Source organism: Choloepus didactylus, chromosome 20 (genome assembly GCF_015220235.1).
Source record: "Choloepus didactylus isolate mChoDid1 chromosome 20, mChoDid1.pri, whole genome shotgun sequence".
In the NCBI taxonomy this organism is placed as follows: Eukaryota; Metazoa; Chordata; class Mammalia; order Pilosa; family Megalonychidae; genus Choloepus; species Choloepus didactylus.
In genome coordinates, this window is record NC_051326.1 from 29,133,706 (window position 1) to 29,250,908 (window position 117,203).

General features: G+C 36.8%; 1 protein-coding gene and 1 pseudogene across 6 annotated transcripts; both read left to right on the top strand.

Annotated features, from left to right (window-relative positions):
- Nucleotides 1-36,111: 36,111 nt before the first annotated feature.
- ADAM28 (ADAM metallopeptidase domain 28) lies at nt 36,112-100,691 on the top strand. 6 transcript variants are annotated; one of them, XM_037812831.1, is made up of 24 exons: nt 36,112-36,240; nt 52,633-52,745; nt 59,727-59,803; nt 61,520-61,598; nt 62,686-62,762; nt 64,280-64,472; nt 67,222-67,293; nt 68,167-68,238; nt 72,304-72,473; nt 75,051-75,135; nt 81,209-81,339; nt 82,337-82,514; nt 83,745-83,834; nt 86,650-86,845; nt 88,525-88,627; nt 90,757-90,916; nt 93,925-94,005; nt 94,331-94,409; nt 95,962-96,070; nt 97,017-97,095; nt 97,621-97,686; nt 98,158-98,223; nt 98,603-98,665; nt 99,185-100,691. In XM_037812831.1, the coding sequence occupies exons 1-24, from the start codon at nt 36,189-36,191 to the stop codon at nt 99,203-99,205; spliced, it is 2,412 nt and encodes an 803-aa protein (XP_037668759.1). In that variant the 5' UTR covers nt 36,112-36,188; the 3' UTR covers nt 99,206-100,691. The 6 variants fall into 6 exon arrangements, 4 of the variants coding, with proteins under 4 accessions (XP_037668759.1, XP_037668761.1, XP_037668760.1 ...); XM_037812833.1 differs by lacking the exon at nt 83,745-83,834; XM_037812832.1 differs by lacking the exon at nt 68,167-68,238.
- Nucleotides 68,330-68,794, top strand: LOC119516531 (annotated as a pseudogene).
- Nucleotides 100,692-117,203: the final 16,512 nt, after the last annotated feature.

Sequence of the window (117,203 nt, forward strand, 5' to 3'; positions counted from 1 at the left end):
GTTAATAATCACTGGCCTAGATTTTTCAAAGGAAGTGAAACTTATCATAAAATTGTAAAGTTGAAAATTTTATCTTTGGTATTTCCAGCCTCTTCTTTCTGCAATATTTTTCCTTCATTAACAATATTCTATTTCTATCACCCCCTCCCATTTTAGATACTCAGTGTTCCCCTGGTCTTAATTTCCTTCCTCAAAACTCATTTTTAGGAAGGGGGAGGGAGCCTCAAAACTCTTTACTCCCCCTGAGATGTATATGACTGATAAGGCAGTCATCCATCTACTCTCTTCTGCCTGGTTGAGCTGGAGGTTTGAGGGAGTATAACCACTTCCTACTTTGGTAATGAGAGGATGTCCTCAATATTCCTTGGATTCTTGCCATACTTTCTTTCATGCCATCTTTAATGAGTCCAGGTGGAATAGAGTTCTCTTCTGCTATTTATTATTTAATGTTCTAGAAAACATGGGGCTTTGTCTGTGGGAGCTAGGGATGTAGGGCACACTTTTGCTTGAGGTGGGGTAGGATGGTGGATGTTATTGCAGTTTGGTTGTCTATCATGGAGAGGGCCTAATGGTCTGGTATGTGGAAGAGAGAAGCCCTGCCTGCGTTTTAAAGGATAGGAAACATCCAGGTAAATAAAGAGAATCTGGAGGGGAAAAATAGTATATATGTTTGTTAGATTCCCATCAAGAAAGATTTCACACTCAAACTAGGTAATTTGAGAAGTAAAATAGTATAGTCAGATAAATGAACTATTTACAAAAGTGTGAGCAGGGTTTAAGGAAATAAATAAAGGGCAGGCATGACCTGAGGCTGGTAACAGTAGGAAACCTTTACCATTCTTAGCCTCAAAGGGCAAGGGGAGATAATCATGAAAGGAACCGAAAGGAAAGGGAGAGCTCTGGAGAAGGCTTTCTGATAGAAGCTGAGCCTTCAGTAAAGGAATGCAGCCAGTTCAAAGGAGACCTTGTAAGTAATGAGTCAAGGGAAAACATCCTAACCTCACTCTATCTCCACCTTCCTATTCCCTGCCAGTGCTTCCCTTAGTCAACGCCAACTGGAAACAGGGGCAAGGAGGCCCATTGCTCCAGGCCATGAGTGTCAGGCTCTTGGGGCACAGAGCAGGATGGAGCAGCACTTAGGGTGGATCTAAAGGGACAAATGAAGACAGGCAGCACTGAGAGCATCCTAGTTTTATAGAACTAATCTGAGTCAGAGAGAAGGGTAATAGCAGAAGTTTAAAGAAGCAGGAGCAAAGTGAAGCTCCAGCCAAGTTGTCTGAGATACAATCCAAGAAAGACTTAGGAACAGAGGGACTCAGGAACAGATGGAGTAAAACACAGAAAGATGTAAGCCAAGTCCAGAGAAGTTTTCCTATCAAAAAGTAGGAACTTTTTATAAGGGCACTGGAGGAGGGTCTAGGACCCGGCTGAGTTGTTTAGCAGCAGCTGTGGGGAGAAGGGTGGGGTGGGCAGGGAGTAGCAGAGGCACGGGCTTAGGAGAGCACCGACTTGGACTTGAGCAGAAGACCACAGTCTTCTCCAGTTTTTTAATCTCCTAGCTGAAATCAAGGCATATTCTCTCATACTTTATTGGTGAAAAAGAAGGGAAATGAGAGCTGGGCTATAATACAGGTAGGGAGATTCATCATTGATTGAATCCCACCCCACCCCCACCCCCTTTTTTTCTGGTTAAAAGAGTTATACATCTTGGCAGTCAATCTCTCCTAATCTACTAGAAGACTCTACTATGAAGAAGAAAGATAGAGAAAAACATGTTTTTTACATGTAATACAAAACTGCTTATGCATAGATGATCTGTTTGGATAATTGAATTTAGCTTAAAATAATCTTGATGATAGAGGGATGGATAGGTGGACAGATACATGATAAAGCAAGTATAAAGGAATGTTAATGGTAGAATCTAGGAAATGGGCATGTAAAATTCTTTTAACCTTTTTGTATGTTTGAAAATCTACATTAGAAAAAGTTTGAGAAATAATCTTGATAAATTTAAAGTACGGGGTTAAGAAAAATACAGAAAAATTTCATATGGATTAAAAGATATTCTGTCCTTAGGATCAAACATAAATTGAGGGGAACTATGACCAGACACAATAAAGCAATTAAAAAAAACAATTTAACTTAAATACATTTCATTTTGCTTATTTGCATATGGAATATCCCTGAAATGATTACAAAAGGAATGAGAAACAGTGGTTGTCAGTGAAACTGAGCAGCTTAGGCTGTGGTTAGAGGGAGACTTACTATTAAAACTTAGAATTTTATACAATGTGCATATATTTTATATTCAAATTCATTCAATGCAATAAATGTGTTCACAATACTCAGATGAATGAAGGAGGGAATATCACCTGTGAAACATGAGCATGAGATTATGAACAAGATCATGCTTTCTTGAGGCAAGAATATGAGATAGGAAAATTAATCTGATTGAAATCATTAAATAATAAATATGATTATATGAATTTTAAAAATCCATAGACTGGATGAAATAACAGTGTGGAAACACTATAAGAATGGATAAGTAATTGGGAGTTCAAATTGAGGAAGTCGTCCAAAGTGAATCACAAAGAAATGAAGAAATATAAGATACAGCAGAAAATTAAGTAACATGGAAAACAGATCTAAAGATTACACATTTAATAAGGGTTTTAAAAAGAATGAATTGAGACAATTGAGAAAAGTCAATATTTGAAGAAATGATAGAAAAATTTCCAGACCTGAAAGCAAAATCTTCACATTGAAAAATCCTCTTTGACAAATAGGGACTCTTCTACAAATGCTGGTTGGGATGATTATTTTCCTGTATTGAATAAATTAATAAATTCAACCCATACCTCACACCATGAACAAAAATAAATTCTAGATGTATTAAAATCCAATCTTGAAATTTATTATTAGAAATTACATAAGATTATCTTTAAGACTGTGGAGTAGAAAAGGCCCTATTATAAAGGAAAAAATTAATAATATGGTTACATCAAAATGTAAAACTTCTGGATAAAAGAGACAAAACTAAATAAGGTTAAAAGATTTGAAAGTTTGGAAGATAATATTTTCAACTGTAATAAATGAATATTATGGAAAAACAAGAAAACAAATGAAGATTATAAAAATATGGAAATAAAGAGCTCTTGCAATTAATTAGGAAAAAAATAACCATGTAGAAAATAGCAAAATATAGTTATAGCTGATTCACAGAAGAAGAAATAATACATGGTGCAAAAAGATGCTCAAACTAACTAGAAATCAAAAAAAAAAAAAAAAAAAACTAATAGATATCCTTTTATAACTTTCATAGTGTTAAATAATGAAATATTTGGTAATAGGTTGCTAGGAGATGGGGTCACTATACTCTTACATGACATTGGTGGGAGTATAAATTTGTCAGACCAATGTGGAGGGCAATTTAGCAGTTTCAAACTGTTAATACAGTTTTCATGTTTAGGCATTTACTTTATAGAAATACTCTCCCATATTTAGGAAGAAAGGTAAATGCTGTTAATTCAGGAATAGATATATTAAATATGTCATATCCATATGATGGAATATTATGCTGTATCTTTATCAATCAGCTTGAATATATTTCAAAAACATATTGAGTGAAAAAAGCAAGCTGAAGAATGACACTGAGTATGATAAAAATATAAATATATATATATAATATCCTATAATATCCTATATATGTACTTAAATTGTAAAATTTGGTCTAGTATGATAAACACCTAATTGATAACAGTTAACTCTGGAGACAGAATTTAGATATCTCTGTGAGTTTCTGTTTTTTTTTTTTAGGAGAATATATTCATATACTAGTTGCATAACTTCTAAAAGATCTAAAAGACTGGAAGCAATTACATCAAAATAATTGTTAATTCTGGGTAATGGCAATATGGGTGATAAGCATACAGAGTGTTACTTAATTTTTTTTTTTTTTTTTACTTCCTCTGTATTCTCCAAATATTAAAAAAAAAAAAAAAAAAAAGAACTGTACATCTAGGACAGCACTGGCGGGCTTAGATAGTGAAACAGAGTGGCTTTTGAGTCCCACCAGCTCAAAATTTACCAATAGTGTAACCTCACTGCTAAAATTACCAGGAACATTAATGTAGTTTGATCTCTGAGTACATAGTGAGTTACCAGCTCCAACTTACTGTATGGTGAGACACTGACAAACTAAGGTAGATTCCAGAGTGACTGGCCAGCCTAATGAAGAGTCTAGGCTCTAGACTCCAAAAATATGGTCATATGAAAGGAAAGTGAAGGAACTGGAGATGTTTAGGAAAAAAAAAAAAGGAAACAGGAATTGCCTGTAACTACTTGATAGTTTGTCTTACAGAAAAGGCATTGAATTTATGTGGTGTAGTCAAATACAGGACTGTTATGCAGAGGAAGAGATAACTCAGTCCTGATAAAGGAGGCTCATGTTAAGAATTAAAGTTCCTCTCGCTGCCCTCCCCGCTATGTGGGACCCGACTCCCAGGGGTGTAAATCTCCCTGGCAATGCAGAATATGACTCCCGGGGATGAATGTGGACCCGGCATCGTGGGACTGAGAGTATCTTCTTGACCAAAAGGGGGATGCAGAATGAGACAAAATAGTTTCAGTGGCTGAGAGATTTCAAATGGAGTCGAGAGGTCACTCTGGTGGACATTCTTATGCACTATATAGATAACACCCCTTAGGCTTTAATGTATTGGAATAGCTAGAAGTAAATACCTGAAACTACCAAACTCCAACCCAGCAGTCTGGACTCCTGAAGACAATTATATAATAATGTAGATTACAGGGGGTGACAGTGTGATTGTGAAGACCTTGTGGATCATACCCCCTTTATCTAGTGTATGGATGAGTAGAAGAATGGGGATAAAAACTAAAGGACAAATGGGGTGGGATGGGGGGGGATGATTTGGGTGTTCTTTTTTCACTTTTATTTTTTATTCTTGTTCTGGTTCTTTCTGATGTAAGGAAAATGTTCAGAGATAGATTGTGGTGATGAACACATAACTATGTTATCATACTGTGGACAGTGGATTGTATACCATGGATGATTGTATGGTGTGTGAATGTATTTCAATAAAACTGAATTTAATATAAAAAAAAAAGAATTAAAGTTCCTAATAGCTGATGAAATAATGAACTTCATGGCCCTGGAGTGTTCCAGTAGTAGTTGGATTATCCCCTTTTAGAAATGCTTTACATATGCTTCCTTCTCTAGGGTGGTGATGTGACTAGATGACCCCAGTGTGCTTCCTTTCAGTCTGAAGCATATAGGATTCTTTGTGTCCTTGATCTTTCCTCCCCAGACTGGAAGCAGACTTAGGATGTGGTTGTGATTGATCACTGAAACCACCAAGCTAACACAGCTGGCTTGAATATGGGGGTGGTGAGAGGTAGGGGGTTTGAGGTTAAATTCTTGCCTCAAATGTTTCATTTCCCTCTTGTTTCCCACAAAACAATAGAATGGACGGATAATTGTTGCTCAATAAATTGGAAGAATTAAATAAAAACTCTTGTGTTTCATGTTGCTAAGCATCATAATTGTAAATTAGAATAAAACATGAATTTCTTACATTATATTATATTGTTAATGCATTAACTCATCAGAATTCTGGATGACAATAAATGGTGAAAGAAAAAGAGGCCCACAGAATTGTTTGGTCACAGATTATACCACTTTCTCTTCAAGGTACTTATTTCTTGTGACTTCACAGATGGCCACAAAAGGCTCCTTCTTACTGTTTGTAACCATTATGACTCCATTTCTTTCTGGAAAGCGTTGAGGTCCTCAAGGGATTCTTAGTAGAATGTATGTGATGAAGTATAAAGGTTTACTAACTAGTACCCTGTATTACTCTCTTTCTTGATAAGATATCACTTTGCATTTTTCCCATTATCTTTTGATCAGTAATAGAGGTGGAGAGAGCTAAAATGATGATTCATGGACAAGATATTGAGATACAAAGACTACATATTCATTTAACCAAAGCCATGGGTATAAAGAGAGGCTAACTGGATGTAATCATACCCAGGTGACGTTTTGAAATTTATTGGTAAATCACAACTCTCTAGGGGCTGGTGTTAATCTGAATATTCAGCCAACAGTCTATTGCTCTGAGAGAAATGCGTGCAAAATTACAGCACAAGAGAAGCACTTGGGTAGGGACTTTCAAATCCAGGCAGTAAGGAATTGGCACTGAAGGGTGCCAAGGGTAGTATTCTCTCTCTTCGAAATTCTTCCTTGGACTACAGTTGGCTCACAAAAAATATTTTATCACTCTAGAGTTGACAGGGACCCAATGACTTATACCCCGGAATAAAGTGGGGAGGGATGGTGAATGAATCAGGAAACCTCTTCAGCCTCTGGCACTGCTCAGCTTCACATCTGGCAAATGTTTTACGGGAAGACTGGCTGTGTATTTGAAGCCTCTTCCCTCTTTCATTGGGTTGGTTTTCCCCTTAAGAACCAAAGCTCTTAGAAGCTTTTGGCCAAGCTCCCCAGCTTCCTGTCCACTCTCCAAATGCAGCAGATGCCTTATAAGGGAACTGGCCATTTGAGAGCTCTCATATTTCCAATTTGTTACTGCAGCCTCATGGGATTGCAAAAGCCTTGCCAAAGTCTTCTCTCAGGGCCAAACCGAATCTCAATTCACTCTCATAAAGTACAGGATGGATGAGAGAATGGCAGGCAATTATCAAGTCACTGTGGAAGGGTTTCCCTATTTGGAGTTCTGTTTCATACAGTCCTCACTTTCTTCACACTCCCTATTGCATATAAAAATGTGATTTTGTAAATTATCCAGCTTTATGTATTGTTGCAGTGGGGGTGTTGACTAAGTGTGACCTACTACATTTTATTTAGAAAGGGAATAACTTTCTTCAACTTTTATTGAAGTATTTAGTTCATTAATCTTCAGTATTTCTTGGTTGCTTTTTAAATAAAATATTTGAGATATAACTTTAAATATACCATTTAAAGTGTAACATTTGATGGCTTTTAGTATATTCATAAAGTTGTAAAACCATCACCACGATCAATTTTAGAACATTTGTATTACATCCCCCAAACCCCACACTCATTAACAGTCACTTCCCATTTCTCCCTAACTCTCCCAACCCTAGGTAACCACTGATCTATCTTTTGCTTCTATAGATTTGCCTATTATGGACATTAATTGAATCATATAATTATATATGTGGTCTTTTCTGATTGGATTTTCTCACTTAGCATACTGTTTTAAAGGTTTATCCATGTGGCAGTTTGTATAAGTAATTCATTTCCTTTTACTGCCAAATAATATTCATTGTATGAATATACCATATTTTATTTATCCATTCATCAATTGATGGGCATTTTGGTTGTGTATGCTTTTTGGCTATTATGAATATTTGTGTACTAGACTTTTGTGTGGACATATCTTTTTATTTCTTTTGGTACATATCTCAGAGTAGAATTGCTGGGTCATATTGTAACTCCATGTTTAACCTTTTGAGAAACTACTGGACTGTTTTACAAAGTGGCTGCACCATTTTTCATTCCCATCAGCAGTATATGAGGTTTCCAATTTCTCCATATGCTTGCCGACTCTTGTTGTTACATCATTTTCATTACAGCCATCCTAGTGTATGTGCGGTGGTATCCCACTGTGGTTTCGATTTGCATTTCCATGATGGATAATGATTTCAACATCTTTTCATGTGCTTGTTGATCATTCTGTATAACTTTGGTGAAATGTCTATGCAAATCATTTCCCCATTTTTAAATTGGATTATTTGTCTTTGTATTATTGATATCTAACAGTTCTTTATATATTCTAGGTATAAATCCTTTATCAGATATATGTTTTGCATATACTGGTGTGTTGTGTTTTCCTTATCTTGATAGTGTCCTTTGAAGCAAACAGTTGTTAATTTTGATGAAGTCTAACATTTACTTTTTCTTTTGTCACTTGTGCATTTGGTGTCATGTCTAAGAAGACTGGGTAACCCAAGGTCAGAAGATTTACTGCTATATTATTTTTCTAGAACTTTTAGTTCTATTTGGTCTATTATCCATTTTGAGTTAATTTTTGCATTTGATGTGAAAAAGGAGTCCACGTCCATTCTTTTGTATGTGCATATTCAGTTGTCACAGCAACATTTGTTGAAAAACTATTCTTTCCAAATTTAATAGTATTGTGATCCTTATTGAAAATCAACTGACTATAAGGTATGAGGGTTCGTTTTTGGACTCTCAACTCTAATTCATGGATGGTTTCTTAAATTCTTACTAGTTCAGCAACCTATTTATGTGTATACATGTGTGCGTGTGGGCATGTGTGTGTATACTTATCTAGCTTTAGTTGTTTTTCGCAAAAGGCTCATTCAGGGTATCTAGTCAGTTGTATTACTAGACAAAGTTTTCACATTTTAAACTGTAAAAAATATTTCACATTGATTTTCTTTATCTTCCTTGAAAAATATCTCCATTTTTTTTTTTCAAAAAGCTTGATATGGTTGCCCAAATTCAGATTGCTTGCCAGTTGTTCTCAAAATGGACTTTCTAACTGTAGTTTTAAGAGGAAACTTTATAATTTACTGAATTCTGGTTCATTCTTAAATTATGCCTCTATTTTTTACCTCTGCAATTTTGTATTTTTTCCTCCGTTAGGTTTCTTTGGGCCCCAGATACCATTTCTGACTTAGTAACAAAAAGTATTTCACATTTTTCTTACTACTATTTTTTGGTTATTTGATGTGGCTGTATCTCCCTTCTCCTTTTATTTTAGTTTGCCTTTGCTTTCTTTATCTCATTTTTCTCTTCATAGCTATCTGTTCTGCCCCCTAAGATTCCAACCTTCTTCCCAACAATAATCTCCCTCTTCCCCTAGTAGATAAGCCATGTCTTATTTTACTCCCATTCTTCCATTGCTCATGTCTGATAATAAAGAATATGTTTTCTTTTTCATTTCCTAAGTAAATATGATCCTAGAAATGGAATGTTCAATGCACAGGTGCCATTAAATATCTTTCAGTCTTCAACAATTTTGTTGAGTTTTTTACAACTTTGTCCCAGAAAAATATCATGTGGCCTTTATAATAAGTATCACATTCCTTTTTGTTTTGTCTTGTTTCACTTTGCTCATTAACATAATCTACCATCCATCTGTGGTTTAAAACCACATTTTGTGACCCAAAAGTCTAAAACTTGGGTCAGGATGCTATGACCCACAGAAGTTTTATTGGAAGCTTTATTGGAACACAGACACACTCATTCATTTCTTTATATTCTATGGTCTATGGATGCTTTCATTCTACAGCAGCAGAGTTGACTAGTGGCGATAGAGATCATCGGGCCTACAAAACCCAAAATATTTACCATCTGACACTTTACAGAAAAAGTTTGCTGGTCCATGCTCTAAAGCAATGAACAAAAATTTTGTAATTAACAAATCTCAATTATAGTGTGAGGCTATGTGATAAGTCACATAAATAAAAGAGAAAAACCTTTTGTAACCATATCACTGGGTTTTGCCCTGGACAGTCTTGGCTAATTTCTGTTGAGCTGGAATAAATATCAATGTCCATACCTTTACCATAAAAATGTCCTCATTTAAATGATGAATTATTATATTATTAACCCAGGTTATCTGTCCACAATATCCTCCTTTAACCATAAGTACAGTTTAAAACAACATGAAAAGAAATGCAATTTGGAGCAACCTATGTATATTGCCTCTCTAGGTTTGGAAATAATAAATCAAAGGTAAAATTTCACACACTAGTGAGTGCTTTTATGCTCCTATGGAACTTAGTTGCAGTATAAAGCCCTGGAGTTCAGAATCAAAAATTGTCCTCCCACTTAATGCTAAATGGCTTTGAAATTGAAAGACTATTTTCCCTGTAGTCAAATCCATGCCTCAGCTAGGTTTGCTTCCCAAGGCCATCCTGGCCTGCAGGTGTCTGTTGAGATCCTCTTGCAACGTGCAACAAGGATTAAAGCTACTGCATACGAAACTCAACCTGCACTTCAACCTGAGCAACCTGCACATAGAAGTTCATAAGGAGTTTATATTTAATAAAGGCCATGTGTAGCCCACCACTAATGGCTTAACTTGCAGTAATGCCCTCTTCCATGAAAACATCTGTACAACTAGATAAAAAAGCCACTTATCTGTTCACTGTATATTCAATAACTACCTGCCAGAGTGAAAAACTTACATTGTGTGTCAGCTAAAGTCCAAGGCCTAAAGCTGCCCTCTCAGGCTGTACTAATTAAAAGTGAATTCAATAAACAAAGAAGAAAACAAATAATAATAATAATAATAATAATAATAATAATAATAAAGATAAAGAAAAAAGAAAAAAAAAGTGAATTCAAAATTGTAAAATTTAATTGCCTTGCACAACATAAACCCTTGCAAACTACCAAAGCCAAAACGAGGGCCTCAATTTCTGAGTATTGATTTAGCTCCCAAAATTTCATTATTCAGTGCTCCCTGACCAATCACCAAATATCCTGGAATTAAATTTACTGTATTCAGCACCTCAGCCCTCCCCTCTCCCCAGCTGTACCAGAGCCTATAAAACTTAACAGCTTAAAAGAGCAGACCAGAATGCATGCTGCTTGCAGCAGACAGAGATTCCAACGAGGGGTGGAACGTGGAAGACCCTGAACTATGCATGCACATCTCCTTACTCCAAACCCACCAATCATATAAGCCCATTCCTCTCCCTCAGGGAGGTATAAGACAGTGGGACAAGAGGCAAGGAATGTTTGAGAAAAATCTCTCCTCATGGAGACCAGAAGAGCAGGGATAGTCAGAACTTAGTGAGGGCAAAGTAACTCCAAGAAGTTATAAAAATAAAATGAAAAATAAGTATAGAGCTAGAAAGGAAAAAAATGTTTGACTATGGTATTAAAACACAGATTTGGAGGCTTGATGGAATGCTGATGCCTTTTTAATACTTGTGTTTTTCATATCCATCAGAATTTCAGAGGGGGAATTAAACACTTGTGACCAAATCAATACCTTGTCTTGAAATCTGAGATAGATGCTTTACTGATGATAAATCAGGCTTGAAAATGGTAAAAAGGGTAAGTGGTTTCCAAGGCTCACATCAGTAGGCAAGTGACAAACTTTGTTCTGAATCCTGAGATAAATGGAATGAACCAAATCTTGTAGGTATTCAAGAGTCATGGTATTCTAGAAAATAATATACATGCTTTGCTTTGTTTTGAATCCTTATTCATTTGGTTTCCCATTTCATATCTGAAATATGTATATTGGCTTGGCATCTGAGGCCAAGTATTTTGTTCCCTTCTATTTTGATTGTTGTGTGTGTGTGCTGTGCTCTGATTATGAATCCTTTATACAATGGCTTTCATTATCATTCAGGGGAGATATATATGTTTCAATTTGATCCATGCATTTCTTTTGAAATTTAAAAAACTAACACTGCACCTAAAATGGTAGTCAGAATCTGCATCTTAGAACAACTGTGAAAACACAAACCATTACTTGTCATGAGTTTTAGACTAGGAAATTAAAGTTGTAAATAACAATGCTGCTGGATACAATTGATGAGAAACGGGTGAATTACTCTTATACTACTGAATGCCTCCTCCTGAGGGTGGAAACCATCCTTGTTTTGCTATTATTCTGAAATAAAATCCCTAAATTAGAACAGAGATTTTCTTGATGCTCTGCATGAAATTTACTCAAGAGATTTTAGGTTTTAAGATGTTTTCCTGAAATCAATAGAGGTGCCAAAATTCCTTGATATTTGGTGCCATGTGTCTGCAAGGTAGAGAGATTTAGTGAGTAGTATAATGACCATTGCACAGAAATATGGTCAAGAACTGTGTATAGATATTTTACAGAAGAGGAAGCATGCATAGTGAATAAACATACAAATGATGTTTAACATCATTGGTAATCAGGGAAATGAAAACTATTTTAGGAAACCATTTTGCGCTTACTGGGTTGGCAAAAATTAAGAACTGAGAATGTCAAATATTGGAGGGATTATATATTCACATAATCGCATATATTGTTGGTGAAATTGTAAATCACTGTAATCATTTTGGAAAAAAAAAGTCATTATTTTCTAAAGTTTACCATTCATATACTCTAAGTCCTAACCATACTATTTATAGGTATAAACACAGAGAACCTATTGCACATATCCAACATAATATATTTAGAAGAATGTTCACAGAAGCCCTGTTCACAATAGCAAAACCAACATAGATGCCCAACAATGATAGAATGATTAAATAAAAGATATAGTCACATAATGGAATATAAAACAACAGCCAAAATGAAAGAAATATAGTGACTCATATCTGTGAATTTCATGGATGAATCTCAACAAAATAATATTAAATCAAAAATGGATTAAATAAAATATGTTGTTCAAAATATGGCATACCACTTATGCTTTTTAAAATGCAAATCTTGGAAAAGAAGAACAAAGTTGGAGGACTCACACTTACTGATTTTAAAACTTATTACAAAGGAACAGTAATCTAACCAGCAATGTACTGGCCCAAAGACTGACATATAGACAATAGAACCAAATTAAGAGTCCAGAAATTAACCCTCATATCTATGGCCAACTTGTTTTCAACAAGGGTGCCAAATCCACTCAATGGGGAAAGAACAGTTTCTAACACAAATGGTGCTGGGAAAACTGGATATCCATAATTAAAAAAAAAAAATGTAAGTGGACCCCTATCTTATACCATGTACATAATTAACTCAAAATGGATCAAATATAAGAACCAAAACTATGGAACTCCTAGACAAAAACATAGGGAAGCATTCAGGACCTTGTGTTAGGCAATAGTTTCTTAGACTTTACACCCAAAGCTTGAGCAACAAAAGAAAAAATAGATAAATGGGCCTTTATCAAAATTAAAATCTTTTGTGCATCCAAGGACTTTGTCCAGAAAGTAAAAAGACAACCAAAAGAATGGGAGAAAATATTTGCAAATCACATATCCACGAAATGTTTAATATCCAGTATATATAAAGAAACCCTATAATTCAACAAAAGAAAACAAACAACCCAATTAAAAAATGGGCAAAAGACGTGAATAGATACTTTTCCAGAGAAGATGTACAGGTGGTCAATAAGCATGTGAAAAGATGCTTAACATCATTAGCCATTAGGGAAATGCAAATGAAAACCATAATGAGATTCCATTTCAAACCACTAAATGGCTACTATTAAAAAAATGGAAATTAAGTATTGAACAGGATGTGGAAAACAGGAACACTCATTCATTGTTAGTGAGACTGTAAAATGAGGTAGTTGCTTTGGAAAACAGATTGGTGTTTTCTCTGAAAGTTATGTATAGAATTACTATATGACCTAGCGTGCTGGTTTGAATTATTATTTACCTCTCAAAAGCCATGTTCTTTTAATTCAATCTTGTGGGAGCAGACCTTTTGTGGGTAGGATCTTTTGATTAGGTTGTTTCCATGGAGATGTGACCCCGCCCACTCAAGGTGGGTCTTAATTAGTTTTCTGGAGTCCTTAAGAGAGTTCATGAGAGAGAGAGAACTCAGAGAAGCTGAGAGAGACATTTTGGAGGGAGCTCAGAGACAGGCAGAGAGAAAATGCCCAGAGAAATTTTGGAGACAGCTGTTGAAACCAGAATCAGGAGAGAAGCTAACAGATGAAACCAGAGTTTGCTGGAGAAGCTAAGAGAGGACCTCCAGATGCTTAGAGAGAAACACCCTGGGAGATACAAGCAAGGACACTCAGGAGCTGAGAAAGAGAAGCTAAGACAGAAGCCCAGTGGCATTTTGGAGAAAGCAATGGAACCCAGAAGCTAACCTTGGGAGAGGCCCAGCAGACTCTGGCTATATGCCTTCCCATGTGACAGAAAACCCAGATGTCATCAGCCTTTCTTCAGTGAAGGTATCCTTTTGTTGATGCCTTAGTTTGGACACTTTTATGGCCTTAGAACTGTAAATTTGAAATGTAACAAACTCCTTTTATAAAGCCAATCCATTTCTGGTATTTTGCATTCCAGCAGCTTAAGCAAATTGAAACACCTGGAAATTCCTCTTCTAGGTGTATACCCAAAAAATTGAAAGCACGGACTCAAACAGATGTTGGCACATTGATGTGCATGATCACATTATTCACAATTGCCAAAAGATAGAGGAAACTCAACTGACCATCAATAGGTGAACAATAAACAAAATATGGTATATATACTAATAGGAAATTATTCAGTCATAAAGAGGAATGAAGTTCTGATACATGCAACAAACATCAATAAGCCTTAAAGACATCACGTTGAATAAAATAAGCCAGACACAAAAGGACAAATATTGTATGATCTCATTGATAAGAAATAATTAAAATAAGCAAATTCTTAAGAGTCAGAAACTAGAATGCAGTTTACCAGGGTCTGAGGTGGGGGTAGGGAAGGGGGAGTTAATGCTTAACTGGTACAGTTTCTACTTGGAGTTATGAAAAAGTTTTGGTAGTGGATGGTGGTGATGGCAGTGCAACACTGTGAACATAATGCACTGAAAGTGTAAATTTGAATGTGGCCATTTTAGGTTGTATATATGTTACTAAAATAAAAATAAAACAAAAGACTGTACAACTCAAACACTGAACCCTAATGTAAACTGTGTAGTACAGTTAATAGTACAATTATATTTTTTTATAAAAGCAAAGGTGACAAAAACAAATATATGTATACTTTTGGGGAAATATATAGATGTGATAACATCATATAAAAGAGGAAAACAGGAGAATAACATGGGAGGGAAGGCAGAAAGAAGGGATTGGAGGAGCCATACGATTGGATGTAGGCTATGGTCAAGATCTTGTCATCTATTTGGGGTGGTAGCTTTATGGGAATTCATTAAATCCATTAAATTATTTTAACAATAATTTTCTATTTTAAGTCAATTAAATAAATAAATGAATACATAAAAGTGGATCATGCATGATAAGAATATGTAATGTACCAAGGATTATGATGAGTCCATTTCTATACTTAGGCACACTTCAAAACAAGAAGAAAAACCTTTAGGGATTAAAAAAAATGGATTGGTTGAGAGAGAGGAGGGGAGGGGAGGGGAGGGGAGAATCAGGAAGAAGGAGGAGAAAACAGGGAAACTTCACCAGGGCTAGATCCCCAATCCTTCATTTGGGAGAGGGGTGAAAGCCATGCCAGTTGTGTTATAGTAGATGAGAACCAAGCTTCTAGGATACTGACAGGAAGTGGGACTACGTTGCTCAGCCATGAATAAATCTGTTAACCCACCTAGGGTCAAGGTGGAAGTGAGCTGCTTGCCAGTGAATGGGGCAGAAAGAGTTAATTGCCTGTACCTTATAGGTACTAGGCCCAGAATTTCTGTATGGTGAGAGCTCTAAGCTGAGCTTCCTGTAACTATTGTCATTTGAATCTACGCACCTTACATGACACAGGCATTAGGAAAACTCCCGCATGAAGAAGCTGTCACATACCAGTGCTTACATGGATTGTGGTGGTGGTGGTGAGGACATATATAAATTATGAGAATTAGGAAGCATCAGAAGTAATTCCTCACCATGAAAGATAATTCACAGAGCTATAGTTCTGGCAAGATGCTGTACTAAGATAAATGAAAACTCTCCTCACTATACAACCTAGAAAAGATAGAGTATTCCATAGATGATGCTTGGACAAATGGTTATTTGTATAGCAAAAGGCAAAATCAGGTCCTTAGCTCATACCATACTCAAAAATAAATTATAGCTGAATGACAATTCTATTCATGGTGAACATAAATAGATTTTAAGGTGGAAACAATCTTGATCAAATCAATAAAAATCATAAATAAAAATGATAAATCTAAATGCATTAAAATGTAAAACATCTCTATGCTGAAAGATATAATTAATGAAGTGAAAAGACAAGTCACAGATTTGGAGAAGGCATTTTCAACACAATTATAAGAATATATTAAATATATATTAAGTAACAAAAACCAATAAGTTAAGAAAACAAAAACAACCAACTATATACAAATGGCCACAAAACATAATAAATGATGTTTAACCTAAGTAACAAGTAAGGGACTACAGAGTAAGACCAAAAATGTTAAACTATAAATGCCCATCAAATTGAAGAAACTGAAATAAAAATGGAATAAATAATATTGATGATTGGTATGGGGAAAATTGAACTCTAAAATGCTGGTGGGATTTAAAATGGAGCAACTTTTTTTTTTTTTTAAACAATTTTATTAAGCTATATTGACACACCATATAATCCATCCAAAGCATACAATCATTATCTCACAGTGCCATCATATAGTTGTGGATTCAATTCTCAGCATTTGCTCATTGTAGTTAGTTTATATTAGTGAGGTCTTACAATATTTGTCCTTTCATTTTTTGTTTTTTTCCCTGAAATTTTATTGAGATATAGTCACATACCATACAGTCATCCAAAGTATACAATCAGTTGTTCATAGTATGATCATATAGTTTTGCATTCATCACCACAATCAATTTTTGAATATTTTTATTTCTCAAAAAAAAGTAATAAAAATAAAAGTAGGCATAAAAATAAAAATTAAAGTAAAAAAGAACACCCAAAACATCCCATCCCCCATCCCCCCCATTATTCATTTATTTTTCTGTCCACATTTTTCTACTCGTCTGTCCACACACTGGATAAAGGGAGTGTGAGCCACAAGGTTTCACAATAACACAGTCACACCATGTAAGGTATATATACACTCATCTTCAAGAATCAAGGCTACTGGAGAGCAACTGTTTTGAAGATTACTTTTTACCAATTAAAGTAAAGATCTTTATACACCATAACCGAGCAATTTACTTTCTATGTAGATTACCCAGAGAATTTCTGGTAAATGTATTCAGGGAGCCATAAAAAATGATGCTTCTTAAAATACTGTAAGTATTTGTGAAAAAAGGAGACCAATTAACTCTCTCAGGGGGTGAATCCTAAACATACATGCATATGCCACAAAAGTTCAAAGACATGTATGGAATAATACACAAACTTTAGGAGAAAATCATGGGAAAGTACATTGCTTAGTTGTGCTTCTAATGTGTCATTTCTTTATCATAAAAACATACCTGTGCAAATGTGTTAAATCTGAGTTCATGGAAGACTATCATGTTGCTTTATGTACTTTTCTTATTTTAAGAATTAGTATTGAGCTATGTTAGAACAATCTGCATTTATTTACTTCTGTTTAAATTTTAAGTATAGCCGTTAAAATAATGAAGATAGAATGTACTTCTTCCCAGTGGAAACAAAGAAAACTCAGCAATGAGAAGAGACAACATGGTAAATAGAAAACATAAAGCATGCAGGAACAGGTCCAAATATATTATGATTACAAAAGTGTTAAATACAGAAACTAATCTATTAAAACAAACTCTTTAAATGAGGAAGCCATTAAAGGTTATATCTGGACCAGGAAAAACCTTCATTTTAAAAATGGGCTTGAGCTAAACTAGACAGAACCCAGTGGTGACAATACAGATTAGGATGGAACGGAGTAAAACTCAGGACCCAGGAAAGGCTGGGTTCACGTTATCTGCTTGGGAGCCTCCTGAGTATCTGCTTCTGATGTTTGCTCAAAGTGCCCTCAGAAGTTCACCTGAAGTAAACACTGACAGGCTGAAATGAAACTAAAGCAACAGCAAAGAGCATAGACCTGTAATTAATATGCACGTAGAGCTTTTGGAGAAGACAGTGAGCAATACATAATCAGCTTTGAAATCAGGCACAGCTGAGAAATAATAAAGAGAACTGTAAGCTAATCATGACTCACTTGGTAATCTGGTACAAACCACTTCCTTTTCTGTGTAAACAGGACAAGCTGTGTCCCTCTTTCTCTTCCAGGAATGGTGGGAATAAAATGGCTTTGGAAAAATTTGTTTTTATAAGATGAATTTCTGAATGTGCTAGTGTGATTTTTTCTTTTTGCATGAGCCTTTGCTCCAAACACAAAGTTCTCAAATCCCTACTTATCACATCTTTGGGAGATCCCTCTGTCTTCCTTTGGTCTACACTGACAAATCTCCCAGGCCCTGGTCCGTTTCTGCCTAAATTAAAAAATGAGAAATTAAATAACTAGAGTAGAAGTTTGCAGCAGAAAAAGCACTTGGTTGAGATATAGGAGAACTGAGTTTATTTCCTGCTTTGGAATTAACAGGTAGTGTGATTTCTTTTTTAAGCACTGTGGCCTACATGATCTCATCTTTCTGATTAGGAAAATAAGTGGGTTTAGCTAGAAGGACCTTTAAGGGTTCTTTCCACCTAATTACTTATTCTGTAGCTGAGGTGCCTGACACTTTCAGCCTCATCTCTGATGGGTTACAGTGTATTTTGGAAAGCATGTTTGATATTCATAGCATCAATCTTCCCCTTCCTTGGTTTTGTCTTCTCCCTTTCCTCCATCTATTTCAAATTATCTTTTCACCACACACACTGTCAGTTAATTCTGCATCAAATAACATCCCTGGCTTCCTGTCTCTTCTGTCTTTCATTAATTCTAATTTCCAAATGCCCTCTCCTTATTTCCTCATTGGCTCCTCCCTCTCAGCCTCCAAACTTGCATCCAAGTCATTAGAAATCACTAGAACTGCTCCTTTCATATCTTCCACATGCTTCTTTCTCTCTAAGCATAGTTTATTCTTACATAACGTCTTTTTGCCTGGACAGAAGACTAAATAAAACCTAATCAATGAAGACACTGACTCTCCTCTGCCATCTTCTTCAATTAGTGTGTTATCTGATCTTTTATATTAGGTTTTAGTTTTGTTTATGGACATGGGCAGACTGAATTTTCATGCTTATTCTGTTACTTGCTGTGTGACATTTGGCAAGGGACTCCTGTGTGACTGGTGGGAATTCTCATTAACGGTACTAGTTCCATGATCTCGGGGTGCTGTCCTGAAGTAAATAAGCTGCTTTCTAATCCTGCTCTGTTATTTTCAAAACTTCACACATTAGGACCTCATGTGAGTTTCTTTAAAGTGGTTTCTTTAACATCTGATATGTGGGTATTTGTGTGTGTGTGTGTGTGTGTGTGTTTTGTACATGGGTTTTTATTGCCACCTCTCTCTGGAATGGCTAGTACGGTGCTGATATATAAAAGCTAATGAATAATAATTTATGGAGTGAATGAATGGAAATGATTAAAAGAAATGAATGTCAATGGGGTATTGAGAGTGTCATTTTCTATTAATACATAGAACAGAGAAACATTCATCTACTAATTTACTTTTATACTTATCTAAGAAGAGCAATGTTTTAAAAAATTCAACAAGATTTTTCAGAGCTCCCATTCTTCAGACTTGTCTTGGAATTTTCCAAATCTCACATTTTCTTAGAAGATATATTTAAGGTTTTTACATGAAAGAAAAATAAGTGATGTTTTCTGGAAAATGTCACCATGGTAACTATTTACTTGATTCAAATTTTCAGACGACTGTGGTTACCAATTATCAGTTGATGGGGAGTATAAGAGCATGCTACACTCAACAGAGTTATGTTTTCCAACAAGAACATTTTTGTTTTCAATAAAAGCTGAAGCCCACTTTGGCAAGAGTGGGACTAATTTATAGTTCACTATACTGAATAGTATATATCCTGCTAAACAGTCCAGCTAAACCAGATTGCAACCCAATGTGTGACCATAAAATAGAAACTGGCTGATATACTGAAGGATGTTCTAGACACCAGCAGCCAATTTTTAAAATTGTGTGTCTATCTCTGTATTGTAAGTGTGCATATGCTTGCACAAGGGTATTCTTTGTAGCATTGCTCGTGATAGTGAAAAGTTGGAAGCAATCTCAACAAAAGGGCATGAGATTGTTTCATAAAATGAAGAGCTATGGTTTAATACAAATGCTGCAGAACCATATTTATTAACTTAAAAATCAAAAGGACTATTATAAACATATGAATACAGTAATCTTATTTTGGAAGAATAATATTTAAAATCTTTTTTTTTTTCCTTTTTGCTTGCTAGTACTTTTTTCCTATGTATCATATGAATTAATTTTATTATAAGGAAAAATACTTTCAAGAGGGATATAATCATGTTCTTTGCATAAGAACATTTTAATATTTTGGAATGTAATTCAAGGAAATGATTAACAATGTATTGACCATGTGCAGAATTTTGCACCAATTTACCCTTCCTTCAGCAGTGATGCCCATGGCAATATTAGGTATTTTTATATTTAAATATTTTTCAATTTGATAGGTGAAAAATATATGTTATGTATATATATTCATATTTTATGTTTGCATCTTTAAGCAATATGGAATTCATGTGTTGAAAAGGAATTGTAAGTTTATGCTTTACTTTTCCATGTATTTTCCCAGTAGAACTAATCTACTGGGTAGATTAGGTTTTTCCTTTTGATATGAAATTATAATCTTGTTACACACTAAATTCTTAGATATACTCTGGTCCATTTCCAGATTTTCTATTCTGTTTCACCTATCTATCTATTGCTATGTTTGTACAATAATTTTAATATTGTAGCTTCATGATTGCGTTTAATAATGGGTAAAAATTTACCCCCACTTACACTCACTTTATTAAGGTTCTAGCTATGAAAAAATAGAGGATTATCAATTAAAGGGGCCAAGGGTATGAATAACAGTTTTCTGGGACCCTTTACAGAATGTGACAGGTACATTGATGTATTTCTCTAGGTCTCTGGATCAGCAATTTCATGACCAGGTTTCGTCTCCTGGCCAGTGCTTCTCTAATCAGTTTTTCTGCTATAAATGTTCTTATCCTTGCCATCCAGCCTATTTCCTAGGAACAAGCAATAATAATATAGAAGTCTTATGTAGCTCCTTGCAGTCTGTGATTCATGTTTCATTGTATTTATCCTGCTGTTCTGGCCTTGTTCACATGAAAACCTTTCCTGCAGTAATCACATTCTAAGGTATGCATACAACAGGTATGGTATGTCAAGCATCTCTGGTCAGTGGTTCATTAGGAGACATGGCATGCTGTGGATATTTGAGAGTTCTTCTGAAATGTTCTGTGATTTTCATAGAGAAAACAGTTCAGGATAATATTTGTCTGTGAAAACCCTCTCCCATTTCTGCATTGTTCTTATTCTTCCAAGTATTTTCCCTTAGAACTGTACCTTTTCCCCCCAAGAGTCCTGTTATCCTTGGTCATCTTTACAAATGGATACAACTTTGCTCTTATCTCAAAATTTCTTTGTGTCAATTTATCACCCCAGCATTGATCTCTCCTCCAGATTTTCCATTTTGCCTTCTGGAGTGACTACCTTATTGTTTACATGATCTTCATTGCCTTTAAATTCATTTTACCTCATTTGACTGGCCATAGCAAAGATAACACACACCTGTATCCTTTTAGTAGACGGTCCTCATTCTACTGCCTTCTAAGAATGGCAGGCCTGGGATACAGTGTCTGGTTTCTCTAAGTTTCTCATGGCAATTTACATAATTTACTTGTCTACATTCATGCAAATTTGCCCTACACATAGAAAAAAGTATAAACGCAGCTCACAGGGCAGTTAAAAAGCTGTAGGAGAACAGTCAAATCACAGTTTTGGAGCAAAGGATTGCCAGCTGTGGGACATACAGTATAATACCCAGGAATCAGTTGATTCAATGAACTGTTGAATCCCAAAGACAAAGAGAGATCCTGAAAGCCACAAGAGAGAAGCAACACATCGTGTACAAGGGAGGCTCATTATGGTAAAATGCTGATTTCTCAACAGAAACCATAGAGATAAGAAGGCAGTTGGATGACATATTTAAAATCCTGAAAAGAAAAAATGCCAAGCAAGAATTCTGTATCCAGCAAAATGTCTTTTATAAAAGAGGGAGAAATTAAAATATTCCCCAATAAACAAAAGCTGAGAGAGTTCATCATTGCTAGACCAGCCCTATAAGAAATCTAAAGGGAATTCTTCAGGTTGAAAGGAATGGACACCAGACAATAGGTCAAAACCAAATGAAGAAATAAAGATATCCGGTAAAGTTAGCTACATGGGTAACTATAAATGTCAATACTATTGTATTTTCAGTTTCTAACTCCACATTTTACTTCTTACACTATCTAAAATGCAAATGCATAAAAAGTAATGAAAAATCTATGATTTGGACTCAAAATGTACAAATACGCAATTTGTGAAAACAGCAATAAAATGGTGAGTAGAATGGAGGGGCATAGGAACATAGTTTGTGTCTGCTGTTGAAGTAAAGTTATTAAAGTTGGAATCAAATTAAACAATATAGTTATAGGTTTAGGATGTTAGGATGTTACATTTAAGCCCCGTGGTAACTACAAAGATAGTGTCTGAAAAATACACACAGGAGGAAATGAGAAGGGATTGTAAAGGGTTGACTAAAAGTGATCAGCTAAGTACAGAAATAGACAGTAATGGAAGAATTGAAGCCACACAAAGAGGCATAAAACTCACAAACTCAAAAACCAAATGGCAGAAGTAACTCATGCATCATCAATAGTTAATGTAAATGTAAATTGGCTAAACTCTAGTCAAAAGGCAGATACTGGCAGAATGGATAAAGAAGCATGATCCAGCTATAGGCTGTTTATAAGAGACTCACCTTCAATTTAAAGACACAAGTAACTTGAAAGTGAAAGGATGAAAAAGATATTCCATGCAAATATTAGTCAAAAGACAGAGGAGGTGTCAATTCTAACATCAGACAAAATAGACTTTCAGTCAAAAACTGTTGCAAGGAACAAAGAAGGAACCTATATTGATGAAAGTATCAATTGATCAACAAGATAAAACAATTGCAAACACATATACACCAACAACAGAGTCCCAAAATGCATGAAGCAAACACTAATAGATTTGAGAGAGAAAAGATGATTCCAGATTAACAGAAGGAAACTAAATACACTCTTCACAAATGAATAGATCATCTGGACTTAAGATCAATAAGGAAATAGAGACATGTACAATACTATAAACCAAATATACCACATATGACACTTCATCCAACAACAGAATACACATTCTTCTCAAGTGTACATGGCTCATTCTCTATGATATACCATATATTAGGTCATGAATCAAGTCTGAATAAATATAAAAAGATTGAAATCATACTAAAAGCTTCTCCAAAAAAAAAAAAATAGGACGAAGCTAGAAATCAATAATAGAGGGATTACTATTATTAGGTGGAAATTAAACAATACATTCAAACAACCAAGAAATCAAAGAAGAAATCACAAAGGAAACTAAGAAATATCTTGAGATAAATGAAAATGAAAACACAACATACCAAAATGTATGGGATGCATCCAAGCCAGTGCTGAGAGGGAAATGTATAGCTCTAAATGCTTAGATTCAAAGGAAGAAAGACCCTCCGGCCAGCTGGTGTCCACCTTCACATGGGAAAAAACAACAGTAGACATTTGCTGTGCTTACACAAGAATACCTCCACATTCCCACCATCTGCCATGGACTGGTAGTACAAGATTTAAGGAAATGGACACCCCCTAAAAATGTCACTAGGTTTCACTATATTGATGATATCATGCTAACCAGTAACTCTTTTCCAGAACTAGATATCACCACTAGCACAGTGGTGACACACCTTGAAAGTTGAGGATGGGCAATAAATCAAAACAAATTACAAGGGCCTGGACATTCTGTCAAGTTCTTGGGTATTGCCTGGTTGCATAAAACTAAAGCTATTCCTTCAGCTGTTGCTGATAAAATACAAAGTTATCCCACACTGTATACTTCTAAACAATTAATAGCTTTTCTTGGCTTATTAGGTTATTGGTAACTATACTCTATTTAGCTCAAATTCTAAAATGTTTGTACACCCTAATTACAAAGGGAAAAGGATGGGAATGGGATTTTCCTCGGCAGGCTGTGTTTTAAAAAGCACAGACTCTACGGAGGGATGGACTCCAATATACCCTGTGAATTGGATGTGTCCAGTGCTGATAGTGCCTTTGGGTAGAGTTCATGGCAAAGGCAGCAGATAAATGTGTACCTATTGGATTCTGGTCCCAACTATGGAAGGGCACAGAACTCAGATATAGCCTTTGGAAAAGCAATTGTGTGCAGCTTATAATGCTCTGTTACAAGTCAAAGGGCTAACTCAGAGGTGCCCAGTGACCTTACAGATGGCCATACCCAGCTGAGCAGGCTGACAAAATGGAAAGCCTACCTCCTACAACACAGCATTTTTAACAACAGCCCTTTGAGTGCAGAGATGCATGAAATTTTAGGACTGGCCCTATGTGAAAGAGGAGCATGCCTCACTTCCTATTGATCCTCCTGAGGTGGCTCCTCCCATGCCCACCATTGATGGACAAGGAAATTTACTTGACTCTGCATGGTATACTGACAGATTGGCACATGGGCAGCCTGCTACCTGGGTGGCTGTGGCTGTCCAACACAGTACTGACACCATCTGGTGGGAGACTAGGACTTTGCAAAGCAGCCAGTGGTTTGAGCTGTGTGCTGTATGGATGGTCATTGTCCACAAACATAAGGTAACCATTTTTCATGTCTCTGCCCATAACACTAATTCATTACTAGGTAACATAGAAGCAGACACCTTGGCAAAGATCTGCAGTCTAGCACCAACAACACACAAAGCTGCTGAATGGCTGCATTGAAAAATGTGGCACAGAGAACATCAGACCCTGTGGATGCTGGCACAGCAGCTTCAATAACCCATAACCTGATGTTTGCCTGCTCACTGCTATGGCCCAGAATGCTTCCTCACCAACTTGTGCATATCTGCTGAGACCAGATCCCTGTCACCTGGTGGCAAGTAGACTATATTGGCCCCCTTCCTCTGTTCAAAGGGGTAAAATATGCCTTCACTGATGTAGATACGGCTACACGACTGCTGCTGGTCTTACCAATGGGCAAGGCCAACTAACAGGCTACAAGATGTAGCCTACAAAAATTAAGTGCCTTCTTCAGGGTCCCCATGCCTGTGGACAGTGATAGAGGGACCCCATTACTGGGCAGCTAACCCAAGCCTGGGTTGCTGAACATGATGTCCTCTGGACATTCCACCTGCCCTACAACCCCACTATGGCAGGGTTGATTGAGAGAATGCATGGTCTTTTAAAAGTACATTGGAAAGATGATAAAAATTCCCTATAGTAGTGGACTTGATGACTGTATTCAACACTAATCAGTATTGATTCCAGGCCTGTGGTGGCTGCCTCTGCTCCCATCAAGATGGTAACCACTGGGCCCATGCAAGCTTTGCAGATTCAGATATAGGGACCGGCAACCTTACAATTGCAGCTAGGTAATAACAATTTACTCTTGCCTGTGCCACAAGCACTAGAAATTGGGGAAAATAAAGTCATTTGGCTCTGGTTCTGGCCCATGCGGCCACCCTGGTTGATAATCCCAAGCCCATGGGGTATTAGAATTACATAAAATGCCAAAAGTTATTTGTGTTACAAACCTGGGACCCCTACCCCCAGGGAACTGTATGCATAACTTTGTAAACCCTCTTTATGGCCCAAACTGACTGCATTCTTGACCCTGAAGGACTTCCTGCCATTGCAGGGGGAGAAAATATAGTATTTAAACCCTCTCACCTAGAACTCTTCTAGCTACTAATAAAACTTAGCTTATATATTGTTAAACCACCCAGCCATCCAGTTTAATACCTGCATATGCCATTAATTCTTGTTAAAAATTGTATATTGCTGTTTCAATAGTGCATTAACTAAATGTTTTGAGTATTTAGCATTACTCTAACAAGTTTAATTTTAAAGGTATAAAGGATGCGTTCTGTTCCTGTTTGCTAAGGCTGCCTTTTTGCAAAACACCAGAAATGGATTGGCTTTTATAAAGGGGGTTTATTTGGTTGCAAAGTTATGTCCTAAGGTGTTTAAGTGTCCAAACAAAGGCATCAATAATAGGGTAACTTCACTGAAGAACACTGATGCCATCTGGGAGACCTCTGTCATCTGGGAAGGCACAGGCATGTGGCTGGCATCTGCTCCAGGGTTCTGGGTTCAAAATGTCTTTCTCCCAGGATATTTCTCTGTAGGCATCTTGGTGTGTTCTCTTAGTTTCTCCCAGGCAAACTCTGGACTAGCAAAAGTCAACTTTCAATGGTTGTCTGCAAAATGTCCCCCTTGGCTGCAGCAGCTCTCAGGTCCTGTTTGTGAGCTCTTTTATAGGACTCTAGTGATTAAATGAAGACTTATACTGAATGGGGCCACATCTCTATGGAAATAGTCTAATCAAAGTTATTACCCAGAGTTGGGTGTGTCACACCTTCACGGAAACAACCTAATCCAAAGATCCCAACCTAATCAACACTAATACATCTGCCCCCACAAGATTGCACCAAAGAACATGTCATTTTGGGGGACATAATACATCCAAACCAGCACATGTTTTTATTAAAAGGAAATTTATTTCTGTGGTCAAAGTTAGGTAAAATTTAATGAGTCTATCTACAAAATAGTGAACATTTATCTGATGATCCTTTGTCCCAAATGGTTTAATTCTTTAACTTGGCCATGGCACCACTTATTAATAGGATTACTCTCTATATGTTCTGGTTTACTTGTACCCTGATGTTTACTGTGTTGTTGTGGATTATGGAAGCAATGTCTGTTCTATGGTCAATGCAAATTGCTGTGTGCGGGTGGATTGTGGGAGCCCCGAGCCCAGGGCCTTCCATAACGGCCTTGAAACGTGTGGACATAGCAGCTTATGTGACCTAGGTCAGTTAAGGTTTGACCTACTCTCCTTGTAAAATCAGGCATCAGGTACTAAATGTAATCTATAGCTTGCCTCCTTCCTGAAACTCCCTGAGATACTATTATCTGCAAGATAACCTAAAATCCTCCCTTCTTCCCTGTTGACTATAATCTATCCTTCCCTGTGTCACAAGAAAAACTCCCCCACTCCCCGTTCCCCATGCTTATGCTCTCATACCCATTGGAATGTCTTTGTCTCAAGCCCTTATAACCAGCTTGATCAGCACTCCCCCCCCCAAAGTGCAGAGTACCTTCAAACTGAGCTCTGAGCTTGTCAACATTCAGAGCAGTTCCTGACTTCATTCAGAGCAGTGTAACTGACTTCCAGTTCCTTGTAAGTAAGCCCTGAATAAAAGCTCATGTCTCAAACCTTGCCTGGTGCCTTCTTTAGTCCTTCAGCTGCAAAAGCCCCCTTGGGCCATGACATCTAGTGACTTTGTTCTCACTTAAATACTTGCTGAGATTTGATTCTGAGTGGGGAGATTGATTTTACCCCTTGAGTTAAAGTAGGCATCGAACAAATGTCAAATACATAGACAGATTCTTCACTGTTACAACAATAAAATTTCTATCCTTCTATCTCTGCTAGAACAAATGCAAGAGAGCCTATGTGGCCCCTGAACAAAACAGTGACTATAAATTTGCACAACTCCTTAAAGTTCCAAACTGTGAACTGAGAGTGAATATATGTGCCATGAATTAATAGACACATTTAGACAGGGATTTTTCTCATTGATTATTGTTTTATATTTTAAGAATATTGTTTTCCATCTGCAAGTCAGACAAAATGCCTTATACCTGAAAGATGATTTACCCTGAGCATTTCATAAATAAGACTAATATTAGATTAGGAAGACTGAGATCACAGTACAGGGTAACCCTTTTTGAAAACTTAAAGGAATACATTAATATCACTCCATCCAAAACTTCTAAGATCCCACATGGAAAATGCAAAATATGGCAAAATTCAAAAGATATATGAAATCATTATTCTAGCCCTGTAACAATCAAGATAGCAGTCTATTGTACAAAATTTAAGAATCAAAGAGAGCAATGGAAGGAGGAAACTTTTCAAAGAATACAAAAGCCACCTGTTATGCTGGTCAAAACCCATTTGCAAATACTTCTGCACATTTCAACTAGATGAGACAGGCTCATTTCAATCCTTTCTCAGTTGATTTTGTTCCCTACATCCATGAAAATTTTATCTTGCATAAGAAACGCATGAGTCAAGAGGCTTGTTAAAGGTCATATTCCTGGGCCCAGTTTTCAGAGATTCTTAATTAGTTTCTATAAGTTAGGAACCACAAATCTGATTTTATGAGCCCCATTGGAGATTCTGATGCAGTGATTCCTCTCACAACACCTTGAGAAACTGTCATAATTAGGGAGTTTTTAGGTCCTGGTTTGCACAGAATATACCTGGTTTACTCTGGTTATCCTATATAATTATTAATACCAGCCCTCTATTTCTCAAAGATTTCCCTATTTGGGGATAAAGTTTATAGTCATCTTAGTCTTAGGACCCAAGAGCTTCTTTAGGTTATCTGTAAAATTAAATATGCTATAGAGTTTAGGCCAGCTCAGAAACTAGGGAAGCAGTGATGCTTTAGAGTATATGGGGCTAAAGCAAACCTGCTGCAGTTACAGAGATATCTAATCTTCCAGAAGCACCAAAAGAATTGCCAAATTCTCTTTGGAATTTATTGGGTAAACTATTTAAAATTTTAAACCATTTAAAATTGCTCACATTGTTCTCATTAGAATCTTCCACACTCCTAAAAATTGATCTGATCTGGGCTAGCCTTTCATATGTGAAAATTAGAAGTGCCATCTGACTCACAGTATTCCATTCTTGTTTCTTTACCTGTTTTCAATGTATGTTTAGGTTTTCTTCCTTATGAGAATAATTCTTGCATATGGGAATCAGGACATCATCCAGCAAGAATTCACTATCCCAGCAATCTCTAGCCTGATGCCAAGAAATCCATGGGTCCTTTAGAATTACTGCATGAGTACATGATTCCATATTTGCTCCTAGCATTGTCACTGTACTGAAAAATTCTACGTCTTCTCAAATAAGCATACTAATATTGTGCAAATAAAAAAAGGAAGAAAGATTTCAAATCAGATATATAACCTCACAATTGGAAAATCTAGTAAGAGAAGAGCAAACCAAACCCAAAGTGAGCATAAGGGAGGAAATAAAGATTTGAGCAAAGATAAATGATACAGAGAATTTAAGAAAAAACAGTAGAATCACAAACCAAAAATCGGATCTCTGAAAAGATCAATAAAATTGGCAAACCCTTAGCTAGACAGACAAAGAAACAGTGAGAGAGTATACAAATAATGGAAATAAGAAGTGAAGTGGGGGACATACTACTGACTCCACTGAAATAAAAAGGACTATAAGAGGATACTAAGAACAATTATACACCAACAAATTAAATGACTAGGTGAAATGGAAAAATTCCTAGAAACACACAAACTACACTGACTCAAGAAGAAATAGAACATCCCAACAAATGAATAACTTGTAAAGAGATTGAAGCTATAATCAAAAACCTCCCAATAAAGAAAAGCCCAGGACCAGCTGGCTTCACAGGGGAATTTTACCAAGCATCCCAGAAAGAATTAACACAAGTCCTGCACAAAGTTTTCCAAAAATTTGAAGAGGAGAGAACACTTCCAAAGTCATACTATGAGGCCAGCATCATGCAAATATAAAAGGCAGTTAAAGATATCATAAGAAAAGAAAATTACAGACTAATATAACTTATGAATAGAAATGCAAAAATCCTCAACAAAATACCAGCAAGTTGAATCCAACAGCACATTAAAGGATTACAGAATATAATTAAGTTTTATTTAAGATTTACCTCAGGAATCTAAGGGAAATTCAATATAAGAAAAACATAAATATACCACATTGATAGAATAAAGGAAAAAGGACACAAAATATCTGAATTGATGCATAAAGGGCATCTGACAAAATCCAGTACACTTTCTTGATAAAACACTCAGAAAACTAAAAATAGCAATATGATAAAGGGCATATATAAAAACCCCATGGATAATATTGTACTCAATGGTGAAAGATTAAATCCTTTCCCAGTTATATCAGGAGCAAGACAGGGATGCCTTCTTTCACTACTGTACTGAAAGTGCTAACCAGAGCAGTTAGGCAAAAAAGGCATCCATATTGGAAAGGAAGAAGTAAAACTACCCTTATTCACAGATGACAGGATCCTATATATATATAATCCTGATGAAAGTACAAGATAGCTACTAAAGACAATAAATGAATTCAGCAAAGTGGCTGGATATAAGATCAACATGCAAAAATCCCTGGTTTTTCTGTACATCAGCAAAGAATAATCTGAAAAAGAAATCAAGAAAACAATTCCATATAAAATAGCAACATAAAGCATAAAATATATAGGAATGAACTTAATCAAGGAAGCAAAGGACTTATAAATGGAAAGCTACAAATTAATACTGAAAGAAATTAAAGATCAAAATAAATGGAAAGGGATTCTGTGTTCATGGGTTAGAAGGTTTAATATCATTAAGATGTCAACACTATCTAAAGCAATTTACAGATGTAATGCAATCCCAATCAAAATTACATCAGCATTCTTTTTTGAAAAAGAAAAGCCAGTCATCAAATTCATAGGGATGGGTGAGCAACCCTGAATGGTCAAAACGACCTTGAAAAATCAGAACAACAAAGTTGAAAGACTCATACTTCCCAATTTCAAAACTTATCCCAGTGGTAGTTGCAGAACAGTGTAGAAGTGGAGCAAGGAATGATATATAGACCAAGAAAATAGAATTGAGAGTTCAGAAATAAACCCATACATCTATGGCCAATTGATTTTTGACAAGAGTGCCAAGTCCCACTCAAGGGAGAAAAATTAGTCTCTTCAACAAGTGGTGCTGTGAAAACTTGATATCCACATGCAAAAAAAAAAAAAAAAAAAAAAGAAACTGGAACCCTTCCTCACCCCATATAGAAAAATTAACTCTAAATGGATCAAGGATCTAAATATAAGCAATTAAACTAGAAAATTCTTAGAAGAAAACATAGGGAAATTCTTCAGGACCTTGTATTAGGCAACAGATTATTAGTCTTTATACCAAAAGCATGAACAACAACAAAAATAGGTAAATTGGACTTCATCAAAATTAAAAACTTTGTGCATCAGAGGACATTATCAACTAAATGAAAAGACAAGTCTGTAGAAAGAGAGAAAATAGTTGGAAAGCATATATCCAACAAGGGCTTAATATCCAGAATATATAAATAACTCCTAAAACTCAATAACAAAAAGAAAAATTATTCTATTTTGTAAAAAATGGGAAAAGGACTTAAAGAACTTAAATAAATAAATGAAAGAAGGTATACAAATGGCCAATAAGCACATGAAAAGATGCTCAACATCATTAGTCATCAGGGAAAATCAAATCAATGCCACTATGAGATAGCATCACAATGCACTAGAATGGCTATTATTTAAAAAAATACAGAAAATAACAAGTGTGAGGATGCAGAGAAATAGGAACCCTAGGACATTTTTGGTGGGAAAGTAAAATGGTGCAGCTGATGTGCAAAACAGTTTGGTGGTTTCTCAAAAAGTTAAACATAGAACTGCTATATAACCAAACAATTCTACTCCTATTTAAATACATGAAAGAATTGAAAAGAGGGACTCAAGCAGATCCTTGTACACCAATGTTCATATCAGTATTATGCACAATAGCAAAAAAGGTGGAAACAATCCCATGTCCACCAATGGATGAATGGATAAACAAAACGTAGTACATAAAAACAGTGTAATATTATTCAGCTACAACATGGATAACCATGAACACATCATATTAGGCAAAATCAGTCAGACACAAAAGGACAGATATTGTCTTATTCCACTTACATGAAAAAATTGGAATATACAAACTCATGGAGACAAAAAGTGGAGTACAGGTTAGCAGGAGCAGGCAGATGGGGAAATGAGGAATGATGCATAATGGGTGTAGGGTCTCTATTTCCAATGATGGGAAGTTTTTGTAATGGATGGTTGTGAAGATAACAATATTTTGAATATTATCAATTCTATAAATTGTGTGCTTGAGATTGGTTGAGATGGGAAATTTTATGTTGTATATATGTTTCCCCAATTAAGAAAAAGAAGGAAGGACTAAAGAGACAATGACAATTTAATGCAATATAATGGAGGAGGAAATTCCCAAAGTATATTATTGGGACAATGAAAAAATGAAATATAGACTGTGTGCTTTACATCATTGTTAAATTTATTGAACTTCATAATTGTACTTAAATAGGGTTGCATTAGTGAATATCTTTGTTCTAAAGAAATATACATGGAAGTAAAAAACCAAAACAAAACAAAACATAATGAATCAAAGAAAATTATGGAACGCTTTCGAAGGTTTGGAACATGTGATCGTTACTTGGAGGTGTGTGTCTTTTGGTAGTGAGTGAGGTGTAGGTCGGCAGTGGAGCCCAGGAAAAAAAGAAGAATCACAGAGTCAAAGATGGGCAGTTTGTATCCTCATTCTACCTGGAAGACCAAACCACATCTGTTTGTTAAGTGCATCAGATTATGCAAATACTGTATTAGCCTGACCATACACGCAATATGGTCATCACTTACTGCTTTTTAGTTTAGGTATTGTATAATAAGAAGAAAGGCTACTTCATGTCAGTAATTCAAAGGTCCTATTGGAATAAAGCAAGTCTTAAATACATAGCTAGTAGAATAGGGATAGAGGGGTTATTGACTGTAAAATTAAAACCTAAGCACGAAAGTAGAACCTCATGTAAATACAGTTCCTGAAAGGTGATAAGAAAATCTCTTCGTTTTCTTTTGTAAAAATGTATTCACTAAGCTTAAAAGCAAATAGCTTTTCTTTCCTTTGTGTCACATTATCTACACGATAAATAAGAATAAGAAACCCTAAGTCTTTAAATTGTTTTTGGTGTTAGAAGACAGCTCTTTTTCTTCCTTTTCTTCTAAGACTCAGCTGCTCATGACTTGTGGTTTATTTACTCAGTGTCTTCTCCATGACGATTGGGAGCAATCAGAGGCTCTGCTTGTTTCTCAAAAGTGATCCTTCCACAATCATTCATTCAATGCCTAAATTTATTCAGTAGTTACTATTTTTTAAGCAGGGGCTTCAACAATGACCACTGTGTAGCCAGAGGAACTCTCAGTCTATGGGAGTGAAATTCTAGCTAAATAATTTTGTGAAATATCTTGATTTTTGTGCTTAATTTTACATAATTGTTCAATTATAAAAGTAATACATTATCATTACTTAAAAATTAGAAATACATTAAAAAAGAGTGGAAAAAAAAATCATCTTCCACCACACAAAGAAAGCCTCTTTAAATATTTTATTTTCCCCTCTGAATAGGAATTCGGAACTTTATTTAATTTTGGTTATTTTGTATGTAACTTTATTGCCTCATTTTCCCCTAATACTGTAACAGAAGTATTTCTGATAATATTAAAACTCATCCTAAAAGCTATTTTAAATTATGGTTTAATAGTTCATTCAGTAGGCATGCAATGATTTACATACTCATATTCCTATTTTTGAATATTTATTTTAATTATTAAGGCTTTATTTAAAAAAAAAAAAGGGAATTGACATCTTAGATGTATACAGCCCATTCTATATTTCAGACAATTTCTTTAGGGTAGATCCTCAATAGTTGAATTATTTGTTTAAAATATAAGAAAACATTTAAGGGTCTTGCTGCATATTGAAATCTTGAATTTGGGCACTATCCAGACTGTGTTCTCTCAGAAGTTACTTTCAAACTCTGTGTTTGTACTTTTGGTTGTTCTGTTACCCTAAGTAGAGCTACAGATGTGATCAGATACATTTCTCAACAAGTACTAGTATGTGTGTGGAGCAAAGAGAATGAATGTGATCAACCAGGTAAAAACCTGCAATCCATAAATTCCACAATATGTCCCTTCCTAGCATCGCAAGAAGAATTTACTCAGTGCCAACTATCTGTAGGTCAACTGTAGATACCTGTCAAACACAGAACACAGTGCCTCAGTAATCTGTGACCTTATAGTGTACCCTTTGGTTGAAGGAGTGTCATCTCTTCCATTCATTCCAGAAACAATTTAAGAGCATAGCTGTTTAGAAACTAATCTGTTTTAATTACATAAAAATGTATATTGAGGATCATAGACTCAGTGGTCCCTGAATTTGTCGTCTATCTTCAGAAAAGACCCTGTCTTTCATATTTCCATGATACTCAGAGTTCTTTCTCAGGATTGTGGTGATGATGGCTACATGCCAATATAAAGCACATCCTAATCACTTAGGAGACATTTTGAAGTTCTTGAATGAAATAAATATTCAGGGAATAACACAGGAAGACTGCTATTATTCTTCATTTCTAATACACTCCCTACCTAAACAGACAAGTACGTAAGTTAATGCACGCATTAGAACCCATCAGTGATGCCCATTCCCTACAGGGTCAATGTCAAACATGTAACTTTGTTATAGCATTTCTTCCTTCTCCCCAGGTACTTTTTGTTCCAGCAATACGAAATATTACCTGCAATAAACTAACATGCTATACTATATCCTCCTCCCATTCTTTCTTGACCAAATTGTTCCTGCCTCCAGGAAGCCTTCCCTCCCCTGTTGGTGGTAGGACCTGAACTTTGTGCATAAACTATCCCAAATGTATTTTGATGATATACAGGCACCGACTCAACTTCGCTCAATTCCATGGTAACTGTTCTAGTCTGTCTCCCTCACCAGACTGTCAGCATTCCAAAGGAAGCAATTGTGTTTTTCCACAGTGATCCCGGTGTATGACACATAATAGGAACTAATGAATGCATATTGAATTAGTACAGAAACATGTATTCAACATGAACTAAAAAGTGGATGTATCTTTTTAGCTCTCGTTAAGAGACAAAGCAGGAGACCTGGGTTCAAGAAGCAAGAGACCTGTGAAATTCCCATTCCAGATGGCTGAACATGCTCAATAACTAGATTTAAAAATTCCCCTGTGGTGTTAGTTGATACCATTATGATCCTTTAGAGAAATCCCAATTCAATGAAATCACTGTATTATGAGAATGTGCTCCATAATCCATAAAAAAAATGTGTAATTTTAGTGGACCAGGAATAGGTTTTATAGTAAAAAACTTGTCCATGTTCATTGATTATTTCTACTCCAAACGAATTGTGTGTGTGTGTGTGTGTGTGTGTGTGTAAAAAGGAGAAAACCTGTGTGTATAAGTCAGCTATGCAAGTGGGAAGCATTAGAGTTTGTGACTAAGCCCTCAGACCAAACCTAGTCCAAATTCCAACTCTGCCACTTACTAGATAAGTGACTTTAGGCAAGCTAATTAATCTTACTCTAAAAAATGAGGAAAACAGGTTTAATCTTTTTAATTCATTTCTCTTTTTAACCCCACATTTTTTCTTCTGTAAAATGGTATTTATCACAGGAGTGTAGTATAAAAGATTTAGGAGAATGCCTGGAACTTACTAAGCAGCTCAATTGATATGAGCTATTTTTATTGATTATATAGTGTGATTTCTTGGACATGCCCATTTAGTCTCACCACCAGCAGTTACAGTTCCTAAAATTTCACTGGAAATCTCACTGTTTTTCCCTCTCCAAGTAGTCAGTTATAATAAAAATACCCCAGGGGAGGTTAAAAACCTTGTGCTTGTGTTCTTGTGCTTATTTCAAGATAAATCAAGCTCCCTGAGAGCACAACTGTATAAAATAGAGCACAAGATAATTAGAAAAAGAGAATTTAACATACCAGTAGGATTTGAGTAGAAATTGCTCCACTGAACCATATGTGAATGTGAGGGAAGAATAGGATCCTCAATCACTTTTTGCCAATATAGCAAAAATATATATATAGTGATAGAAACAAATATATATCTATATCTACACATAAATATTTAAATGTGCACATATTCTTTCTCTAATCTAGATTGTGGGACTGGCGCAAATTCCAAGATACAGCAAAAGAGTTACCTCATTGTGGCTTATTGGGCTATAATAAAATACTAGAAATGTACTGTTTTTGAGTGGGGAGTATGGAGGAGGAGAGAGAAGAAATATTTCATGGTAGATGGATCTTAGAGCTCTGAAGCAGCCAGAATTTCCGCCTGCCATGCCATTGTTCAGGTCCACAGCTTTGAGGTTGTGCAACACCTTTAGTAAACACTTGGTTAAGCAGAGACAAGAATGAACCCAGGTGTTTCATTCTGACTTGAGAGGAGGCAGACACAGACCAAGCAGGCACCTTTGTTTGAGCAAGAAGGGCAGACACTACCCTTCTGGAATCACCCAGCATGTTACAAGGGCTGCTTCTGATGGCTACTTTCCTCATTTCTCCAGACCCAAGTAGGTGTTTTCCTGCTTTTCAGATTCTGTTAAATACGTCAGCAAACTGCTCACTTTTTGTCTTCTCCCAATAGTTTCACTTTGTAGACTATTTCAACTGGTTGGGCTTTTTCTCCTCAATCGGTTTTACTAACCAGGTAGGACTGGTTTTAGTCTGTTGTTTTAGGGGTTGTGACTGGCTTAAAGACTGGATGTAAAGGGGTGGGGGGCAATGAGAGATCTTGAACTAATACTCACATGTCTGTTCTGAGAATATATAGAAATAAAAGGAGAGATTTCACAATCTCAAAATCTGCATACCTTAAATAGCTAGTGTTCTTTTTGGGTCAAAAAATGGAATTGTAGAAATCTACTCTTTTATAGAGCAGCAAAGAAGCAGCCAATTGGACTGGTTCTAGGTGTGCAGATGGTTCTCAGGAAATAACCGCTATTATTACTGGGGACAGTTTGTCTGATTCTGTTGCTTTTGAGTGCACATATTTTGGAAATCAACAGTTAATCAATTTCATATTTGTAATTTACTTGACCAAAAACAATTTTGCTAAGCTTAAGTAAGTAATTAACATCCATTTTGCTGGTTATATTAAATATTTAAGAATTCAAAGGTTGAGGAATACTACTTCTAATTGATAAATCATTTCTAGCATGTCTTTTCATTTCTAGTAAAAATTCTCCAATTAGATTTTGACTAATTTAGATTGGATAATGCATTTCCTCTACTTATTTATTTGTATAGAGCTTATCTAGGTCAACATTTGGCTGCAGTGACCAGGAATCCTTCCCTGGTAAACCTTTTATTGGGTCTCAAAATGCCTGCCATTACTTGGGAATGGGAACGGGGAACAGACTATCAGCAAGTAGGGGGGTGAAAAAGATTCTCTTCTCCCATGCACCCATTGAGTATTTTATCACTAAAAAATAACTTTCTCCACCCCTTCTGATTTGTTTTCCAGACTTGTGAGAGTTTTATTAATGTCTTTAAATAGAGAACTGATTCTAGGTGAGTTATTGACTTAAAATTCCTACTTTTTGAGTCAAACATAACAGAATTCTTTCTCTACATTCTCCAGAAATGCTACCACTAGGGACTTTGATGGACCCCTCTTTTAGCTGAAACATAAGAACCACTTGGGTACTAGTTTTTTTTTTTTTTCACAAAAGCCTAAAGATCAAACTGGATCCATTAACAAAACCCTATGGCTAACATAAGGGAACACACAGAATACAGGTTTTAAATTTTTTTTTTTTAATTTTAATTTTTTTTTTGGTGAAATTGGACAGTCCCACTGATTTTGCTTCCCTGGACTCTATGTTCACAACATGGCACCAGGCGCAACACAAAAAGTCCTGCCTAGGGGAGTGACCTCACCCTAAGTCCTTGGTGGTGGGGACAGAGGTTCTGAAACTGTTCTTGTGAGAAGTGTGGGACAGACAGAAAAGCTCTTTTACCTTTCATCTTGTATTTTCAAGAGTGTGTCCAGAAATATCCCTGCTATTATTCCCATTTGAGTTTATTTCCCAGCCAGAATGTAGGAAGTAAAGAGATTTTCCTTTTCCCAACTCTTCTTTTTTACTCTCTCTCTCTGCCCCCATCATCAAAACAGTAAATATATGCCCCTCTGACCAGCTCCCATATGCTTGAATTAAAGGATTAAGGTAAAGTAAGGCAGCTGTGTGTAATGAGTGTCACAACCCCATGAGAAAAGTGACCTGAGGGATTTCATTATAGGAAAAGAAAAAACACAGATATTTATAAAGGATATGAGAGATGTTAGGGAGTGAGGAAGTAAGTATACTGACCAAAGGAGAATGATCTTTATTATATTCCACTAGAATATCAAGGGAGTACAGTACTTTTTCAAATTATTTTATTTCAAGTTAGGAGCTATTTCTTGCCTTCGTAAAGTTATCTAGAAGACCCGCAAGATTAAATGCAATTTAACCCTAACAGCCATAAGATTTAGTCAGGATGTGTTTACTTCCTCAATTTTTGTTCTCACTTTTAGTTCATGAATTTTAAAATCACAAGATGGTTTGAGGGGATGCATAGTATCCTAGATCTTCAGTTAATGCCATTGCATAAACTCTGATAGAGAAGTTAAGGCCATGTCTTCAGTATAGAAAGACATTTCTTTAAGCAGTTTTGTGCAAAATGAAAATGCCAATATTATGTACAAATGTGCTAAACTCCAAAATGGCATCAAATATTTCTTTTAAAAATAATAAATTAGCAGCCCTGACTATGGTCTGTTATATGAATTTTGTTAATGAGCTTAGGCTTTTCAGAAATGAATAAACAGTAAAAATAATTATCTAACCGAACCAAAATAACAGTTTTCTTTTTCTTGATCCAGTTTTCCTGGTTAAAACTAATCCAGCATGTGAGTTCTGTGGGAGAGCTTGTGAGGGAGGGAAAGCAAGTATTAAAATGAATTAGTAGAAACAGATTGTGTTACACCTTGGATTTGTGTAATCCCTGGAGGGCAGTTAGATGTGCTTGTTCCACAGGCTTCAAAATAATTAACCTGATGTTATTCAGCTGGGAGATGATATTCAGCTGAATCACCGTACAACTAAAGGATGACTGAGCCAAACAATATTTAGGTCTGTTTCATCCTCATAACGGCTGTGTAATTTGTTATATCTCTGATCTCATTTGATTCAGGGGCCTTCTTAGAGGGAAATTGTGTTGTTTTTAAGAGAACATACTGTGTTACAAGGATTCAGGAAGAGCTGGAATCTGATCACTTCAAACCAAAAAGCGTGAGAGGATGCCGGAGGCTTTCAAAAGAAATATTATGTGGTGGTGTTGTTGGAAGTGCTTGGCTATCAAACAAAGAGTTGGTAACAGAAATTCTCAACAAATTTAGATACTTAACTCCATATTTAAGATCCAGTTGGTAATTTCTGATTTCATGAAACACTGGCATTCAGATACCAACTACAGACATGGAGATCAGTGTGCCTATCAGACAAAACTTGTGTTCACTGGATTGATCTGTTCCCTTCTCACCACTTATAAATGGGGAGTGTGTGTATCACTTTCTGCTTTCATACAAAAATCAGTTGGGCATTATTGTTTCATGACTTGAACGCAGCTTGGACTAATATTTTTGGTCAGCTTCATGTTCATTATTGATGAAAACCACTAATAAAAGCATTTTTAGAAGAGTGACTCTGGCTGCAACATTGGTGAATATATGACCTCATTAATTCTGTATTAGCAAGACTAATTGCATTGATTAGACGCAATACACAAGAAAGCATGTTTGTGCTTATGGTATGCTAGTCTTCTGTCATGGAGGTAAAGGAGGCAACAGGGAATTAAGTTAAGGCCATCAGTTAATTTTTGGCCAGAGAATTTTTTTTATCTCTTGTTGTCCTATAGTTCTGAAAAAATTAGGATAATCATGATCGTTTAACTCAAAATAAAATGATTTGATTTTTTATTAGAGAAGTTATTGGTTTACAGAAAAATCAGGCAGAAAATACAGTCACCACCCACCCACATTATTAATACCTCGCATTAGTGTGGTAATATTGTTATAATGGATGACAGAATATTATTATCATCATACTATTAACTATAGTCCATAGTTTATATTAGGGCTTGTTATTTGTGTTGTATGGTCTTATGGATTTTTTTTTAATTTTTTACTCTAGTAGTATATATACCACCTAAAATTTCCCCTTTTAACCACATTCAAATATATAACTAGGTACTGTTAGGCTTTTTAACCTAACAATTGTTTTTAACCTAAAAAATTTATGAAATTTTTAAAAACTAATGCTATTGTTTTCCCTTACCACATAACTTAAATAGAAATAAAAGATGCTTAGTGATTACCTCCAAGACAGTAAAAACCAAGGAACTGAAGGACCTTGTGGTATGGTTTTTGATATGTGTCTATAAAATAATGTGGCTTATTTTATCACAACAAGCTAGAGCTTGATCATTCAAATGATTGTTGCACCTTCAAAGAAGTTATAGGAGCTTCAGTATTTTCATCAAAGTATAGCCTGCTCAGATTGGCTTTAGAGACCATGTATTCTGTCTTCTCTTTTCAAAGAATTAAAAAACTCAAACAAAACCAAAAATTAAGACTTTTTGTGTTGGTGCTGTGGCTTTAAGTGTTTTTGAAATTCTGTTTGGAGTAAATCTCAAGCCACTGAAAGAAAAGCTGTTTCATTGCTTTAACACCTTGTTTTTAACTCAAAGCATTATTAGTCAATTTAATCACTTTTTCTATTCTCCAATGTTAAATGCAAATGGCTTTTGAGTGACCACATGAAGTATAGTCATCATAAATGATAAAAATGGGAAAAACTAGGAATTCTTGAAAGTTTCTTTTAGTTTCTGAAGAAAATTTGAAAAATAAATGCTTTCATTATTGGGGTAAGGGAACAGTCTTCCAAGCAACTCACCAAGAATACTTGTTTAAGTACCTCAGTTTAGTGGTTTATTAAAATGTGAACCACAGTAACAAATTTATTTTAACTTAGAGTTTATATTTGACTACTTTAATGAGCTAGATGACCTTTAGAACCCTCTCACTCATCATGCAGAGAAGAGAACTACAGCCTTTGCATTCAGAGTGTTATTAAGTTGTTCAATTGGCCTGCTCTCTGCTCTCTGCTCTGGGCGTCCCTGTAGCCACCTTCAGCAGCCAAAAGGAGGTCAATTTACATTTCCTCAGACACTTCTACATAGAGCAGAGGCTAGACTATGTGGGCAAATATAAAAGGAAATAAAAAACCCAGGGTTAACTTTGTGAAAACTCTGAATTTCTTTCTAAAATAATTTTTTTAAAAACCATTGAGACAGAAGAAGATGGTGGCATAGAGAGAAGTGGAAGTTAGTTAGTCCCCCTGGAACAACTAATAAACAACCAGGAACAACTAGTAAATAATCCGGAATAACTGCTGGGGGACAATCGTGACTGTCGACACATTATACACCAGCCTGGATTGGGAGAAATCCTGAGATTGCAACATAAAATCAGTAAATAAAAACTGTGAATCTGAGCCTGGAGCCCCTCCCTCCACAGCTTGAACTGCAAGGCCTTGCTGTGATAGAGAGCAGCACTCTCTGAACAAGCAAATGTACTTCAGCCCAGCTCCAACTGAGGTTTTAATTAACAAACATGGACTTCTCAATACAAGCTATGAATCCCCAACAAGCAGACAGAGGCTTTTAGTGATGACTGCTCTTGGAGAGCTGGAGGACCTCTCTGGGAGGGAGGGGGAGCCCATAGGACCAGGGGCTTTCTCTGGCCGATTGCTGAAACTGAGGGGAGCCACAGACTGGCCCTGAAGGGGGACTTTCTGTCCGTTTATTGGCTCTGACCCAGACAAGGATGGAGATAGCAGAGTCAGAGAGACTATTCAAATGCAAATGACCTCTCCCTAGGAGGTGTATCTTCCCTAAGAGGAAAAAGGCGGTGCCAAGCTCTACTACCTGCCTTCCATTCAGAACCAGACCCCAGAGCCTGGGGGAAAACAGCTATGGGCCACACCTCCATATACTAGTTGGGAGTGACAGGCTGACAGGTGTCACCTGCTGGGCAGAAAGCACAGGGGCTTGAGGCCTCACAGGGTGTGCCAAACCTCTAAGACACACCCTCAGGGAAATTGGATACTATTGCCTCCTGCTAAGTCCTGAGCCTGTTCTAGTCTGTGAAAACCTGATTGGGGTAACCAAGGAAAGCAGATGCCTAGAGAACAGAAACTACAACACTAAGAAAAACAAAATTATGGCCCAGAAAAAGGAAAAACTTACACTTCAACTGAGATAAAGAAATTGAAACAGATAATGCTAAATCTATTCAAAAGATTAGAAAAGAGATGAAATGTATAATGAAAACACTGGGTGTACAGAAGGTAGAAATTGAAAGTTCAAAAAAACAACTGGCAGAATCTATGGAAATGAAAGGCACAACACAAGAGATGAAAGACACAATGGAGATATACAACAGCAGATCTCAAGAGGCAGAAGAAAGCACTCAGGAACTGGAGAACAAGATACCTGAAAGCCTACACACAAAAGAGATAGGGAAAAGAATGGAAGAATATGAGCAACATCTCAGGGAACTGAATGGCAACATGAAATGCATGAATGCACATGTCATAGGTGTCCCAGAAGGAAAAGAGAAGGGAAAAGGGACAGAAGCAATAATAGAGGAAATAACCAATGAAAATTTTCCATCTCTTATGAAAGACATAAAATTACAGTTCCAAGAAGTACAGCATACCCCAAACAGAATAGATCTGAATAGGCCTACACCAAGACACTTAATAATCAGATTATCAAACATCAAAGATAAAGAGAGAATCCTGAAAGCAGCAAGAGAAAACATTCCATCACATACAAAGGAAGCTTGAAAAAACTATGTGCAGATTTCTCAGTAGAAACCATAGAGGTAAGAAGGAAGTGGGGTGATATATTTAAGATACTGAAAGAGAAAAAACTCCAATCAAGAATCCTATATGTGGTGAAACTGTCCTTCAAATATAAGGGAGAGCTTAAAATATTCTCTGACAAACAGACAGTGACAGTTTGTGTAAAAGATACCTGCTCTATAGGAAATACTAAAGGGAGCACTACAGACAGATCAGAAAAGACAGGAGTAAAAGGTTTGGAACACAATTTTGGGTGATAGTAGCCCAGCAATGTAAGTACACTGAACAAAGATGACTGTGAGTATGGGTGAAAGAGGAATGCAATCAGTGCAAACTAGAGATTATAATTAACAGAAACATTATATTATTTGTCCTTTACTGTTACAAAGGTGATATGCCAATGCTAAAGGCATATAAGAGGGAGACATAAGGGAGGGATATGGGACTTCTTGGCGTTGGTGATGTTGTTTGACTCTTTATTCTACTTTAGTTTAATGCTGTCTTTCCTTTTGTTGCTTCCTAGCTGTCATGTTTTTTTCTCTCTTTCCTTTTTCTTTTGTCTCTCTACCTTCTTTGACTCTTCCTCATTGTTTGTGGAAGAAATAGAGATGTCTTTATATAAATAGCGGTGATGGTGGTGAATACATAAATACGTGACTATACAGGGAACCATCAATTGTTTACTTATGATAGAATGTATGGTGTGTGAAAAAAACCGTCTTAAAAAATTGGTAGATGAAGAAACCTCAAGGGCAGTATGTTGAGTGAAGTAAGACAGACACATAAGGACAAATATTGCAGGGTCTCACTGATATGAACTAATTATAATATGTAAATTCATAGACATGAAATATAAGTTACCAAGATATACAACAAAGCTAAAGAACGGGGAGCGGTTGCTTAGTGTCAGCAGAATGTTCAACTAGGGTGAACTTAAACATTTGGAAATGGACAGAGGTGATGGCAGCATGTTGTGAGAATAACTAACCAAACTGAATGGTCTGTGAATGTGGTGAAAAGGGGAAGCTCAGAGTCACGTGTTTCACCAGACAGAAAGTTGCAGGTTAAAGAATGGGAATGTATGAGACTGTGAATCTTGTGGTGGGCAATGTCCATGATTATCTGTACAAATATTAGAAATCTCTCTCACAAACTAGAACAAATGTATGACACTGTAACTATAAGTTAATAATAGAGGGGCATATAGGAAAAAATATACCTATTGCCAACTAAATACTATAGTTAGTAGTATTTTAACATTCTTTCGTCAAGAGTAACAAATGTACTATACCAATACTATGAATCAATAATGGAGAGGGGGGTTGTTAGGGGTATGGGAGGATTTGAATTTCCTTTTTTTTTTTTTTTTTTTTTTTTTTTTGTCTTTATTTCTTTTCTGGAGTAATGAAAATGTTCCAAAAACTGAATAAAAAATTAATTGTGGTGTTGGATGCAGAGCTATATTTGATGGTACCTGTGCAGGGACCCTCCACAAGGAATCCAAGATAGCAAAGAGAAATGGGGAAATTCAAAAGAAATAATTTTGCTAAATAAAGAAACATTCATTAAAATTTAGTGGGTGTAAGCATGATATAAGCTCAGACAGAAGGAGCAAGCTTGCTACAGCCAAGAGGGACACTTTGAAGAACACACAGGAGCCGAGAGACACATTTTGAAGACAGACGTTGGAAGCTGACACTGACATTCTGGAGAACACCATTTTGAAATGCAACCTGGGAGCCAGCAGATGCCAGCCATGTGCATTCCCAGCTAACAGAAGTTTATGGATGCCATCAGACATCCCTCAGTGGAGATACCCTGTTGCCTTGGACAATTTATGGCTTTAAGACTGTAACTTTGTAACCAAATAAACCACCTTTATAAAAGCCAGTCCAGGAGGCGGGGCAAGATGGCAGACTGGTGAGCTGTATGTTTTAGTTACTCCTCCAGGAAAGTAGGTAAAAAGCCAGGAACTGCGTAGACTGGACACCACAGAGCAATCTGTCTTTGGACATACTTCATACAACACTCATGAAAACGTGGAACTGCTGAGATCAGCGAAATCTGTAAGTTTTTGCGGCCAGGGGACCCGCGCCCCTCCCTGCCAGGCTCAGTCCCGGGGGAGGAGGGGCTGTCAGCTCCAGGAAGGAGAAGGGAGAATTGCAGTGGCTGCTCTCATCGGAAACTCATTCTACTGATTCAAACTCCAACCATAGATAGACTGAGGCCAGACACCAGAGACTCTGAGAGCAGCCAGCCCAGCAGAGAGGAGACGGGCATAGAAGGAAAACAACACGAGAAGCTCCAAAGTAAAAGCAGAGGATTTTTGGAGTTCTGGTGAACACAGAAAGGGGAAGGGCGGAGATCAGGCCTTGAGGCGCATATGCAAATCCCGAAGCAAGGCTGATCTCTCTGCCCAGGGCACCTTTCCTTAATGGCCCTGGTTGCTTTGTCTATTAGCATTTCAATAACCCATTAGATCTCTGAGGAGGGCCGTTTTTTTTCTTTTCTTTTTTTTTTTTTTTTTTAAATCCTTTTTGCTTTTTCTAAAACAATTACTCTAAGAAGCTCAATACAGAAAGCTTCAAAGAATTGAAATTTGGGCACGTCAAGTCAAGAGCAGAACTAAGAGAGCTCTGAGACAAAAGGCAATAATCCAGTGGCTGAGAAAATTCACTAAACAACACAACTTCCCAAGAAAAGGGGGGTGTCCGCTCACAGCCACCATCCTGGTGGACAGGAAACACTCCTGCCCATCGCCAGCCCCATAGCCCAGAGCTGCCCCAGACAACCCAGTGTGACGGAAGTGCTTCAAATAACAGGCACACACCACAAAACTGGGCGTGGACATTAGCCTTCCCTGCAACCTCAGCTGAATGTCCCAGAGTGGGGAAGAGGGAGCAGTGTGAATTAACAGAGCCCCATTCAGCCATCATTTGAGCAGACTGGGAGCCTCCCAACACAGCCCAGCAGCCCAGAACTGCCCTGGGGGGACGGCACTCACCTGTGACATAGCACAGTCATCCCTCAACAGAGGACCCGGGGTGCACAGCCTGGAAGAGGGGCCCACTTGCAAGTCTCAGGAGCCATACGCCAATACCAAAGACTTGTGGGTCAGTGGCAGAGACAAACTGTGGCAGGACTGAACTGAAGGATTAGACTATTGCAGTAGCTTTAAAACTCTAGGATCATCAGGGAGATTTGATTGTTAGGGCCACCCCCCCTCCCCGACTGCCCAGAAACACGCCCCACATACAGGGCAGGCAACACCAACTACACACGCAAGCTTGGGACACCAATTGGGCCCCACAAGACTCACTCCCCCACTCACCAAAAAGGCTAAGCAGGGGAGATCTGGCTTGTGGAGAACAGGTGGCTCGTGGACGCCACCTGCTGGTTAGTTAGAGAAAGTGTACTCCACGAAGCTGTAGATCTGATAAATTAGAGATAAGGACTTCAACTGGTCTACAAACCCTAAAAGAACCCTATCAAGGACAGCAAATGCCACGAGGCCAAAAACAACAGAAAATTATAAAGCATATGAAAAAAACCAGACGATATGGATAACCCAAGCCCAAGCACCCAAATCAAAAGACCAGAAGAGACACACCTAGAGCAGCTACTCAAAGAACTAAAGATGAACAATGAGACCCTAGTACGGGATATGAAGGAAATCAAGAAGACCCTAGAAGAGCATAAAGAAGACATTGCAAGACTAAATAAAAAAATGGATGATCTTATGGAAATTAAAGAAACTGTTGACCAAATTAAAAAGATTCTGGACACTCATAGTACAAGACTAGAGGAAGTTGAACAACGAATCAGTGACCTGGAAGATGACAGAATGGAAAATGAAAGCATAAAAGAAAGAATGGGGAAAAAAATTGAAAAACTCGAAATGGACCTCAGGGATATGATAGATAATATGAAACGTCCGAATATAAGACTCATTGGTGTCCCAGAAGGGGAAGAAAAGGGTAAAGGTCTAGGAAGAGTATTCAAAGAAATTGTTGGGGAAAACTTCCCAAATCTTCTAAACAACATAAATACACAAATCATAAATGCTCAGCGAACTCCAAATAGAATAAATCCAAAAAAAACCCACTCCGAGACATATACTGATCACACTGTCAAACATAGAAGAGAAGGAGCAAGTTCTGAAAGCAGCAAGAGAAAAGCAATTCACCACATACAAAGGAAACAGCATAAGACTAAGTAGTGACTACTCAGCAGCCACCATGGAGGCGAGAAGGCAATGGCACGATATATTTAAAATTCTGAGAGAGAGGAATTTCCAGCCAAGAATACTTTATCCAGCAAAGCTCTCCTTCAAATTTGAGGGAGAGCTTAAATTTTTCACAGACAAAGAAATGCTGAGAGAATTTGCTAACGAGAGACCTGCCCTACTGGAGATACTAAAGGGAGCCCTACAGACAGAGAAACAAAGACAGGACAGAGAGACTTGGAGAAAGGTTCAGTACTAAAGAGATTCGGTATGGGTACAATAAAGGATATTAATAGAGAGAGGGAAAAATATGGCAAACATAATCCAAAGGATAAGATGGCCGATTCAAGAAATGCCTTCACGGTTTTAACGTTGAATGTAAATGGATTAAACTCCCCAATTAAAAGATATAGATTCGCAGAATGGATCAAAAAAAATGAACCATCAATATGTTGCATACAAGAGACTCATCTTAGACACAGGGACACAAAGAAATTGAAAGTGAAAAGATGGAAAAAAATATTTCATGCAAGCTACAGCCAAAAGAAAGCAGGTGTAGCAATATTAATCTCAGATAAAATAGACTTCAAATGCAGGGATGTTTTGAGAGACAAAGAAGGCCACTACATACTAATAAAAGGGGCAATTCAGCAAGAAGAAATAACAATCGTAAATGTCTATGCACCCAATCAAGGTGCCACAAAATACATGAGAGAAACATTGGCAAAACTAAAGGAAGCAATTGATGTTTCCACAATAATTGTGGGAGACTTCAACACATCACTCTCTCCTATAGATAGATCAACCAGACAGAAGACCAATAAGGAAATTGAAAACCTAAACAATCTGATAAATGAATTAGATTTAACAGACATCTACAGGACATTACATCCCAAATCACCAGGATACACATACTTTTCTAGTGCTCACGGAACTTTCTCCAGAATAGATCATATCCTGGGACATAAAACAAGCCTCAATAAATTTAAAAAGATTGAAATTATTCAAAGCACATTCTCTGACCACAATGGAATACAATTAGAAGTCAATAACCATCAGAGACTTAGAAAATTCACAAATACCTGGAGGTTAAACAACACACTCCTAAACAATCAGTGGGTTAAAGAAGAAATAGCAAGAGAAATTGCTAAATATATAGAGACGAATGAAAATGAGAACACAACATACCAAAACCTATGGGATGCAGCAAAAGCAGTGCTAAGGGGGAAATTTATAGCACTAAACGCATATATTAAAAAGGAAGAAAGAGCCAAAATCAAAGAACTAATGGATCAACTGAAGAAGCTAGAAAATGAACAGCAAACCAATCCTAAACCAAGTAGAAGAAAAGAAATAACAAGGATTAAAGCAGAAATAAATGACATAGAGAACAAAAAAACAATAGAAAGGATAAATATCACCAAAAGTTGGTTCTTTGAGAAGATCAACAAGATTGACAAGCCCCTAGCTAGACTGACAAAATCAAAAAGAGAGAAGACCCATATAAACAAAATAATGAATGAAAAAGGTGACATAACTGCAGATCCTGAAGAAATTAAAAAAATTATAAGAGGATATTATGAACAACTGTATGGCAACAAACTGGATAATGTAGAAGAAATGGACAATTTCCTGGAAACATATGAACAACCTAGACTGACCAGAGAAGAAATAGAAGACCTCAACCAACCCATCACAAGCAAAGAGATCCAATCAGTCATCAAAAATCTTCCCACAAATAAATGCCCAGGGCCAGATGGCTTCACAGGGGAATTCTACCAAACTTTCCAGAAAGAACTGACACCAATCTTACTCAAACTCTTTCAAAACATTGAAAAAAATGGAACACTACCTAACTCATTTTATGAAGCTAACATCAATCTAATACCAAAACCAGGCAAAGATGCTACAAAAAAGGAAAACTACCGGCCAATCTCCCTAATGAATATAGATGCAAAAATCCTCAACAAAATACTTGCAAATCGAATCCAAAGACACATTAAAAAAATCATACACCATGACCAAGTGGGGTTCATTCCAGGCATGCAAGGATGGTTCAACATCAGAAAAACAATCAATGTATTACAACACATTAAAAACTCGAAAGGGAAAAATCAATTGATCATCTCAATAGATGCTGAAAAAGCATTTGACAAAATCCAACATCCCTTTTTGATAAAAACACTTCAAAAGGTAGGAATTGAAGGAAACTTCCTCAACATGATAAAGAGCATATATGAAAAACCCACAGCCAGCATAGTACTCAATGGTGAGAGACTGAAAGCCTTCCCTCTAAGGTCAGGAACAAGACAAGGATGCCCGCTGTCACCACTGTTATTCAACATTGTGCTGGAAGTGCTAGCCAGGGCAATCTGGCAAGACAAAGAAATAAAAGGCATCCAAATTGGAAAAGAAGAAGTAAAACTGTCATTGTTTGCAGATGATATGATCTTATATCTAGAAAACCCTGAGAAATCAACGATACACCTACTAGAGCTAATAAACAAATTTAGCAAAGTAGCGGGATACAAGATTAATGCACATAAGTCAGTAATGTTTCTATATGCTAGAAATGAACAAACTGAAGAGACACTCAAGAAAAAGATACCATTTTCAATAGCAACTAAAAAAATCAAGTACCTAGGAATCAACTTAACCAAAGATGTAAAAGACCTATACAAAGAAAACTACATAACTCTACTAAAAGAAATAGAAGGGGACCTTAAAAGATGGAAAAATATTCCATGTTCATGGATAGGAAGGCTAAATGTCATTAAGATGTCAATTCTACCCAAACTCATCTACAGATTCAATGCAATCCCAATCAAAATTCCAACAACCTACTTTGCAGACTTGGAAAAGCTAGTTATCAAATTTATTTGGAAAGGGAAGATGCCTCGAATTGCTAAAGACACTCTAAAAAAGAAAAACGAAGTGGGAGGACTTACACTCCCTGACTTTGAAGCTTATTATAAAGCCACAGTTGCCAAGACAGCATGGTACTGGCACAAAGATAGACATATAGATCAATGGAATCGAATTGAGAATTCAGAGATAGACCCTCAGATCTATGGCCGACTGATCTTTGATAAGGCCCCCAAAGTCACCGAACTGAGCCATAATGGTCTTTTCAACAAATGGGGCTGGGAGAGTTGGATATCCATATCCAAAAGAATGAAAGAGGACCCCTACCTCACCCCCTACACAAAAATTAACTCAAAATGGACCAAAGATCTCAATATAAAAGAAAGTACCATAAAACTCCTAGAAGATAATGTAGGAAAACATCTTCAAGACCTTGTATTAGGCGGCCACTTCCTAGACTTTACACCCAAAGCACAAGCAACAAAAGAGAAAATAGATAAATGGGAACTCCTCAAGCTTAGAAGTTTCTGCACCTCAAAGGAATTTCTCAAAAAGGTAAAGAGGCAGCCAACTCAATGGGAAAAAATTTTTGGAAACCATGTATCTGACAAAAGACTGATATCTTGCATATACAAAGAAATCCTACAACTCAATGACAGTAGTACAGACAGCCCAATTATAAAATGGGAAAAGGATATGAAAAGACAGTTCTCTGAAGAGGAAATACAAATGACCAAGAAACACATGAAAAAATGTTCAGCTTCACTAGCTATTAGAGAGATGCAAATTAAGACCACAATGAGATACCATCTAACACCGGTTAGAATGGCTGCCATTAAACAAACAGGAAACTACAAATGCTGGAGGGGATGTGGAGAAATTGGAACTCTTATTCATTGTTGGTGGGACTGTATAATGGTTCAGCCACTCTGGAAGTCAGTCTGGCAGTTCCTTAGAAAACTAGATATAGAGCTACCATTCGATCCAGCGATTGCACTCCTCGGTATATACCCGGAAGATCGGAAAGCAGTGACACGAACAGATATCTGCACGCCAATGTTCATAGCAGCATTATTCACAATTGCCAAGAGATGGAAACAACCCAAATGTCCTTCAACAGATGAGTGGATAAATAAAATGTGGTATATACACACGATGGAATACTACGCGGCAGTAAGAAGGAACGATCTGGTGAAACATATGACAACATGGATGAACCTTGAAGACATAATGCTGAGCGAAATAAGCCAGGCACAAAAAGAGAAATATTATATGCTACCACTAATGTGAACTTTGAAAAATGTAAAACAAATGGTTTATAATGTAGAATGTAGGGGAACTAGCAGTAGAGAGCAATTAAGGAAGGGGGAACAATAATCCAGGAAGAACAGATAAGCTATTTAACGTTCTGGGGATGCCCAGAAATGACTATGGTCTGTTAATTTCTGATGGTTGTAGTAGGAACAAGTTCACTGAAATGTTGCTATATTATGTAACTTTCTTGGGGTAAAGTAGGAACATGTTGGAAGTTAAGCAGTTATCTTAGGTTAGTTGTCTTTTTCTTACTCCCTTGCTATGGTCTCTTTGAAATGCTCTTTTATTGTATGTTTGTTTTCTTTTTAACTTTTTTTTTCATACAGGTGATTTGAAAAAAGAGGGGAAAGTTAAAAAAAAAAAAAAAAAAAAAAAAAAGAAAAAAGACAAACAAGGGAAAAAAAAAAAAAAAAAAAAAAAAGATGTAGTGCCCCCTTGAGGAGCCTGTGGAGAATGCAGGGGTATTCGCCTACCCCACCTCCATGGTTGCTAACATGACCACAGACATAGGGGACTGGTGGTTTGATGGGTTGAGCCCTCTACCATAAGTTTTACCCTTGGGAAGACGGTTGCTGCAAAGGAGAGGCTAGGCCTCCCTGTATTTGTGCCTAAGAGTCTCCTCCTGAATGCCTCTTTGTTGCTCAGATGTGGCCCTCTCTCTCTGGCTAAGCCAACTTGAAAGGTGAAATCACTGCCCTCCCCCCTACGTGGGATCAGACACCCAGGGAAGTGAATCTCCCTGGCAACGTGGAATATGACTCCCAGGGAGGAATGTAGACCTGGCACCGTGGGACGGAGAACATCTTCTTGACCAAAAGGGGGATGTGAAAGGAAATGAAATAAGCTTCAGTGGCAGAGAGATTCCAAAAGGAGCCGAGAGGTCACTCTGGTGGGCACTCTTATGCACACTTTAGACAACCCTTTTTAGGTTCTAAAGAATTGGGGTAGCTGGTGGTGGATACCTGAAACTATCAAACTACAACCCAGAACCCATGAATCTCGAAGACAGTTGTATAAAAATGTAACTTATGAGGGGTGACAATGGGATTGGGAAAGCCATAAGGACCAAACACCACTTTGTCTAGTTTATGGATGGATGTGTAGAAAAGTAGGGGAAGGAAACAAACAGACAAAGGTACCCAGTGTTCTTTTTTACTTCAATTGCTCTTTTTCACTCTAATTATTATTCTTGTTATTTTTGTGTGTGTGCTAATGAAGGTGTCAGGGATTGATTTAGGTGATGAATGTACAACTATGTAATGGTACTGTAAACAATCGAAAGTACAATTTGTTTTGTATGACTGCGTGGTATGTGAATATATCTCAATAAAATGATGATAAAAAAAAAAAAATTTAGTGGGTGAATATTGAAGATACATTGTAAATAAAGATTTGGGAGAAAGAGTGGGCTTCTGGTTTTGTCCATCTTTTCTGATATCTGCTCTTTTGTAAGCCTCTGACATAACCCTGTTGAGGTCTCTATGTATCGCGTCATTCACTGAGAATGCAATACAGATGACCCTGACTAGTTGGTCTATTTCAGCACTACCAAGCTGAGTCTTCTCTTTTCTTTTTTCTTTTTTCCTCAGTAAGTGGTATAAAAGAACTCCCTGGGGTAAAGATGTATGAAGTGGTTTATCCCAGAAGAATTCATCCACTACATAAAAGAGAGGCCAAAAATATTAAGGAGCCAGAACAACAGGTACAATCTTATCTAAGACTCTCGATGTATGTGTACGTGTATCAGATGGACTTTGTGAAGTTCTGAGGTATAAAGACCTGGAGTTAAAAACAATTATGTCTACATTTGTGTTTGTTTTATGAGCTATCTCTTTAATCTTCAGTATAATCAAAAGTTCTGTCTTCCTTATTTCTCAAATTAAGATTCTGAGAGGTGAAATAAAGTGTTCAAGATCACATAAATAGTAAGCTTTAACTTATGTTGGTAACTTATAACTTATCTTGTGTCCTTCCAATAAAAATTGGATACAAATTATTTTATATCTATTCCTATCTATTTACACACAAACACAAGCAAAATCATGACTAGCAAAACAAGTAGAAAATAAAATATTGAAGATGTATGTATGTATATAAAAGAACAGTGAATTACTATAATTGAACATGGAATTTACCTCTATCTTTTCTAAACAGGCAGCTATTATAAGTTTGTATAATTCTTACTAACTAATGAAACAACATTTTTTCAGTCAACATTCACTCAACAAACATTTATTGTTTGCAATAGGAAGGCTAAAACATGATGATTCATTCGACAGTAATTAGCATTTTTCTAATTACCTACACTCTGAAGTTTTCTTCTGGGAGCCAGGAAAATACAAATAAATGAGACATAAAGAAGGACTTATAGCAACTTGCCAGGAACATGTATTCCCCCACTGAACAAGGTTTATCTGTATTATTTCTTCCAAAACCTGCAAACTGATGACAGCAGAACCTGTAGTAGACTCTGGGTTCCAAAATAATTACAATTCAACAAAATTTTTCCACTAAATTTAAAGGGACCCATATGCATTGGATTCACCTTCAATATGGCTTTTTTCTGACACTTTTTGCACACCAGATACCATTTTTCACTGAAAAGATTGAGAAAATTTGAATACAGGAGAAATGTTTTTAATCATGGCTGTAAAATGATTTCCTCATAACTTTAAAAATAATTTTAAGCTTTTGAACAATTTATTTTGATGAGAAACTATAGACTAATTCCTGGCACATATTAGGTACTCAATTATTAAGTTTTGAAATGATTGAATAGATGGATGTGGTTGATATAATGTGTTTGATATAAATATGTTAATTATCTAGTTTGTTGCTAGGTTAAATGACTGAATGAGGCTTATATTTTCCTGATCACAGTGAAGGGGTATAGGATCTGAAATAGGTCTTGTATTCATGTCTTAGTTTTATCAATTCTCCTTGTGTAAATTTGGGCACATGCAAACTTCGAATTCCTTGCCTTGCAGTGGAAATAATAATAATAATTCTTAGATGATATGGCTATATTGAGATTATTTGTGTGAAAAGTGAGGCAGAATGTGTGTTAACTCCCTGCTCAAGATACGCCATAACACGGTCCTGTCTTAGCCACTTATATTCCAGTTCTTATGACTAACTTTCAAGCCTCTCTGGCTTCATGATCCAGTTTATTAAGCCTTTTTTCTTTCTGCTTCTCAATATAAAGTCCGTTGTAGTTAGCCTTAGAATTATCAAGGCCTTTTTAAATAATAAGCTTTTTTCTATCTCCATGCCCTTGCTTATGGTTTTCTTGCTGCTTAAAATGTTCTTTCTATATTTAAAGTCCAGCTTATTTCATATTCTTTGTGAAGCCAGCACTGAATACTCTTGTATATGCTATTACATACCCTTCCTGAAATCTTACTTTGATGGTGGTCCATGTTGCAACATTTAGGACTTAATTCTTTTTAAATATTGATTTTATGTTTGTAGTTCTGCTATGTGAGTGTGTGTGTATGTGTGTGTGTGTGTGTGTGTGTGTGTGTGTGTGTGTGTGTCTATGACAATGTGTACAGCCTTCCCATCTGGTTTGAAACTGCCATTGTAATTTTTTAAAGTGTCTTCTATGTCTTTGACAAGTCCCTGCCCTGTCCATTCACCCTGCCTCCCCTCCCCTGCCCTAGAACATGAAAGTGTTTAACAAATACTTGCTGATACAAATAAATCTTTAGAAAGTACATCAATTCTATCTTTTAAAGGAAATAAGAACAATAAAACAAGTAACCTAGAGAATTGAAAAAAGGTGCACAGATAATTTGAACATTTTAATGTTTTCTTATTTGGTGAATCTTACTTATTTTTATTTTTGTAGTTTCACCTAGAACGTTTCCAAGTTTCCTCCTGCTCCCTTTAACTATAAAGACATGATGAATATAATAGGAGAGCACTGAATGCTTCCACTCTGTCCCACAAATACACCTAACTCTCTCATGTTTACTCCTTAATATCTAGATGACACTGATGTTCTCAGGTGTTGGGTGATGCCAAGTAGGTGGCTGATGCATTAAATGCAACTCCTGGCTAAAGAAATATCCCAGCAGAATTAATCTGATTTTTCCAGATAGTGGTCCCTGTGCTTGGGTTTCTCAGAATCTCATCTCTTTTCTCTAATCACTGATCTCTAGATTCCATTATTTTTCATATCTTGTGAACTGCCACATGTGTAGGGTTGCCAGATTTAGCAAATGAAAGTATAGGATGCCAAGTTATATTTGAATTTTTGGATCAACAACAACTACTTTTTAGTGTAGGTATGACTCAAATATTGTGTGGGACATACTTATTCTAAAACTTATTCACTGTTTATCCAAAATTTAAATTTAATCAGTGTATTGTATTTTATTGGGCAGCCCATCCCACATGGCTTTCATTTTCTTTCTGTGAATATCCAGAACTAAACCCTAGAAGTCTGTCCATTATTCCAGCTTTTGTCCTACCTACAAATAAAAGGCTCCCATTCTGCTGGATTACTGGTACTTCAACCCTCTCTTGTCAAGGTTACTGGGTTCTTCCAAGTCATACTTGTCTTACAGGCATAGATAGACTAAAGAAGCACTAATATATAATCTTTTTTTTCTTTTTTTTTTTTCACTCAGGCATAGTTTAGGATTAATATGAACATTGTCCTACTGGTACAAGCCAAATTCTTGGGAATTATCCTTCTGGTTTCTGTGTTAAGACTATAGGTCTGCCTTGTATGAAGGTTTGATTAGCAATTATTTAAAAATTCCATAATCCAATGCAGTTGACCGTCCACATGACAAGGGGATTTCTGTATCCCGTAGATGCTGCCTGCATTTCTCTTTACACTAATCATTTTTCAAAGTAGTGAAGAGAAGGATGACCCTGTACTAATTGCTATTAATAGTGCCCTCTCTCTAATGGACCAGAGAATCTAACCATTGGCACTACCTGTCAGCTTTGCTAAAGGCATGGTGCCATCTTTTCTGACTTTATGACATATGGCAATCTTGCTTATGGATTGAGTTGTAATGAAATAACCAGTTGTAATGAATTTCTGTAAGAGTGCTAAATATGAGGGTAAAATGTTAATGTTTTAGTCGTGATTTTTATCTTATTTGAATGACTAAAGTGAGAGCTAAGTATTTGTTGAATAAATAAGTACATGAATAAATGAAGAAGTAAATGAACAAATAAATGAATGACTATGACTGGAGTACATTGCCCAGGGACATACTTATATGGATATATATGCCAAAAAAAATACTTAATCAGGGTTCCTGATATTAGGAACTTATATTTGATGTTTGTCACTTTTCTCCAGAATGCACAATTCCTTGGAGGTGAAAGCCATTCTTGCTGTTGATCTATGTCATAAGATAGAATATCCAACAGCACAATGCCTCTTACACATTGAGAACAATTTCAGATGCCTAGCTAGTTCTACCAGGGTTTCTAGAGGCCTCACATTCACTATATGTAATGGTAGCAGTTGTACTACTAGAATTAAGAACATCTCTGGGAATTCTAGGGTTTCCTTTGCTTGCAACTTCCTATGCATCCGTGGACATCATCTTTACAGTTTGGCTCCCATCCCAGGATCATCCACGATATAGCCTTCCCAATCGACCCTCTGAATTTGACCCTTGGCAGTTTTCCTGAAGGAAATTTTGATCTCCATATCCCTGGGTCCAAATTAATTTCATTCTATTTGAGGGCCTTAGTGGATGTTCTCCAAATTAAGTGACATCTTTTCTCTCCTAACCTGTAGAGCAGAACTGAGATAGTATGCAAATAGGACATACTTCTCATCAGCAGGCATTGATCTCTTTCACAGACATGTGCTTCAGAAGTACAGTTATCACATCTGTATTTGATGCCTTGGGTTGCCATAACAAAGCACCACAAGCTTGGTGGCTCAAAACAATAGAAATATATTGCCTCACTTATGGGGTAGAATCCAAAATTAAGTTTCATTCTCTGAAACTTGTAGGGGAGAACATTTCCTTGCCTCTTCCCCACTTCTGGAGGTTGGCGATGCTTGGCTCTCCTTGGTTTGCAGCTTCAGCACTTCAGTTTCTCTCTCCTTTGTCACATATCTTTCCCCACTATGTGTCTGTGTTTCCTCTCGCTCTGCCTTACAAGGACACCAGTCATATTGGACTAAGGGCTTACTCTACTCCAGTATGACTGCATCTTAACTTAAATTTCCATCTGCAATGACTCTATTTCCAAATAAGATCATACTCTACAGTATATTGAGAGTTAGGGTTTCCACATATCTTTTTGTGGGATACAATTGACCCCATAACAGTTTATAATTAAACCCCTAACACCCTTCTTCATGGAGCTTCTGCTTTCCTTTCTTATTGTTTCCTTTCATCCATAATCTCTTCCCCAGTGTCTGCTACCTCAAAAACAACTCCAATTCCGAAACGTGTCTTTGTCTAAAATAACCTTCAAATAATGTTTATGTGAGGATCCACTAAAAAGCCATTGTTGTCAGGAAACAGATAAAACACATACCCTGGAAGGCTCTTCTGTGTAGAATACCAAATCTGGTACCCTTCTATCTTCATTCTGTTTGACCTTTCTTAAACTTGAACAATGAATGACTATGATATATCCCCATGTCTTTTATTTTCAATTCCATGACTTTTTCCCAGCTCCTGATATCCCTGAAAATGAACTGAATTCCATCAGCTTCTCCTAATCTAGACTCACAGTATTGGATATTTATAGTCTGGAATTTTTCACAGTCATTCATACCCTAATAACTGATGATTTAAGGAAAGTTTGGACTGTAATACTTGACCTTGGAGATGGTCAAATCCTTGCATAGTACCCCTGACTCATGGATCTGACCCACCGCTGTCTCTCAGTGAGCTCAGGTATAGTCCTGGCCAAAAAGAGAGGAGAGAAGAAAGGCTTGCCCCCCTCCCCCACCAGCAATTTTATTGAGATATATTCATATACCATACAATCAACCACAGTTTTCAATCAGTTGTTCACAGTAGTATCATACGGTTGTGCATTCAACACTACAGTCAGCCCTTGAACATATTCATCACACCAAAATAAATAAATAAATAAATAAAAATAAAAGGAAAAAGGAACACCAAAAACATCCCATACCACCCATCCTCTCCTATTATTCGTTTACTTTTTGTCCCCATTTTCCTACTCATCTGTTCATACAATAGATAAAGGAAATATGAGCCACAAGGTTTTCACAATCATACGGTCACACCATCTAAGTTATATAGTTATACAATTGTCTTCAAGAATTGAGGCTACTGGATTACAGTTCAACAGTTTGATGTATTTCCTTCTGGATATTTTAAGACGCTAAAGACTAAAAAGGGGTATCTATATAATATATAAGTATAACCTCCAGAATGATCTCTTTATTCCATTTGAAATCTCCTAGCCACTGAAACTTTATTTTGTTTCATTTATCTCCCCTTTTTGGTCAAGAAGGCTTTCTCAATCCAACAACTGGGTCCAAGCACATTCCCCAGAGTCATATCCCATGTTTCCAGGGAGATTTACATCCCTGGGAGTCATTTCCCACATGGGGGGAGGGCAGTGAGTCCACTTGCTGAGTTGGCTTAGAGAGAGAGGCCATATTTGAGCAACATAAGAGGTTCGCTGGGGGTGTCTCTTAGGCACAATTATAAGTAGGCTTAGCCTCTTCTTTGCAGCAACAAGCTTCATAAGCACAAGTCCAAAGATCGAGGGCTTGGAAGCTTGGCTTTTGATTTAATAAAGCAAGTGAAACATGATCCAGTCCATAATAAGTGGCTCTTGACAACATTTGGTCTGTCATTCTTAAATGTTTTTAATGACAGTTTCCTAGCACCTGGGTGAATTTTTAGATATTGGTATGTCCATTGCTAATAAGTCTATTTTGTAGATAGGCATCAGAATTCAGTACCGAATGACATGTTTTTAAAACTAATTCTATATTTTCCTCTATATATCCTCTTGAACATGTAAATATAAACTTAAAACTGAGGTTCTGCTTTTCCACATGGCTTGCTTGAGGTAATATTTCATCTTTCTGCACTCCTGAAACTATGTTTCCTTCCTGGTGATTCTGCCCCACATTAGGGTATAGATCGCTGTTCTTTTCCCCATGTTCTGAGTTCCATTTAGCTTTGAGAAGACCTCAAGACCACAATCATCAGGGGGTGGCAACAGAGGTTTTGGGCCTCACCTGGCTAACTAATGTATCAGCTTAAATGCCACTTCCTCATGGAAGACTTCCCTGACCTTAAGAGACTGAACAGCCTACGTTGCCTCCATGTTTATATTTCTTAGCATGCAAGAGAGATATGGTTTGTCTTTCCACAAGATTAGAAACTCTGAGAGCAGATATCAATTATTCTTGCCTAGAGTTGGATTTCTAGCACTGAACACAGTGTCTTAAACATAATCAGCACTCAAACAACATTTGTAGAATGAATGGATGGATGGATGGGTGGAAAATAGACAGATTGATGATGCCAGATAATTTGTCTGTTTAGTTGGCAGAGTTGTTTGATGTGTTAGGGACAGAGACAGATATCCAGCATTATACTGGCTGCTGCTAAATAAATGATTAAACACATTGACATAATAGCCAAATGAATATTTGGATGTGTTTTTTAATTACCCATAAATATTTTTTGTATTTTTGCAGGAAAAGTTTGAAAGTGAATTGAAATATAAAATGACAGTTAATGGAAAAATTGCAGTGCTTTATTTGAAAAAAAGCAAGTAAGTGTCTTTACTTCTGGTATTTTCTTCACCGACAGAAAGTTAGCATGTGGAAAATGTACTAATTGAATCTGCTACTACTTATTGCTCTCATAAGCCTTGACTAATCAGCTTTTGCTGTCAACTGGCCCAAGGGGGCATGACAGAAACTCATAGGGTAAAACAACAGTTTACTAGTGTTATGGTACTTTAATGATAAAACCAAATGAATGAAGTACAAGCAGACATATATTTCATCAAAGTCTATGAAGAAGCAGATAAAGAGGTTCCAACCTTACAATAATTTTTAATTTTCCATTTATATTATTACATTCTATTCTTCCAGTTCTGAAAGATTATATATTAAAACCATTTTCAGAAGATAGGCTATAGTTAACAGTAACACTGTAATATTCTTTCATCAGTTGTAACAAAGGTACTATACCAAAGCTGAGCATCAATAATAGGAGGGTTTAAGCAGTATGGGATTTTTTTTTTTTTCTGGAGCAATGAGAATGTTCTCAAATTGATTGTGGCGGTGGATACATAAGTCTGTGGTTATACCAAGAGCCATTGATTGTAAACTTTGGATGAATAAAACTGTTAAAAAAATTTGCAACTAGGGAAAAACAAGACACATATATGTTAAATAAAACTCTAGATCCAAAGAATAAGTTAGTGGTAAAATGAGAATTGGGCTCTTCTGATTTCAACACTGGAGCTCTTTCTAGTCAGCTCTCCACTAACACTTCCTTTTTTCTTATATATTACATTTGTTTTCTTATTCTATCATTCTGCTCATTCAGCCCATCATAAGTGCTGCTAAATTTAACACTTCGTTTCAATTTCCCCTGAAACAGCTCTCACCCACATGCTGATCATCCTATACCCATGCTATTTCAAAAGCGGTTTTTCCTAATTCTGTGTTTTCAACCTCTTCCAATTCCTCCCTCCTACAAATCGACAATTACCTTTTGCAAAACCACCACTGACTATAGTTTGGAAACAGTGTGGTATAGTGGAAATACAGGTAAAGGTTTTGCTTTCAGGCAAACATGGATATGATTCTTTGCCACTTGAGTTATGGAGTTCATCTGGGAAATAGGAAGAATGATATGTATCTCATAGAATTGCTGAAAGAATTAAACAATCCATATAACATACCAACACAGTGCCTGATACAAAGATGGCATTCAATACCCATTAGTTACTTCCTTCTCTCCTTACCTCCAGTTTTTTTAAAAATATTTTCAAATTCTGGTTTTCTGGTGAGTGACAAATTTTAAGAATCTCAGTGAAAATTCTGGATGGACTCTAACTACCATATTCAAGTCAATTTCCAATAAACTTCCCTCTGCCACAGTTGTTAACAATCACTGGTAACTGAAAATGACAGGTGCAAAATGCAGTCATCCCAAACTGGCGAGGAGGGTTGCCAATTTCATTCATTTTAATTGACTTTGTCTTCTCCACTCTGTTTCTTCCTAAAGTCTCTTCTCAAGCAAATATGCATAGTACTACCAGCCGGGAGATGTCCTTCCACATTCCTCAGGAATGCCCCTGCCTCTCTGTCTTTCTACTTTAAGCATCCTTTTCATTCATGTACTATTCTTGAGGTGCAAGGAAGAAGAGTTAAGGATTTAAAACTTTCATGCACATCCAGTGAAAGCTTTTACTTTGATCGCTGGGCTTTGTTACTAACATGAGTAACCATGATATTTTGTTGTTGTTCTCCAGGGATCTTCTTGCACCAGGCTACACGGAAACACATTATAATTCAACTGGGAAGGAGGTCACTACGAGCCCGCAGATCATGGTATAACATTCTCCTAGATTCACTGTTAATTGGGATGTGATCTACTGACCCAAAGGCAGTGTAGTTTTGCCGGGCAAATAGTAGAAGTAAAAGGGCATTTGTAGCATTCGTGCTTGTTCAGCAGTAGTCATTACTTCCTTGACCCTCCTACTTTTTTACAAGAACAAAGGCATTCCTTGACAACTATAGTAACCCTTTCCTGACTTCAAGAGTTCTCATAGGACAGTGGGCAGAAGGAGTTTGTTCTTTTAGCTAGAGGAGTGAAGAGTTGAACACGTCTGGTGATCTTAGTCAATGCCAATCAACTCCTCAGATTATGTCATTTCTCAAATTCAAGATTATTCCCTCAATGGTAGAATTGTAGAATTCTATTTTTTTCCTTAAATGATTTCCAAACTTGACTCTTTTTTCAGAGCCCCTCTTTGCTCAGACTGAGCAGATGACAGTATATATCAGTGTGAGAGTTTATCATTGTCTTCTTTCTTGAGTTCCCTTCTCTACTAGAAGCCCTTTAAGAATTCTCTTCTTTATCATTGATTCTAAGGTTTACATGGAGCAACTCCTCTTCTCTCTCAGAGTAGAAAGTCAACAAGAAAAAGTGTTAGGATGGACCTTTTGCTCCAAAAGGAAGCATGAATTACTGTGCTGATCCGCTGACATGGTGGAACTCTTTGGATAAACACAAACGAACAAACATTGGAGGAGCTTGTAGGTCTTCTAGAAAAACTTAGTTACCAATCAGCCAAGGGGAAGAATGAATGTCTGATGTTTTAGGGGCACAGTGTTTAAATTTACATATGTAAGCTAGTTTCTTACCAAGAGTATTCAGCTCTATTATCTTTGTTCAGTAACACCAACATTTATTTAATACCCTCTAAGTGTTTTGGAATAATTGACTAAAACTTAAAAATTTTAGCATCAACAGGCTTTTTTTGTTCCTTTTACATCTCTAAGTTGACTGTTGTTCAGCAGAAAATGATTTAAAAGCATTGTAGATCCAGTTTCAAAAATTTAAGTTCAAATATAGCAGTAGGGCTAAAAACCACACACATGTTCCTTTACAAAACTCCGTTTTCCTTTTCTTTAGGATGACTGTTATTACCAAGGACACATCCTTAATGAAAAGGTTTCTGATGCGAGCATCAGCACATGTAGGGGTCTACGGTAAGAATTGTGGATGTAGTTTTTTATTTATTTACCTGTGATTGTGGTGTGTTGTTTCAATAAACTTGAAGAATCTCAAATATAATTAATTTTACTACAGTTGAGTATGTATCCTAAGGCCTAAAAATTTTTGAAAGTTGAAGGAAATACTCCTTATCTTGATTGTGGTATATAAATTACACATCTGAATTACTTGCAGAGTTGTTTTTGCTTGTTTTTAAATTACAGGTTTTTGAGTCCCTATCTTGGAGTCAGAATCTTTAGGGATTGGGGTTCCACTCCACCTTCTCTCCTTATCTAAACTCCTGTTGTAGCTTCTTATCCATGCCTGTGACATCCATTTCTTTCTGTATATGTCTACATTAAGACTTCCCTTCTGATGTCCCTACTTGATGATCTAATCTCCTTTTCCATATCCCAGCTAGATACATTAAAGAAATTTTAATCTCAATCTGTTCTAAAGAAAATTAGTAGTTTTTATCTCAAGTTTGGTATTTTCCCAGTGTTCCTAGCTCAATGAATGGTACTATCAACCAACAGTTTGCCCAATCCAGTAACCTAGGCTCCTTTTTGACTTCTCACCTCTCAACTTCCCATTTTCAGTCCATTACTAAGCCCTATTGATTATATATTCTAAATATTTCCTGATAAACTGTCATATTCTAGTCCAAACTACCACTATCCTTTATGCAGGCCATTGCAGTGTACCACCTAACTCATCTCCCTACATCCACTTCTAATTTTATGTACACTTAATCCAGTCTCTTTATTATATGTTCTTGAAGAACTCCAATTTTTCTTCATTTTCTTCATTTGAATTTAATCTCATGAGGGACAGACCATGTCTCTTTTTTAAACAATGCCCTTTAGTCCAGTGTCCAATGAATGACGAGTGCTCCATAAATATTTGTTGAGCAAATCTTTGCTCAGGGCCTCAGTAGAGAGAATTGAGAAGAAATTGATAACATTTATGGATTACATGCTTAACATGTTATCTCCTTTAATACTTGCAACCATCTTTCAAGTAGATATTATTCCTGTTTTATAGATGGAGAAACCAAGGCTATGTGAGTTTATGTAATTTTCCCATGGTGTCACAGCTAGTAAGTGAGACCCAGGGTTTGAACCACAGCTAATAAAAGACCTAAGGTAAGCCTCCACAGTCCCTGTTATTTCTAGTGCATCCTTAGTGCAGACACAACATGGAAATTGAAAGAACACTGGAGTGAGAGTAGGGACATTTCCATTCTAGTGCTGGCACTGACATGGATTAGCTGTACGACATTGCAGTAGTCACTTCTCCCTAACAGGTCCCATTTCTTCATAGAAAAAAATAATTTTAGGTATCTCTAAGGGTATCTTCAGCTATAACATTTCACTACATTCCATTGCCATGAACTTGAACTGCTTTGTCACTGACTAGGAATTTCATAAGGTCTCTTTTGGAAGTCCATAAGCCTGTAAACCCAAATGCAGGAATATTTTGTTAAAAAGCCCAACTTCTCATGTTTTTTCAGGGGATACTTCAGTCAGGGAGATCAAAGGTACTACATTGAACCTTTAAGCCCCACAAATGAGGATGGACAAGAGCATGCACTCTTCAAGCATGACCCTGATGGAAAAAATGCTAACAGCACCTGTGGGATAGATGATGTGTTATGGGCACATGGATCTCGGAAGAATGTGGCCCCACCTGCCAACACTCTGATTGTATGTTTAACTTTAATTTTTCTGTGTAGTGCTCTTCAGAATGTTCCAGTCTTAGCAGCTGCAATTGACTGAAAGTTTACAGTCATTGTTGAAAATGATAGGCTTTTAGAGACACTAATCATAAAATCTTGCTGCATGTTGATGTTTCATTTAACAAGTACTTATGGCTCAACTATTATTGTCAATATGCAAGGGTTAACCTTAACCAGCATTGTAAGATATGGTAACTTGTCCTCTTTGAACAGGCAAATTTCACAGTACTCTCTGTAACCAACAACAAACTACAAAGGTGTAAATTATTATTTTACGATTTTAAGATAAAATATCCTGCTGTCTTCATGAACTCATTCAACAAATCTCTCCTAAAGTATTACCATACGTAGAGGAGATGTAGCAATGAGCAAAATGGACATATTAGCTGCCCACAGGATCTTAGGATAGTTTTTTGTTTGTGGAATTCTGCTTCTAGTCACAGAAGAAAATGAATATTATTTTGAAGTGCATTTCAAAATATTTTAGTCATTATTAATTTCAAGTCTTTCAGGATCCCCTTCAAATTCAATCTCTTCTAAATGACCTCAGAATCCAGAAGCACTGGACAGAATTGGTCTTTCTGCTTCGGTTTACTGTGGGTTTAAACTCGACCATTGATAGCTGAGAACCCAGTACCACTCCTAGCTGTAGTCTTTACATGCTCCCACGAATGTTGACCTCCTGGTATAGCTGGTTACAGGCCTTTGTTCCCTCTGTCTCAATCCCTCTGAACCCACGTGGAAACAGTCTTGCCTTACGTGACGCCATATTGTTTTGGTTTTCCTCCTACTTCACTGATGCCTCTCCTTTTCACTCCTCCTGAGGTTGAACACTGAATATTAGAGGACTTCACAAAGCTTAATCCTAGATTCCTTTCTTTGCTCTATACACACATTCTTCCTAGGTAATCGGTCTGTCCTCTGCCTTATTTAAATAGAAATTATGTATTAATTAATGTATGTCTCCAATTTTGGTTTCTTCCCTAAAGGCTAGACTGTTAGAATTAACTGCTTACTTGATGTATCCATTTGAATGTCTAACATCATAAACTTCCTATGTTCAAAATAGAACTACTGATTTCCAAAGCCCACACAAAGCCCGCTGCTTTCTCTTTCTCCCCCATCTCAGTTAACAGTACCGCCATTCACCATTTGCTCAAGCCCAATCAGGAAGTTATCCTTCGTCCTGCTTTCCCTCATCCCCCCTCATGTAAAGTCTGCAGTTACGTGTCTCCACACATTTTCCAGGTCTTTCACTTGGCTCCCTCTTCATGACTACCACTAGTTACCATCCATCTCACAAGAACTATGGCAACAACCTCTGCCTGACCTTCCCACTCCCCTCCTACCACAGTAGAAGGCACTCTCTGCATAATAGGTGGAGTGCTTTTTCTTTCTTTCTTTCTGTTTTTTTTAATTGCAAATCACATATTGCTTTTCTGCTTAAAGCCCTCTACTGGCTTCCCATTGCATTTAATACAAAATTCAAACACCTGACTATGGATTACAAATTCCTATGTGATTAGTGCCCCGCCTGCCTCTCTAATCTCCTCTTACCTTTTACTCCATAGCCACTCCTGACCTCCTCTGTTTTTTCCCTATGCTTCAAACATACCAATATCAGGTTACCTTGTAGTCTTTTTGCTAGTTTTTCCTCTGCTTAGAGTTATCTTTCAATTTCTCTTCCCATTTTTGGCTTCTCATTTTCATTAATATGTTTGCTTAAGGGCCAGCTCTTTAGAGAACTGTTCCTTAACCATCTATTCTGCAATAACTACCCAGTCACTCAATATCATATCACCCCATTTAACCCTCTGATATGCCTGTATTTGTTTGTCTGTTGTGAGAGCCTTAAGCACGTGGACTATGTCTGTTTCACTGCTGTATCCCCAGCACCCAGAGCAGGGTTAAGGCACAGTGGGTGCAAATATATAGGCTGCTGGTTGGGAGGGTGGGGTCGGGGTGTCAGTACTTATCTCACTGGATAATACCTGAAAGTCTTCCTTCAGTAATTGGTTCTTGGTAAAGGAAGCTTTTTTACTTGTTAAAAAGCAAGAACTGCCAAAAATGCAGCATGGATACTTGTACACCATGTACACAAAAACATATACACTTTGATGGCTTTTTAGCATGAATAATGTGTCTGCTACTGTCAGTGGGATAATCCACTATGAAAAGCTTTTTTTTTTTAGAAAGAGAAAGGAAGAGAAAATAAGGAAGCTTGGAATATGGGCTTCATGATCCAAGGCTGCCTGATGCTACAAAAGCAGACTGGGGGCCCTGGCAGCTCGGGGCATTGCACCATCATAAAAGAGGGCATGCCACCAAGATAGAAACAAAAGGCCACTGCAAAAAGATATTAGGAGAATGCTGAAGTCAAAGTTTCTCTATTTCCGGCAGGATGACCAGGAAAGTATATGTTCAAACAATCAGAAGATTTTGGTTTTAGTTCCAGCTCTCCTACCAGTCAGCTGTGTAGCCATTTAAACCCTGGTGAAACTAAGGGGTCAGATGAATATTACCGATGTCTCTTCTAACTCTAGTCTGAGTCTAGTCTACAGGTAATCCTGGCTGCTGATCTGGAGTAAAAATGGTAATATTGTCTTCCCTCACCCTCAGGTATCAATTAACTTCTTATAAAAATGATACATTTTAAATAAAAGAGTGACTCCTGCAAGAAAGTTATCACCTTAGTAATTGTCCCCCTTATGTTTCAGAAATTGGAAGGACAGAAAGTTCGGGAAAAAAAGAAATACGTAGAATATTATTTGGTCCTGGATAATGGTGAGGTAATTATATCAGATAAATGTAGATAAACCTCCCTGTACATAAATTTATTTATGTGAGATATTAAGTGTTCTGAATCAGTTTAAGACATCATGAATAGGAACTATGGTTACAAATTGCTTTCAACCTATGTACTTTGACATTTGTAATTAAGCTGATAGGATTTCTCCTTTCATAAATGTACATTTGATGTAATATGTATAAAATGAATTTTTACACTATAATGCTTTTTTCTTATTGTTTGAAGAGCTATAACATAGCTTCCAGTTAAATTCTTCCACACTTTATCTTCTGTCAAGTAGTTTTTTTTTAATTAGATATTATGCTCATCAGGGAGTCATAAATATAAAAATATTGTTGAATGGAATTCTCTGAAAAAGACGAATCTGGTAATTTCACTCTTGTCTAAGAATGCATTTTCATATATTAGGTGATCTAAAAATGAGGTCCACCTGTGTGAGTTCAAAAAGAAAAATCTCATGACACAAACCTATGAGTAAATTAGCTAGTTCAGGCCCTAAAGTTTTTTTCTCTCTTATTATATTAAATGCATTTTTGTTCATATTTTTAAAATGCATAAGCTATCCCTTGCACTGATTCTGCGCAGGGCAGAAACTATGATATATAACTGAAAATATGTTTGGAGGCATTCCTTAGAGCTTTAAACTGAACAAGTGACGGAACATCATATTTTCTCCCAAAGTGCTTTAATCTAGTTGGAAAAATAAGAAAGCAATTTGTTTGTAACTTACAAGTGCTAACTTTTATAATTGATCCTTATTTATAAGTGATAATGAGTCATAAGCTGAGGTTGTCTTTTAAACCTTCCAATTAAATTAATTTCTATTAATGACCATATTCTGTCTTGTTTTTAGTTTAAAAAATATAATCAAAATCCAGAGGAGATAAGAAAGAGGGTTTTTGAGATGGCCAATTACGTCAACATGGTAGGATATATTAATTAAATTTAACTTGAACAGTTTTCTGGGAGTTGTCATTGGGAGTTTTCTATAAATGCTCATGAAAAGGCAGAGCAACATGCCCAAGTTTTACTGTGACTACTGTGATACATAACCAACCCCTCCATGACTCTCCATCTGTGAGAAAGACACACTGCAGTAGTGGGAAACACAAAGAGAATGTGAAAGACTACTATCAGAAATGGATGGAAGATCAGGCTCAGGACCTGATAGACAAAACAACGGCTGCATTTTAACAGGGAAAGATACGTCCTACTCCATTTTCTGCGATGATCCCACCTCCCTCCAGTCTCCCGGGCCCTCCTCGCCCTGGTATGATGCCAGCACCCCATATGGGGGGCCTCCCGTGATGCTGATGATGGGCCCTCCTCCTTCTGGGATGATGCTGGTGGGATCTGCTCCTGGAACGAGACCGCCCATGGGAGGTCACATGCCAGTGAGGCCTGGAGCCCCAGTGATGAGACCTCCTGCCTGTCCCATGATGGTACCCACTCGGCCAGGAATGACCTGACCAGACAGATAAGGGGAGCCTCTTTGAATTAGTTTTTTATTACCTGTCCTACTTCATTAGGAGATATGGTGCTGTGACTCTGGATGTTTTCTAACAGCATGACAAGGAAGACTTGCTTCCACTTCCTACCAAAGAGAGCATAACTTTGAATGGGGGTAGTGGGACAAAAAAAAAAAAGTAATTTTCATTTGTATTGTGAAACATAAAAATAAAGTTGTCAACTCTTACAGTTAAAAAAAAATGCTCATGAAGAGCAGGGATGGTAAGTCAAGACCCCTGAGACTGATGCTGCTGATTTGTTCCTCTTAGATCTGTTAAATTCCAAAGCCCTGTTCAGTCATAAAACTGTGATTATGTGTTCTTTAAACATGATTTTATCATCTTAGTTTTCAAAATATTTTTAAGGGATTTTATATCCCTTACAATTAAATCTTAATTGTTAGTTTCTTATTAGTTGAACAGATAGTTGACATGCTTCATTTTAATTGGATGAGTTTTTTTTGTGGAATCTTGTAAATTCTCTAAGGATATAAGGAAAATGAAGGTGGATTCAATGAGCAAAGTTATATCTTTTCCTTTACCATAAAGATTACACTGGTTTTTTAAGAAATGCCAAGAATTGGTCATATTTATTGAGCATCTACTTTGTGCCAGGTACTTTTCTAGATTATGGGATAAAGTGGTGAACAAAACAGACAAATGTCCCTTCCTTCAAGGAGTTTACATTCTTGTTCAGGGAAACAAACTGAAAATACAGAAAATAAAATATGTAGATATCAGAAGGTGGTAAGTGCTATAGAGAAAAACAAAGCAGGATAAAAGAAGAGATGATGCCTCATGGGTGTTATGTTATATGGGAAGGGAGAGGAGTGTCGGATCTGCAGGGAAGAGGATTTAAGGCAGAGAAAGAGCAAGAAGCAAGAGCTCTGAAGGCAGTACTTTGTCATGTTTGAACAACAGCAAGGAGGCTTGTGTGGCTGGAATGGAGGGAGCCAGGGCAAGGGTGGGAGGAGATGGTATCTGCAAGGTAGCGATAGCCACCGTGAAGGCCCATGGGGCCTCTGTGGGCTGTGTCAGGACTTTGTTGTTCTCATGAAACAGGAAATTAGAGAGCCTGAGCTGAGAGGTAACATGATTCGATTATCACAAAGAAATACTTGTAAAGGTGTTCTTTAAAGATTATGTTACCCTAAAGAAAAGCGAGGGCAGAAGCAAGAAGTCTGGTTGGGAGAATGGTGCCATAACTCAGGGCAAGAAATTATGGTGGCTTACACAAAAGTGGTAATAGTGGTTTGATGAGAATAGCTGAGCTCTTGATAGAGTCAACAGGGTTTATGGGGGCTGGGGAGGATAAGGAATGAGAATAAAAGAGTCAAAGTGACATTGAGATTCTGACCTTAGCAACTTCAAGAATGGGGAAGAATGGTAGAGGAACATGAGTCAGGTGGAAGATTGGGACACATTACATTTGAGGGATCTAAGTGAACATGCTGAGTAGGTGGTTGGATACAGAAGAGTGGAGTCCAGGGGTGAAATTCTGGGTAGAGATATAAAACTCTAAAGCTTCAGATTATATAAATGACATAAGACCGATGTCAACAAACTGCAGTCTGTAGGCCAAATCCTGTATGTTTAAATAAAACTTTACTGAGACACAGCCATGCCCATTTGTTTACGTATTATCTGTGGCTGCTTTCCCACTATAACCCAAGGGTGAGTACTTGCAACAGAGATCCTCCAGCCCACCAAGCCTAAAATATTTACTATCTGGTCCTTTACAGAAAATGTTTGCTGACCCCTGGTATAAGATCATCAAGGGAGTGGGTGTACATAAGTAGAAAAGAGACCCAAGGACTGAGCTCTGGAAAACTTCTTTGATTAGAGGTCAGAGTGGAGAAGGAACTGCCAAAGAGACTAAGAAGGAATAGATGGTCAGGTAGGAGGAAAACCAGGGGAGAGTGTTGTTCTGAAAGATAATTGAGACAAAAATGTATCAAGGGATGGGGATGATCAATGATGTCAAATTTTTCTGAAGACTGAGAATTGGTCATTGGATTTATTGGTTCATTGACAAACCCAATTGCTGTAGACCATCAGAGCAGAAGCGTGACTGGAAAGCGTTCAAGAGTTTTGCTATAAAGGGGCACAAAGAAATGGGGCATGAGTTAGAGAGGGGTGTGATATTACGAGAGATTTTATTTTTGCTCCCTAAAATGGATCAAATTACAGTCCCTTTTTATGCTGATGGGAATGATTTGAAGGAAGGCTAAGTGTTGATTTTGCAGGAAAGAGGTGAGAATTGTTGGAAAACCATCCATGATTGGGGAAAGATATGAGATCTGATACAGGAGTGAAGTTGCCCTTGGGCTCACATCAAAGGGGAGGCACAGGGTGGACAAGTGTAGGTTAAGTGCAGATGTGGAGGTGGGAGCTTGAGGAAGCTGTCTTCTGATTATTTCTATAATCTCAGTGAATTTGGAAGCAAGGGCATCTGTTTTAATTGAGGATATAAAAGGAGTTATTAAATTTTCTAAGAGAGAGGAATGGGTGTGAAAAAATGTGCAGAAGACTGTGAGAGTGAATGGATTTTGGAAATGCAGCAGGTTTGCTGGAGAGCATAAGAGTCACTTGAGGTTAATAGTCAGCCTGGTTGTGTGTTTTCCCATCTATCTTCAGGGGCATAACTGGGGAGACAAGTAGTGGAGAGCTGGTTTTAACCAGGGTTGAGGTTTTATCAGGTGACTAAAATAAAGTACGATAGAAACAAGAAAGTTAAGGGAATTATCAAGGGAAGGATTATAATCTGGCTGGATTTGTATTTCTCTTTTGTGATCATTGCAATCCTCAATGTTTTGTTTTCCAAACTATTTTTTAAATTGTCTTCAGTTTTCTCAGCAGAAAGTTACCCATAAAAAGGCCTGTCACTGCACAATCTTATAAACCCTGCTAGCCATTTAAGCTTTTTATCTTTAATTGTCTCAGAAAATTAACTCTTGCTTTCTATGGTTTGTTCCACATGCATTGTGGTATATCTGTTTCAGTCCAGGTTGAAGAATTAGAGGGCCACTTATCTTATTGTTATTCACAGATACGGTAGTAGTGTGGTCCTTCTTTAATGCTCAAATCATCACTGAGCCAACTTTGCTAATTCTGAAATATTATGACTTTGAGAACATTCAAAATAACATGAGTAAATATACTTAAAATGAAGACATAATAAATAACTATTAACCCCAAATTACAATTTATTGAGTTTCAAAGCAGAAAAAGTTTCTTTCTATGGGATCTTTGACCCAAAAAAGGAGTTTACAGTCCCAAAGTGTCTAAGGGCATCTTGCCTTAGAATGGGGATGGTAGTGTCTGCAAAAAGAGATGGTAACTTTTTATAATGCTTTTTATAATGAAAAAGGTTTTTATAATGCTGTTATAACTTTGAAAATATAAAGTACATTGGAAATATTAAAAGATATTATCACTATATTATTATAAGTCATTATTTTGCCATTTATTCTCTTTGGCAGCTTTATAAAACGCTCAATACTCATGTGGCCTTAGTTGGTATGGAAATATGGACGGACAAGGATAAGATAGCGATAACCCCAAATGCAAGCTTCACCTTGGAAAATTTTTCTAAATGGAGGGGAAATGTCCTCCTAAGAAGAAAGCGTCATGATATTGCTCAGTTAATCACGTATGTATAGATTTTCTCCTTTGCAAAATACATGGTATTCAGCATAGAAGCTTTTCAAAGTCTTGGCAAAGCAAGTGATATCTGAAGGTATAGGGTGAGAAGAATGTACTTCATTGTTGGTTTTACACATACAGCATTAAAAGGTTATAAAGTACTCATTTGTGGCTTAAGTATGCCTTTATTTTGATGCAAGGATTTTCATTTTTTAAATGGATAAACCAAGAACAACAATGATCCATAAAAAGTTTTCTGTTTTATTGGGTATACAGAAAGGAAAAACAGATTTAGATAATGGGAAGAGGGATTTATATTCAATGTTTAAAAAGAATTCTTAGGTGTTAAGCCCCAGTAAGGAGAAACTTCTAGGATAGAAGGAAAATTGAATATTATCTTCTAATCCCTTACCTACATCATCTTGCTGAAATGACCAATTAAAAAAAATTAGGGGAAATTAATGATTGTAAATTGCGCAAGAATACTGAAAAAAAAAATCAATACAATTCTACTGCATAGTTTGCAGTTAGAATCAGAAGGATGCAGGAAGGAGTGATGAAGTTATTGGTCAGTTCCTCTTCCTAAGAAAGCAGTGTTATAGGAAATCACTGGACTAAGTCCTGTCAGAATTAATTAATATTTCCATTCTGGTTATCTATTGCTATATAAAAAAAATCAGCCTAAAACTTACTGGCTTAAAACAAGGCTTCTTTACTTGTAGGTTTGGTGTCAGGACTGTTATGGTTGAAATAGCATGGACAGTTTTGCTCTCTCTCTATATACACAGTTCTGCATGTGGCTAGCTTGAACTTCCTTCAACATAACAGACTCAGGGTAGATGGACTTCTCACTTGGTGACTATCTTCTCCTGAATAAGTATTCCAAGAGATCCAGGATAAAGTTTTAAGGTTTCTTACCACCTAACCTCAGAAATCATGTAGTGTCAGTACTGGTGCATTCTCGTGGTCAAGAGCAAGTCATAGGGCCAGCCAGGATTCAAGAGAAGGGCACTGCACAAGGGCAGAATACTGCAAGACTGGCCCATTGGAGGGTCATCTCTGAAGAGTATCTTCCACAATTCATTAATTTGGAAAGGCAAGTTCTAGACTCAAGGGCACAGCAGCTGACAGACCTCATTCTTTATGGAGAGGTTTAGTGATTTTTCAACATCTCATAACTAGTAAGTAGTAAGGAACTTAAACTCCTACCACCCAGGCCCCAGAAGCTGTGCTCAAATTGCAAACTTCCATATACTCCCATATTGTAGAGGAAAAGGGTAGAAAGGGAAAAAGTGTAGACACAATATTAGATACATAGGTAAAAAAATGACTATTTCTAATACCAAGAATATATTTCTTGAAGATACCAGAAAAGCACAGAATAAAAGCACTAACCAAAGTTTTCTCTTTCCATTTGTGAATTAAGGCTCTTACTATTTATTAGAAAATTTAATGAAAAATACCCATACCTAGACATAACCAGGTTAGAATCATAGACTATACATATAATTTACCCACTAAGAAGAGGAACCAAAAATAAAATAACTCTAGAATAGGGAAAGGTTTTATTTTCTATAAATGAGCTAGTGGTGAGAATTGAAATCACACAAATATAGAATTAACTATAAATAACTTTTTAACATAGTTTCAAAAAAGAACAAATTTGTCGTTAATCTTTAAAATATGACATGTAATATAGAATATAATTTCAAAATAACAAATAATCTGAAATCTCAGATGAAATAAAGAGATAAAGCTCTTGGTAGGGTATGGAAAAAGGGAGAAAGTTTCCTAACTTCCTCATTTTGCATAGGGGAGTCAGGATTCTCCACTCTTAATGTTGATAAATGGCAGCATATAGGTTCAATTTTTTAATGTAAATGCATCTACTAGAAGAATCAGACAAGAATTTTCTACAGAAAGCGAAAGAACAAAAATAAAGGAAATAGCATGAAATCATTACAAATTGAAAGGAAAACAAAATGAAACAAAACTAAAAATTAAATTACATAAAACCAAACATTATTTATATAAGTAAATGTGAATGATTCAAGCCCTTCTTTAGTAGGAAAAATATTTCAGTAACATGAATGTTTCATGTAACACAAATACTTTCAGAATGAGTCAAAGCCCCAAATCCTACTGTAGCTAAAACTGTGCTAAAGGAAAACAGAAGCAAATCGATATAAAAAGGTATATCAGAAAAATATAAAAACAAAGCAAGTGTGGCAACACTGATATCAAAATAAGATATTTTATATCTAGAGAAAGAGAGAGACATTTATTAGAACCAAGTAAAACATACTTCTTTTTTTCTTGATGGATGTATTTCACAACAAAAATGTAATAGTCATGAGTAAGAGATGTTAAATATTAAAAGTTATTACTTGGATTTCAAGTGATATGAGAAACATTATATAGAAAAAAATGCCTCATGCAAATTCAAAAGCTGAAGGGAAAATTTAAGAGTCATAGTTCAAAATTTGAGTTTTTCTGCTAATTACGTAGAGTCCTGGATGAATTCTCCATGGAAAATATAGCTTGGAATCATAAGTTGTTATATCAACTTCTTCCTTTCTTGCAGGGCAACAGAACTTTCTGGAACAACTGTGGGCCTTGCTTTCATGTCCACAATGTGCTCTCCTTATCATTCTGTTGGCATTGTTCAGGTTTGTTTGATGACCAACCATTGGTTTTACCGATCATATTACTTTCTTTAAAATAAGAAATCTCTATGATCATGAATAAATATAAAAGTTTCTAAATACCCTAGATTTACAGACCAAATAAAGCTAATATATTTTACCACTATGATAATGTGTTATAATTGCACAAAGTGTTTGGAGAAGGAAAAATTTGATAAAAGTCTGAGGAGATGGTAAAGAGCTGTAGGGACAGTTGAATCTTACCTGGCCTTTGGAGAAAGGGCATAGTTTGTGTAGGCTGCTTGGCATGTTGGATGGGGAGAATGTCTAGCAGATGTGTGAAAGTGGGTTTGTGTCTGACATGGAGGAAGCCTGGCTTGACTTGAAGTGGAGGTGAAAACTCTCCCTTCAATTATCTGAAATGGTGAGTAAACTGTCTCTTACAGTTGGCTTCTGGCAAACATGTAAAAGAATATTTTTTGAGTGCTATTCTTTGGTGTGTCAGGGGTATAAAAATATGACCTCATTATTTCACTTCTAGAACACATGGGGAGCTAACCATATGACATCTACAGAAAAGTTTAATATCTTAAGGTAGAGTTACTTGATAAAAGTACCTGGAAGAAGAGTTCGTTAAAGATATATAAAAGAGAAAGGGTGAAATGTGTTGGAATATGCCAATGAGAGAAGAGAGACCTAAGATTTTCTGCAGATACAGGAGTCATGCTTATCTGGAAAAGAGGGCAGAGAGAAATGAGGGGAGTTTGGCAACTGAGTTTTAAAAATTTAAGACCTCAGGCTGCAAGCAAGTTTTAGTGAGAATGAAGGAGAACTTTAATCACATAGATGGTGATACTTCATATTTTTTAATGTACAGAGCATGGGAGGAGGGAAGAGAACACAATAATTCAATCAGGAACTCATGAAATGACAATGTAAAGCTGCTGAAATTATTTCAGGTCTTAATACATTTGTATTTTCAAAGTCAGGATTATTGACGTATTTATATACCATAAAATTCATCTTTTTAGTGTATAGTTCTATGAATCTTTGAAACACTTGCAAATATGTAACCTCCAGTTCTGTGAAGATTGAGAACATTTTCACCACTCTAAAAATTTCCCCTTTACCATTGTGCAGTCAACCTCTCCCTCCTCTTCCATCCCCTGGCAACCTTAGATCTATTTCTGTCCCTTTAGATTTACCGACCCCAGAATGTCACATAAATGGAATCATACAGAAGGTAACTTTTTGAGTCTGGCATCTTCCACTTCTCACAACAAATTTGAGATTTATTTATATTTTTGTATATATTTGCATCCTGATATTGAGGTTGAGGAAAAAATATCACTTCTATTCCTGGTCTGTTGAGAGTTTTTGTCATGAGTGGATACTGAAATTTATCAAATGCTTGTTTTTATGAATCATATAATTTTTCTTCTATAATATGTTGACGTGGTAAGTGATATTGAATTTCAAATGTTGAACCAATCTGGCATTCCCAGAAAAAACCCAACATGGTCATAATTATCTTTTTAATGTTTTGCTTGATTCAATTTGCTAATATATCTTGAGGATTTTGAATCTATCTTCATAAGGGAAGTCTGTAGTTTTCTTTTCTTGTAATATTCTTTTTTTACCAGAAAATAATTTTTCTATCGGGGAAAGCCAGCCTCATAAGATGAATTGGAGTATTTCCCAACTCTTTCATTTTCTGGAATTATTTGAGCAGAATTATTATAATTTCTTCCTAAAATATCTGATACAGTTTACTAGTAAAACCATCTAGGCCTGGAGCTTTCGTTTTGGGCAGGCTTTTAGCTATAAATTCAATTTCTTCAATAGATACAGAGCTATTCAGGCAATCTTTCTCTTCTTGAGTAAGCCTTGGTAGTTTGGGCCTTTCATGAGACTTGTTAATTTCATTTAAGTTGGCATGAATGTTTTATAATATTCTTTTATTATGCTTTTAATATCTGTAGAATTTGTATTGATGCCCCCTCTCTCATTTATAATTTTGGCAAGTTGTGACTTTTTTATGGCCACTCTGGCTAAAGGTTTATCAATATTATTGATGTTCTCAAAGAACCAGGTTTTGGTTTCACTGAAGCTCTTACTCTTCTCAATTTCATTGACTTCCTCTCCTGCCTTTATTATTTGCTTCCTTCTGCATAATTCGCAGTGAATTCATTCTTTTTTTTCCTTGTTTTTTTTCAGTTGGAATTTTATATCATTTATTCAAGATTACTTCTTTTCTAATTTAAGCTTTTAACAGTATCAGTTTTCCACTAAACATTGCTTTAGCTGTATTCACGGGTATATGTGTTTTTATTTTAATTCAACTCACAATAATTTCTAATACTCTTCTGATTTTTTCTTTGACTTGTGAATTATTGCGTTGTAATAATTTCTTACTGGTTTTTTGTTTAATTCTGTTTTGATCTGAGGCCATATTTTGTAGAATTTCAACATTTTTAAGTTTTTTGACATTTGTTTTTGGTGAATGTTCCATATGAACTTGAAAAAAAGTTTGTTCTGTTGTTGTTGAGTGAAGTATTCTATAATTGTCAATTATATCAACTTGGTTTACAGTGATGTTCAGGTCTTTTAACTACTTCTGGAGGGAGAGTGGTTAAGTAATCCATGTATGATTTTGGATTTGTCTACATGTCTCAAATCTAGACATTTTTGTTTCATGCATTTTGAAGCTCTATTTAGGTACATACACATTTGAGGGCGTAATAACTTCTTAGAAAATTGACCCTTTATCATGATGTCATTTCCCTCTTTATTCGTGAAAACTTATCATCAGCACACCACAGACTTCAAATTCCTCTAGAATTGCTCTGAGTTTAGGGTAGATGCTGGTTTGCCGGAGAGTTTTTCTCAAAGTCTGCTCCACACTAAGCCTGAGGTTTTCCCTTGGAACTGTACCTCCCTGAGGGTCTCCAGGTGATCTTGCCACCCTTCCCAGTAGCAGCCTGGCACTTTTTCTTACTTGGATGCTTGTCAGCCCTTTGGTGAGAGAAGGAGGGAGACATTGTTTGCTCATTAAGACTTAGCCTTTGGCTGGTCCTGTGCCCCTTAGATCTTGGAGGCGTCCATCTAGCATCCCTGCCTCACTACCAGCTGGAGGAGACCTCTCTTGGCCTGGCCCTTATATATCCCTGCTCCTTTCCCATGGGTAGATGGTTTTTTGCTTTTTGTTTTGTTTTTCCTGTTTCTTCCTCAAAGCTGCATTGGGTTTTTACCAGTGCCCTAGGGGTGAGAGGATTTGTTGCTGTTCCCCCAGCAGTTGAAAGACTTTAGTTTAGGGCCAGGGCTAGGATGAGCAAGGCCTTAAAATTTTGATGTTTTATTCATCATGGATTTTTTTTTTGCATTAATTTTTATTTTTTAAACTATTGTATTAAAATTTTAGTTAGAATTACTGAGGTTTTGGGTGCCTCCTTACATTTTGCACTTGAGGTGAGTCCCTCAATTGCCTCATCCTAGTCCTGGCCCTGTTTTATTTCATAGGAGAGAGAGGAGAGAGGGATCCTGGGAGTTCGGTGGGGGGTGGGGGCTGTGGTTCATGCCTTTTCTGACACTGTTTCCCTCCCCCAGGCCTGCACTATGAGGGAGACTGTGTGGGGACTTTGACTTGGTAATGTCAGTGGAGAAGACCCTCTGGGTGGGTGGGACTTCTAATGTCTGCAGCCCCTAGATGCTGTATATTCCCTTGCTGAACCACCTTTAGCAATTAAAAAAAAAAAAAATTAGCTGAGTTCTTATTTGTATCAGTTAGTATCTGTATCAGGTAAGCAACTATTTACATTTCCAGGCCTGTCTTTCCTTAGATTCAGGTTTGTTTGTTGTCCTGCAACCTCAGTTCGAGGATGAATTCAAGTAAATTGTGAATTTTCCTATTGTCAAGTGTTTTATTAATTGCACATTTGGAAGTTATGCTCTTTCCAGCTTTCTGCATTCTGGTGTTGGGGAACAGTGAGAGGGGGTGGTTCTCTTTTACTCTGTTCAACTTTAGTCTTGGGCAGGTCCTGTGTGCCTGGGTCTCAAGCGTGAGCCTTTCTTAGTGGATCCTGCCCATCATTCCCATGGTAGCCACATTCTGCTATCTTCCATGGGTCTTCTGTGGGTGAGGGCTTCCTACTCCTCCCCAGCAAGTGGAGACCTCAGCTGATACTAATGTAGATTCCTGGGCTCATGACTGTTGTCTGCCCCTCCATGGGGGGTAATAGGAAGAGGATGTGTTTCCTGTTGTTCTTTTAACACATTTTCCAGCCACAGTGGGCTTCCAGCTGAGCCCTAGGTTGTCAAGAATTGCTGTTCCTCCTCCAGTGGCTTAAGGATTAAAGCGTCAAGATTTCGTTCCTTAGGAGAGGCCAGTCTGGATATGGCTTCATGCTTTTCGCAGCAGCGGCAGCAGCTGTCACTTTGCCCCTCCAGACCTGCATCAGCAAGTACTGGCTCTTTCTGATCTACTACTCTGCTCCCAAAATCTGTTGTGAGCTCCTGGAGGAGGTCTCTATCTAAACTCTTTTCCACACTCTTTAAACGTTGTGATTTGATGTTTTCCTTCTTTTGTTAAACTCCATATTTACTAGGTAGCAGGATTTACCAGGTGCATCATAATAGGATAAAACAGTATCATAAATGGTAGGTATTAACTTCCTACCTTATAAACATGTTCCTTTTTGCCACTCTCATGCTTTTCCTCATGGATCTCTGTATTTGATTCTTTGAAATGCAACTAGATAAGAGAATTAGGTCTCTGTGGGTAGGGGTTACTGATAGACTCCTGTCTCCTCACTAGGAAATTACAACTAGCAGTGATTCTCTAGTATTGTTGTATTGTTCCTCGATAACCTGAGCAGATAGTGATTCATTTCCTTGTCCAAGTGTCGGAAATAAAGCGGTACCTGTAAGGGAATAAACGCTCACTCGGTTCTGGAGGAGAAAAGAATTTATTTACGATCTTGCAAGATAGGGCGTCCAGCCAAACACATGGCAGGCTGGCGCACCAGAGGAAGAGAATGGCGATCTTTAAATCTCCTACTCCTAATTCGCAAGTCCCTCCCCTGTTTCCCCATTGACTGGGTACTGCAGAGGTTACAGCCTATCCGAGAACACTAACTAATTCATCTTTTGAGATTTTAATTTGTACAGCCAATCCCAGAGAGCCAACTAGCTCATTATTGAGATTTTGAACTGATCAGCCAATCCCAGAGAGCCAACTAGCTCATTATTGAGATTTTGAACTGATCAGCCTATCCCCCCAAATTTTTATTTTTTTTTTGCTGTGAGTTCCCGCCTCTGATTTTACCTCATATCTCTTTACATTCCAGTAACTATGGTTACTTTTCCATATAAGGAGCAGGCAGATTCTCTCTTCTCTTTGTCTGGGGCTTGTTTAAACTGGTTTTGCCTCCATTTCCCTTATTCCATGCTGTCTCTATGTGAAAACGAAACTTAGTCCTTTCTTACACAAGCACCTCTAATCAGAAACAATCTGAGATGAAGTTGGCTACTGGAATTGACTGACGTCTTGTCTAGGCAGTAAGAGAACTGAAAAGATACCAATGATGTTAAAGTGCTAGGTCAACAAACAATTTTAGATCCCTGTTAGCCAACCACCTCAGAGACTGCCAATTAATTTAAAAGGTATTAAAAGGCAAGCCACGGATGAGGGAGAATGATCATAGAGAAAAAAATCTTATTCCTTATCACTGTTGAAGAAAGTTCACCTTATCTTTCAAAGTGAGAAATCAAAACAATTTCCCTCATAACAGAGTCCCACACACCAGAGCAAAGGGCAGGCTGTATATGCTGTGAAAAAGTATTCAGTATCAAGGGTGTGTGATGTGTATGTGGTGTGTGTGTGTGTGTGTGTGTGTGTGTGTGAGAGAGAGAGAGAGAGAGAGAGAGAGAGAGGGAGAGAGAAGGAGAGAGAGAGAGATTGTGGGTAGATTGATAAGGCTAAAATCAGTCTGTCTACTTGGCAACAGAAAAATTGTTTAATTATGAAAAACACGTTCGTTCTCTGAGTGAAAGTTCAGTTTGCAAACCAGAGACTCTCTTTCCCCGTTCTCACCCTTAGGACCACAGTGACAACCTGCTTAGAGTCGCAGGGACAATGGCCCATGAAATGGGCCACAACTTTGGAATGTTTCATGACTCCTATGTTTGCAAGTGCCCTTCTACAATATGTGTGATGGACAGAGCACTAAGGTGAGGCTTTCTGTTTTTGCTTCACTCTGGACTGTACTGTGCTTTGGGTCATCTTCAGCAACATGCTCAAGTTTTTGAATTATTAAACAGCGGTGTCAGGATGTAGGTATGAATGTTTGCCAGTTCTAAACCACATCTACATGAATCATTTTTCATTAACTAAAACACTGTTGAAATATATTGCCTCTGCTGTTGAAGTGATTTGTCATTTTATTCTCATCTTATCTATTCAAGTTTCAGAAACCATCAGTATTTATCAAGTTTTCAAAGAGTTCAGAGTGGGTAGTGGTAGGGAGAGGGTTCTATGAGAAAAATCGAGTTAAAGGAGAAACAGGAAGCTATAGAGAGAGTCTGTGAAAGGAGACTACACATTCCTGGTTTGTCTTAGGCAAAATTGCCATGGAATTTTATCTTTAAAAATCTCAAGATCCCTTTTATGTATTCATTTCCTCTTTTCTAGCCCCTTCCTCCAATACACTTACAATAGGGCTATTCTGCCATGTCCCTCACCAAAATAAATTATGACTTCCTACCAGTTGCATATCTGTATGTTATCTTATCTCTCTCAGATATTACTGCACTTTTAAATCTCATTTTTATTTGTGGAATGGAGAGATTATGTCTATAGAAATTCCTCTGAAATAAAATGAATTCCCAAACATGTAAATAAATTAGATTTTACTGCAGAGCCAAAATGACCCAAGGCTGAATAAGATTATCTAGATAAGTCAGAAGCATTTTTATTTGACTAAACAGCAGACTAGGTGTTACCTTTTGAGATATGACTGTATTTGCTCATTGAGCTGGAGGTGTTTGTGTCCACCCAGTTGGGTTAACTCAACCACACAAAGGAGCTCATGATTTAGCAGTTGGTCAGTGGATTGGACTTGGGCCTCTGGGGGTAGAGGGTGGGTGTAATCATACCGACTGTGTGAGATATGACTTCCTATTTTCCAAGTAAGACTCTATTCCTTTTTCATTTCCCTTATCATTACAGCTTCTTTATACCCAGAGAATTCAGTTCCTGCAGCCGTGTCAGCTATGACAAGTTCTTTGAAGATAAATTATCAAATTGCCTCTTGAATGCTCCATTGCCTACAGACATCATATCAACCCCAACCTGTGGGAACCAGCTGGTCGAAATGGGAGAGGACTGTGATTGTGGGGATCCTGAGGTACTACAGAGCACTTTATAAAACGATCTAACTTGTTTTTCAATTGTTAAGAAGATCAACTATGAAAGAAAGAATGTCTGCCCGGTATAAGATTGCATGTTTCTTGTAATTTTGGATACTTTCATTTGCTGATATTTGTCAGGCCATCCCTTCTGACAACAACCATCATTGTTTTATAAACCTTCCAGTTTCCTTCTCAGGGTTCCCTTCCTGCCCACCCCCCACCCCCCTTTTTAAGTACCACTTGCCAACTTTGTGCTTTGTGTCCTTATTCCTCCCTTTCTTACTGAAATACTCCAGGTTTCTTATATGACTTCCACTTACTGTGGAGTTAACTTAGACACAGCACTGGGATTGTGCTGAGAGAGAGCAAATTACTTGCCCTTCGTCACGTAGCTGGTAAATGGAGGAGCCAAGATCTCCAGGTGTGTTGTTTCCAGAATTCCTACATCAGACGGCATAGGGATCTAGTGCATGTCTTACTGCCTCTGAGCCCAAGTTACTGTCAGAAATGCCTGGTCTTACCTGCCCCTATTCTCATGGAGACAAGGTTCTGAATGGAACCTTTACACCCATCTCATTAACATATTAGGATGAGTAATATGCCAAGGACTCAGGGGGCTGGCTTTACAGTAATTTAAGAAAATGCAAATTACAAACCTTGTAACTCTTGGGAATTTAGAAAGTCTCTGAGATAGGAGTTTCCCCAATGCTTTTTGCAGGCAGCTGATTTCTCAGAGAAAAAGGAAAAAAAAAGTATGTTGCCTTACTCAGAGTTGAACTACACGTCAAAGGTGAATGAACTGTATCTCCAGATTTTCAGCACATGCTCTTCTCTGCTGGATAGATGAATAGCTGATGAGTTGAACTAATGATGTTGTCTACAACTATTTAGATGACTTTTCTAAAGCAATCATCCTTTTACTTTTGTTTTCTCTCAACTTCTAACAAAACCACTAGGCCATTTTCAGAATTACTATGAGATACAGGAGGAAATATGAAAGATATACAAGTTTAAAGAAAAGATATAAGTAGGATTTAGATAAACAAAGCATCAGTTGCTCCAAAATCACAATTTTTCTAATGCTAAGGTTTGTTTTATCTCTTATTTAATTGAAAATCATTTTCAATATCTTCCAAAGTAAGATCACTATGATGAATTGATTACATTACGAATTGTGCAGAAATGGAACCAAAAATAATTTTTCATTTTCATCTGATATTTCCTAGGAATGCACCAACATTTGCTGTGATGCTAAAACATGTAAAATCAAAGCAAGTTTTCAATGTGCCTTAGGAGAATGCTGTGAAAAATGTCAAGTAAGATTATTATTTTTATTCTATTTCAGTAATTATGGTGATATCTAAATTTTTTCTCTATTAACATCTTAGAAAATACACCTAATGAAACAGGTAAAGCAATATTTTATTTCTTTCTATAAAATGGTACCACTTCCATTTATCAAGCACTCACAAAGTGATTTACATAACACAGTCAGTTTAATCTTCCATCATTTGAGGTAGGTATTATCATCTCATTTTGCTTTTGAGGAAACAGAAGTTTGAATCAGACAGTGTACAAAATAATATGTTCTCTAAATGGCAAACTCCAAATCTGACCCACTCCAGTGCCACTAATCATTACTTCTATGTGTTGCTTCCTCTGGGGCCACATGGACTTCTTGGGCCAGGCCTTGTACAATTGATCACGAATGCTTTTAACAAAGTGTTTGCTAGAAGAGCTTTAATTTTGAATAGTGTGGGAGCACCACTGTCTTCAGCTTTTGAAGTCACTTCAGTATGAAATTCTTAAAAATAAGACATACGGTGAGGATAGCACGTCACTTTTGGAGCTTCTTTAACTTCCCCCTCAAGGTAGCATTTACCTCCTGTTATTGCCTATAATTCGTCTATATTGTCATAATTTGTTTATGTGTTTGTTTCCTTAGTTAGATTGACTCCTGAGGGCAGGAGACTGTCTGATTCATCTTTGTTTGGCACAGAATTTGATACAGTTTAAGTGCTTGATAATTCATTGCAGAATGAATGTGTAGATGCCCTACCAAGCTTATGGGAAATTTGGGGATAGAGTTTGATTTTTTAATGTCAATGGGAGAAGAAAGAAATGAAAGAGGCCAAAAGGAAGCAAATTTAAGAACTTAAGTAGCACTCAACAGTGTTCATTAAGTACTACATACTAGATATTATGGGAGATATAAAAAAAAAGTCAATCTCTGACACCAAATAACATACTGTGTGTCTGGGACAATTATGTATATATCCATTGAAACAGATGAAAATATAATATGTGGCTAGGTGTCCAGAAAAAAATGCTACAATGAGACATTCTATTTGTATAATGCTTTCCACATATATTCTCACTTCATTTTCACAATTGTTCTAGTTTGCTAATGCTGCCAGAATGCAAAACACCAGAAATGGATTGGCTTTTATAAAAGGTGGTTTATTTGGTTACACAGTTACAGTCTTAAGGCCATAAAGTGTCCAAGGTAACACATTAGCAATTGGGTACCTTCACTGGAGGATGGCCAGTGGCGTCCGGAAAACCTCTGTTAGCTGGGAAGGCACGTGGCTGGCGTCTGCTCCAAAGTTCTGGTTTTAAAATGGCTTTCTCCCAGGACATTCCTCTCTAGGCTGCAGTTCCCCAAAAATGTCACTCTTGGTTGCTCTTGGGGCGTTTTTCCTCTCACAGCTTCTCCGGAGCAAAAGTCTGCTTTCAACAGCTATCTTCAAACTGTCCCATCATCTGCAGCTCCTCTTTCAGTTCCTGTGCATTCTTCAAAGTGTCCCTCTTGGCTGTAGCTCCTCTTCAAAATGTCACTCACAGCTGCACTGAGTTCCCTCTGCCCATCAGCTCATTTATATGGCTCCACTGATCGAGGCCCACCCAATGGGCGGGCCAACACTCCATGGAAATTATCCAATCAGAGTCATTACCCACAGCTGGGTGGGGCACATTCCAAAGAAACACTCAAAGAAGTCTAATCAATACTGATAATGTCTGCCCACACAAGATTACATCAAAGATAATGGCGTTTGGGGGACACAATATATTCAAACTGGCACAACAGTGATCCTCCATAGTAGTTGTTGGATAAGGGGACTGATTTTCAGAGTGATTGAATCAATTTTCTAAGGTTACACATGTAACTACTGGTGGAGCCAATATTCAAATCCATGGGGGGTCTTCTAAATCCAAATTCAGAGCTTCTTCCACCACCACATGTAGAAAATAGGACAAGTTGCACAGAAGAATTTTAATGATAAATGAGGCTTTCAACTGGCCTGGAAAATATGAATAGATTTCAAATAAGCAGAAAGAAAGAGGAAGGATACCCAAATGAAGAGACAGAGAGAAAATACAGACATTACAGGAGGTTTGTGTGACAGCGGGTAAGAAAGCTGTTTGACTAGAGCAGTGATTTTGGAGGATCTTATATGCTCTAATGGAAATTCTGGTGTAAAAGTATTAAAAGTTTTTTGATGCAATGAGAGCATGCTTTCTCACTTCAGCTAGGGGAAGATATGCTTCCAATGTGCATGTAAGCCTCCTGACATTTGTATGAATGGCAGAATTCATTTCACTAAAGTTTCTCTGAGGAGATAAGAATAAGATTAGCAGAAAATAAATATCTGAAAATTCAATGATAAGAATTAAGGATTAGGGAACTTGATGCCTGGGAAAATCTCAGGGCATGCCCATCTGATGCTTAATACTGAAGATGAACTTCACCAATAAATCACTGAAGTTGTAGATTTAAGTCTCCATGAAAGTCCTGACAAAGAAGCATTCAACAAAGGGAGAAAAAACTTCATTCTTTGATCTTCCTTCTTGGTTCTTTCTGTATTTTTCTAGTTTATATTTCTAAAGTGTTTGTACTACAAACTCAGAAATATTGATTGCTTAAAGGCTTAGGACATTGGCCAAAGTCAACATAAGTGATATAATAGTAGATGGCTTTAACTTATACAGGGAAAATGTCAACTGAAATAGGGTGATGGCTATAAGTAACTTGCCAAAGAAGGCCAAATGGAAAATGTTACTTATGCTGATTTGAGGCATTAGGGAGAATCAGGTAGAAAATGCCTTCTTTCCATATTTGTTTTCCTGCAGTTTAAAATGGGTGGTGCTGTGTGCAGGCCAGCAAAGGATGAGTGTGACCTGCCCGAAATGTGTGATGGTAGATCTGGTAATTGCCCTGAAGATAGATTCCGAGTCAATGGCTTCCCATGCCAAAACGGAAAGGGCTACTGCTTGATGGGAACGTGCCCCACGCTGAAGGAGCAGTGCACTGAGATGTGGGGACCAGGTAGGGGGAGAAACTCCAGCGTTGCTGCCATTCCTGCTTCCTCCCTGCACGCATGCAAAGAAAAATCATTTTACAAGTGACAGTGTTGAATCATGGCCAAAGGAACATTCTGTCCCATTCTTCTTAAAAACTGTGCCACTGCTAAAAATCATGAATAAGTGCATTTTAGGACTTAAAGTTAGTTTTAGGTTTAGGGTTTCTGGATTTAGCAAATAAAAATACAAGATGGCACAGTAAAATTAGAATTTCAGATTAACAATAACTTTTTTTTCTTCTTTAGTTTACATATGTCCAATAAAGTATAGTGTATCCATGTGACAGAATTCTTGTACCTATAATGTAGTAAAATACTTAATGCTTGGGGAATGGAAATGGCATCCTGCTAACTAGGAAATGTAAGGTGTTAAGGAGTTACTGATACCTGGTGCATGAATGACACTTCCTGCAATATTAGCAGCAATAACTCTAAATTTGGAGGTTAAGAATATGCTTTTTTTCAGTGTCAATATTTTATCACTATAATAAAAAGGGTCCATTAAATGTTACTAAGACAAAGTAATCAAGAAAAAATGTTAATACAAATCAAAATGTCTTGAGAATTCAAAGATGAAATTCATTTAAAATGGCTTAAGTTATTTAAGAACTTACACATCATTATAATCAATGCATCATGTGTAAAACAGTTGGTGTTTACAAATCACTATAATAGTTTAAATAATTTTTCTTGAAACCAATGCAATACTTTCATAGGTTTTATGGCTTTTTTTAATCTAGGTTTTTTTTTTTTTTGAGACTGGATTAAAATTTTTCCGTGTGTCTAAGAGGGGGTTATCTACTGACGTTCAGTAGGGGCAGCCTAGCACAGCAGAAGGGACATAGGGCTGAGACACAACTAGGTGTGAAGTCTGGTTTTTCATTCTCTCTGTGACTTAATAAGATCATCAATTTTCTTATTGATGAAATGGGAATGGCAAAAGAATGACTAATATCCATCAACCAGTTAGTATTGACTAGACATTGAACTCAGTGGTTCACATATATTAGCTCCTTTAATCTTGACAACAACCCTATGAGGTAAGTGCTACCATACATCCTCATTTTACAGATGAGCAAACCCAGCCACAAAGAGATTAAGTCAGTTGCCTGATGTCTCAAAACTGCTCAGCCTTGCCTAATGCTTACGCTCTTAAACACTGTGTTCTATTGCCCATCTGACTGGTTTCTGGGGAGGATTACATGAGAAATTAAATAAGGTAACATATATGATGCTTATTACTGCACCTGGCATATACTAGGAACTTGATTAATCGTAGCAGGTGTTGTCACAGAAGTACATACCGGGAGGATGGTATTCAAATATCTGGCTCTTAACATGACTGTAGCTGTCCTGGCTTCCTTTTTATTTTGATGAATTTTTAGCCTTCAGTAAGTCATCCAGATGCTTACAGATATTTAGATAGCTAGTATCCAATAACATAATATTTAAAAGACTATTTTGAATCTTAGCCAACCCTTTTGATATCAAACTACTGCAGTCTGTAATTCAGTTAATAGTCAATGGGATTATGCTAACATGGTAACTTCCATGCTGGTTTTATATTTTATTAATCCTTTGCAGCATTGAATTTCTTATCTGTTTTCTTTTCAAATATATCCCTACTGACCGTGCCTGGTCCCAGCAACTGAGGTTGCAGATAAATCATGTTTCAGCAGGAATGAAGCGGGATCAAAGTATGGGTACTGTCACAAAGTGGAGGACACCCTCATACCCTGTAAAGCAGTGTAAGTGACTTTCTTGTTTGAATCATCCTTCTCACACAGCAGGGCAGAGGCATACTCTCAGATACAAATTCTGACTTATTCCCTATAAAGAGAAAGTTAATTTGGGCATCATTCATTTAATAAACATTCATCAAGTGACTATTATTGTCACATTTCGGGCTAGATGCTGGGAATAATAAGTCAAATAAAAAATGATCTTTTTCTTCAAGTGATCTTTTTTTGGTGGGTGCTTCAAATAGCATGAGGTCCAGTCACCATTAAGCAGCATGAATGTTTGAGATGGAATATGAGAGTGTGATGGGCTTGGTTGGAAATCTGTCCATGGATTTTCCAATATACTTTAGGTACTTATTCAATCTGTTTTTTTTTTGTTGTTATTATTCTAGGGGTAGAAATATTTATCTTCTCAAAAGGATAATCAGTACCATGCGTGCTTAGCTTTATTTAAACTTATTTTGAAATTGCATAAGGAAAAGAAACAGAAAGAAAAAAGACTGACAACCTACCTGAAGAGTTTGTTTTATTTTGAATATTTGTGTGTTCAGGAAAAAATAAAATATCACACTAAATGAACTTGAGGTGCTTCTGTAGGTACTTTTGTTGTTGTTCTGCAATTTTAAGATGAGTTCTAAAATTCAAATTATAGTAGATTACATATTTCGTACCTGTCTGAAATTTTAACTATACAAGTAATTTATTATAAGAGATCAAACAAGATTAGCATTTCCCCCAATTTTGCTATTGAATACTAATTTTGCATAATGATAGCTATTACCAAAAAAACTATATTTTGGACATAAGGTGATATATTGGGGAGTCTGGACAAAAGGACAATCATATACCACAGTATTTCTTTTATAGGAAATAGGGCAGATTCAAAAAGGGGACAAAAAATTTATGTAAAAGGCAATATGTGTGAGGAAAAGGGCAATATGTAGCTTGAGAGGTGGTGAATGAGGAAAAAGAAAAGGGTAGTTTCATCCTTCCTCTTCAGTGTGTGTGTACACACACACACACACACACACACACTTTTGGTCTGTATAGCTGTTTGTATGAACATCGGATAATCTCTGCAACTAGAGGCTCAAGTCCTCATTATTCTCAAAGACCACCCCCCTAGTCATGTTTTAATAGTTATCAGCCATAACAGAGAATAAGCCTGGAATTCCTTGTGCCCTACAGAATTCCTTATGCGGCTTTACTTAAATGATTCAAGAAATACATTTTCTCAAGTCTCAGGAAAATGCCTCTCTTCCTCCATTCCTCAGCTATATTTTCTACAGCTCCCAGCAGACATCACTTGAATCTGATTTCACCACTTTCAGCCCTGCTTTGAATTCTGCATAAAGCAATTTACTCCAATTTTATTGGCTTTGACTTTATTCATCTTGAGGATAATTGAATAGTTTTATTGACTACTAAGCAGTTTCATCTGTATCTACAAGGAGATAGCTCTTTCAGGAACCCCACATGAAGCCTTGGAGTATCAGAAAGGCTCAGTTTGTCTTGACAAAACTATAACTGAGAATCAGGGATTGTATCTGTTCAAATTATTCTGCCGCAAGTCACAAAAACAAATAAGCGGCCTTACCTTAAACAAGATAGACAATTACTTCTTAGGTACTTTCATGATGTTAGGAATCCAGCCTACTTATGTCTTCCAGCTCCATCATACATATAAGTTCCATTCCCAAATGTATCTCTTGATCTTTGATGGATTCTCCAGCTCTAGCTATCACATTCCAATCAGCAAAAAGGAGGAAAAAGTTGAGGAATAGGATATATTTTCTCCTACTCATTTAAGGGCATCTCCTAGAATTTGTATTTAATATTTTTCTTTCTTCCCATTCATCAGAAATTGGGAAATTGGCTAGAATTAGCTGTAAAGGTATCTGGAAAATGCTGGGCTTTTGAGCAGCCATGTATGCTGCTAATAAATATTTAGGAGTTCTGTTACTGAGGACAAAGGGGAGAATGGATTTAAAAGCCTCTATTACAGGGAGAATTAGTATTAATTAAACATTGATAGTCATGGAACTGATTTACATTTGTATAAAACTGTATTTGGGATCCTGGAATTTCAACTGTGATTTTTTTTTTTTTTTTTTTTTTTTTTTACTTTTCCTCAGTGATGCCATGTGTGGGAAGTTGTTCTGTCAAGGTGGGTCAGATAATTTGCCCTGGAAAGGACGTATAGTAACTTTCCAGACATGTAAAACATTTGATCCTGAAGACACCAGTCAAGAAATAGGCATGGTGGCCAATGGAACCAAATGTGGAAATAAGAAGGTAAATTGAAGTTACGACTCTAACTTGAAGCATTTTTCTTCCTTTTGGTTCTCAGTTATTTATAAGTTGCTTGTTTCTTAATTTATTAGGTTCACCATGCCTTGATGCAATAGGTAGGAATTTGAGTTAGTAGCACTATGAGAGAATTAAGACATAAGGGTGGTGGAGAGCATGGTTAATAACAAGAATAAGCACTGTCATTAGTATTCTTGTTCAAACAGTACCACAGAGGTTAGAAATAATTGACTCACACAGACATGACTGTAAGAAGAGTATGACTTTGTGTCGTGCTGATAGCATGTAACTGCATATGTTTTCTTTCCTAGAGGAGACCTGGAAACCTACTGCACGTCCAGAGTAAGGGATATCTGGGGTTCAGTTAATAAATGTGTACAACCATTGAAAATATAATGAGCTCACAGTCTCAGGCACTGAAACTATTAGCCAGGGCTGACATGTTAGCTTTGATAATTGAGAGGCCCATCACCCTATCCTATTTATTGCATTAAGATGTCTACACCACCCTGGAGCTGCCCTGATTTTTCACTGTGGTACAGCCAACCCTGAAAATGTTATGATGTTTACTTAACCTATTTTGGCTACTTAAATATAAATTCATTCCATTCAACTGATGAGGCCACATTTTGAACTCTGCAGTTCAGTATGGGAAATTCTTATAAAATACTTCAGAAAGTATTATAGAGAATGTAATTTAATTCTATACATATTTGTTGACTGCCTAGTGTGTACCAAGCAGTGTGACAGGTTGCACAGATAAAGAAGTGAATGGGCTTGATGTGGTATCTGACTCATGGGACCTACAGATTCAAAGTTAGAAAAGTCTATAATGCTTCCGAATTTGAAATTAAAATGTTCATTCTTGCCTCTAGGAGTACTCACAGTATTTACCTTCTTCCTTTCTGCTATGCTTTATGTTAGGATCAAGGATAAGAAATTTCATATTAAGTAGGAGAAGCCCTTAAAGGGATTTTCCAGTTTCCAGATACTAATTCCGTCGTGTTTTCTATGGCAAAGCTTTCAAAGGCATTCAATCATCATCACAAGGCATATGTTCCCATTCTCTCTCTTCTAGAGCTAGGTCTTTCATGACCTGGCACAAGTGTTGCAGTACTTGGGCATTTATTTCCATGGGACTTTATGGGGAGGAGAGTCACTTGGACCAAGGTGGAACTGAGTATTCCTGAGTCCCCTGTTAGCATCATCCTTGTGCTCATTGTTCATCTCTTAGCTTCCTGAGTGGTCATTGCTTCTGAGGTATAGAAGGGTTCAGTATTTATTATAGGAAGATGTTTAGATAGAATTTATCAATCTTCTTGGGTTGGCTTCACTAATGAGAATAAATATCATTATCTCCAGAGTCCATCTTCAATTCCCTTCCCCCTCTACATATACACAATAAAGGGGAGGACGTGTCTTTCGATCTTCTTATGATAATGGTACACCTTTGCACACTTTAACCAGAATCTGCTGGCCTCGTATCATACATCTTAAATTTCTCACATGCAGTCGATGCAATCTAAGACCTGCATTTTTTTCCTTTATTTAAGGCTTCATTGCAAACCAATTTTTCAACCACTCAATTTCCTTTTTTACTTCTCAATTCCAAATTCTCGTTTTTCTGCCTCTTAATCATTATCACAGTAAATAATTCATTTTAATTTAATATTCAGTTTCTTAAGACTCCTGCCCTGCTTTGATACCAGTTTGCATGTTGTATCAGGTTGCTTTTGACTGCAGGGAACAGAAAACCAATGATAATTGACGTCAAACAATTAGGACATTCATTTTGTGTATGTCAAGAGTTCAGTGGTACAGTGTCATCATCAAGGACCCAGTTTCCTTCTATCTTTGCTTTCTGCCGTCTCCAGAGTATTGGTATGTCCACTCAGGCTGCCTCGCTCATGGTCCAAAATTGCTGCCCCTTTTTCCAGGCTATGCATACAGATAATAATAGCAGAGGCAGAAAAAGAGAGGTTTTTTTTTCACATATCTTTTCCTTATAGTGAAGAAATCTTTCTCAAAAGCATCCTCCCAGTAGTTTTGGCATCAGTTTTTATTGCCCTGCTAGAAGTGTATCACTCACCCACTCCTAAACCATGACCTTCTGGGGAAGTAGGCATTACCATGGTGGGCCTAGGTTTGTTAAAATCACCCCTAGGGTTAGGGAAGGTCTCAGACACCCCTGAAGCACATGAGTGTCCAACATCTGAATAAAGCAGAGACCTGTGGCAAACAGTGCCATCTGCCACGTGTGTAAAACAACTTGAATTAAGAACAGAAACTTTAAACTTATTTTTACCAGTAAAACATTTTATTGAAAAAAAATCATATGACTAAGCCCAAATATACAAAATAAAAGCAGAGCAGCCCTGGGCAGGGGTCAATGCTTATGCCATTCATTTATGCATGCATGTATTCATTCCTTCAATAATATATTTAATAAGTACTTAAAATGTGTTTCACACTAGGTGGTCAAACTTAGTAAATTTTAGTGCCCCAAAGTTGGTAGGTGCTCAATAAATGGTAGCCACTCTTATAACAATAAAGAGAAGAATATGAATACTATTTAATTTTATATAAATGGGTTTTTAAATATTGCACATAATGTGATGTTAACCATATTTTCCATAAGTTTTCGCTTGGAATGGGCGCCTGGTATATCATGTGCAATGCTTAGTTCAGTGCTAAGTGCTAAATATCACAGTCTTAAGAGCTGAATTGAAGCTATGAATTAAGGAAACAACCAATGAAGAAAGAAATAAAGTAAGGAAATCTTATTTAAAGAGGACATCCTAAATGTCTTATAAAAATTATCTACATCCCTTTTCTAAAAGGATGCCATGATTTCCCTAATAAAAAGGTGAGTTTGAGAACAATAATGGTAACTAATAAATAAAAGACTAAATTCCAAAGAATCAACAGTTTGCAGAGCTGAAGCCATTGGATGGATGTTAACATCAACTTTGTGTTTTTCACATTGCTTTCAGGTTTGCATTAATGCAGAATGTGTTGATATAGAGGAAGCCTACAAGTCAACCAATTGCTCATCTAAGTGCAAAGGACATGCTGTAAGTTTGAGAATATGATTCCCTAACCCTCCTGAGTCTTAGGTAATATTTATCAGTTGTGATGAAGCTAAAGTTATGTTTTTAGCATTAAATGATTAGCATTATTAAGTTCGTCTAACCCCGCAGTAGGCTGGTCAATGAGAAATTATTCTAAGAACCAGTTACTGAAATTATTTTTAACAGTTCATAAATTATGTAAATAGATGAACGGCTACTTGCAGAGCAGGGGTTATTCTCTTTCAGAATGGTGTGTATTGTTGACAAAAAAGTCTTGGGGTTTATGGTATTTTAGTGGGGGAAACTAACAGAATCATTGCTCCTCTAGGTTTGTGATCACAAGCTCCAGTGTCAGTGTAAAGAAGGATGGGCCCCTCCCAATTGTGATGACTCCACAACAGTCTTCTGTAGGTAACATTACACATCTAGCCTGAGAAAATCGCTCTGATCTTCCAAATTTTTATTTTAAATTATGCAAGATTCCATTGCCTTTCTCTTCTCCGCCTGCAATTCCTGTCTTGTAGATATTGAATTTTTTCTGACTTGTCTTAATCTCTGTAAAGTAATTTCTCACTATTTTTTTTAACATTTTTTACTGTGGAACTATTTTTTGTAGTGCTTTCAGGCTTTTAGGAAGTTATTTTTTATTGTGGCAATTTTTATTTTTTTAGTTGTTTTAAGTGAGAGGGTTGGTCCAAATTTCCTAGATTGCCATTACCAGAAACTGAAGAGATTATGCTTATTCTTCAATTATTTGCATCTTCAACTGCAATCCTGCTTCCAGTTATAACACTCCCCATCTCTCCTATGACCCGACTTGGCCTCCAGACCATGTCCCTTTAAATTAGGGGTGTTTGTGAAGTATTGCCAAGATTCCCCTTTATTTCCTTTGATATCATGTTGCTTCTCTGAATGAAGAGATTTAATTCTGACTTCAGTGTATTTTTTTTTTTAATTCTGAAGATATCTATATTTAACAGGAATGCCTCCAAGCTTTATTTTCCTCTGATCTGTATGGATAGGATTTTTTTTTTTGGAGGGTGGAGGGTATTAGGATATTTGAACTGAAGTCATTGCCTTACCTAGAATTCTGCTTCTGCTCTATCTACATTTGTCTGCATGTGTGTGCTTATAGTTGATAATTTTTTCTTGCATTTATACAAAATTTAACTTCAGTATTGATATGTTGACACCTATAATAAGAGAGCTATGACTGTTTGCATTGCTCTTCAAAGTTATACCTCCTGCTCTCATTTTTATTTCAGATTTTTGGAGAAATGAATACTTGAGTTAGCAAAAAATTAGAAGTTTCATTCATTACTTAGATTAGTAAGTAAAATAGAAAACAAAACATTGTATAGACCCAGGAATATTTGTTCAAATCATTCCTCAATTCACAGGGTCACATCTTTTCTTCTCATAATAATTCCTATATAGAACAACCATCAGATCAATACTTGCTTACAACTCTATCAAGTCCCTTAGTCACTTCTCAGCTCCTTTTCTTCTACTGACAAAAATATAATTTTAAGACTTCAATTTAATTTTTTTGGTTTCTTTCTAAGGCTGCATTTTAAAAATGTTTCTCCCTTGTCTGTCATCCTTCTTACTCCATTTTCTCTTCACATCCTCAAGACCTTCATTTTCTGATTATCTCAAACATCATCTCTCCACATTTAATATGAGATCAAGTATCACATTACTGAAAACTCTTAGTAATGTGATGCTTTGTCTACCTCATAGTAAATGCCTCATAAACACTTCAATATCTAAATATTGTTGCAATAAATATGATTAAAATATTTTTTTGTTTCACTGGTTATGAGAGATTTTCCAGGGAATTCCTTTAATTGGAGAAATGGTAGATGGAATTTGTGCTCAATAAAGTAATACGGACTAGTGTGGTATGTAGATGTGAGCTTCTCCTGTCCCTCACTGGGCTCCTGATCTTTGTTTCAGACTTCTCCATTGTGGTTGGGGTGCTGTTCCCAGTGGCAGTCATATTTGTGGTGGTTGCTATAGTAATCCGGCACCAAAGCACCAGGGGAAAGCAGAAGAAGGTCCAGAGGTAAGCCTTTATCTTGCTTTGGGAACTTTTTGACCTCCATTTTACCTTCACTTCAAGGGTATGACCCAGATTCTCAAATTTAATTTTGGTTCACTTCAAATACTTAGAAATATGTGCAATTACTTTTATTCTTGAACCAGAGACTGGGGATCCATTCTACTAGGAAATCCTCTGAAACAAGAAATTTGTCTTTTCTTCTGTTGGTCTCTGTATTTGTAATTAATAATAGCAATGGTAATAGCTCTCATTAAAGATTTTACATTGATTATAAGAAATTGATATGTAATATTTATTAATCACTGATTATGACAAAGCCTTTTTACATACATTATCTCATTATTCCAACAACTTCATGAGATAGCTATTATTTCCATTTTACAGATCCAAAAATTGTTATGTTTTAATCCTTACAATAATGTTAGGTGCATCGTATTTTGCCCCCAGAGGTTCACAAACTTGTTTAATATTTTACAAAGTTTAAGTGATAGAACCGTGAATTGCATCCAGATCATGCTGTCCTTAAAACATGGTATTGACACTATAGTATCTGTCTAGCACTTTTTAAAGATTAACGTATTTACCCATAATGAGTTTTTAAAAATATCAAATTAATAGAATAGCTCATTAATGAAATTACATAATTTAGAAAAACTGGATTTCAACACCATCATTATTATGGATCAGGGCTCCATTATGGGTTATTATGGATTATTATTTGATCAGAGAGCCAAAAAGAAAACCACTGGCAGTGAATGAAATACAGGGCAAGGAAGGCAGCTAAAATAAGGTACTAAAAGCTGAACAATTTTCTAGGAAGCATATGAAAACCAAGTCAATAACAACGATGATACAATGTGCAAAGGAAGTTGATGAAATTCTACTGACCTTCTCAATCATGTTGAAGGAATTGCTAAGTCACTTAATTTGAAATGTTTTTCACTTACAGGCCACAGTCTGCTACTGTCACCAGGCCACACAAACATAAGAGGAAACTCCAGTCAGTAAAAGCTGTTCAACCCCAAGAGGTAAACTTAATTTTTTTGCTGTTTGTCATGAGCTCTGGTTTGTGACTCTGTTACTCTTATTCTGACTATCTGTCATTTCTACCCAAAAGTGTTTTACAAATCCACCTCATCAGTTAACATACAAAAAAGATTGTGGGCTCTGAAACTAAGCATTCAGAAAGTTCTCCTTTGCCCTTTGATAAATGTGAAAGAAAGACTCTCCCTAAAATGCAGAGGATACTTTGCTGGGGTTCACAAAATGCAAAGAGAATAAAGAGAACATGGAGAGGACAATGCTGGATGTTATTCTTTCTCTTACTCTAGGTTGATTCCTTTTGCAAATTTTCCAATAGAGACAACAATATGTGTGTTAACCCTTACTTCCCTGGTTGTGTCCGGTAAGCTTACAGAATTTAGCTGAAGTTGGTCAATGAAGTCTAGTCTCTTGGTGTCACCTTAGTGCCCATGCCTTGGAAGGACTGTTTATTGGAAGTTGAACTTAGGAAACTGATTATTTCGTTGAAAAATATTATTTCTTCTTTTTAGATGAGTCAGATGAAGCTCCATGTGTATGAACTACCTGTTGAAGGCACTGAACCCCCAGCTTCTTTTGTGAGTGTAGCAACTACTCTTAAATATCACACCTTCAAGAAAATATTAGTGAAAGATATAACCCCCAGTGCCTAAGTATTCTTCACAAAAATATTGAAATCTGTGTGAATATTAATATAAAATTAGATTCATCTGCAAAGTTTTGAAAATATAAAATGGGAGAATGTATAGTTCTCCATTGTTTCCCTATGTTTCTCCTAAACCTGAATGCCCAGGCTGGGAAGCTGATAACTCATTACTGGCAGAGTACCAATCTGCTTCACAGTTACCATCATGTGCCAATTGTTATTGACCTTAATTCTGAATCATATGTGTGCACCTAAATTAAATCAATCAAACATCCAGGTTTAGAACCTGCTGATGGGTACGGCCATAAATTTTCTATTTATGAAAATGATTTAATTCTTTTCATTGAGCATATCCATTTTCAAGGCCCCATCCTTGAATTAAAAATCTTTGTCTTCTTATTAGCTAATTACAAAGCCAGATTTTCCACCACCGCCGATTCCTACATATATATCATCTTCCTCTTTCCTTGTAAGTATCAGATTCTGGTCACTGGGTGTTTTTCAATGTATTTGGTGCCCAATGAGAATAGTGTATTTAAATCCATGGGTTCTTATCCTATGGCTAACCTAAGATATCATAGCACATTTGTACTAGGGATATCTGAGAAAACAAGGCCTAATACAATAAGAATATGGTGAGGTGAAAATGAATGGAGTTGGAGTGGCTAATGCGGGAAGAATTCCCAGTGATCGAGTAGTTGAAATTTGAGCTGGACCCTGATGGTTGGGTAGAATTTAAATAGGTGAGGAGGAGATGAGGAATGATTTCAAAAAAGATATAAATCTGAGCTAAGGTGGGAAGACCATAGCATTTCTGAGACCTAACATTATTGTTGTCTCTAATACAGCATAAAGGCACAAATGCACTGCCTTCTACTGTTTTCAAGGATAAGTCAATGTCTACACCAAAGGTAAGAAATCCATACCCAAACTATCCTAATCTTGTAGCACTCCTAGTAACAAGGAAAGAAGTTCCACCTATGCCTTGCTATATGTTCACTATGAACAGTGCATGAGTCTGGGATGGGTGTGAACATGAATGTTTCTTAGTTTGTCCAATAACTAAGAGGAGGGAGATTGAAAGCTCTTAGCTAGAAAATTATGATGACCCTCAAATTCTTCATTTTCTCAGAAATCTATCCAATGGTATATTAAGAATGGAGATGATCTCCCACAGCATATCATCCAGTATTCCATGACTCTTCTCCTGCTCTCTTGCCCACTTTTGGATCGCTCTGTGGTGTTTTTCTCACCTTCCTTCCCTGCCCTTCCATGCTTCCACCCCTTCACTGGTGATATATCAGCCAGAGTATAAAATAGGAAGTATGACTGCAGGGAATTTATTTCAATTTCACAATAGTTCATATTTATTTAATAAAGAAATCCAAGTTTTTAAGAAAAACATCATTTAAGAGTTTTTTTCTTTTTAGGGCTCAAATCCAAAAGTCTGAAGCAACAACCAAGCAAAGATTGGTTGGTTAGTCAACTTTGAAGACTAGACATTCTGGATTGAGGAGAAATACACTTACTTTGTAATACCATTTGCTTTCTGATACCCCAAATGGTTAACATTTCTTGATTCATGTAATATTTCGAAGAGATTAGACAAGATTCTTCAAGAAAGACTTACCTTGAGAATCTTTGTATGAATTTACAATTTCTATTCTCCATACTCATGTGAAGGAAGATGACTCTGAAGAGACAGCTATGAAGTTTAATCACTAATAAGGTAACTTTCCTAGGCTCACCTCCCCCACCCTTTTGTTTATTGTGGTACTAACAACTATTTGTCCAATCATTTTAAACACCTTGATTTGCTTTTTTGGGTAGAAATTAATTCACCCTATAATGAAAAGCAAACAAAAAAATCATAGGAAACCAGATAGGTTGGGAGAAAAATTGTACATTTATCACTAGATGAGTAGCAGCCTCTTGGTTGTTTTAACCATTATCTTGTCAAATTAGAACACTCAATTAAGAAGAAAATTATGTAAACTGTAAATGCTCTCTGTGTCACATAAGATGTCTCCCTCCTACATTGTCTTGTGAAGTCTTTATTAGCTATGTCATTCAAGTTTTTCTACAACTGAGTAAAATCTTATTAATTAAAAACTGTTTTATCATCATAGGTATTGCGTAATTTAATTGCTGGCAAGGTTAAAGTGAACTTCACTTTCCATATAGAAAAAGTTTTAGTTAAATAAACTAATAGTATAAATCCTAAGTTTAAAAACTGGTGGCTGGTAGGCCATGTTTACCCTGCAGATGTATTTTATGTGGCCTGAATGATGTTGACCACATAGTATTTGTAAATATTTTGAATTTATTGCCAATATTTAGAAATTGAGAGTTCTTGAATAAACATCCAGATTCCCAGCTTTCTTAAAGTAATCAGATCGTCTTTCAACAATGAAATAAATTTCCCAACAGCAACAATCAGCTTAGTTGAGTAATGGCAACACAAATGCTGTTGGTTGCCTACCAAATATCGCTCTTCTTCACTTTCAGAATCCCAGTTTTATTTGGGTATCCACTATTTAGGAAAGGTGATTCTAATCCCACCTCAGGAATAAATCCCCATCACTCTAAATCAATCAAAATAATATAAATTCCCTTGGTTGATTTGGGGATGAGCATGCAACCCCCTTTTTCTTGCTTGCCATTGGCATGAAGGAGGAGTTCTGTTGGGGAGTTTCTGAGATTTCCTCATCCCTTCTTCTAGATGTTGGCATATAGATATCTCACCTCATACTGTGGCAGCCATATTGTGATTATAAAGGCAAGGTGGATATACTGAATAAGGTAGAGGAGAAAGATTGAAATGAATAAAACATGGTCCTTTAATAATGCCATTGAATTGCTGGATTAATGAACACTGGAATCATCCTGCACTTTGTTGGGGTTTCTCATTATGTGAGCAATAAATTTCCCATATTGTTTAAGCAATTTTGAGTTGGGTTTTCTCTTTCTTGCCAAAGAAGTCATCCTAACTAATAAAGAAGCTGCTCCCCTTATCAGGGCACCTGCTTTCCATTTTATCATCACAGCCAAATGTGCATCACACATTTCCATCACTTATCTGGCCCCCAAAGGCCCTTCTCTCCATGGGGTACTTTCTCCACAAGAAGTTCATCTGCCCTTGCACTATGAGGTTCTGGATAAGTTCACTCTGGCCTCAAAAAGGAACTCAGTTCCCATCCAGCCGAGAGTCCACCTATCAAATCACAATTTCCACCATTGTAGGAGCCTTTCTTTCCATGTGAGAGTTTGCTGAAAAGCACCCCTAAAACTATAGTTTAATCTGAAGTGTGAGGTTCCAGAAGACTCTCTCTGATTCAGAAATGAATTCCTATTTCATATAAGACTGTAATCTACTCATAACCAACCCATGAGACTCTGCTGGTTTTCTTTGTTTGTTTGTTTGTTTTGTTTTAATTTCTATATCCCCATCAATAAATTCACCTCATTTAAAAAATATTTATAGAAATACATGGAAATCTTGGAATATATGAAAACATATGGAAATCTTGAATCCTGAACTAGCCACCTACCACGACCCAGGCTAGAAATAAACCATATACTCTCAGGGAGTGGCATCTGAAACTTTCCTGCATGTTCCAAAATGATGGCGCTGAGTCCTTGATGTGGAGACATTACAGGTCCTTGATGTGGAGACATATAAGTAGAGGACAATGTAAGACTTCGAACCAATGCTACCAAGTTTCCTGTTGAGCTGGACAGTATTGCAGAACAGCTTAGACGATTTAAAGGAAAGGCTTTTGACTTTCTAGTCCTGCTTTCAAGCTGCAATATACTAAATGTGATGTTCAGTTTTGTGTCAACTTTGCTAGGCTATAATACTGTTATTTAATTGAAAACTAATCTAAGTGTTGCTGCAATGGTATTATGTAGAAGCGGTTAACATTTACAATCAACTGACTTTAAGTAATGGAAATTGCACTTAATAATGTAGGTGGGCCTCATCCAATCAACTGAAGGCCTTAAGAACCAAAAGAACAGGTTTCCTGGAGAAGTTCTGCTGATTGTAGCATCAACTCTTGCCTGAGTTTCCAGCCTGCTGGCCTGCCCTAAAGATTTCAGACAGCTTACCAGCCCCTACAATAACATGACCCAATTCCTTAAATTGAAAATTTTCGTGTGTGTTATGTGTGTGTGTGCATGTGTATGTGTATATGTATATGCATATACCTCTGCATCTCTGGAGAAAAATGGCTGATACATGGACTTTAAGGGAATTCCACTAATTTGACGTGTAACCACCTTAGGAATGCCACTGAGCCTATTTTTTATCATTAGTTCTTTGTCCTCTCTCTACATTTTTTAGCAGATTAAATTATGGTCTTATCCAGGTACTCAATGGCTGAGACACCGTAGGGTTTCCCTAAATACTATTTAGCATCTCACCAAGTTACTGCCTTTTTTGTTTTCCTGAGTTTTGGAAATGCTTTTAATTTTGCACAAAATAATAAAGTGTGCATGAAAAAGAAAGCAATTTTTTGTGGTTTTCTGTCCAGCAGTAACCACAGTGACACAATGAATTACTCAAGACAAAAGTCAAGAGAGGCGAGAGTGAGAACAACTTAAGGGTGAGTGTCCTCCCAAGCAGTTTTCATTTCAGTTTTTATTCAGATTTTCGGGGTAGGGAGACGTGCTGGCACTCAAGGCTGTTTAGGGAGGCAGGAGGGGAGGCAGGACGTTTTGACCTTTATGACACAAAGATCGACAGGCAAGGAGACAACAGATAAGCCTGGCCTTGGGAGTGGAATAGACTATGTGCAAGAACATAGCATAGCAAAGTGAGACATTCTAGTTTACAATACTTTATCTACAGAATTCCCACAATTTTTAGTCAGTTTCGATCAGAGAATATACAAAGGGCGAATCTATGTACATTCAAATTGGTAATAATGACACTCATGTAGTAGGGAACTGAGGGCATCATTTGGTCAACAGCCAGAAAGGAACTGAGGCTCTCAGTCCAACAATCATGGAGGAACTGAATTCTGCAAAAATCACTGAGTGAGCTTGGAAACAGATCCTATTCCAGTTGAATCTGGACTGCAGCCTTGTAAGAGACTCTGAAGCAGAGTCCCCAGCTAAGTTTTTCCCAGATTCCACACCCACAGTAACTGTGAGATAATAAGTGTTTTGGTTTCCTAGCAGTTCCTTAAAGCAGATACCATGAAATGGTGGCATCTGCTGGTCTCTCCCTTCTCTTCTGGGATTCTTTGTTTTCAGCTTCTTGCTTCTCTGGCTTTCTCTATATATATCTGCATTTCATTCTCTTAAAACAAACTCCAGTAAGAGCATTAAGATCCATCCTGAATGAGGTGGGTCACACCTTAAATGAAATAGCCTCATCAAAAGTCCTAATTTCAATGGGTCCACATCCACAAGAATGGATTAATTTGAAGAACATGATTTTCTTGAGTACAAGTTCCAAACCACCACAAAAAAATGTATATTCTTCTAAGCTACTATGTTTTGGGGCAATATGTTATGCAGTCATTGATAACTAACACAAGGAGGGAAGGATCAAATATTTCAGATAGGTTTAGAAAGAATTAACCACTATATTTCACAGGTCTTTCAAGATCTCAAAACTTTTCTACTTTTTCTCTCCATATATATTCTCTTTCATTTGTTCTTTCTTCTTTAGGTGCACCAATTATTTGCTCAAAATCTCTGATAGCCAGTCTTCTCATCTATCATGTTCTCTCTCACTTTTATTTCTTTGTCTTTCCCTTGACATTTTTAGAAAATTCCACAAGTTTGTCCTGTGAATTTTTAATTTTATGTTCTATACTGTTGATCCTGCTCTTTATTAATTTTAAGACATTTTGTAATTATTTCTCATATTTGCTTAATAATAGTCTCTTTTTTATCTCACTTTAATTTTATAAAGGCTGACTTCTTAACTGTTTTTGTTGTTTGTTTCCAGAATCTCATTTATAAAATTGAAATTAAAAGTATATTCTGTGTAATATTTTACTACTAAATCTTATAGTGACTACCTTTCAAATGTATGTCCTTCCTCAGCCACTTGTGTACTATGCTCCCTTTCTTTTTCAAACACATTATTTCATAGGTGTGATGTTACTGTTTGCCAGTTGGGCTCATCCTAGTGTTATAAAAACTCTACCCTGATCAGTAACATTATTGTCTTTTATATCTTTGCTTTTAGAATCCATCTTTTAAGCTTAAGTAGAAAGCTTTGGGACATGAGCTCTCTGAGTGTAAAAGGGAAATAGCTTGGCCATTTCTCTTCCCTCACAAAAAGATAAAACTAATTGTTACTTTAAATAATTTGTCAAAATCAATATTATTTTAAAATTTAGACAAATAACAAATATGCAACATTTATTTAATGTTCTATATAAAACAATGTACATATTGAAGGAAATTTGGAAAACTAAGATAAGAAAAATTTTCTATAATCCTACCCAGCAAATATAATTAATATTAACATCTAGGAATATGGCTTTCCTGAATTTATTCTTTCTCTTCCTTTTTATTTGTGGTATATAAATTAAATATTAATTTTTAATTCACACTATTTTATTATTATTTCAAATTTTATTTAGAAATATATCACAAATCTATGAGGTAATTTTAATGATTGTGCATAATACCTTATGAATATATTCATACTTCATCATTTAACATGGAAGCCTTTTTCACATTGTTTTACTACTAAAAATAATGCAGCATTGAACATTCATGTACATACATCTTTGAGCAGTTCTCTGTTGCAACTTAGGTTCCTGGGAAAGTAAATTCTGAGACGGATTTCAGCACACTGAAAGCTTCTTATGGAGTGCTTTCAGGGCCAACATCTGCATAATGGAATAGAAGGAAGCAAGATTGGTTGGGGGAGAAGTTGGGCTGTGATAATGCACAATGAAGGCCTTAGCTGACTCCACCCCAGCTCTGAACCTGGCATTATCCTTCAGGTGGTATCGTGTTGGGGCAAAAGGGCTAAGACTTTATTCCCTTACATCAAGCAGACATGGCATGAGGGCTGCTCTGGAAAGGGCTGTGGTATGAGTGTGAGCAAGATAACTTTACTCAGTGGAAGCATTTTCAAAAGACTGAATGCTTTCATTTGGCAGCACTGGCCCAACTCATGGGCCATCAGATCTACTTATTTCCTTTGTATAGTATTTCCTGTTGTCAATGGCTGTCTTAAAAGTTTTCAAGCTTTTCCCTACACATTGCCAATTTTTTCTCTAGAAATTTTATGTGAATTTTAATTCCCATTAGTAATGTCTGAAAGCTTCCCTGCATAGATGTTTCTCATTGTCATTGCCTACCTAGTATCTGAACACTATTCCATGCTTGGAAAATTCTCACATTGTAAATGTGCTGGAGATAGAGCTCCCTTAGAGTTCTAGCAATTAAAAATATATGATATGCTCTTCCAAGCCCCTTTTGCAGTTGTGACATAGCTGTGGCCAAGACTCTGCCTTTCAGAAACATCTTCCCCAAAATTAGAATCAATAGTTTGTAATATAAAGAAGCAGGAAACATGGAGACTCTCTTTGGAGATGGAGGAAACTGCAATAAGGTTGAGTTCCTCAGGAAGCCATGGCAGTAGGGCCAGCTACTGGTTCAAGGCTGATTCAGCACCAAAGGTGTCAGTAGGATTAGTTAATAGCAATCGTGGGAGTGAGACAGGTGTTCTGTGTTTGTCAATTTTCTGCACATGGGCTGGAATTCCTGCTCGCACAGCCACTGCACCTGGCTCTCTAGCACTCTGGCTGAGTCCTTCAGCTACTTAAGATCCCTCTATTATACTTATTTTCTGCTTGAAACAGCTGGAGGTAATTTCTGAGATGTCACATCCACACTCACATTAGCATTGTTTTTATGCTTACTCATTTTACAGCCAATGTAATGCTATTTACTTTTCATTATAATTTGTATTCCTTTGATAGCAAATATATATTTAAATTGATAATTTTATTCATTCCACTCCTAGTATTACAGAATAATATCTTTAAGTCAGAGTTAGTGCCATTTCTTCTTAGTAAGAACTATGTTCAAAGGTGCTTTCTCAGGACTATCAAACATCTTTATCAGTTCAATGTTGAAATCCTGTATGTGACTCTGATGGGAATAATTAGTTAAGGAAGTTCAGAATTTTAAGTGCAGAGCAAGGTGATGATAACATGATGGTAGCTAACTGTCTAATCTGGATTTTGCAATAACTTTTGAGGAAGAAGGTCTCAGCCACTGAACTGCAAAATTTGTTGCATTTCTCATAGAGAAGGCCTCTGATTCACAGACCAAGTGTTATGACTCAGAAGATAGCACTTTTTCCTTGTAAGTCAATGTATGTGATTAATTTTGCCTTCTAAACTCTTTAGTGCTGTGAAATAGCTCTATCCTTTGGGGCATGTTGTTACTCTAGTTGATTCCGGGAGAGACTCCTTTAGTGCCACATGGAAAGCTGATATCTCAGATAGGGAGCAAGGGAAAGTCAAGAGAAAATTTAATAGAGACAGAGGAGAGACTAAGAACTTAAAAACATAAAATTATGGTACGGGAAGACAGACAATGCATAAAGATGAAAGATGAAAACAGAGACAATCCCCTGGCTCTGCCAATAACTAGCTTGTTAGCCATAAGTAGATAATTTTAAAAATTGGGGGATCCTTTAATTTCCTCATTTATAAAATGGAATTAACATTACACGATCTGCCACTTTCCAAAGAGGGTTTTCTAAGAAATGTGTAAATGCCGCATGAAAATATAAAGAGTAAAAGAGAAAGCTAAAGAGATGCCCATGGTTTAAAAAGGTAGATGTGAATTTTCAAAGACTTAGTAGTCTCTCACTTCAGTGGTGAGTCCCTCTCTGTGCAGGCTACTGTCTTTGTGTGGGTGTCACATGTCTTTGAGTCAGAAGTAGAATTTTGGGAAAGGTTTACTTATTATTTGTAAATATTTCGTTGGTGAGTCTCTATTTTTCTTATTATCTTTTATCCCCCTCCAATGTGTTTTTAGAATTCACCTCCATAGTCCCATTAAATTCCCTTCTCTACATTGTCTTAATTTCAGCCAGAACTTCTGGGTTAAAAAGTCAAAGACTGTCCCGGATTTGAAGCTGCCATGTGCAATGACCTTGAATTTATATTTTGGGGGGAAACAAAGAAGGACTGACTTCACCAAGCTATTAGAAAAAAAAAAAAAAGAAATTCCAAACAGTTGCAAATTTGAAGATTAGAAAATAAAATCAGACATCTTAGGGCAACAACAAGAGTTCACATTTGTAGAGTGCGTTATGATTAATAGATTCGTGTGTATGCAACTTCATTTAATCCTTGTAACAATCATATATGAAGTAAGAATCACTGCCCTTACTTTACAGATGAGAAAACTGAGATAAAGATGAGAACATATGATTTTTCTCTTGCTCACACAGGTTGTAAGTGTTGGAACAGGGACTCAAACCCAATTATTCTGAATCCAAGTTTTTAACTCCTTCCATGCAACCATACTGCCTGCAGCAAAACTATTTTTTTGTAAGCAAAAAGGCATATTTAATACTATAATATTAAGAACTGAAAGTAAGTGGATTATTTTATCACCAACTACAATTTGTTTTCTACACTATTTCCAGTGATAATTTATCTGATGCTAGAGCCAAATCTTATGCCTCTCTTTGTCCACTCCTGAAAATCATTTTTCAAGTATATTCTTCCTTATTCTTATGACTAGTAGTTATCACAGAACCTGGAAAGTGCTAAGTACTCAATAAATCTTTGTTTAACAAATACCTCCCATCAAGATTCTGGATCCATGCTTTTAACAATTCACTCTTACCTGATTTTTTTCTTTTGTTGTTTAATTCAAACATTTACAAAATTCCAGTTGACTTTGTTGACACAGATTAGAAAGGTTAGCCTCTCCCTGCTGTCCAGAGACTCACAGCCTAGTTCTAATGACTGATATAACTAAATACAGAAATAAAATATTGGCTCATACAGAGATAGTACAAGTACAATGGAGCACAGAGGAAATGTTTGTCAGAGGATGGCATGAGAGGATTGTCAGAGGGAGTGCCGTCTAAATCTTAAATGATAGACAGTTTATCAGAAGGAGAAAAATGAAATGGCTATTCAAAGGAGACAACAGAGTTAAACAACAGCATGCATGAAGTCATGATTCCAGAAAGAGTATGGGATGTTGAGGGAACTGCAAGCAGTTCATCAAGGCTAGATTGAACCAGTGCTTTACATGCATTTCTTTTTGAGTCTCTTTATGCATACACACACACACACACATATATATACTATCCTTCATTAAAAATACATACCTGTTTTTGCATATGCAAAGTGAGGTTTTGAAAAATATACAACAAAAGAAAAATAAACAGTTCAGAGAATTAGAAGACAAGAAAGCAAAAAAGTTATGAAAAATTTAAGACCACTGTTCAGATGAGCCCAGTGAAATATAAAACATACAGTCCATGCTTGATAAGTATGAGCTCAAGTTGTACTCTAAATTTTATAACAAGAAAGAAAAAAGTAACTAAAGTAGTAAGCAGGATTGACATGAGACTCACAGTGAAAATATCAATCAGGAATGAAGGGGAAAATCAAAACATTCGCAGATGAAAGAAGATTAAGAGATTCTGTCACCAGCAGACCTACCTAGAAATAATGCTTAAAGGAAGTTCTCCAAACAGAAAGGGAACAGTAAAAGAAAGACTATTGAAAGATCACAAAGAATACAAAAAACAAAACCATGAATAAATATAACTGACTCTCCTCTTGAGTTTTCTTAAAGTAATAGCTGACGGTTGAGGCACAAATAACACTGATGAGGTTCTAAGTGTATGTAGAGGGAATTCTTAAGCTAACTATTATAAACAGGAGAGAGTAAAGAGAACTGGGAAGTAATCTTTGATATTTTATGCATATATAGTATAGACTGTGATAGGTTGTATACATGCAACATAATACCTAAAGAATTCACTATGAAAGCTATACAAAGAGATTCACTCAAAACACTTTAGATAAATCAAAATGCAATTCTAAAAAACATTGAAGTAACCCACAAGGAGGCAAACTGTGAACCCTATTGTAAATGATGGAATATAGTCAACAACACAGTTATAAAGATGTTCTTTCATAAATTGTAACAAATATACTACAGTAATGCAAGGTGTTAATAACAGGGTTGTGTATGGGAGCTCTATATTTTATGCATGATTTTTCTGTAAACCTGCAACTTCTGCAATAAATATATATATGAGCAGGTTGAAAGTTAAAAGCTGAAAACATATATATCATGCAAAGATTAATTTTTAAAAGCAAGAATGACTATATTAATATGAAATAAAGTACATTTGAAAGCAAAAAAAATGACCAGATAGAGAGGGACTTTATATAATGATAAAACCATCAATTCATCAAGAAGACATGGCAACCCCAAATGTGTATGCAACAAAAAAGCAGAGCTGCACAGTATGTGAGGCAAAAACTGATAGACAAATACATGATTTTATTTGGAGATTTCAATTCCATCTCTTGACAAATGATAGAACAACCAGAGAGAAAATCAGCAGGAATATTAAAGAACTCAATGACAACCTCAACCAACAGCATCTTATTGATATCAATAGAACTCTCCATGCACCAACAGCAAAATATGAATTATTTTCAAGTGCACACAGAATGTATGCCAAGATAGACCACATTGTGGGCCACAAAACAAAATGCAACTAATTTTAAAGAATTGAAATCATGTAGAGTGTGTTCTCTGATCCCTATAGAATCAAATTAGAAATCAACAACAGAAAAATAACAAGAAAATCTCTAAACATTTAGAAACTAAACAACATAGTTTTAAATAATCTATGGGTCAAAGAGGAAATCTCAAGGGAAATTAAAAAATACAATTAAATGAATGAAAAGGAAAAGACAACATATCAAAATTTATGGGACACAGCTAAATCAGTGTTGCGAAGGAAATCTATAACACTAAATGCATACATTTAAAAAGAAGAAAAGCCACAGATAAATAATTTGAGTCATACCAGGTATTTAGAAAAAGAACAAAATAAACTCTGAGCATCAGAGGGAAGTTTGTGATAAGCATAGGAGTAAAAATCAATGGAATTGGAATAGAAAAAAAAAAAGAACAATGTAAGAGGAGTTTCTTTGAAAAAGTTAAAATAATTGAGATACCCCTAGCAAGCAAGACAAAAAACACTTTTAAAAGGTAGACATAGGTCCACTGTAAAAGGTATAGTGTGGAGGCAGGGCAAGATGGCAGACTGGTGAGCTGTATGTTTTAGTTACTCCTCCAGGAAAGTAGGTAGAAAGCCAGGAACTGCATGGACTGGACACCACAGAGCAATCTGACTTTGGGCATACTTCATACAACACTCATGAAAACGTGGAACTGCTGAGATCAGCGAAATCTGTAAGTTTTTGCGGCCAGGGGACCCGCGCCCCTCCCTGCCAGGCTCAGTCCCGGGGGAGGAGGGGCTGTCAGCTCCGGGAAGGAGAAGGGAGAACTGCAGTGGCAGCCCTTATTGGAAACTTATTCTACTGATTCAAACTCCAACCATAGATAGACTGAGACCAGACACCAGAGAATCTGAGAGCAGCCAGCCCAGCAGAGAGGAGACAGGCATAGAAAAAAAACAACACGAAAAACTCCAAAATAAAAGTGGAGGATTTTTGGAGTTCTGGTGAACATAGAAAAGGGAAGGGCCCTGAGGCGCATATGCAACTCCCGAAGAAAAGCTGATCTCTCTGCCCTGTGGACCTTTCCTTAATGGCCCTGGTTGCTTTGTCTCTTAGCATTTCAATAACCCATTAGATCTCTGAGGAGGGCCCGTTTTTTTTTGTTTGTTTGTTTTTTTGTTTTTTTTTTAATCCTTTTTTCTTTTTCTAAAACAATTACTCTAAGAAGCCCAATACAGAAAGCTTCAAAGACTTGCTATTTGGGCAGGTCAAGTCAAGAGCAGAACTAGGAGAGCTCTGAGACAAAACGCAATAATCCACTGGCTGAGAAAATTCACTAAACACCACAACTTCCCAAGAAAAGGGGGGTGTCCGCTCACAGCCATCATCCTGGTGGACAGGAAACACTCCTGCCCATCGCCAGCCCCATAGCCCAGAACTGCCCCAGACAACCCAGTGTGACGGAAGTGCTTCAAATAACAGGCACACACCACAAAACTGGGCGTGGACATTAGCCTTCCCTGCAACCTCAGCTGATTGTCCCAGAGTTGGGAAGGTAGAGCAGTGTGAATTAACAAAGCCCCATTCAGCCATCATTTCAGCAGACTGGGAGCCTCCCTACACAGCCCAGCAGCCCAGAACTGCCCTGGGGGGATGGCACTCACCTGTGACATAGCACAGTCATCCCTCAACAGAGGACCCGGGGTGCACGGCCTGGAAGAGGGGCCCACTTGCAAGTCTCAGGAGCCATAAGCCAATACCAAGGACTTGTGGGTCAGTGGCAGAGACAAACTGTGGCAGGACTGAACTGAAGGATTAGACTATTGCAGCAGCTTTAAAACTCTAGGATCACCAGGAAGATTTGATTGTTAGAGCCACCCCCCCCCTCCCTGACTGCCCAGAAACACGCCCCATATACAGGGCAGGCAACACCAACTACATACGCAAGCTTGGTACACCAATTGGACCCCACAAGACTCACTCCCCAACTCACCAAAAAGGATAAGCAGGGGAGAACTGGCTTGTGGAGAACAGGTGGCTCGTGGACGCCACCTGCTGGTTAGTTAGAGAAAGTGTACTCCACGAAGCTGTAGATCTGATAAATTAGAGATAAGGACTTCAACTGGTCTACAAATCCTAAAAGAACCCTATCAAGTTCAGCAAATGCCATGAGGCCAAAAACAACAGAAAATTATAAAGCATATGAAAAAACCAGATGATATGGATAACCCAAGCCCAAGCACCCAAATCAAAAGACCAGAGGAGACACAGCACCTAGAGCAGCTACTCAAAGAACTAAAGATGAACAATGAGACCATAGTACGGGAGATAAAGGAAATCAAGAAGACCCTAGAAGAGCATAAAGAAGACATTGCAAGACTAAATAAAAAAATGGATGATCTTATGGAAATTAAAGAAACTGTTGACCAAATTAAAAAGATTCTGGACACTCATAGTACAAGACTAGAGGAAGTTGAACAACGAATCAGTGACCTTGAAGATGACAGAATGGAAAATGAAAGCATAAAAGAAAGAATGGGAAAAAAATTGAAAAAATCAAAATGGACCTCAGGGATATGATAGATAATATGAAACGTCCAAATATAAGACTCATTGGTGTCCCAGAAGGGGAAGAAAAGGGTAAAGGTCTAGGAAGAGTATTCAAAGAAATTGTTGGGGAAAACTTCCCAAATCTTCTAAACAACATAGATACACAAATCATAAATGCTCAGTGAACTCCAAATAGAATAAATCCAAATAAACCCACTCCGAGACATATACTGATCACACTATCAAACACAGAAGAGAAGGAGCAAGTTCTGAAAGCAGCAAGAGAAAAGCAATTCACCACATACAAAGGAAACAGCATAAGACTAAGTAGTGACTACTCAGCAGCCACCATGGAGGCGAGAAGGCAGTGGCACGATATATTTAAAATTCTGAGTGAGAAAAATTTCCAGCCAAGAATACTTTATCCAGCAAAGCTCTCCTTCAAATTTGAGGGAGAGCTTAAATTTTTCACAGACAAACAAATGCTGAGAGAATTTGCTAACAAGAGACCTGCCCTACTGGAGATACTAAAGGGAGCCCTACAGACAGAGAAACAAAGAAAGGACACAGAGACTTGGAGAAAGGTTCAGTACTAAAGAGATTCGGTATGGGTACAATAAAGGATATTAATAGAGGGGAAAAATATGACAAACATAAACCAAAGGATAAGATGGCTGATTCAAGAAATGCCTTCAAGGTTATAACGTTGAATGTAAATGGATTAAACTCCCCAATTAAAAGATATAGATTCGCAGAATGGATCAAAAAAAATGAACCATCAATATGTTGCATACAAGAGACTCATCTTAGACACAGGGACACAAAGAAACTGAAAGTGAAAGGATGGAAAAAAATATTTCATGCAAGCTACAGCCAAAAGAAAGCAGATGTAGCAATATTAATCTCAGATAAAATAGACTTCAAATGCAGGGATGTTTTGAGAGACAAAGAAGGCCACTACATACTAATAAAAGGGGCAATTCAGCAAGAAGAAATAACAATCGTAAATGTCTATGCACCCAACCAAGGTGCCACAAAATACATGAGAGAAACACTGGCAAAACTAAAGGAAGCAATTGATGTTTCCACAATAATTGTGGGAGACTTCAACACATCACTCTCTCCTTAGATAGATCAACCAGACAGAAGACCAATAAGGAAATTGAAAACCTAAACAATCTGATAAATGAATTAGATTTAACAGACATATACAGGACATTACATCCCAAATCACCAGGATACACATACTTTTCTAGTGCTCATGGAACTTTCTCCAGAATAGATCATATGCTGGGACATAAAACAAGCCTCAATAAATTTAAAAAGATTGAAATTATTCAAAGCACATTCTCTGACCACAATGGAATACAATTAGAAGTGAATAACCATCAGAGACTTAGAAAATTCACAAATACCTGGAGGTTAAACAACACACTCGTAAACAATCAGTGGGTTAAAGAAGAAATAGCAAGAGAAATTGCTTAATATATAGAGACGAATGAAAATGAGAACACAACATACCAGAACCTATGGGATGCAGCAAAAGCAGTGCTAAGGGGGAAATTTATCGCACTAAACGCATATATTAAAAAGGAAGAAAGAGCCAAAATCAAAGAACTAATGGATCAACTGAAGAAGCTAGAAAATGAACAGCAAACCAATCCTAAACCAAGTAGAAGAAAAGAAATAACAAGGATTAAAGCAGAAATAAATGACATAGAGAACAAAAAAACAATAGAGAAGATAAATATCACCAAAAGTTGGTTCTTTGAGAAGATCAACAAGATTGACAAGCCCCTAGCTAGACTGACAAAATCAAAAAGAGAGAAGACCCATATAAACAAAATAATGAATGAAAAAGGTGACATAACTGCAGATCCTGAAGAAATTAAAACAATTATAAGAGGATACTATGAACAACTGTATGGCAACAAACTGGAGAATGTAGAGGAAATGGACAATTTCCTGGAAACATATGAACAACCTAGACTGACCAGAGAAGAAATAGAAGACCTCAACCAACCCATCATAAGCAAAGAGATCCAATCAGTCATCAAAAATCTTCCCACAAATAAATGCCCAGGGCCAGATGGCTTCACAGGGGAATTCTACCAAACTTTCCAGAAAGAACTGACACCAATCTTACTCAAACTCTTTCAAAACATTGAAGAAAATGGAACACTACCTAACTCATTTTATGAAGCAAACATCAATCTAATACCAAAACCAGGCAAAGATGTTACAAAAAAGGAAAACTACCGGCCAATCTCCCTAATGAATATAGATGCAAAAATCCTCAACAAAATACTTGCAAATCGAATCCAAAGACACATTAAAAAAATCATACACCATGACCAAGTGGGGTTTATTCCAGGCATGCAAGGATGGTTCAACATAAGAAAATCAATCAATGTATTACAACACATTAACAAGTCAAAAGGGAAAAATCAATTGATCATCTCAATAGATGCTGAAAAAGCATTTGACAAAACCCAACATCCCTTTTTGATAAAAACACTTCAAAAGGTAGGAATTGAAGGAAACTTCCTCAACATGATAAAGAGCATATATGAAAAACCCACAGCCAGCATAGTACTCAATGGAGAGAGACTGAAAGCCTTCCCTCTAAGATTAGGAACAAGACAAGGATGCCCACTATCACCACTGTTATTCAACATTGTGCTGGAAGTGCTAGCCAGGGCAATCCGGCAAGACAAAGAAATAAAAGGCATCCAAATTGGAAAAGAAGAAGTAAAACTGTCATTGTTTGCAGATGATATGATCTTATATCTAGAAAACCCTGAGAAATCGACGATACAGCTACTAGAGCTAATAAACAAATTTAGCAAAGTAGCGGGATACAAGGTTAATGCACATAAGTCAGTAATGTTTCTATATGCTAGAAATGAACAAACTGAAGAGACACTCAAGAAAAAGATACCATTTTCAATAGCAACTAAAAAAATCAAGTACCTAGGAATAAACTTAACCAAAGACGTAAAAGACCTATACAAAGAAAACTACATAACTCTACTAAAAGAAATAGAAGGGGACCTTAAAAGATGGAAAAATATTCCATGTTCATGGATAGGAAGACTAAATGTCATTAAGATGTTAATTCTACCCAAACTCATCTACAGATTCAATGCAATCCCAATCAAAATTCCAACAACCTACTTTGCAGACTTGGGAAAGCTAGTTATCAAATTTATTTGGAAAGGGAAGATGCCTCGAATTGCTAAAGACACTCTAAAAAAGAAAAACGAAGTGGGAGGACTTACACTCCCTGACTTTGAAGCTTATTATAAAGCCACAGTTGCCAAAACAGCATGGTACTGGCACAAAGATAGACATATAGATCAATGGAATTGAATTGAGAATTCGGAGATAGACCCTCAGATCTATGGCCGACTGATCTTTGATAAGGCCCCCAAAGTCACTGAACTGAGTCATAATGGTCTTTTCAACAAATGGGTCTGGGAGAGTTGGATATCCATATCCAAAAGAATGAAAGAGGACCCCTACCTCACCCCCTACACAAAAATTAACTCAAAATGGACCAAAGATCTCAATATAAAAGAAAGTACCATAAAACTCCTAGAAGATAATGTAGGAAAACATCTTCAAGACCTTGTATTAGGCGGCCACTTCCTAGACTTTACACCCAAAGCACAAGCAACAAAAGAGAAAACAGATAAATGGGAACTCCTCAAGCTTAGAAGTTTCTGCACCTCAAAGGAATTTCTCAAAAAGGTAAAGAGGCAGCCAACTCAATGGGAAAAAATTTTTGGAAACCATGTATCTGACAAAAGACTGATATCTTGCATATATAAAAAAATCCTACAACTCAATGACAATAGTACAGTCGGCCCAATTATAAAATGGGCAAAAGATATGAAAAGACAGTTCTCTGAAGAGGAAATACAAATGGCCAAGAAACACATGAAAAAATGTTCAGCTTCACTAGCTATTAGAGAGATGCAAATTAAGACCACAATGAGATACCATCTAACACCGGTTAGAATGGCTGCCATTAAACAAACAGGAAACTACAAATGCTGGAGGGGATGTGGAGAAATTGGAACTCTTATTCACTGTTGGTGGGACTGTATAATGGTTCAGCCACTCTGGAAGTCAGTCTGGCAGTTCCTTAGAAAACTAGATATAGAGTTACCATTCGACCCAGCGATTGCACTTCTCGGTATATACCCGGAAGATCGGAAAGCAGTGACACGAACAGATATCTGCACGCCAATGTTCATAGCAGCATTATTCACAATTGCCAAAAGATGGAAACAACCCAAATGTCCTTCAACAGATGAGTGGATAAATAAAATGTGGTATATACACACGATGGAATACTACGCGGCAGTAAGAAGGAACGATTTCGTGAAACATATGACAACATGGATGAACCTTGAAGACATAATGCTAAGTGAAATAAGCCAGGCACAAAAAGAAAAATATTATATGCTACCACTAATGTGAACTTTGAAAAATATAAAACAAATGGCTTATAATGTAGAATGTAGGGGAACTAGCAATAGAGAGCAATTAAGGAAGGGGGAACAATAATCCAAGAAGAACAGATAAGCTATTTAACGTTCTGGGGATGCCCAGGAATGACTGTGGTCTGTTAATTTCTGATGGATATAGTAGGAGCAAGTTCACAGAAATGTTGCTATATTAGGTAACTTTCTTGGGGTAAAGTAGGAACATGTTGGAAGTTAAGTAGTTATCTTAGGTTAGTTGTCTTTTTCTTACTCCCTTGTTATGGTCTCTTTAAAATGTTCTTTTATTGTATGTTTGTTTTCTTTTTAACTTTTTTTTCATACAGTTGATTTAAAAAAGAAGGGAAAGTTAAAAAAAAAAAAACAAAAAAAAAAACAAGGAAAAAAAAAAAAGATGTAGTGCCCCCTTGAGGAGCCTGTGGAGAATGCAGGGGTATTCGCCTACCCCACCTCCATGGTTGCTAACATGACCACAGACATAGGGGACTGGTGGTTTGATGGGTTGAGCCCTCTACCACAGGTTTTACCCTTGGGAAGATGGTTGCTGCAAAGGAGAGGCTAGGCCTCCCTATGGTTGTGCCTAAGAGCCTCCTCCCGAATGCCTCTTTGTTGCTCAGATGTGGCCCTGTCTCTCTAGCTAAGCCAACTTGAAAGGTGAAATCACTGCC

What these genes read in the sequence shown, in the direction of transcription:
- ADAM28 (XM_037812831.1), top strand. Translation starts at nt 36,189, where the DNA reads ATGTTACAAGGGCTGCTTCTGATGGCTACTTTCCTCATTTCTCCAGAC. An exon ending in CTTTATTTGAAAAAAAGCAA is followed by an intron (nt 59,804 to 61,519) that starts GTAAGTGTCTTT and finishes GTTGTTCTCCAG; the next exon opens with GGATCTTCTTGCACCAGGCT. An exon ending in CACTGAGATGTGGGGACCAG is followed by an intron (nt 86,846 to 88,524) that starts GTAGGGGGAGAA and finishes GCCTGGTCCCAG; the next exon opens with CAACTGAGGTTGCAGATAAA.